The sequence below is a fragment of the Calonectris borealis genome, chromosome 3 (assembly GCF_964195595.1).
Source record: "Calonectris borealis chromosome 3, bCalBor7.hap1.2, whole genome shotgun sequence".
Classification (NCBI taxonomy): domain Eukaryota; kingdom Metazoa; phylum Chordata; class Aves; order Procellariiformes; family Procellariidae; genus Calonectris; species Calonectris borealis.
Genome location: NC_134314.1, coordinates 106,171,551 through 106,315,729, shown reverse-complemented (window position 1 = coordinate 106,315,729; position 144,179 = coordinate 106,171,551). Strand labels below are relative to the sequence as shown.

At 41.9% G+C, this 144,179-nt stretch overlaps 2 protein-coding genes across 2 annotated transcripts in view; both read right to left on the bottom strand.

The window, feature by feature from the left end:
- Positions 1–46,300: 46,300 nt before the first annotated feature.
- Positions 46,301–109,475, bottom strand: TGFB2 (transforming growth factor beta 2). Its single transcript, XM_075147098.1, has 7 exons — positions 108,999–109,475; positions 66,653–66,816; positions 52,079–52,211; positions 51,852–51,962; positions 49,296–49,470; positions 48,575–48,728; positions 46,301–46,732 (listed from the first exon to the last, which is right to left on the bottom strand). Exons 1-7 carry the CDS (start codon positions 109,339–109,341, stop codon positions 46,574–46,576), a joined length of 1,239 nt encoding a protein of 412 aa, XP_075003199.1. The 5' UTR covers positions 109,342–109,475; the 3' UTR covers positions 46,301–46,573.
- Positions 109,476–122,125: 12,650 nt separating this feature from the next.
- RRP15 (ribosomal RNA processing 15 homolog) overlaps positions 122,126–144,179 on the bottom strand; it is a 24,640-nt gene continuing 2,586 nt past the window's right edge. Inside the window, 4 exon segments of the mRNA XM_075147097.1 lie at positions 122,126–124,328; positions 139,929–140,130; positions 140,987–141,084; positions 142,957–143,231. Coding sequence (XP_075003198.1) covers positions 124,176–124,328; positions 139,929–140,130; positions 140,987–141,084; positions 142,957–143,231 — 728 coding nt within the window. The 3' untranslated portion in view covers positions 122,126–124,175.

The window sequence follows — 144,179 nt, the reverse complement described above, 5'->3', positions numbered from 1 at the left end:
AATCCAGCTCTGAATTCTGGCCATGCTAGTATATTAGTGCATATATCCATACACACACATCTACATCTATTTCTACTTCTATCTCTAACTCTATCAACTATAATCTATCTGTATCTGTGCCTGTATCTATATCCATCTATATCTATATCTAATCTACACATATGAGTACCTCTCCACTCACGGTTTGCAAAAGCAAGTATGGCTGTGTAACTACGGTCCTGAGCTCAGGCTCATTAGGTCTTTGGAAAGGTCTAGATAAAGAGTTCAAGCAAAAATGTATGATTCCATTGACTCCTTAGACACCTCTATTCTTGAACCATTAATGTTGTTTCACAGCCCAAAGCAATGGACTCTGGTTTTGGACAGGGAGAAGCATTGTGCTGCAGGCTAATTTTAGATAGACAAATGTAAATACATAAAATGCAGCACAGCCAGGACACTAGGGCTACTGGCCTTATTTTCCTGAAAAAGGCAAGGGGTACATGTTAACAGTTACTGGTCAGGATCCAGTTTTCTATGTCGTGAGCATAGCCCCGTACTGTGCGCCCTGATACCCTCCGGCACTCATTCATCAGTGTCTCCGGGAGGTGAATGCGGCTTCATGAATCAGCGGCAGACACGGCTGGCTGCAGCACCTTCCTCGCAGCCTCCCAGCCAAGCCTGGCCCAGCGGCTCTGCCCCGGCTCACCAGCTGCTCTGGCTGTCGGCCACCCCCTTCCCTACAAAATGCGGTTTTGTTGTATGGCAGGTAGACAGCTGTCAGTCACTTCATGACTTTACATAGCCCCTTTGATACCTAAAATACTCTGATAATGTGCAAAATAATTTGAGGACATTAATCTTTAGGACAAAAAATACTTATATTACCATTTAGAGAAAACTATGTGAACCATTATCTTGCCTAGTTTAAACAACCAACGAAGAAAGGGTTAATAGAACAAGCCAATAATTTATTAAATGTTATTTGCAAAGTTTGTCTCTACAACTTTAGCAAGAATTCCAATTCTTTCATTGCCTGGCAAAGACCAGACAGAGTTCCTGGTGTATATTGTTTTGTACTCTGAATATGTAACAAATTAACTGTTAGGTGTTTAGAACTTGCAAAACAATCTATTTGAAAGAGAGCCTGGCAACATGAAATGCGATTTGGGGGGGGGGGGGGGGGGAAGTTATGAATATTATGTTTTTAAACCAGAATCTTGTTGGCTTTTCTTTAAAGTCAGATAGTCATAAATGACTTGACTGAAAGGATAAATAATATTTGTACTGCACTTTTGGATACAGAATGCCACCCACAGATCAAAGATTACACTCACACAGATTTGCAAGCCTAAATAGGAAGTTATATTATGGACTGAGAAGCCAATCTACTCACATACGTGCAATCCATATTTTGTAGATACCTAACGTTAGTTAGATGAGCGATTTTTTGGATGAAATCTTAATAAAACAGCTAAAGGGCTTTGACTGCAATGAGTATTGATGCTGAGTTCCGGCTATTGTTTGGAGACAGGACATTACAAGACCTTGAACCTACAGGACAAAAAAGTCCCTGTGCTGGGAGACGTTTAGCCTCTGGCAAGCTTTGTGCGTATGAGCAGATCGTGCTGTCCACCACTGGGATGCAACTGAGCTGGAAATAAAGATGGGATGACAACTTGCTATGCAGTCCTGTAATAATCAGAGGGGGCTAAAACTTAGCCTTACATATTATTCACAAATTAATTGAAATGCGTTTGTACTGAATGTTGAATTCTCACCACGTATTCGTCTGATGTGGAAATATATGGTATAAGTGCCAATGATTGATGAAACCTAGAGATACACAAATACCAAAAGTAAAGGGAGATGATGTCCCAAAGACTAGACTGTGATGACTGGAAAAAAAAAATTAAAAACGAGGATATGGGATTCCCTTTCACATACAGTATGGATTCTTGAAGTACTCCCAAGCTGTTCAACTGGCTGAAGATTAAAGAAGACTGGATGGAAGCTCAGTCTCTGCAGATTTTGCCTTGGGTATTGTTTACTTCTATCTGTGGGAGCTAAAGCCACAGCAGACACAGACACAACAGTGTCCAGTTCACTGGCGCCCATTAAATGGAATGTAATATGAAGGTGCGTACTACTGCTTGTCAGTTTTAGATTTGGATAAACCACATGATATGTGATGGCAGCAGAGAGTCTGTGTATATTTAATATATATATATATTTAGAGCATTACTACCAGAACCAAAGCTCCTTCTGGAATTGGCAGGAGAACAGTGTAAAATGATTCACCTAAAACCCAAAATTCAGTGAATCTTTTTTTTTCTTTTTTTATTTTTGGCAACACTTCCAAAAACTAAAGGAAAAATTTTTCCAGTCATTTAAACCTTTTTTTTTAAAATAAAAACCTTCAAAAATTCTCAACATGGATAAAATTCCAACATTCCTTGGACTTGCAAAACTAAGGTGGAAGTTTCTTAAGAACTGTAAAAAAAATATTTCCAAGCTAGCTTTTCTTATGAAATTTCAATAATTCTGTTCAGTAGGACTGTTAACCCTAGCTAGAAACAGAGATTGCAGAGTTAGATGCTTCAGAATAAAATGTCAAATAGTTTCAGTGAAAAGTATTCAATCATGCTTTATATTTCTTGGAGGATAAAGATGTGACATATTAATACAGGATAGGAATGATCTATATAGCCTTTCATAATATCTATGCATTAAAAATCAATGCAAGAGTCTGCCGAAGGGCTACATTGTGGCACCACATATCCATCATCATTTCTGTGCATGTCTGTTCACCTACATTAAAGTCTAACTTCCTTTCATGTAAAAAGTATGTGGATACTTAGTGCATAGTAGATAAATTACTATCCATGTCTACAATTTTATTTACTACTTCTTTTAGTTCTTGGCATCCTTTTTTTATCAAGCACACACACAAAAAAAACATTCTTCAGTCTCTTTTTAGTGAACTACTATCTGTTTATCTATTACCTTTGCAAAGGTTTGCACATGCCAGCAGTGTGCCCAGGTGGCCAAGAAGGCCAATGGCATCCTGGCCTGTATCAGAAATAGTGTGGCCAGCAGGAGTAGGGAGGTGATCGTGCCCCTGTACTCGGCACTGGTGAGGCCGCACTTCGAATACTGTGTTCAGTTTTGGGCCCCTCACTACAAGAAGGACTGTTGGAGGTGCTGGAGCGTGTCCAGAGAAGGGCAACAAAGCTGGTGAAGGGCCTGGAGAACAAGTCTTAGGAGGAGCGGCTGAGGGAACTGGGACTGTTTAGTCTGGAGAAGAGGAGGCTGAGGGGAGACCTCATCGCGCTCTACAACTACCTGAAAGGAGGTTGTAGCGAGGTGGGGGTTGGTCTCTTCTGCCAAGTAACAAAGTGATAGGACAAGAGGAAATGGCCTCAAGTTGTGCCAAGGGAGGTTTAGGCTGGACATTACGAAAAATTTCTTTAGTGAAAGAGTGGTCAGGCCTTGGAACAGGCTGCCCAGGGAAGTGGTGGAGTCACCATCCCTGGAAGTATTTAAAAGACGTGTAGATGAGGCACCTAGGGACATGGTTTAGTGGGCATGGTGGTGTTGGGTTGACGGTTGGACTCGATGATCTTAGAGGTCTTTTCCAACCTGTATGATTCTATCATTCTATGATTCTATGATAACCAAATCACTGTACCTGCCAGCTGTTGTCCTGTATTTTTTTCATCTTGTCTTTCAGCTCTTGGGCAGAAAGAGTGATCCAGCAACAAGCCATTCAAATAATGACTTTAGTTTATTTTCAACACAGCTTCCCTAGGTAGCTCTTAGGTTTCTTCACTAAGAGCCCAAGTAAGTCTAGTTGTTTCATGGTGATGAGAGTTGCAACATATAAGGAGTGATGGTGAGAGAAAAATAGCTTTCCTTTTGGAGACACTACAAGGTCCAAACAGCAGCACAAAATAGCTAAACAGGGACTTTTCTGAGACATTAGTTAAATTCCATGAACCTAAAAAAACTTAATTTCTTTTGGTGCATGGCCTCTCCAGCTGCTACACCAGAGCAGGAACAAGCCAGCATGGAGCTATTTACAAATTACTTAACTAGATCATTGCAGAGTCCTTTCCTTCTTGAGTACTTATTTCGTAATTACTGGATCCAGAGCAGCCTGGGACAAAAGCCACCAATGCATGGACTACCATGGAATTGTACTTACTTCCCTTGGGTCTGAGTTTAACTCTCTCCTTTAAATGTGCAATGGATAGCAAATAACTAGTAGCAATATGTTTTACTGAGGTGAACAGTGAGCATTATAAAGGCTCTCAGGGGGCACAAAGGCCTTGGTCTTCAGATACACACTTCAGTAACTGCAAGTATGTAGCCTGGCATATGCATTAACTGGTGCAAGACAGGAAGGGAGATGTTTGCCCATGTATGAAAGCAAACACACTTGCCTGTTCATGGCCTCTGCAAACACTGAGATGCTCACGCACATACACACGCACACACAGCACTGATATGGAGTTCAAAACTTTGCTTAAACATTACAAAAAGATAACATTTTAATGAATAGAAAAATACAATATCCCATCAATAGGGGGATATTAAAAATAAGTAGTGAATAAGGAAGATGATGTCTTATGAGTACAGTAAATTCCAGACTTTTAAATACACATTGTATGAGCACTAGAAAAGCTGAGACCTAAACATTTTCCTTGTTGTTACCAAGAAAGAGATGAGAATTAGGCTGTACATAGCCAAATAAATAAAGAAATCTATAGCTTTTCACTGTGGTTCCTGACAAAATGAATTGCAACTCCTCTGTGTTCTGACAATCTGGTGCAGTGCCTCTAATGAGTCATTGGTATTAGCTCCACATTCAGAGAGTGTCCACACTGTCTGCACCAGGGGACCGATCCTGCAATAGCACTGCACATCTGTGAGACGTAGCGTGCCTTCCATTATCATGGTTTTAATTGGCAGTTGAAAGTACACAGTTCCTCACAGAACCAGACTCGAACAAGTGTTTATAATATAAAACATGGGAAAGCAATTTGCCTCCAAAACATTAGTATGAATTGCTAAGTAATCCATTACAGCAAAAAACACAGAACATTAGCGCATGTTGGAAGGAACAAGCCAACTACACCGTACCTTTCAAATCAAAGCAATAGGTTCCCGAGGAATGGTGTACACATGCAAAGGACTCATCACTTAAACCTGTCATCTCCCCAGACATATGGCTATCTATGGATTACGTGGTTCAGGCTGTATCTCGTTAAATAGTATTATTTTGTGTGACTTTTTTTTTTGGGGGGGGGGGCGGATACTGGACATGCTAAGCCATTGGGGTGAAGCTGTAATACAATAAGGGGTAAAAAGGTTCAGGGAAAGTATGGTGTTCATAAACTGCTGACAGACAGTACGGATAGACCAGTCCAATTTTTTCTTGTTGTAATTGCCTCTTCTAACCATTGGCTAAGAATCACGGTAGTGTTGCTCTAACAGTAGGCGTATGTCTGGGACTTGCTTGATGGGCTAGTGTCCATGTCCGTGATCCAATCATGCCCCCGAAGAAGGGATGCTCGAATGTAAGGGCTGTGAATAGTGTTGGTGAAGTTGGTAATGAAGGGTAGAGAGAGGAATTCAAACTTTCGCTAGCTCCTCTTTCTCTCTTACTTTTCTGCTCCATATTTGAAAGCTTGGTACTGTAATCAGTGTATTGGATTTGTTCTTGTACAAGCACCCAGGGGAATAACCCAGAGGAGAAAATGTCTGGGTACATAGTGAAAGAATATATACTGTCAACTTTAAAAAAAATGAAAATTATGAGTTGAGCCCAAAAAGTCATGAGATCAGTGTGGAAATTACATGGGCTTTTGTCTGCATGTTAATAATACGTTTGGGTTCATTGCATTTGGTGCCTTGTTTTTGAGATTTTAAAATGACTTTTTCAGACAACCCTTCTCCCCATGCCTCCCAAAAATACTCAGCTCAACATGTTTTTCTGCATATAATATAATATGCATGAAGCAGAGCTCAAGACAACACGTAGGCTGGTAAGGGACAAAGGCTGTTGTTATAGCAAATCTTCACCCAAGCAAACTGCGCAGGCATGCACTTCATCACAGCAGCCTCTGATTTCCATCCACGGTTCCTGCAGCCCCCATTGCTGGAGATCAGACACCCCTTCCACACTCTTCTCCCTGGCTGGTACTGAGTTTGCCAAGATGCTGGGAAGTGGGATTTCAAAGCACAGGTGAGAAGACAGATTCCTGTGTGTGTAGAAGAGCTCCCAAAGAAGATGAGAGAAAACGAGGCTTATTCCAGAGGTTCTTATATGGCAAGAGCTGGTTCTAACAGTCTCCCCTTAAGATCATAGAATCATAGAATCATTAAGGTTGGAAAAGACGTCTAAGATCATCGAGTCCAACCATCAACCCAACACCACCATGCCCACTAAACCATGTCCCTAAGCGCCTCATCTACACGTCTTTTAAATACTTCCAGGGATGGGGACTCCACCACTTCCCTGGGCAGCCTGTTCCAAGGCCTGACCACTCTTTCAGTAAAGAAATTTTTCCTAATGTCCAATCTGAACCTTCCTTGGCACAACTTGAGGCCGTTTCCTCTCATCCTATTGCTCGTTATTTGGCAGAAGAGACCAACCCCCACCTCGCTACAACCTCCTTTCAGGTAGTTGTAGAGTGCAATAAGGTCTCCCCTCAACCTCCTCTTCTCCAGACTAAACAGTCCCAGTTCCCTCAGCCGCTCCTCCTAAGACTTGTTCTCCAGGCCCTTCACCAGCTTCGTCGCCCTTCTCTGGACACGCTCCAGCACCTCCATGTCCTTCTTGTAGTGAGGGGCCCAAAACTGAACACAGTATTCGAGGTGCCCATAAAGATACTTCATGCTTGTGATCCACACCCTTATTCAATGACACAGCACTCTGTATAGCCTATGGATTATGCAAATGAGAATATAGTACTGTCCTTGAAATGAAAGCATAGGTCTTCATGCAACACCATGATTCCAGCACCCGGAGAGAGAGTCAGTACCATGAGACTCCAGATAAAACTGCAATATGGATAAAACAATGCAATACATTGCACAGGGTGATTGATGCTCATCCATATCCAGCCAGGGGCAGAACAAATTCATTAGGACTACACTGCGACAGCTAGGACTGCCACAATAGCGCACATGAACTGCAGTCCCTAGGGATGCATGCAAAGGGGACATTTCTCTGAGGTGCCACTGGCATGTGCCGCTCTTTTCCTGCTCAGTAAGGGTGGCCCTTTAAAATCAGCATGTACTGGTAGTTCTTGACCTTTCTAGGATCAGCCACGATGGCCAGAGGTTGGGAGGGAGCCAAGCCTACACCCATTCCCTGACTTTCTTGCACATCTGCTGTAAGGAGAAGTCCGCTCCCAGCAATCGGGGTCCAAGGCCTGTTTAACACACACAGTGTAAGAAGGAGATTTCCTAATATTTCTTACTCCTGCAGTCTTTCAGTCCAAGTCACAACCAAGTCCCAAGAGTTGTCTTATTAGAAAGCTGAACTTATTACTGACATGCATTTTACTTTAAAAGTTTAATTCAAATAGTTCTCCGCAAATGACAAGTTTTCTCCCTTCAGTGTAAAAGTGATACAATGTGCTGCAGAACAAAAGAACTAATTTTACAAAATTAAACACAAGCAAAGACTCATCCATGTGACTTCTACATAATCCACCACATCAGCATGTCCTGATAAGCAGAGCTGTGATCTTAGGTTTTAGACCCACTCATTTTAAAGACTAAGCATTTGATTCCTTCTCGCTGAGCTCTGTGAAGAGATAACTGACATCAGTTTTCTTTGTGTCTTTGCAGTTGTTGTAACCTCATTATTCTTTGAATTATCTTGGCAGTTAGTAATTTTTTAGGTTTAGTTGGTGCCATCTCGTCTGTAGAGCTCTACGGTTGAAAGTACAACACAAAGAAAGGTCACAGAACAAAAGCAAGTCAGTCTCCATTTTCTAGCACTTGTAGGACTCCTTTTATTTCATAATTGTTCTTTTTCTACCACTTGCTTTTGTTTCTTGGCAATTGCATGATTTCATCCTGCCCATGTAGCTCATGTGAATGTCCCGTGAATGCTAGAAAAGTTCCCTTTCTTCCTTCATGCTGCCTGTTTTTACCATTTCTACTGGAAATCTGTAATTGGGGTGAGGTAACACACCCTCATGACTCAAAACAGCTAATCTCCAAATGCACAATAACCAAGAAGCCTAGCATACATTGGCTTGTCGCTAGAAGTTGATATTCAGCAATGAACTATGAGAGGATTTAAGTAGAAGATTTTGCCCTCCTCCCCCCACCCCGTCTCTCTTTAGAAAATAAATGTCTGATTCATGCAAAAATAATGTATGAACCATTTGCACTGCATTAAAAAAATCTGCTTGTTATTCTGAGACAATTCTGCCTTCTTCTGCCTGGAATCACACTGCTCTGCTTCAGATAACTTAGGGGTGAGCCAAAAATATAGGGCGGCATTTGCCAAAATATAGAAGCTAAAATTACACAAATGTCAGGATAAAAATGGGAAAATGCAGTTTCTAATAGGCTTTAAAGCAACTGCAAGAGCAGGAGCAACATTCCTACAACAACAACTGCTTCCCAGTGGCAAGTATCATTTCTATATGTGCAGTAATTGCCATTAAATGTTATGCTATCACTTGCCAACAGCGTCTACAGAGCGGTATCAGCATGACCGCAGCATTCCACCGCACTTAAAATAGAAATTAGCAGCGGTAGGTTCATTCTTATGGTCTAAGGGTGGGTAACAATTACTGGCCATTGCAAGGTCATTTGATGTGAGATGGCTTCTTTGTTCCACGTCCACTGTAACAGGGAGGAGGTAGCTGCACTGTCTCAGAAATTTGCACCCCTGCTTCTCCGTTCGTAACTCTGCTGCCTGTCAGATGGAAACTACTATCAGAGAACTGGTTAGTCATCAATATCTGTGAAGCACTTTTTTCTCATGAGATACAAGGAACTCCAGAAATATAAAGTATTAGTAATGCAAATTACCGAATAGACATGCTCAACCTTCTATTGTTTTCTGTGTTTAATTTCCATCTCCAGCTGAATTCAGTGGGTTTTCAACATATGCTTAAGGTTAAACAGGCTTAAAGGCCATTTACGAATTGTGATGCTTTCTAAATTAGGAGCCCCATTAATTGCTCATCTTGCAGAATGGAATTTAATTTATTTGGCATATTCTAAATCACTTTCCAGGAATAAGTTAAATTCTGATTACATGCATTCCCAACTTCTATAAAACTCTTTTTGCGCAGATTGCTTTCTTCTTCATAAATCCCTATTGGATTCACAAGTTCTTATTTCGTTTCACTTCTCTTCATATATTTTTAAGCCTCTGAGGTCTAACTTCACTTCTGAAGTCAAATGGGTGAAATACTGTTGACTTTCTGGCAATTCTGAAAGTGACAATTTTCTCTATCACATAAATTACCGTATTTCCTGTTATTTATTTTATGATACTGGTATTTCACTCACACAATTTTTTCTGTACCCATAAAATTTTCCATATGGGATATAATTTTCTAATCCTTCTGTAAGCCCATGTATTTTGTTTCAGCTCTTAAAGAAATTTAATATTGTCAATCTGCAGTATTCTCTCTTGGAGACATGATCTAAAGTTTACTTCTCAGTAAAGAAATCATTGGCATACAACCCGCCTGCACACATACCACCTGAGAATGAGGAAGGTGCTACAGTTTAAGTTATTCTCATATGAAATCATCATCATATGCATGAACTTCTTGCAGTTGAAAATAGAGTCTTTTTTTCCATGCAAAAGAGGAAAGTGTGGGTATCCCTGGAGTTCTTTTGCAGGGTTAAGAACAGAAGCCAGTCATGGCCTGACTGAGCAAATAAAGAAAAGTCAAGTAGTTTTTTTAACAGCTGAAAAAAGTACAAAGCTTGTGCTTTTGCTGTTTTGTCTCAGTGGAACAGTGAAGTCTATACAGCCAGGGACCATGCAAGAACAAAAGCAGAGGCATCATGTGGATGAAGTTACATGCAGATAATAACTCATGTGATGCTATTTTATTATTGACAGAACAAAATGGGAATCATTTTTCTTTGTTAGGTCAGTATTTCCAGTGGCTTTATGATACAGGCCTTATTTTTCCCTGAAACAACTTTGCAGTTCCATTTGTTCTGCATACAGTAGGAGTCTATTTGAAATTTCCTTTTTTTTCCCCCCAACAACAGATTTCTGGATTAATTTCTCTTTCTTTTTCCTCCTTCAGAAACACTAATCCTCAGGACTTTTATGTCATCCTGAGAAATGTTTGTTTGGAAAAGTCTCTTAGTGGTGGTAAATTTATTAGCCTGATATTATAAAACTGTTTGAGAACATTCAGCTAACAATGATCCAAACATTTTCTTTGTCGAGGCTACAACGCACACAAACAGCTGAGGCAATGAAGAAGGAAGGCAGGGAGAGTCGGGATTAGGGATGAAATGTGTTCTTGAAAGGGCTGCCTGCCTCCACTGCCTCCTGGCACATTATTATAGGGAGCTGTGATCGAAGTGCTGAGTGCCACAGCAGTGATATATTTGCATTTCACCAAATAATATTAGATGCATATGGTGCCCTTCACTTTGAAACTTTACCCAAAGACTTCAGAAATCTTGGGCCAGTTTTTTTTTCCTCAGACAAGATACTGCACACTAGTTTTACTGTACTAATTTCAGTGGAAAGATTTTCTAAATTGTTCCAGAAGTAAGACAAGAGGATTAGGTCTCAGCCTGCTCCTCAAATATTTTTGCTTGATGGACTATAGAGATACTTAAGGTAGCTTTAATTGAATTATCTCAGGTACCAGAAGTAGTCTAGCCAGAACAGCATGCAGCGTGGTACAGGCTAATTAACATTTGCAAGAAGCTAGGGTTATTAGCTTTTCTTTATTATTTGGTATCTGGCACTACAGAACATTTTGCAATTCGAATTAAATGGAGCGGTTTAAGATTTTGCTAAATGTTTTGCTCACTTAGAACCTTGAAAACATCTTCCAGCTTTCAGCAGCTTATCCAAAGACAGCAGTGTGCAAAACAGAAAGGTAATAAAATACTGAGTTTCAGGGGATTCAAAATCACCTTCAAATTCATATTCCTGTTGATAAACAATTTTAACAAAATAAACTGGGGGGGGAAATTTTGAAGAATCCAAAATATTTCATTCTGGGATTTTTTAACTGATTTTTTTTTTTTTTACTTGTCATTTATTTTTTTACTTACATTTTAAGAATCTGAAAATTCATTGGAACATTTAATTTCAAGTTACATAAAATATTTCCAATGGACCCAAAACACATTTCTTTTTCTTATTTTTGTGTGTGATTCGCACATCATCAAAATACATCATCAGTAACAGTGAATTCCTATCGTGGAGACGCCCAGCTCAATCCAAAGCCTTTCTCACCTCAAGCAACTCTTTGAAGCCAGACAAAAATGCAGAGGGATTTTACTGGAGAGTGGGAGGGAAGCGCATGGGACAGTAGAGGGTAGAGGTTCTGTAAGAGGAAGGTCAGTAAAAGCAGGACAATCAGGGTATTTCACTAGGTGAATATGAGGAGTATCATGCTTTTCTCACTAATTCCTTAAGGCAAGTGTGATGTACATAGTACTGAACATAAAAAATAAATAACAACAGTCACTACTCTCTTAAACTGCTCAGAAGAGTCACTGAGTCAATTCAGTTGAGAAATGAAAAAAAGCTTTCTGAACCTGCCGCAAAGAAGCTAAATTCAGGAAATCTTCCCAAATTCTACTCTTTATGGCAGGACTGTAGAAATATATATTTTTTCCTCTGAGGCTTTAAATTGTCTTCTGAAGAATATTGTTAACAGAAGGAAATCATCTGTTGAATGACTTATAACAAAGCGGTATTTGGCTTGTGCAGTGTTCTCAAAGACATGTAGAGTTTTCATTGTAGTCAGAATATTAATATACGAAATTGTAATAATGATTTATTAATTAGCTGAGACTGTCATCACACTTTTCTATAGCTAATTTAAATGGCAGCTACACTGGGGTCTGTTTTGTCTCAAGTTCTCCCTTTCACTAAAATCAAGCAGAGACACTTTGTTGGCCATCTGAGATACTTTTATCTTTGCCTTCAAGGACCCTGGGGAAACGGGAAAGAATATGGAAAGAGGATTTGTACCTCATGACTTTGAGACTTTCCTTCAAGCCCTGCATTTTTTCCCCTCCCTTTTCCCGTTCAATAAGATATCAAGAGAGAAAGCGAGCAAAGGGGGTGGGAGGCGAGAGAGAGAGGAAGGAGCATTGGTTTAAATTTTTTCCAGTGTCTAAACACTCAAAACAAAAGAATTATCTTTTAAGTTTTTCTGAGCCAGGATTAGAGATGGATTTTTCAAACTATAAATCGAAGAAAGTGAGTCTGGTTTTCATTTATTTACAGCAATCATCTCCAATCAGTAATTAAAATAAAACAGGAGAAGGAAGAAGTTTCAGTACACAGGGAAGCAGTGTCCCTAAAAACACCCAACAGTATAGCAAAAAGTATTTGCAGAAACAGATGCTAATTCAATTAATTCAATTTCCTCCAAAATGCTTACCATGCTTGCCAAGGTAGAAGACAGAGAGAGCTTATCATGTCACAGTTCATACCTAAAATATATTCTTAAAATTTTCAAAGTGTTCCTTGGAGATTCAACAGTGACTCTTGTTCTTAGGTAGTTACTGAAGATATATGGAGGCAGGGAATGCTGAATTTCAAATAGGATCTACTAAAAGCTGGTCTATCTTGAAACAACTTAATAGTCTTAAGTTGTTAAGACTTATATAAAGTCCAAGTGCTCCTTTAATTTAACTCAGACAAGGTTTAGCAGAGAACTGGAGAATGAAGCAAGCAGATGAGTGTAGGTAAGCAGGATGAACAGGGAAAACACACATACATTCATGACTCATATCCACAGACTCCTGCCTGCAAAGAAGGCAGCAGCTGGGCTGCTGGAGCTTGTTTTCAGTGCTTCATCTAACCAAGGAGCAGAAGAGGCAAATATTCATTTCGAAAGAAGGTACCCAGAGTATTTTTCCCCACAGTCAAAACGACATTCAAAACTATGGTTACTTCTGATTAAAGTGGGGAACTCCACAAAGCATACGAGATCACCGAAGGTGTTTTTAAATACATATATAGTTACTCTGCATTAATGAAATATCTTGAAGCATCAGGGAATGAATGGCACTGCACCATTGCGTCTTCCCCCTATTAGGAGCTATGGGCCTTGGGACCGGCTCTTTTCTATTACAGAGTCTAACACACACAATTATAGATGGTTAAAGCATCCCACACATTTGTACTTTGTCCATAACCTCTTCCCACATTGTAACAATTTGTTACTCAAGTGTAAATCTGATACTTTTGGCTTGAAAACAAAGTGTTAGACAATCTGCAAACATGAGCTCATCACTTTGGGCAAGGTGAAAAGGGTCTCTGATGTGGTATACTCATTGTTGGCCCCCAGATATTAGTCAAAACTCTGAAAGGAAACCAGTTTTTAACGTGGTGTCTATTTTCCTTTTTGTTAGCCTTTTTTCCATCTCTGACTCTTTCACACTTTGGTATGTAGCCACTCTTTTCTTTCTTTTTTTTTTTTTGTGTGTGTTATGATTCAGACTTCTAGCATGTATTATCAAGCAGCTGTGTCTTGTAGGGAGTCTGTGGTGAACTTGAGTGAGGAGGGATTTTATTTCACTATTTCCCATACTCTACCCTTGCCTTTCCCTAGCTCGAGTAGTCTTCTGTAGGACCAAACATTTACAGATACTGTGAAAAAAAACAAACATGGGAGAGCATTAGACGGCAGGAATTCCTTCCCATTCCTATACATAGAGCAACTACTTCATGCACTGCTGCAGTTTGTTGCATTAACCAATCTATGCAATCAATTTTTATAGTGCTATATGTTGGATATTTGCACTTCTAGATGCAAGTAGGAAGGGGACGGGCAGTGCTGAACATCTTATATGTGTATGTAGGCAGGCTGCGAGTGTGGGGCATTCTTAGTCCTTCTGGCTGTCTAGTGCAGCTCTCAACATGACGGGAAGACAACCCATGGTCCTTCTGGAACCAGGCTTTCCCTTTGTCAGGCACAAAGCTTTATGCTTGTAGTCTGCGCCCCTCCTGCTCTCCGTATGGCTCCGATCAGTTAGCACAGAGCTCAAGGTGTGCCAGCCACTGGCAGGAGAGAGCTAGTATTTCAGTGCTTCACTTTTGCACTGCACATTTCAACTCAGAAATGCTGTTGTTATTCACCACCAAACTTTTTCCTGAAAAGGATGACAAACTCACCAAAGCTAAAATTCATAACAGCTGCAAAAAAAAAGACATTTCCTGAACATGAGAATTTTGGTGAAACCTGGTTAAATTCTCCTCAGGTGATCTGTTAGCGCTCAAATTTTTTTCCACACATCAGACAGTACAAAGTACAATATATTCCATCTCCAACTACAAACTGTACAAGCTTTCTTAAATCATCCTAAGGAGACACATAGATGTGCAAAATTCAGGTATCCAGATATAGCTTATGGATTTTGATCGAAATCCTTGAGCAAAGAAACCTCTTCTTTATTCATGGATTCATCTGGCTCTCAGTTTTTTGTTTTTGTTTCTTTTTTTTAAAAAAAAAACAAACAAGCAAGCAAACAAACAAAACCTTGATATGAACTTTGAACAGAACTTTTTTCTTTTCTTTTTTTTTTTTTATTTAACTAATCTGTTTCGTTTTTCCTTCCAACCAGGTTTACAAACTAAGACATCTGAGGATTTTTTTTTCCTCACAATACAACTGGGAGAAGAAAGTCTAAACTCATTATTGGAATCCTATTAAACAGGACTACTCCCTCTCTGCAGACTTGTTACACTCAGGTTCTTCCTCAGTAGATCCCAGGCTTATCAGGTAGAGAGGACAGCTACAGCTGGCCAGCCTTAGGTAAACCAGTCAGCAAGACATCTTTTTGACTGACCTCCAAGTTCTTCAAGCTCAGAATGAAGTCATCATTCTGGCAAACTGGGAGAGAGAGGACCCTAGTGTCAACAAAGCTCAGCTCTTACTAAGATTGGAAAAGTCTAAGACGAACTGAAAGTCAGCAAAGCCTCAGATGTCTTCCGTGGAGACCTCTCAGTAAGGAAGATTGCTGAGACAGAACTACTGCAAGAGACATGAGTTCTCCTAACCGGTTTACTGAGAGCCAGTAAACTTGGATCAGAAGCTGGCAGTAGAAACCCTTATACATTAATCATTTTCCAGCACCTTGAAGCACAATAGCATGTCACTAATAGCACACATGCCCAATGCTTAGAATAGAAAAAATAGGAAACACCTGTGGTAACTCTGTGGGACTTGGCTCCTGTATGTGGACTGCTGCAATAAAAAGCATTGCAACAGTATAGCAGTTCCCGTTAAAGCCTGTGGGATCCGGAGGTCCGCTATCTCTGTCTCAGCGTATCCCCTGCTTAAAAGCGTATAGTCCTTATAGGGAAGGATAGGAAGGGGAAGATAAAAGAGGGAGGAGGACAGGAACTTGAGCTGTGCAGCTACCTATAAAGGACTATTAAAAAAATGGTCTTGGCATTGTCAAAGCAGTGTCTGAGATAGAGTGAAGACTATGATGAACTGGAATCTTTTTCAAATCCAAGTACAGCTTCAAGAAGAAGATTGTGGAGACTCTGTGCCCGTGAAGTAGGAAATGGCCCAAGAGATCAGGCTAGAAAGAGACTTGGAGAGAGGTCCTCTCTGTCAGGCTCAGGGCCCAGACTGGGAATGGCATGGACTCCCGCTAAGAACTGGGGAAATCGAAAGAGAAACAGAATTTAAATGAAGCCCTAAAGCCAGGGAAAACTGCAAATTATAGAAAGGAATCATCAAAGAAACTGTCTTTTTTTGTTTGTGAGACTTTATGAAAGTGCATTGTTTTACACTGTTATCTGCTGTATCTGCAGAGGAGGAGGAACTGAAGGATGGTCGCAGTGCAGCACCATGCCACAAGATGGCAAGAATCAGAAGCTGACCTCAAACCAGAAATTCAGCTACAACAATGCAATTACATTAAAATTTGAAGATCTAAACTACCAAAAATATGTTAATGAAACTGGATGTTGTGTCAGAAGATTTATGTTTTTTTTCTTTTATCTTTGGCCTGTGGCTCCTCAGAAAAAATCTGATCTTTACAACACATCACACATGGAAGTCACAAATACCCTCTGCAGTACAATCTCCTCTGTGTCCTCCTAATTATCTGTTTCTTTGCTTGAAGAAACATGGGGAAAATCTTGTTTTCTCTGTCACCACTTGTCTTAGTTTCTTTCACCTCCACTTTTCCTCTTTTTTTTTATTTCATGCCATACTTTTTCTAGCCCTCTCCTGAACTTTAAATTTAATAAATACTCATCCTTTTTAACAGCCTTCTCAAGTCCCTGAGCATATTTACTTTCTGTGTCCCAACATTTTCCTTTTTCTCTCCAACACCAAGTGAAAGACCCCTCTTTTGGTCTTTAGGGGATGCTGAGGCCAAGCTAAGGGGAATCACTTGTCAGATTAGAATCTAAGCTATGAAAGTTCCAGGAACATTATAAAAAGCCACAGCTCCATTCACGGTTTCAGTTTAGGCCTTTGGGGACAAATGTCTATATTGCAAACACAGCAGGCCCACATAGCATTAAGATTCTTGGTCCTGCCTCAATACAACAGTTGCATTAGATCATTTCTTGCAGTCTTCTTCCAATGGTATGGTTCTCTGATAATTAGCAACTGTGTTGATAGAGTCCACGCAGAGGCCAAACACCACAGAGAAGCTGCTCTCCTCCCCAAGGGTTGGATTGTGGCTGAAATGAATTGACAGGCCAGTGTTAGACAGTTCGCACAGTTGCATGAATAAACAAAGACAAGAGATACTCTGCAGCTGGCGGGTTTTGCCAGCTCCACATTTACATGCAAAATACTGTTCTTAATGAGGTTGGACTATATGACCTCCTGAGGTGTTTTCCAGCCTCCTCATTTATCCTATGAGTCTATGAAAATTACATTAAAATTACATTAAAAAACCAAGGATTCCATGGAAAGCTTTAATTTCATTCAAATTACTTGATTTCTTCTTAATAGCCTCACTGGGGAATTTCTGAAAATGTTGAGAACAAAACTTTCCCCACCTCTGCTTCGGCAGGTGACAAATGCTGGCAAAATAACCCTCAAGCAGGAACAGGCTGTGGCTCTCACCATGCCTGACTTTGCAACCCTGAGCTCACGCTGAGCGGTGCTTGCTCCTTAGAGTCGTTTCGTCGAAGCCAGCGCGAGTCCAAAGTACACTGCCCACGCTGTGGGTCAGGTCTGCGTGTGCTGTGTGTAAGGGCTGAGGAATCTGGCACCCAGCACACACGATCCGCTGTACAGTCGGTCCCAAGCCCAAAACAAATACAATTGGCGCACTTTAAACATCTCGCCCCCTTTGTGAGCATCTAGCGACTACAGCCTTTATTTGTGTGCCAGCCTTTTCACATCGCCTGAAAATTTCAAACAATTTCATAGCCATGGGAGTGCTAATTAAAACATTCAGCAGTTTTACTGTCTGAGCAGTGTAAATATGATGTAAAAAGAAAATTAAAGAGCATTTACACAGATGCATACTTGTTCATTGTAGCTATAAAATCTAGCTGCAGGGACCTGGCAAGAGCAAGAGTCTCTTATTCTTCAAAATGAGTTATTCAGCAAAAAATTAGACACCAAGCTTTAGCTTGGAAGAGTTATTCTTTGTTAGGTTCATTTTTTATTCATTCCTCCAAAGCCACACTTCCCTATTTTTTTACGGGTTTATAATACTGGTCACTCAATTTACTGCTGAAATGGGTTAAGAGATGATTTGAAACAAAATATTTGTTTCACACTCTTGAGGTCACAGTCCACACACAAAACTTTTTTCCCTTTTACTCATGCAGGAGCCTCTTTGGACAGTGAATCCCAGTCACAGGGAATAAAATCCCCTGAAATATCCTAGGCTATGCCTAGGCTAGGGAAGGCATTCTGGGGTATCTTATTTTCCAGCGCTGGTTGATGTTTCAGTCTGGGATTTCAGGAACACTGACTACAGTTGTTTACACTGCAAAGAAAGGAGCTTTTTGATCAGGGGAAGCTGAGTCACTACTCCCTGTTAGTTTTATCATTTTGCAGAGAGCGAGAGCTGATGCCTGATCTTTCTCTGACCCTTTATTCAAACTTTTTTTCTACATTCCCAGGCTGTTATATTCTGTTTAATCATGTCTCTTTGATATTCAGAAGAATCAGATACTTTTTCGTTTGGTGTTACATGATGTCATAGGCAAAAGCAGCATAAATCCCATGAGGTTACCCTCCGGTCAAAATGGTTCACTGAGAGGATGAGACTCAGTCCTAGAGGTTTTTCTTGGGTTCTGAGCTATTTTCAGGGCTGGGGGTAGGGTGGGGGAAGGGGGGCGGATTTTTTGTTTTGTTTTGTTTTCCCACAGACATCGTAAGACAAACAGACCATGGGTCAGGTAATGTAAGCAACAGACTGCAAAACCATTGCCAAAAATTGTAACCACCCAATCGTCTCTGAAGGAAAAAAATCATTTAAGTGACACATGTTAATAGTATTGAATTCAAAACACTTGTTTTGACAACCAGATGTTGGAAAGTGCCATATCCTGATTAACAAAAATATTTTCTGGTCTTTCAGATCTTCCTTCCTTATTTTGATCGCAATTCAAGTTTTGGAGAAATTCTTTCCCACTACTGTCCACTGATCACATCACTGAAGTATTTCAAAATTTTAACTTGTTTCCTATAAGGAAAAAATGGAAAGCATAACCACAAATATTTATGTTAGTGTCAGTGCTTATTATTGGAAGCTTAGTTCAGTCTGCTGCAGTGCCATTGCAAGAGCATACCATCAGATATGGCATCCAGCTCCTCCAGGCATTTAAGAACAGCATCAACACGCACAATCTTTATAACCTGGGAAAGACAGAATATCCCAAATGGAAAGGTGTGAGTGACATGCAGAAATGTCCCCATGCAATTGCTTCTAAGAGGAAAGCTTTGAAAAGGTATGGCAGTATTATCAACAGGAATGAACTCTAGGCATAAGTCAGCTTTGGAGTGCCTCGCTCATGGAAAAAATGAGAGCAAGATTTCAATGTTAACTCCTTCAGAGCAGGCACTGCCACTAGCGATGCTCTGCAGCTAGGTGGTTGCTTAGCTGTCTGCTGTCTGCTACTGTATCAGGACCCAGAATTTTCCTGTAAGATGGTGGCGAGGGAGGGGGCAATTTCAGGGAGAGGGAATTTAGGCCACCATACAGTAAAGCCTGTTTGGCTTTCAATGCTTTCTAAGGGTAGAGCAGGTAAGTAAGTGGTGAAATTCCCAAGTTTATAAAATTGTATTGACTCATAAGATGGGGGCTGTCTTTTTAAGAGGAAAGCATCGCCAGTGATCATGATGCCAATGCAGAGTTCCCTTTCCACAGCAGGCAGCCCGTGTTTCCCTAGCTGAGAGCTGTGTGCTCTTCTTGTGGTTGTCCATCCTTGTGGGGATGGCATTACTCTTAATAGTGATAAGAAATGAAAGACTCTTACACTACTAAATTATACAGTAATAATGGGGAATATAATTATCTAAGAAAAATAGGTTTGGGATAGAAGGCTCAGCAATATTTCCACCAGCCTGCCTACTTTTCTCTTTTCCTTTCAATATGGTAGCCTAGATCCCAATGTTATCCCTGTGACAAAAGATTCTCATTGTAGTCTTACTGCTGTCGTTGTAGTCTTACTGCTAACTGTAATTGATAAATAAAGCCTTACAACAATAGTGAGGGTTTATGCAATGTTCTAGCTTTTATTCACTGTCTCAGACTGCTTTACAACAAAGGCACACAATACTCCCCTACTGCAGGAAAGCCTTCTCCCTTTCCTCCTTCCCAGGTGGACGATCTCTTTTCAGCTGGGAAAATAAATGCCCTTCTTTTGTCAAATCTACCAACAAAGGGAGCTAACTGCCAGGAAGTTATTGAAATATAAGGGCAATAACAACAACAAAGACAGAAGGCATCTCAGTAGACTAATCAAAAGCCAAAAGAAATCTGGGGCATGGTCAAGAACAGAATTCAAGTTCCCCCCATCCTCAGATCAGAGCCATAACCACAACTATATTCAATTTCCCTATTTAATATATTTTGGTACATTTTCACCTATCAACCAAGCAGCCTCATTTTCCGGAATTTTAAGGTTTATGGCCCATTTCAGTTTCTTCCTTTACTTTATGGGAAAGACACATTGCAAATATTGGGCAACGTCTTGCAAAGTCTTGTCCTAACCTAACACGACTGAGCAGTGTGGGAGGAGGAAGTAATGACTTCCCCCTGACCTGTGTAGCTGACATGAAGTCTGCCAAGAATCACAGCCTCTTTGCTCAAGGGAACACAGGAGCAACTCTTCAGAGAGGAGGCGGGGAAAGGGGGTGGGGGGCAGAAGTATGTCTCTACCCCCTCCTGTGCTCCATGTGGCAGAAGAGAGTGGCTGCACCACTTAAAAAGAAGTAGTAAATTCCTCTCCACCTTTTCCCCCCGTCAGTAGTTCGCTTGTGAAGGGTGGGGTGGTGTAGCTTTGCACTGCCGCTTCCCAGATTGGTATGGTTTTGCAGTGCCCGCAACGTGGGGTAGCGTATAAAACGCAGAGTCTAGCCCGTTTGGAAGAGAAAATGGTTTTCCTGCGTGGCCAGAAAGACAGAGCTGTGCTGTAAGGATGGAATTTCACAACAGAACAAAAATAAAGCACAGCGCTGTTCCAGAATTTCTCGATTCTTATTCTAAACAGTAATAAACCCACCTCCCAAACCCCAGTCCGGACGAAATATTAGCATTCCCTCCGCTCTGGTTACAGCTCACATCCCTCTTAATACCTCTTGCTCTGCCATGAAGTATTTGTATAAGAAAGGCTTATGTTTGAACTGGAATTGGCACAAATAGTTACCCATTGGATATTCCTTTTCTGCAGAAATCTGATCTCTTTCAGTGCTTCACAAATCACAGAATCCACTGAGGACAGAAGCCTGTGTTTTCTTCTTCTCCAAAGAGGATAAAAGATCGTCAGTAACCCTGACAGCTTCCTGTAGTGTGGCTCTCACAGCTTATTCCAGATGAGCCGAACATTAAACTTGCCATAAAAATGTTATGATGGGAGGATGAATCTCCCACAGTACTCAGAAATTATTTAGTGAGTTTTACCATCATCACCCCCAGGCTGTAACCATTTCCCAGCTCTTCTGAGAAGTGAAAACAGTAAGAATAAACTTAAACCCAGACCATAACAATGACAAATAATAGCAACAATTATCATAGGCAGCAAAAATTACCCAAACTGAACACAGAAATGGCCATTGCTGCTGTGCGCTTTGTGAACAACTTGACCTCACCTACTTGGGCACAGGGAAGCCACTGAGAGCGGTTTGCAAGGATTCACCCAAGTCTGTGTGCCGACAGGACTGAGCGGCGGCAGGGAGGCTGGCCCCGTGCTTTTAACAGGAGGATATGTTTTATCCCTGCCTCCACCACATACTCGCTGTGAGATCTTAGTGACTCAGCTGGCCCCAGGTTACTCGCTGCGTAAAGCAAGGCACGCTCTCTTTGCCCGCTCTCGGCTGACTTTACGGTGGTGTGTACAAAATGCCCGGCAGAAAAATGAGTATTCGTAGCCTTTATTGATCGCTGTGAATGATCAGCCACTGACATCTGTCAGGCTGCCTCTGATTTCGCCCGTGATTGCCAGCTGAGGATCTGCCCCCTACGGTTTTCTTCTCACTGAGCAGCTGCTGCTCCTTTATAGTCTATTTGGTTATGTCATCATTAGCTTTTTAAATATGGGTAAGGAACCTTAAAAATGCTTTATGCTCTCAAGAGATCTGGAATTTCTCAAAAAAAAAAAAAAAAGTTCTGATGTTTCTCAAACCTCCCTCCCTTTCCCCTTCTGAAAAGGCTTTAAAAATGTGGAATGTTGTGGGAAATTACTCAGAATGTAATAAAAATGTACATGTTTAAAAAAAAAAAATCTAACTCACAGCTTCCTTGGCTGGAGTGATGTCCCAGGGCTGGATCCAGCTCAGCAATGCTCTTTGGCCTTTCTCTAGTTTTCTCTTTCCAGGACCACATCCCTCATTTAATCTGTGCTTCCAGGACCCTCTCTCTCACCCACACACACCACATAAATACACAGACACATACAGCTCTGACACACATTTCTTTCTATGGCACAGGATACCCCCAAAGCTTCTTTTCCCTTTTACAAAGCTCAAGCAGCCCCTGTGCAGAGCACCTCCCTTCTCTGCTCTATGGTCTCCAGCTAGATACAAACAGTTCAAAACAGGGTTTATTTACTGGATCTGCTTTTTTAACCATTTGATCACTGCATCATTCATTTCTCCTCCAAGTATATCTTATAAAAAGTAACAAAAACCCCTCTGGAAAGTACCTGCTGTTCAGGGCTTTTTGTATTTTACAATGTTATTTTACACATACCGGCTTATAGCTCACCAAAATTTCTCTGACAAATAACAATTGAAAATAACTTTAAAAAAATGTGGATGTTAACTTTACAAAAGGACTTACTAAAGATTAAAAAATATTTAAATATGTAAAAGGGAGTTACTTCGAGATTTTGCAAAATAAAAACAGCCCCGAATTTTATTGTTTTGGTAACAATTTTAACTTTTTTATCCAGAAGTCACTTCAAAAAGTGCAGTGTTCAGAGCTATACATACATGAGTCATTGTCTCCACCTCTTTTATACCCCTAAATATTTCTGCCGTTACAATTTACAAAACAGCATGCTGTTTATGCCTTTTCCATAAAAAACCAGAACATTTCTGTAATTGAAAGATCTATTGAAGACGATAATTACTATCCAAATTAATATTACAGACTTAAGCTTGCTGACTTGAGGCTCAGGCTGAATTAAGTGACTCACATGCGATTCAGCGGTGTAGAGATGGGCTTTCAAAGCCAGTTAAAAGCATGAATTGAGGAAAGCATTTCATGATGAGACTCAATTCTAAGCACGTAATAGGAAGTTGATTAGAGTGTTTGCATGCTTAAATACAGGCTTTAGTACCTTGCTTGGTCATGCCATAAATGAGTATAGCTTAGATACGTAAATAGTTTAGAAAACACTGTGTACTTAAAATAACTTTTTACCCTTTAAAACCTCTTGTCCATTTCAAATTTTCCATCTCTTAGGCAGTATTGCCATTGAAGGACACAGAGCTGAGTACGCTAAGCCCCTGGGGCTGCCCAGCTCCTGCAGCAACCCACTTCAAGCTGCTCGACGTGCCCCTTCCCACCATGGTGCGTGGCCTGGACTTGCTCTTAATGAGCAAAATTCCCACCACACTCTAGGCACTGCTAAATTCCCACTCAACTCTGCTCTGGGAGATTTAAAGAGGGTGTTAAGGAGGGACCTCCACAAAGGATGAGTTTCATCCACTAAGTGCTTCTGTTTTGCCACTGCTGTTGCAAAGCCCAGCTTGCCACCGCACATGGCCGGCAGTCCAGGAAAGGGCACTCTGCAGCTGAACACAGTAGCAGAGGCAGAAGGTCTCCCAGTCTTGTAAGTCTTATCATTTGCAGTCATTTATTCAAATTTAGGAGGCACTGCTTTGGGGAACGTGGACACTTCTGAATGCCCTCATAAGGCCTCGCAACTCTCCCGTGCTGATGGGAACTGAAAAGGGGTCACGCTTTCTCTACACTGCGCTAATTTTTCCAGGTTGACGGCCAACACTGACACTATCCTGTTTTCCAGAATAGGTGTTCTTCGGATGAACAGCTCCCCAGTAACGCTACAAAAGCAGTTGCAAAGAGAGAAAGCTCTAGTATGTCTCTGCTATTCTATCACATTATGACGCTGATGTGTTTACAAAAGTATGGTGTTAAACTTAGACACAAACCCAAAGTGCTGCTAGGCATGCTACCAGGCTGAAGCAAACTATCTGCAGACAAAAAGGAGCCAGCAACTGCCTCGCATGGCATGGCTTCAGCAGAAACCCACTCCTTGGCATGTGGGAGCTGGCTGGGGTCCAGAGCCAGGGAGAAGGTGGGGCTGAGGGGGTCCAGGGTTGCTTCCTCCTCTGCCTCTCCTGCTCTTCACAGCGTGATGAGCTCTGTGCGCAGAGACATGGTGATGGGGAAAATCTGTTCATCACTAACATATAATCCACAACTTCTACAGAGGCTGTGTTTTTGTTGTGAAATGCAGTAAGAAAAATGGAAAGATGCTACACTCAAAGCAAATCAATACTGTTTCCCCTCACTTTTAAATTGTCCGTGTAACTAGGTGCATTTAGAGTCTCGCTGGACACTTAGGGGAAGGGCGTTTTCACACAGGACCTTTACTTTGTGGCTGCATTGCTAGTGTGAGGGTTCATACCAGGTACCAAATGCTTCCTAGCAGGGAAGAGTGACCTTTCTCTGTACTGTGGCAAGAAGTCTTTTACAGATGCTGACATGACCACGATGGTCTCAGAGTACCTGCACATGCGCACCTTGTCAGCTGTGATCAAAGAAGCACTTGCCAGAGCTCAGCAGAGAGGTATGTAAATGGGTCTTTCCAATCCCCAGTTTTTGAACCACCCCTCATAAGCCTTGATCTGGATGAGGGCTGAAGCAGTAGGTCACCAAGGTGATTAGAAACCTTCTATTTTTGCATCTGCTTTTCAAAAATTCCTCCAGCAGGAGACACCTTCCCAAGACCAGAGCCACATAAGCTTGTAGTAGAGGTGTAAAATGGCAGCAGAAAAGTACAAGATCAGGTGTCCTGATACCAGAGAAGTCATTTCAGATCTACTCATACATCTGAGAACACCATTTCACCCACTGACTTCTCGATTAAAAATTCTTCAGTTGCTTTCTGAAAAGATGGAGTTCCCTCAAAAGCTCTTGCCATAGAAGTCCTTTGCTAGTTCCTGCTGCCAGAGCAGGGCTAGAGTTTGCAAAGCAGGTTTTAGGCACCCAGCTCCTGTTGGCTTCTAGGGACTCTTGGAAGCCAAACTTCTTGAGGCGTTTCTTCTCTAGGACACCGTGGGGTAATTCAGCAGGCTGTGTATACCAAGTGGAACAAATTCTGAAATCTCTGCTCCCTGTTGTAATAGTCCCTTCCTGTGTGCTGTTGAGTACTCTGACATCTAGAATACTAGACAACTACTAGTGCCATCACTAGGAAGATGTCTTTTCTAACAACTCTTTCTGAAATTCCTTGCAGACTGAGAGTGTGAGGCTCTAGGCCCTCATCTGCAATAGAAGCAGTTTCCTGGTCTACAAGGTGTTGGCTGTGCATATAAAAAATATAGGCTATTTCTGCCCCCAAATGACTACACCCTGAGTGAGAGGAGCTTTACAAAACCTATTTGTACTGATAAGCTTTCATCTTTGTGCAGCAAAATAATTCTCCAGGAAATTGTGTTGAGGTTTGACTGCAGCTGATAATTTAAAGTTAATCGAAATAATATTTGCAGATGAGAAAACATGAGAGTATGCGACAGAGTACCAACAGTCCGCTACAGAGACTTCTCAGAGCAGCAGCCCAAAATTATTACGGTTTGCTGGTAATGCCACACATGCTTTGGTAGTGCAAGTCTAAATATAATATTGGTGGGCATTATTCATGTGCCACAGCTTGTCACTACCACGATATGTGACACAGAAATCAAAACAACTCTGTACTGACATCCAAAATTCTCAGTGCTCAGAACGCCTCAAGAAATACCAGCTACATCTCAGCTACACAAAATGCTCAAAGTCTCCCAGAGAAGAGCCCGGAGTGGAGGACAGCTGTGCTTGTCTTTTTTAAAATTCTAAGTCCAGGTTTTGGAGTTCATCTGAAGGAATGACAGTAAGCATTCAAAGAAAAAGATGGGTAATTCTATAGCTGATTGTATTGGAATGTCTTGGAAAAAGAAACTCGTGGAATCGCTGAAATGTCATTTCAGTGCCAGTGTGAAAATTACATCCAGATTACTTCTCTTGAAAATTAATGACACTGGAGAGACAGGCAACATTAATTGCACTTTGTGCTATAACCTAAGAAATTAGTGAATGCACCTGCCCTGCATAAATGGCAGCACTCTGCCTGCTATGAAATTACCCCTAAAACAGACATAGGCACAATTTACTGAGGCTACTTGCATGTCAGAGAGGCCTGCTCCACATGGCAGAGGGAACTGAACTGCGCAAGGTGGCTAGTGCTACAGCGTTCGAACTTTAGAGTGGATGGCAGACAATCTCATGGGTAATTAAGCAAAGGGCTGTTCTACCACTCAGTTTTAACGAGGACCATATTCCAAAGGTTGAAAGTATGGAAAAGTATTTAGATACGATTCGCTGAGAGAATTACAAGGAATCTCAGCGCACTCATAAGGACGATGCTGAGATGGAAGAATGGCTGACCATTTCATCTGAGTAAACTATTACATAACAGCTAAGCTATAATAAAACCCTTATTCCAAATCAAATAAGTCTCCCAGACTGCTTAAAATGAGTCACCAACAGCTTTATAAACATACAAAATACTTGACAAGGAAGTCTCTGATAATTTTTTAGTAATTATGTCTGTGAATTGTTCTCTGTTGACATCACTATTAGAAATGGTTTCCCATAAGTTTGCACTGCCTGTTAACATCTGCTCATTAATCACTGAGGCTTTGAATATTTCTTTCATTACAAGTTTATTAGAGAGTTTACACGATCCTGAATCTGTTTGTTCAGAGAGATGTTTAATTAGCACAGAAACAATAGCTGAAGACAATGCAGTTTTATTTTGTATGGATTTTCATGGCTTCAAAAGCCCCTTAACAAGACATGATTTCACAAGACAGTCACAGATGATGAAATATCTGTGCATCTCAGAAATTTGTAAGGAAAACCATTTTTCATGGGTTTCAAGGGCACTTTCAAGCCTTGTCTGTGGTCTGAACAAAACAATAAAAGTTTTGCACTGCAGTAGGATTTGGAAGCAAATGCAGAGCCAAAGCTAGGAGGTCAAGCAGTGTTTTCTTAAGACAGTCCTACAGGGCTGATACAGTGAACAGATAAAGTTGGCCTAAAAATGAACATGAAAAAGGAAGGATATAATCAGGGCCCGAGGAAAGAAGATCATCCCCGGGAATATGATTTTTGAGAGAGAGGAGAGTCTAACAGTTACAACACAGTGTTTTGGAGGCAGGAAGGTCCTAAGTTCAATGGCAGCTAAAGTATCACCACAGGCAGTTCACTTGACCTCTGTGGTACCTCAGTCAGCTAAGCTGTAAGACTGGCTTCCATGGAAATCCAGATGTTGCCTCTGAATTAAACTGTCCTGAGTAAATAAGTTACCAGAAGAACTGCATATCTGAAAAATGCCTTAGCCAGAGGTTACTAAAGGATATTACTAATGACAGACAAATGAGGAACATCAGAGACTGCCATATTTGTAGATACTTCAGCCAGGGATGCTACTTTATGTAATGCTTAGAGGAAAATAAATAATGAGTTTCATTATTCCTTTAAGAAAAAAAAAAAAGCCACAGTGGAAAGACAGATGCTACTGTCAAATGAAAGCTAAAATGCTTTCAGAAACAGCAAACCTATAGCAGTAAATCTCAGTCATTTCAATGGGCTATAAAAGTGCAAATGAAATCCCACACAGCCTATCTTGCAAGACACAAGACTAGGGCCACTCATGGGCAATGCTTATGAAAAGCAAATATTTCAGATGCCCAGTAAACTCTTGTTCTGCACTACCTACAAAGAGGCACGTGCCAGCCCGCTCTCACACAGACAGAGAAAAAGAATCGCTGGAAAGACCCCGTGAGGAGCCAGACGGGAAACGGTGGTGACTGTCCCAGGGTGCTGACCCCAGCTCAGCGTCGTGCTGGGAGGGTGTATGTGAAGCCTTCCAACAGGCAGGTCAGGTTATGTGCAGATAACCCCACCTAGTTTTGCATTTCATAGTCCACCTAGCATTTCAGCCTAGAAATTACGGGATGGCAGCAACTATCTTTCATCTAGTCCTGCAGGAAAACACAAAGAAGATTTCAAGCAAGTGGGAAATTAGAGCTCTGTTTCCCTTCATTATCTGTAACCTGCTGGGTGGAACCAAACCCATATCATGGCACAGTGGCTGCACTGCTCTCCTCATTAGCACAATTAAGTACCAAGTTGAAATAGATTTTTAAAAAAAAAAAAAGCTACAAGACAGCAACCAAGGCTGTGAGAGGCAAATGTTCGTAGTGGTAAACTCTTTGTCCTGTTGTGGACACACTGGTTTGTGGCTCTGGTAAGGGGATGGGGAGCGAGGCTGCCTGCCATTTGCTTCCTCTAAAGAACAGTTTTGGAGGAAAGAGTGACAGTAGAGGGGAATAGATGATGGTAGCTGGATGCAAGGTACGAGGGACAGGCTGTAATAAGTTATTTTTGTCTTCATCAGGACAAACTCCTTAGTACAATACTTTGCAAGAATAACTCCTGTGACAGTCACATTTATGCACTGTCCACAGCTGAGGACTATATGTAATGTCATAGCATGACCATATGTAGGACCTGCATGATGGACTATACCACAGAAGGAAGAAATGCAATCGATGGTGATCATAAGCCCAAAGACAATGGGCAAATCTCTGGGTCTTATGATTATGTTTTTTAAGTCCTCATGCTTGCTTAATTTTTATTCTCTTTTTTTTTCTGTAACTCCTTCCTTCAACAAGCAGAGTGGCAAGAGCTCCACCTAGGATGGGTTGCTATACTGGAGTGGGATGGACTTCAGTGTTTACACCTTTCTTCGACACAAGCAGCTTTGGTTTGAAAATAGTGTCTAGAAATGAACAGGGATTTTGCCATTTTTTTTATTACGTGCAAAATGCTAGGAATGTTTAAAAGTAACAGTAACCAAAGTAACAGGGAATAGGAAATAGGAGAGACATTTATCCCCTTAGAAACAGCTTTATTCCCCTTGCATTTCTACAGGAGCATAGATGTTTTCTGTCTGCTTTGGCACCAAAAGCAACTTTTTCAAACATCAGGAATTTTTCTGCCTTTTACAAGGGCTGCATATATTGGATGTAAGAGCAAGAAAATGGACTTCAGTTTTAAAACACTTTATCACTGCTACCAGCAGGACAGTGTAACAAATACAACATTCTCTTGAACAAGATAGGCTGCTGAAGAAATACATAATTTCACAGCACTCCTAAGTCTTCTTTTTGCTTTGCAACTAGTTCCTGCTTTGTCAGATCCTCTCATCTAATGACATCAAAGCAGCTGAAAAATGTGGACTAGGTTAAGATGAATGTATGTGTCACTCGTTCTCCCCTGGTTGGGAGGTAAGTACAGTTCAGCATTAGAAAACAGACACTTTTATTGCGACAGTGATCCAGCAAAATCAGTCACAAGGGACCTGATCCAAAGTCCATTAACATCCATGGAAGATGGAAGTTTTTCCACTGATTTAATAGGCTTTTAATCAGACCTACTGCCTCTTCTACAATATCCATCTACTCTGATATTTCAAAGAGAAGATTAGTACAAAGCAAAAGATGTACACACTGCCATGAAGGTCATATTTGCTGATTGGCTACAGCATATGCTGTAGACAGAATTTCGTGTACCTCAAGTTGACATCAGGAGCAATTTGGAGTTAGAGAAGAGTATTGAATAACAGGCTTTTAAATACAGTAATTATAAGGTCTTTGAAACAAATACTAGAGTTGTGATTTGGGAAGCCTGAGGAATTTAATCAGCCGTTCTTGATCTAATTGCCAGTGTGATTTTCACTCTATCAGATGTGAGTTGTAATCGGTTTTGAAAAGTTTGACATATGATAGGCTTCTGGGTTCTCCTCACTTAAATGCTTTATTTATTTTATCAGACAACTTTCTGAGCACAATAGGTAACCTGGTCTGAAACCCTCACCCTTTTCGGTAGGACACAATGAAGTAGGTGCTGAAAGACCATAAGAATGGCTCTGGAAAGCTATATCACAGCTAGTAAGGGCTGAAGTTTTGATAGTTACAAAGGGCCAGAAATCACTTTCTGTCAGCATCCAGTATTTTAATTTTAATGGAGAGAGAAATGAATCTTTGCCTGAAAACCCACAATACAAGGACAACTTCAGGAAAATGAAAGGAAATGCTTCTTCCCAGAGTGGAATTCATTGCTGCAGGAAACACTGGAGTCAAATACTGTGTCCGTATTCCTACAGGACTGGAGTGGCACTACTAATAACAACTGTAATTTCAATTTACGGGCTCAATCCTGCACAAATAGAGTCCTTGCAGGATCTAGATCTGCAGATTTGCCGAGGCAGGAATCTGTGTTCAGAATTATCCGTGCAGACAATGGAAAGAGATAAGGAAGGCTGAGCTGCACAAGAGTTGTGGGAAGCTCCAGCAAAAGTTGATGCCCTCCATGAAAATGTCAAAGGATTTTGCTACCTGGCTCGGGTAAAAAGTTTCTTTTTTCAGGGGTGGAAATTGCAAGCATAATTGCAATTCAGGGGTAATGCATCTCACAGTCTTCTCTCTCTCCTAAATTCAGCATGATACAGGGACTTTGGAAAGAGCAGCAAACTGGTCCCATTATTTGGGTCTGATCATGCGTCTGCACCTCTTCCTATACAGCAGAAAATGGGCAAGTGCTTTCTGTCAACAGGGGAGTGCAGAGAGGGGAACGTAAGGAGACTGTAAAGAAGTGTGATGCAACACGACCTGGGCCTGATCCAGAGCTCAGCAGAGCCGATGGAAAGACTCGTAATGAGCCTTGGATCCCGCTCCGGAGGGATTGTAACCATGCTCTGTGGGGAGTCCAGGACCTACCTTCACCAGCGGCACAGCGTGCCCTTGTCTTCACGCCAGGCAGAACCGAACAGTGCTGAACCGTTGTTTGTTATTGTTATTGTTATTGTTATTATTGAAAGCAGTATTTTCACAGCAGTGAAGGTCAGCTACGAATGATGACTCACTTGCACCACAGATCTACACAAATAGCATGTGCTAAGATTACCATCTGGTATAACAATCTACATCACAAGACTCCACATTTCCTGTTACCCAGGGTAAGTAAATTTCAAGCATGAGGGAAAATTTTAGCAAGTTTCCCCAAGTACCTTTGCAGAAAGAATAATGTGGCTTACACAGAGGGGGGAAGAGAAAGGGAAATTATGAGGTAAACGCTATTCCCCTCCCTCCTGCCCCCTCATCTCCCAAGAAGAAAAACATATTAAGTTTGCAGTTCTCATTTCTATCGTATTTAAAAAGTCAAATCTATGTAATGAATACCTGCCTGGAGAGAGTCCAGCGGGATGCTGACAGCCAGGCTTTCTGGACACTGTGTGAAATGGAGGGTGTACGTTTCACTCGCTCCCTCTCTCTCTCCCTTTCTCTGTCTCTTTTTCTTTATTATTTATTTAACATCAGGACAGCGCCATGCGTGCTGCGCTGCGAAGGATCCCGGCAGCGCTGACGGCGCTCTCCCCTGCACCCCGCGGCACTGAGCCTTGTGGCAGGAGCGCAGCCGGGCCACGCCGGGCTGAGCCACCCCCAAAATGGAGGAAGGGCCCTGCCGCAGCCTGGCAGCAGGGGATGGGCACGCGGGCGGCCCGTCTCGCTGGGGACGCTAGACAGGCAGCTTCCTAAGCAAGGCACAGATAAAACCAGAGAGATGGAGCGAACACGTATTTCCACGGACGCCAGCGGCCCGGCTGTGGCAGCAGCTGAGGGTCTCATCCCAGCCAGAATGGCACCTGCTGGCGTTGCGTGTGCCCAAGCGAGCGAGGGGGAAAGAGGCTTTCTGTGACAGTGCTTAGCTTATGCATGCAAGGTGCTGGGCATCATATTTATTGCCTGGTAAAGTTTCCCAGTGCCACTGAGCATCGCTTTTCCATCTCCCTCCGTCTATCTGCCCTTCCCATCACGCCCACATGAGAGGAGGCCATGTCCCCGCTGGAAGCCCAGCCACCTCCCAGGGTGAAGCTTCAACCCTGCAGCCTTTGTGGGTTGCCAAACACCACAGCTTCGACCTGCCATCTCGCCCTCCAGCCGCGGCACCGTGTCCCTCTCCTCGCGGGTCCCAGTCACCTCCCACAAGCCAGCTGCTGGCCGGCTGGCCAAGGGACGCGGGCCGGCTCCTCCTCCAAAGAGGTTCCCAAAACACGTGGCTCTGGGATTTGGCAGGAGCTGAAAGAAAGACCTGAGCCCCGGGAGGAGAAATAGATAAGTCTTTTCCAGACAAAACAGAGGTGAATAAAACAAATAAATAAATAAAGCTGGGCAAGCCACTGGATGCCAGAGGCGCTGCTCATGAGTGAGGTGGCTGGGAATCCCCTTTGGGATGCTGGCAAGCCTTTCTTTGGCCTCGGGGAGTTAATGATGTCTTTCACCGTGACTCAGTGCTGTTCAACATCAGCTGCAGACAGACAGGCCTCTGCAAGGATGAGAGAGATTTCATCTCTTGCTCACATTTCAGCCAAAATCTAGCACTTGGGAGAAGGCTTCTTTCTTTCTGTTCATTTGTTTGCGCGGTAAGGGCTGCAGTCTGCACTGCGGTGGAAATACCAGGAGACAGGGAGACAGCAGGACAAGAAACACAGAAATCAAATGCAGAAGCAGAAGTGCCCTTCTTTCCCAGCCATGGGCACCCCTCCTGCCTGCCCTGCCCTGCCCTGCCCTGCCCTGCCCTGCCCCACCACAGCCCTTCCAAATTTCCCATCCAAAACTCTCCTGTCCATGACTCACACATGTTTTAAGCCATCTCAGGGTCAGTGCTGATGCCCAGCCATGAGCAGATCTTCAGCCAGGATAAACTGGTGTAGCTCTGTCAAAGAAGCCTGAGATCAATGTCATCTGGGGAGAAAACCCTTCTAAGTGAGGAACTTTGTCTCGGCTTCCTCCACAGCGTTAGCTGTCTATCTTGCAGTGAAAGAGAAAAGATCAGATCTTCCTCTATGCTCTGTGTAGGTCTAGGACTATTGTCAATGCCTGCAAAATAACTGCTGCTTTCTGAATTAAAAAAGCAGTAAGTAATGCAAAGATCACAAGTTGAAACTGCACAGCCTGCTTGCTCACCGTTTTAATCCACAGCATCAACATAACTCTAACAAAACTGGGATTTATATATAATGTAAGCTGGCAGACCTTTGCATATCAGCTTTTGAATCTCTGTGAAAACTGCTGCCCAGTGGTGCTGAAAGGAGAGGTCTCCCATTTGGCACTGGCCATTCAGTCCGAATAGCTTGCAAATGCAGGGGCTGCAGCTCAGAGTAAGAAATCAGCCAGTGACCATGAGAAAAGACTCAATTGTTACACATTGGATTAGAGATGGCCATGTTTTTTCCACCCTGTGATCTAAGGAACCTTTAGAGAAACTTCAAAGAATGAAATGCAAGAACATGTATTTGCATGAGCCAGAAATATTCACAAAATACGGTAGTGTTCCCTGTGACATGCAACACCTATTGAATGTATAAGCTAGTACCACCCAAAGTCAGGTCAACAACTCTTTTGTTTCTCATTCTGGTTTATCAAGGCCTGGCTCAGACTTGCACTGATGTAAATCAGACCTCCCTTGAAACCACTGGAATGAACTAATGCAGCAAACGGAGACCCAGTGTGAAGGCTTAGCGTGCAACAGGACCGTTTGAGATGTGATACAGTCATGCGTATCTTCACGTCTTGGTGAACTAAAGCAAAAGCTCCCAAACCCCCAATTAGTTTTATATAATTTCTTTAAAGGATGATGCACTGGACTGAACAGATGGGAAAAATTTCAAAGCACAGCAAATGTAGGGATGTTACTCTTGCCTTGAGGCTGAAAACTGGGGGAGACGGGGGGAGGGGGGGGATGGACCTACATTTTTAATGGTATTTTCTTAGTTTGTAAAAACATTGCCTAAACCCATCTCTGAAACCTCAGTACCAAGAGTACAGATTTCATTAGCAACCCTGCAAGAATAAAACTGTGACTTCAGCACTTCTGAGTTATTCTTAACATATGAGCCATTTTCTGGAGAATCCAAACCTTTGATCAACTTTATGAGAAATACCTGTGACAGAAAGAAAACATTTAATGAGCCAGAGATGTCAATTATGAGCTTTCAAGCAATTTTATACCCTTTATAATGCATATAACCCAATATAGTTTAAAGGGTATTTTATCATTCTATAAATGTCCTAAACTATCCTTTTTAGTATTTCAACTTTTTTTCATTCATTGGTTTCAAAGCATGAAAGATAAACCCTCTTCACATGTTCACGGTCTTTCATGGCATAAGGCAAAACAAATTGGGAACAAACCAGCAGAACTCCACAGAGACTGTAAATTTCAAACAAATGAAACACTTCTGTATTTTTTATTTCAATCAAAATTTGTTCAGATGGATAAGCAACTGATGTTGGTTTTGTGCTTTTTATGATTTGCTGTTTTTTTAATATTCTCCTTTTTTGACCATTGTGCTTCAGGACCTGACCCTGCATCACCAATATTAAGGAGAAACTTACCACTGACTTTGGAAAAAACATGTTCATTGGTCAACATCTTTGAAAGATGATTTTAGACATCTTGATTTTTGGTGTCTATTTTTAGATGTCTTACAGTGCCTTGGTTTTTAGAAAATGCTGAATTTCAGTCTCCTGAACTGCACAACCATTACGTGACTCGAAGACAGACACCCCAAATATCTGTTTGCTTTGGTAAATCTTGCTCTTTAGTCCTGGAGTTTTGCAAAGCTGCTAAGAACCCCTGATCGTTGATATTATAAGGAGTAATAAAATAATTCTACTTTGACCATTCAAAGCTCATGTAGACCAAAATCTACTTTTTACCATTATCAGTACACTTTGACTGAGAAACAACAGGATGTTTCCCTTATGCAACTAGACAAATATCCTGGACACAGAAAATGTTAAAACTTCCAAATTAACTTAGGTACTCAACCAGCAGACGGGCTAAATCCAGCTGCTTTAAAAGTGCTTTCATTCCTTCATAGTCCCTGGGACTATCTGTAATACCTTATGCTTCCATTTTGTGAGGTTTCTTGCAAAACATATTAGCCTCAGTAAGAAATCTTCAATTCCCACGGAGAATTACATTTCAAAATGATGCTCCGTGCTAGTAAGTAATATTTTTCCTGGGCTTCCACATATGGCAATATTTATCTTCAAAGTTTTCCTCTTTGGCTCGTAGGCTGGTTTGTAAACCAGATGGTCTTGTGTGGCCTAATTGTAAGATGATTTGTTGTGTGATTCAGTAGCATTGTTTATTTGTACAGTGGTTTGATGGAATTTGTAAACTGCATAATATTGTTTTACTGTGTTTTCTTTTATGAAAGAGCCACATCTTGCTCTGGCATTTGTGGCGGCGATTATAATTAAATGTAGTTCTCAAGATACTTTGATCTCTGTTTGCTTGCTGCATTAAACCAGTAACATAAAAACACAGTATTTCTCATTTAAGCAGGGAACCAGTGCTGGAATTGAAGGCTGAGTGAATGCACCAAATTTTATCTTAAAAAAACTGACATACAATAATCAAACAAATAAGATGTTAATTGAATGGTGGAAATTTGATGGCTTTTCAGCAGTGTCAACTTTAGGATGTACTTGGAGCTAATGTTTTTGTCCCCCTTTTAACAAGCCTCTTTCATATGGTTTCTGCAGAGATGTCTTCTTTGCTTTTTTGAGACAAGAATAGTTTTGCCCTGTTTGATCACTGCATATGGTTAGTTGTATTCATATAAGTATTCCTTCGCTGTGAATATATTTAGGCTGCCAAGTCTATAAAAAGATCTAAGAGCTTTCTGGCCTTCCCACTCCGTTCCATCATGAAAGGTGCCTTCAGCGGTCTGTTTGGTTTCTGGTAAGCAGACTTGTGGAGGGGTGACTGTGACTGGGAACCCAAGAAATACTTTGAAGAATGGGTCTCCAAGCTTAGGAAATCGGGAAGCTTCTTTCACTTTGAGGAACCCAGCTTCAAGCCAACCCACTTTACTCAAAGTCACATGTATGTCTCCTGGCTATCAATGGTCTATATGGCAAACTGATGGAGACAGTTCAATGCTGTGCTCTTTTTCATGAGATGTTCACATCAGATACAAGAAAATTAACGCCATGCACTCGCGGCATTGATACAGCCAAACCTCAGAAGATAGGCTGCAGAAGGAAGAGATACAAGAACCAGGTTTGTCCTTTAAGGGAAGCAGTTCCCTTAAAGCAGATGCTGAGCACAATGACAGCACTTTCAGTAATGTATCTTGCTGTGTGCTGTGTATTACAGTATCACCAGGACTGCTGACCGTAATTCTTCCAGTGTCTCTGCTTTTTTTCTGGCAGTAGAACGTAAAGGTCGTTGTCCCCTCTTTCCCTGTGAGGTGTTTGGAAGAACCAGATGGGAACAAATAAATCGAAAATTTGTTGGTATGGATTAGGAATTATTCTATTATAAAGATGCTGAGTATGCAACCTCTAGTAAGTAATTTGCAACAGATTTGCAATAAAGCAGAAGAGTCACAGTCTTCTAAGCAAATCCTGTAATTATTCCAGCAGGAAATATGGGTGCAATGATGATTCACACAGAAAGAGTCTGACTGACCTTTAATTTTTATTTGGACATTTGCTACTTTTCATCCCTTTATACAAACACATTCTGTGGCAGATTACTCTTGAAAAGATTTCAAAGGAATAGATCAAGATTCAGAGACAGGCGCATACCAGTAAATAACCCAAGTTCATTATGAAGCTGAAACTAGACTGCGATGAAGCTACTCCCACACAATGCCTGGCCGGCCTAGGGATGCGTCATCGTTTTTTTAGTGCCTTGACAGAACTAGTCACTGCTCTTGCAATTTCCTAAGCAGGTCTTTGTTTGGTATAAAACCTTCTCATTCTGCCTGTTTGTCTCTGGAGATGCAGCTTACAGTTCTTGTTCTTTGTGGTCATTTTTTGCTGAATGAGATTCCTTCACGCTTAGATTTTCTCTTAGGTCAGGCAGTGGTTGAACATCATGATGTGTCTGAACACCGTTCGTATTCTGCTGAGATCTACCTTATCTCAAAGGGCCATCATAGCTTTATTCTTTTGTCAGGTTGCCACTACTTGGCAGTGAATAAAAGCCCAACTGAAAGTGAGAAGCACAGCTAAAAAATCTTTCGATAGACATCTGCCTTCCCTTCCCATTAGCTGGTGGAGAGCATTGGCACTGAGGTGCTTCGCCCTGTTATCACAGACAGGAGGGGACCGGGCTGTTTCCAGAGGGGCTTCTCGTTAGGACATTTACACAGGTGGACCAGTTCATGCTACAAATATTTTTTTTTTTTTAATTTCTGGAGAGAATATTGTCAAGGGGGAAAAAAGTTTAGATGATTAGCTATTTCTTTTTCCTCAGATTTTTTTTTCTCAACAAGAACCTGAAAACCTGACATTTTCATTCTTGGTCCTTAAGTACCAAAGAAAGAAGACAACAACTCTTTCACTTGGGAGACATTTTTGCTGTATGCCGGAGGCATGGGAGAGAGGCCATTTCTCTGAAGAGAGCATATTCTCACCTGAAAAAGAGCACAACTTCACTCAGTGCTCTGTTCCAGTTATTCTGCAGACTCAAGTAGATGTCACCGTGTTAATTCAACACAGCTCATGGTTTCAAACATTTCTTTACAGTCAGGAACACTGGAAACTTGCTTCCATGTTTGAAATGAAAACTGATATACTAATCTGACTATATGATCCCAACAACCTAGAGTGCATATGCCTGAATTCTGCTCTCAAGCTGAGCTATGAGTGCACAGCATTTCTGATTGGAGGGTATAAGGCAAATATACTTACCTGTTCTCTCAAAAGTCAAAGTATCTCAACAAAGTCTGATAAAAGTTTGCAGATAAATTTATCTCTGGGCTGAATTCCCATATTGAAAGTTCAGCCTGAAAACAATTTGAGAAAGCTATAAGCAACTGAAAAGGATAGCTTCCCCTAGCTATAGCCTCATAATATACCCATGCAATAAATACAGCACAAGAATTGAGTCCAGCATTAAAGAATGTTATTTTCAATACTATTGGATGAGATAAAAATGACAGCAACACCTTGTAATAGATACCAACTTAAGTGATAAGATCAATTTCCTTCTTCAGAAAATTGTCATATTCTTCATTTTTCTAGATTCCAAATATAAATTCAAATGTGTAATATAGATGCTTTCATGTAGGCTACTGTGGCAATCAATCAAACACTCTACAAACACACATGCTTTGTGTGAAGCCACCAGTAAAATGGCAAACTGAGCCTGACCATTCTTAGCCAAATGACTTTAAAGCCTGGTTTGTCCCCTGTTCAAATAGTTGTGCTGGAGTAAAGCTAAAGTAAGAGAGCTGAGAAAAGACCAGTCAGTTCGACTCAGTTGCCTCCAAAAGTCATTTCCTGCATCCAGCAACACAAGTTACAAAACCAACCTGCTATGGCTGGAGTAACCCAGAAGTGAAACAGTCTCTGAAATGTCCTTTTTTCCTCCCGGGGGCCATACAGTAAGACTGCGAAGAATACAACCAGTGAAGCTGTCCTGAGAGTGCAAAGATACTTAGCAAATAGAGGGAGGAGAGGCTTACAAATACAGAAAGAACTATATAAACATTGCAGTCCAATGCAATTTTTAAAGAGGTCTTTAAATTTAAATGCACCACTTTAATCCATGCATCCATAAAAATGGATCAAGCATGAATTGATTCTTTCCTTTCTTGCTATGTGCATTCTTGTTTGCAGGTGTGTAGATGGCGTTTTCATATCTGCAGCCTGTGACACATAATTTTGCATATACATATTCATCAGCTTCTGAGGATAGATTTCCCCCGGCGTGAGTAAGAGTCACTGATTCCTCCTACACTGCTTTCGAGGGGGGAGGAGGTCTGATCAGTGAGATAGTTGTCTGAATGAGTCCGTGAGGGTCTTGTGGAGACCAAGACACAATATTTTTGCATTATTTACATGGAAGGCCCACTGTTGAGAGTGCGTTTGAGGTCCTGCTTTGCACCCAGCCTGCAGAGCACCTGGTGTGTTACAGCACTGCTTTAAGGGACCTGGCACTAGAAAAAAACAGGGGTTTAATGCTTGAGATCTCTTCCTCGGTCCTTGGGATACTTGCTCACATTTCAACTACCCGACAGACACCATCTGTTACCACAAAGCAGTAAAGGAACTTTTAATACTAAAATAAGAGATAGAGGCCAGGAGAGCCGTTAGGAGTGCTTAGCTATGGGAAAAGTTAGTTAAGGTCTTGTTAACAGCTCATTTAAATTATGTCTCCTGACCGATAATGATCTCAAAATGTATCGGTGACTTTCAGTTATTCCTAGGCAAATTCCTACCTCCCTAAAGACACTCCTATTGCAAGACACAGGATGAGAAATGGGAAGAGCCCTGTATGCTATGGAAGCACAGCCAAGTCCAAAGCAAAAATTACAACAAAAACCAGTCCAGTTTTCCTGTGGCTTTATGTAGGGTCTATACTTTATACTTCTGTTGTGTTCATCTTTCCTGCTCTGCTTTCTGTGACCCGACTTTGCGTACATCAGCTGGCTGTATTTGACACTCAAGATCTGCAGTGATTCACTCCCTGTGTTATCCATCATAGCTGGATATCAATGTGAAAAAAATAAAGTCAGCTCATACTCTTATTTACAGTCTTTTGGCTTTTTTGTAATTGAGTGTTTCACAGAAGAAACAGAAGAAACAATATATTTCAGAATATCTCCAAATCCAGCTTTCCCTCCCAAATGTTCACAAATTGATCCAGACCACCTCTTTGAGAACAGGTTACACACTGCAGAGGAATGCATAACTTGCCCATGAACTGCTGCATATTTTGTCCTTTGTATTTACATTTTTCCAAAGGAAAAAAAAAGCAGGTTTTTCCAGATAAAGATATTTTCTGCTTTTGATGGATGAAATTAGTCTGCATATCCTTGGAGACTGCCAACAAGTTTACACTAGGAACTGGAATGAAGCCATCAATTCGTTTCACATGGGTTCCATCAGATGGCAAAAAAACCCATCACATAGTCCCATAATGCTGGTCTTTTAATCACTGAAGAACGAGGTGACCTAAGGTGTGGTGTCCCACTACTGTTTCTCTGGGAACCACCTTGATGTGTAGGGACACTTGGACTGTCTCTGACTGCCATTACTATGAACGGCAATTAGATTTATACATCTTTGTGTTTGGGAAAAAAAAAATACAAGACTATTCTGTGAGACTTGCATCTGGCACGCTCAGAGCTATTCAAGTGCAAGAACTTCTGGCATCTTAAGCTAAAAGCCTTACACACCCCAGCAGTGAATTTGGTGATTAAAGTTCAGTTACAAACCAGTTGCAGGGATGGGACCTAACTGAATTTTGTAAAAGTGGTTCAGGTTTGAACACAACATCAGAACCCCAAACACCTGATTTTTGACTTTGGTTAAATGTGGACTCACATGTTGGCATTTTGGTTTGATCCATCTTTAATTAGCTGGATGAAATAGTATGTAAGAACTGCTTTCTGAGCCTCATGGTGTACTCCACTGAACAAGAAGAGACTTGGGTCCCATTTGCCACTTCTATCTTCCTTGTTCCCTTTCTTGTGGCAAATGTTTTTGGTATGAATTGCGTGGATCTTTTAATTGGGACCTGCCTACAGTATGTGCAAACAGTGCCGAAACCCAGAGATCAGTGACCACTGACCCTTCCTCCTTTCCTGCCATCATCTTGGTTTGGCACTAAAATACCCCATTCAAAGGAAATATTTGTTTCTTAGACCACCATATGTTTTAAGAAACGTTTATACCCCAGGGGTTCTGTATTAGATTCCAGCAGGTTACTTCATTAAATGAGCATATCAAATTTGATTGGAAGTTCTCATCAGCTTTCTGTTCCATTTAATTTTATTTTTATACAGATGAAGAAATTACTGTTACACCCATACCCACTGACAAGCCAACTACATTACTTCACATCTACTTTATAACCACATATAATTACATAACCTCTCGGTTTATTTTCTTCCAGAACTCATGGCTCCTCATAGAATCTGTTCCGTCTGATCTAAGAGGCAGATTTTGGCCTAAAAAACAGTTTTCAAGACATTTACATGGTTTGGGTTTTTTCCTATATTGAATATTCCACATTTATTAACCACAATTTGATTCAAGCAGAGCAGTAAGGGCTCACTGATACAGTCTGGAGAGGCTGTGTTAGTGAAAGGAAAAGACAAGCCCAGCATCAAAATATTCTGCATAAATCTCATTATCATGGGAGAGCTTCCATCTTTTCAGCCTCACGCTATAAAATCCATCTCAGCACACTGTGTTCCCTCCGCTTTGTTCCTTTAGTTATAGGCTCCACAACCACTTTCCCGTCTAACATTTCCAGTCAACATTCCTCCTCAAGCCCTCCTGTTCTTCATTGATTTCAGAAATACAGCAGACAGAATTGCAAAGTATTCCCACCTCACTGCGTGAGGGCTACCTTGGATAAGAACAGGGCTGGCAGATTACATTCATGTCAAAGCACATAGCTGGGCAACTAAAAATAGTTTGAACAAAAATTAGTTATCTGGCAGTTTTTGCAGGTCTAGAGTTTTATGCTAGTATAAACTCACTGAAATCAATTAAGGCAGATCACTGTAAGCCTGGAGCGTACCTGTGGTGAAATGGCCCCTAAGATTGTTTTTAATGCCCATCCCAAGTTGCATTCTTAAACACATATTCACAGACCACAGGGTCCATTTGTTATAATTTATCACAACAACACTAAACAATCTGGCATAAACCTATTCTTTCATTCATGCCAAGAAATGCTATGCACCCCTTAGATCCCAGAGAAGGCACCAGGAAGAGCAGATGTTCATCCCTTCTAGTCATCAGTCCCTGGTCTGGAAGCATTTTCATATATGATTTTATCAACTTCAAAAGTAATGATTCAGTCCTGCAGCCCTTCCTCCCATCAGTTTTATTTATTTAAGTGACTAGAGCTGCAGAAAGTCTGCTAAAGAAAAGCTGGCATCCTCGTATTTGCTTAGATAATGCAATTGCATATTGCAGAGTGCATGGAGAGAGACTTACAACAAACCGGGGAATCCTATTTTCTGTCAAAAAAACCATTTCCATGTCACTATGTGGCTGCTGCTGGCAAACTGAAAGAGCTGAGGCAGTTGAGCACCAGCGTTTCTTGCACTCTTTTAGCCAGTGACAGAAATAGTGGTTGGGTTGGAGCACGACTGTTCGTAGATTCATGGGGGTGGGCAGGGCTCTGTGGGGTCTCCAGCCCAACCTCCTGCTCAGAGCAGGCGCAGTGGGAGCAGGCCGCCCGGAGCCTTGCCCAGCCGGTTTTGAGCATCTCCAAGGATGGAGATGTCATGCCCTCTCTGGGCAATCTGTTCCATGGCTTGGCCACCTCCACTGTAAAAATACTTTCCTTTCACAAAGCCAGAATTTGCCATGTTCCAACTTGCATCTGTTGCCTCTCCTCCAATACCCCATCTCATCCCATTGTAGACCGTTTTGTACAACATACAAACCCAACAGTTTCACTGAGCTCTACTGAAGGACACAATGGTGTGGGACCATTTCGTGTATGGGCATCATGAAACAGATCACCTTCTCACCTCCCACAGCACTACCGAAATGAGGAAGAAACTGCTTTGAGATCCTCTACCAGAGAGGAAAGCCCCCCAAAACTGGTGCCTACAGTAACAGGATTGCCAGGGCACGGTTCTGGGGAGGGATCAGGCTCAGTGGGGCCACGGGGTAACACTGCTCCTGCCCAGGGCAGTACCTATTCTGCACACACATGGGACAGTGCTGCTGCTCAGAGCAGTCAACCAGAAGCCACTTCTTGCCTATAGACCACGACATATACTGCAGTGGCTGAGGGGAAAGCAATCCTCAGAGCAGAAGTGATTCATGTTCACCCTGGATGGTTGTTCTTCACCTCAGCCTGTGCCGGACCGCGTCAAGGTCACACGCGTTAAAATCACACACCTAGTCAGGCTTTGCAGGGATTAAGCTGAGCCAGAGCTGAGGAATCGCCTACGCCAGAAGAACACTGCCATACGAAAGCAACACCAGCATATAATTGAAATAATTTATTTACCACTAGAGCACCACAAAAACAGACATACAATGTGTTAAAATACAGAGTAATCGATCACCAAAGTACAACACAGCTGTCCTTTAAGTTCCTTTTTTTTTTCTCCTTTAAACCATGCCAACCGTACAATTGTATTGATGCTAAACACATAAAAAATGCTGTCCTATCCCACCCAGCTAAGTGCTAAGATTCCCCCTCAGCTCCAGTCAACCCCTTGGGTCTGATCTTTCAAGGTGCTGAACATTTCCCACCAGTTCTCAGGGACTTTGCTCAGACAGTGGCAATTACCTCGTCGTGATAAGGCTTCTGGCACAAAGTCCTCGAGCTGTTGCAGACCCATCTAAACATCATTCGAGGGGGATTTACATCAGACCTGAGCGGTGCTTAGGACTCACATTACCCCACACTGTAAAGGGGAATTTCACCCACGAGTTCTGCACATTGTAGGATCAGGCCTAACATCCTTGGTAATTAAAGGGAAATAGATGCCTAATAAACAAACAAACAAACAAAAAATTGTAGGAGCTTTATAATAGAGTATTTCAAATACTATCAGTGCATTTTGAAGGAAAAAAAAAAGGTTAAAAAAAAAAAATTCGATCTTGGGGTAATGACTTACAGAAAAAAGGTTTTATACTTATATTTAGAGAAAAACTCCAAACCCAAACCGAAATGTTCAGCTGCGTCCAGCGCATAGTGAGTATAGTTGGACAACTATGCTATCTCCTATTCCACTTTTTCAAAGCTTCAAAACCGGTTTTGAGCTGCATTCCCGCAGCAGAGAATTGCAAAAATGTTTTAATGTTATTTAAAATGTGTTCATCCTTGTCTCCTCTCCTGTCCAACAAAAATACAGTTCTCATACTGAACCTGATAAAACTAATTTTGCTGCTGTATACAACAAAATCCAGAGTATTTACTACCCTGAGGAGTTTCACTGAGTTCAGTGCATCTTCTCACTGGAGTAAGTCTGGCTCAAGCAAGTGTTAGCAGGACAGATTTTTCACTTGTTCATCTCCACTCACTAAATAAATCAGAAGTCTAACATACCTCCTCCTCTGCGCTGAGTCAACGGGTGGGATTAGATCATCTGCGGGGCTACGTTTCCATCTAGGCAATAAGCACAGGCTCTACCCAAGTCCCGAGGAGCTGCGTGTGCAAGCCACTGCGGTACTTCAGTGTTGCATCAGTGTTCTGCTGAAGCCAAAGAAATTGCACTTCTTAAAACTGGAGCTGACAACATCAAGCTCAGGAGCGTCCTCCCGACACCGCTCGGGTCAATGACAGAAAATGTCCTTCTCGTCCAAGTAGCATGCTTCTAACGCAGTTTTCCAGCTTCGCCGTGCAAAACCATTCATCATGTGAAATGAACTGAATGCGCCTTCTTCATGATTTTTTTGCTGATTTAGGTCGGGGCTTTTTTTAAATGAAGAGTATGATGTGGATTATTTTTTTTTACTCCCTCTACACTATTTAAACATGTGTAACAACAACAAAATCCTAGGAACCCCATGTTCCTTTTTCCTTTTCTTTTTTTAAAAGAAGCTTTAATGTGAACTCAATTGAAAAAAAAATTGGCAAACTCACAAAAATCGAAGGTCTGATCCTGCTAATCCTTACACACACACCAATAGCCTAAAGGGGCCTGCCACACCACTGCAGAAGTTAAAGGCAAACCTGTTACCTGCAGTAGGAGCAGGGTCAGTCCCGCGGACTAACTGCGGGGACAAGTCCCGGCTGCGTGCGAGGCCGGCGCACGGCCTCTGACCGCAAACCGATCCCCCTCACGCCCCACTTGGGGCATCGCCACGGCAGACGCTTCCTACCAGCCTTCTGCACAGTGGTGAATGTCATTCTCTGCAAGGGTTTGCCTCGCGTCAGCCAGGCTGGGACATCTCTTCTTGCAACACCTCGCTCCCTGCCCATCTGTTTGAATGTCTACAGCCGAAAGGAAATAAAAAGGTCTAGGAATCCGAACTGCATCGCGATTCAAGTGTTACAAATGGGGACAACCGAGGAAGGAGGGGAGGAGCGGGGGGAGAGATCGCTTTAATCCATTCTTTTTATGAAACAGAAAAACAAATGGAGTCAGGTAGCTTATGTCATAATGATGAACAATATACAAAGCACATGTATAGCAATTATTATAAAACATGTATTTGTAGTGCAAGTCAAAATATAGGGACTCTACTCATACTGGCCAGCTAGAGGGAAACACATGATTCTGAGTGATCAAAAAGAGCCCCAAATTCAAATTAAAACTCATGAGAGCTGACAGTATTACAGAGTACAAAAATATGGTGAAAATTTACACATTACACATAAAGTACTTAATTTTTTAATAGTTTACAAATAGAGATCTACAGATATGTTTCCAATTAAGCTGGCTTTTACTACCCACCTATTGTAATACTCTAGGTATGGTTACATATACCAAAAGAACAAAAAAATCCCATAGCATAGCTATACAGCAACATATTAAGGTCTGAAGATTAGACCAGTACATGTTAAATATTTCACTGGTTTACTAAACTGACATTTTAAATCATTTACAGTAAAAAAAAAATCTTATAGACTTGTCTTTGAGACTGAAACAGAGTGTCCTTTATTAGTAAATTATTCAGTATTTAAAACAAGGGTTTGAGACCTTACAAGAAGCCTCTCTAGGCAGCTGGCATGAAAAATAAGGTATTTTAAAGGCAGAGTTTCTCAATAATGTAATAACTGATTTCTATTTTAATTGAACTAAACTAACCATTACTTTTCTGATTCTTTTGAGCTTGTGTTCCTTTAGGCTTTATATGCATTTCTGGCAGCTTATTTGGTCTCCACTTTGTCCACATTGGCTGGTTTTCTTTTTTCCAATGGCGATACGGAAATGTTCATTTGATAGTTTTTACACACAAATAAATAATGCACTGTTAACTCTACAACTAAGAGGAATGGGTAGGATGCCTATTGCGTAACAATACAGAGAGATCAAGTAAGGCACGGGACAGATACAGCAACTCCACTTCATGGGATTTTCCTGTTTTTTTCCTTTCACATAGTAACACTAACAAATTTCTTCCAGTGTTTATTTTTAAAAGGTTTTTTTTTCTTTAACTTTGCTTCTTGTCTATCTCACACTATGTGTAGGTGAAATGTAGGATAAAGGCCTTCAATGTTTTGCTCCAGATGCCAGTTTAAAAAAAAAAAAACAAAACAAACTTTCAAACAGTTCAGACTAGTACCGCTTTTTTTCTTCTTTTTTTTTCTTTTAACACTGATGAACCTGGGTTTTCATTTTTCTTTCTTTCCTTCTCGCTCTCTCTTTCTTTTTTTCCGTGGTTATTTTTTTTAATACACACACGTCATGCTGTTTCAGGGGTATCCTTTAGCTGCACTTGCAAGACTTTACGATCATGTTGGACAGCTGTTCGATTTTGGGTGTTTTGCCAATGTAGTAGAGGATGGTGAGGGGTTCCAAATCCTGGGACACGCAGCACGGAGAGGCAGAAGCTTCTGGATTTATCGTGTTATACAAGCTGAGTACCTAGAAGGAGAAAGGAAAAAAGAGAGATTAAGACAGCTACCTCTGCCTTTTGCCACTGCAGAGCAAATTCCTTTCTGCATCGCTTCCTTCCACAGCGCCTGAGAGAAAGCCCACTGAAAGCAGTATGAAGATTCCTGGATTTTAATATTTTTTATGCTTCTCCAGTTTAATCTGGTGTCACAATCTGCCTGAGTTTCCTAAGGTTTTATCCATAGAGTCTTAAACCTCAAAACAGGTACATGCCTGGAGCCTGCCTTGAAAGCATAGCCCTTTGAATCAACACAGACACTGTATTGATATGGAAAGAAGAAACTGAAAGGTTTTTATCTGTGTCCTCAGATCGCCATTTGCTGTTACAGGATTTTGGCTCTACAAGTGCACTAAAGGGAGAAGAGAGCCCTTCAGAGCATAAGCACTCCTCTGCTTTTCCTCTCCGGCTACGTTTTACTAAGTCCATGAATGCCACCCTGCAAGCCCCAGGACTCAAGCTGCAGTTACTCCTGTTGAGAATCAGCTGCGGTGAAGTTAGCAGCGCCGGTGCTTTATGTCACGTTGGATTCACATGCATGGTTCTCTGCAAGGGAAGTATGTAGGTTACCCGCTGATGATGCATAGGTATTTCTGAGGATGCCATTAATGTGTTAGCCAAACACCAAGTGACCTTTTCCTAGAACTTCAACACAACATTTGCAGCTTAGAGAGACAGAAGATCTGTTCAGGACAGCAACACTAACTACTTTATTAAGCAACTTCTGACTCCTTGGGCAACTATCCAAACCACATATTTGTGACCATGACAGTTATTCTTCCTCTTTCCTTTAAAAACAAGTGCTGCCTCAAGATGTGTACACTACTACTCCACACCAGCACGGAAACATACTTACCTTATTTATACCTCTGCCTTCTGACATTGCTAATAGTACAATGCCACAGCCAGTGACAGCCACAAAGGATATCTATACCTGGATCTGTAAGTTCAGGAAGAACATGCTATCTTGGCTTTACAGACCAAAGGGAAAGCAAGCTGCCCCTTGGACACCAAGAGTTCTCCCTGCTGGCTGACATTAATCTGGTATTTTAAGGGAAGCTTGAAAAAGGGGAGACATCATTCTTAGTATGGACCTGAGGGTGAAATTCTTACTTTATGACAACTGCGACGCAAATGTCTGCCTCTTGCATTTACTGTCTAGACATCCTTATTGACAGTTGAGAGAAATAAGCACTTCACAGCAGAATACTACTCATCCTAAGGCAGTTGGCTAAAATACCACCTCTAATCCCTAAAATAAAAAGTCCCATCTAAATTTCCAAAGTACAAGAATGAATACATCTTTTGAAGTAAAAGAAGCACATAAATCAGTACATTTTCATGAAATTCAGCATGGTAGCGTATCAGTAACGATGAAAAATGAAAAATGGCAGGTCATAAAAGTAGGTGATAATCAGGTGGTATGACTCAGCCCTTTTGTTACTCTGATAGTGCCTCCCTCAGTGCCTTTGCTGACCGAACTCATTGTGCCATCTTCCACTCATGCCCTACAGTGAAAGGTCCCTTCCCAGGCAGCCTCCCAAAGCTACACCAAGCTCATACGCACCAAAATCCATCCATATCATATCAATGAACACAGTAGGAAAAAATCTCTGGGCCAATACATTCCTAGTGCTTCAACACTAGCTCGAGGCCATGTGCGAGACCCTCTATAAGGCCACATTTCATCATCCTCATCCTTACTGAGATAATAAATACAAGCTCTGGGCATTGGTGCTGATGTCAGTCCTAGGAACATATTTCACTCTGCAGTTATAAAATAGAAGTTGAAAATTAGCAAAATCATTACTTACTCTGCTGTGCTGAGTATCTGAGCTCCATAAATATGGGCAGGCTCCTGCACAGAAATTAGCATGATATCCTTTAGGTTCATGAATCCATTTCCAGCCAAGATCCCTCTTGAAGTCAATATAAAGTGGACGCAGACAGCAATTATCCTGCACGTTTCTGGGAAATAAAATACAAACACATCAGTCATAACAAAGACAACACAGGGAATAAAAATAATCCAGTAGCTTGCTCCCTGAATGATGCTTTACAGGCAGGCAAGTCCAAGTCCCAAAAATTCACAACCAAATCATGTCAGTAGCTTATACTGTAACTGAGATCAGATGCTAAGACATGGCAGGACTTGCTTATACAGACAAAGCTAATGGTTTCGCTGCAGGACTAGTAAGTATTTTTCTCCAGGTCCTACCGAGTGGCCTCTCTGAGTAGGTGAGCACAGTGGAGGTGATAATTTGGCTGTAATTATGGGGCTGATGAGTCTGGGAATCATCCCCAACGGAACTCAGCTTCTGCTTTCTAAGGCCACAACCTTCCTCATCTGCCACTGTCTCTGCAGTATTGGAGACCACTGGGCAGATACCTGCTGCACACAGACCCCGTGGGTCTGCAAATGAGGGTCCGCGCTCTGTATAAACGCCAACCGTAAAGAAACATGATAAGCAACTGCATTGTATCTCACAGGCTGATACTACTATGTAAGTATACCGAATATGGATGCATAGTTACCTAAAACAATAGGCAGCATCTAGAGCACGCTTCTTCCGCCGACTGGGCTGTTGCGACTCAAGTCTGTAGGAGGGTAATAACATTAGCAGAAGATGTGGGGTCTTCCCACTGTATTTTTTCCTATTGGACTTTAAAGCTTTCACATCACCACTGGAATATGTGTAGTCATCAATACCTTCAAAAAATACATTTTGGTGATAAACATTGTGTTGCTTTTTCTTCACAAATTAAATAAACCATCTCTTTAAAAAAATTCTCTCAGAAACTGGGCAACGATGGTGTCAGCTGAGCATGTTTACTGGGGAAGTGGGGGCAAATTTCAACCCAAAATCTCTAAGATATTCACAATTCTCATGCTATCTATTATATCAGGCCTCCCACATTTACAGCCATTTAATGGCATTTCAGTACATTTCAGTACAACCAGAACCGTTGAAATGAGTAACAGAAAAGATTACTTCACTCACTGCATCTGCATTGCTTAGTTTCAAATGCCCCAAGCAGTGATGCTTTTGTCACTTCTCTTAGGGCAGTATTCCCATCTTTTAACAGCTATGTACCTTTTAAAACCTTATAACACCACTAAAGCTGCTCTGGATACTTCACCCGCATTTCCCACTGCTTACTTCCATCCCGTTAGTTTTCTCTATTGCATTTACCTCTTTCTAATGCTTGTAAATTCTGTCTCCCATTGCCAGTTTATTTAAATCTGAGTTTTTCCCAGAAAGTAAGTTATTCTAGCCCCTCCTTTTGTATGGGCACGGCAAGGACATTTATCAAACTATTTCTTCTTGAAGTGGCAATGAATGACCTCACATTTTGTATTTTCTCTTGAAACACTAACTGCCTTCCTAGCTTCTTACCACGGCAAAAGCACAGGCAAAAGACTCAAGGTATTAGCCTTTCCTAAGAGTCCAAACAGCTCATGCTATGCCTGTTGCTAAGACGCTTTTGAAAATTAACCTCCTAAACCAGATAATACTATCTAAAGAGAAAAAGAAACACTTTTCTTTTTGTAACATTTGCAATTACAGTGACCAAATATCATATTAACAATTTTTTAAATACACAATGGCTTTAATGATATGTACAGTACATGTATTTACTTAGAGAAAAAATTCCAATGCAGTGAAACAATGGTTAGAAAAACTTAATACTTGAGAAGAGATACAGCCAAATCCTTGGAAAACAAATGAACCAAATCATGATATACTTTAATAAATGAGAACAGTATAAACAGAATTTGGGTTGGTTCTAATATAGCCATAGATTTATATGTACTGGTGGGTGATAAGTATAGCATGGTCAATTAAATAACATTTCCCTTTTTGAAACTGAAACTTTAATGGCTTAAAAACACAAGGGAGCTTATGTGACCTTCATATATTTACTCGGTATCACCTTGTCTGCTGTCCATAAGAAGCACATATATCCATAACCCTAACTACACACTGTTGTATATTTTTTAATGCCCACTCAATCCAATCTTTAAGTTTTTACCAAGCTAACTGTCAGCACAAAAAATACTTTGTGTAACTAATATACAAATATGTTACAATAAATTCTACGTGCCAATGTAGCTATAAAGAGATAATCAATGTTAACTAATGTAGTTTTGTTGACTTCACCTTAGAATCAGACTTCCACTGCTGGAAGTAGGAGCACACAGATAGGCACACCATTGCTGTTTCTTCAACCCACAACGCACTGGCAGTAAAACACCATAGGACATTTATACAGGTCTGGCATTGTTCAGCTCTTCCCAAAGTGACTGATGCCATTGCTCAGAGTAATTTAAAATACTACTGATGTGACCAGAAAAAAGGGAAAAAAAAAAAAAAAGAGTAGCTGAAGATACTTAGTGTGCCTGAAGAGCTGGAAGTACGAGTGCAGGTACTTACAAATACTGGGACCCTCTATATTCAGTGAGGACAAAGGAAGGTGCTTCTGTAAGCAAAGCAGCCAACTGTTGCCTTACCTATACTTTGGAAATTTGCCACAACAAGTATTGTTTAACACTCATAAAACGCACCATGCTCACACACATATCTACCGCAGGCAGCTAGGCAGCTTACCTGCATGCCAAACACCACCCTAATTCTGCTTTCCAGCAGTAGCCTTCTCTACTAAGCCTGAACCGTTACAGTGCTAGGATGGGCAGCAGTCAAAGGGTTTATTTTGAAAATATTCAGCAAGTTTTCTCAAGCTATCCAACAGCGGATGGTCTACTGTGCAACAGTCTTCCCTACATCCAAAATTGTATGTATGCTCCGGTGCGCATGCTGCAAACTGTAACACAGATGCTTAAGGACACTGAAGCTGCATGCGTGGAATGAGACGGCTTGTTCATGCCATCTGGTTTTAGAATAGTTCAGCTGATACAGTTTTACCCTTTGTGCCTTCAATACCATTTCCTACCAGCTGATAATCAAGATTCTCAAATAAGCAAGTTTTCAATCAGCTGAATGCCATTTAGAGAGGCAGTAACGGCTCTTTGTTTCCCTCCTCAATTAGTAAGTACCACAACATTTTAAAAAGTTATTTTTCTTTCGTTACCTGCAAATCTTGCTTCAAGCTCCTCACTTTTATTTGGGATGATATAATTATTGGAAGGCACGAAGGTGCAGCATGGACAATGTAAGCTTATCTTAAATCCAAGATTCCTGTCTGCAAAACAAAAGTAAGTGGAGTTGGTTTTTACACATGGAATGACCCTGAAATACTGCTGAGTTAATGGAGGAGCAGTTGAGGCAGGAGTGAAGGCAAAGAGCACTTATTGTCACCTCTGTGATGGAGCCACTCATGTACAGCCTCAGTGACATCAAAAGACAACCATTCTCCTTCAGCTCTTGTTTTAACTACTTTGCTGTCGATGTAGCGCTGTCCTGGTGAAGACAATTCTTTAGATTTTAGAACCTGCAAGAAACAAAAAATATGACTGCCTACAGGTTAACATTTACCTGTTTTTTATTAAAATGGACCACCAACATTATAAAATAGCAGAAGAAACTATTACAGCTCAAACCTCTATGCAGCAGATGTACGTTCAGGCATGTTTTCAGAAAGAATTTTCTTAGGGTGCATGGGGAAAGGAAGGTGATATAAAAACACCCTAACAAAATCAGCTTATGCTCCCAAGCAAAACATGCCATCACATATTCCTTCCTAAGAGAAATCACACAGAAAGACTGCCCTGAAAACTTGTCCTGCAACACAAGTGGTCAAGAGATCATAATAACTGGAACATCAAAAGAGGCTATTTTACCTTCTTCAGTAATACTTACACTGGTTAGAGCATAGTACCAGATGCTAAAGTAAAGCCTGTACAATGTAGTCTGCACACTGAAGATACTATATTGCTCACCCATAACTAATTTGTATGGTATTGCCTTATTCATGCTGCCAGCCTTCCCTTTTACTTCAAGTACTAGTCATATATTAAACAGAAAAGAAGTTATTGTCCATACAGGTAACCTGGGGGCATGCAGAGACAGCCTGGTGTGAATTGTGGCCACACATGGATTTGTACAACAGGCAATGCTGCTTCCATCCAAACTTTGATGCCAGCTGTATTTGTATTTCTGTCAAAAGTTTCAGCAAATCTTGCTACTGAGCACGCAATAAAAAACACACCTGTACCAAAGAAACCCAGCCCCTCCCTTTCAAGACACAGCACTGCATGCCTAGAATTTCAAGTGCCCACAAGTCTTCCTCCTATCTAAACAATTCAGAGTGCCTTCCCACATACAAGCATAGCCTGCTATTATTTACCCTAACCCTACGACAAAAACAACTGGACTTTTGGCTGCTAATAGGTTTCTGGTTTCCTGGTTATTACTATGTTGATAGTTTTGCGACGCAGGAAGCTAGAATGCCATGCAACATTAAGTCAACTCCAATTAAGATACCACACGATAACATCACTTTGTAACTTTTGGCATGCCAGTTGAGCGACTTCATATATTGTTTCGGGTTCTCACTCTCTTTAACCATCCAAGTCCATCTCCAAATGAATAACTGACAATGTCTCATTGTTTCCTCCCGTTTTCTCAGCCCAGACCAACCTGACATCTAGCAAACGCTGCTGGAATAAAACAATGGTGAATCTGCATAATACATGTAAAGAAAAATATTTCAAAAGAGGTGTGAAATTATGTCATCATGATAAAATTAGGCTTTTCATAATTAAACAGAAAAGCAGGCTTGAAAAGGCCAGATTCGGTCCAACATGTAGAGTCACTCTATTTATTTCAAGGAAGTGCTGGACCTCTCAAAAGCCAACAGTGCAGCTCCCACAATAACATTTGTCTTATGGGAAGAACAGCAGCATGACAAGCTCTCTGCCTTCTTCCTGATCAACACATTTAGCAAAAAGACATGAGAAGATGTTGGTCCAAGTCCAGAAAATTACTAAGTGCCCCTAGTAGGCGATGCTGAGTTCTCCAGTAGAAACTGAGGACACTCAAACATTGAACACTGGGACTCGTTTTTATGAGGAAACCTTCAAATGAAGTGTTTGAACAACTGTTTACAGAGAGTCTGGCAGCAGCAAGGGGACTACCATTGCTCAGAAGTGCCAGAGGGATGAGAGAATCAGTAATCAGTGCTGGGAAAGTCCCAGAGAAGTACAAATATAACTTTGCCTTCCCTTTGGTCTTTATCAGGTCAACTCAAGTGTTTCTGAGGATGTAATGCAGCTGTCATTCTGCAAAGTTGGGGGGGCAGGGGAGGGGGGGGATGTGTGAGGCAAATGGGACACAAGAACTGGGCTCATTTCTCTTTCTTTCTGCACAGTCATATCTTTCCAAAGACTCCAGAAACTGCATACCTCAGTTTTGGCAGTGATGTAAGGATCTAAAAGTAAGTAATGTGCCAAAAGCAATCTCCTGATGTTAACTATAATTGGTCTTAGATATGTTCTGAAGACTCAGCTGTGCCTTGGTATCCAAAATAAAATGTCTTTATCCCAATCCCATTGCTACCAAAAGACAAAGTCGAGGGCTGGCAGTGTGTAACTGGCATGAAAGGCATTTGTAAAAGTACAAGAAATCATCACTGCACGTATCCAATGGTAGAAAGAACATCCATCCTCACTGATGAACTGAATGACAAGAAAAGTGTTTGCAGGTTTCAAAACTGTACGACACTGTGGGACAGGATGGACACTGTGGATCAAAAGAGCTAGATGTTATCCATGCTATGGCTGAAAGCAAGGCTTCTCTCCATGTTGTTTATGCTTCGTGTTCAGGAAGAAAAGTATGAAGAATGAGCTAAAAAGTCACAAACTAAGTATGGCATAATTTCCACAATTGACATCATGGGTTAAACAGGCACTAGCGGTTCTTAAGCAAAAGGCTGTTAAATGTGATGAGTGCCATACTTAGTGAAATTAGCACATCTGCTTCAATCTCCTTCTCCTGGGCTGACTAAGTATCTTTATACTGTCAGGGTGATGTATGATCTTAACAACCTGATTGCTTGTAAGCAAGAATGATCTTCTAGCCTCACCATTTCCATTTTTTCCTTCTTTTTCTGTTACATTGTTGCAAGTGTGGAAAGCTAATGGATGATAAAATCCTAGGCTGGATCCTCAGGGTCTATTTCCTCCCACAAAATAACCTGATGAAGGACTCTTCACTTCACTTCTTCACTTCTTTTCCTACACTGCATTCTATGTTTCCATCCACATGAAGCAATTGCACTCTACATGGTGGTAAACGAAGTGGCCTCTTTGTAGGAACCTATCAGAAATTTTTTACAGCTACAATACGTTCTTCAAATGAGTCTTCCAGAAATTATTACATGAGATAAGCATTTTAGGTTTTCTCTGCCATCTTACCCCTTTGGTTTGCTTCTTTGTACTTTGCACTACATTTCTGGTCTTACCTTCCCCATCAGCGACACACCTTTTTCTTCCAATACACCCTCAAGCCTATATTCCCATTGAAATACTTCTCTTTCAATATTTCCAATACTTTCTTCCTACTGGATCAACTAGTTTAGTTGCAAAAAAGAGGAAAAGCGTTTTCTGTGCCTTGCAGCTTTTGTGCTTGAAAGCTTGTCTACTTCTTCCAACTATACTAATTGGTCTTAGAAGACATATTACTTTCACCTATAAACATTGCCTTGCATTGCCTATAAACACTGCCTTCCCTTTATGCTTAGCCCATTGCAACCACATCAAACACTGTTATCAGAAATGTTGCTGCACAACTTGTATCTGCAGGAGCTAAATGAAGGCCTAAAAAGTAGGCCTTTATGCAAAAGAGTTTTAGTGCACTAAAAATATTAACAGAAGACAATGGGGAAAAAAAAACACAGGAGAGAAGGAACACTGAGTTAAGCTTCCCCTTTCATCCTTTCTCATGTCCTTCTGGCACCTTGTCCAAACACTGCCTCTTAAAGAGGCAGGAAGAGTTTGGTATGTCTATGGGTCATGACGTGGATGGCTAGGGCTTTCGGGGCGGCGGGGACTACCTGTGCATCACCACCTGCACGTAGAGATCACAGATTCAATCACTTGCATGAGTAGGAGACAGAGTTTCCTACACGCAACCCCACCTCCCTCACTTAAGAGCGACACATTTAAACACTTGCATGCACAAGTAGCTGATGATGCACAACAACTGCACACGTGCAGGTGCGAGCATGGACCCTTCACACACGCGTGAGTGAAAGCTCAAAATCAACAAACTAAAAATTCAGGTTGTGCAAAATCTCTGCAGCTTCTGAACATGGGGATGTTCTTCCAGGTATATCTGTTTATTTGGTCTCGCTTTCAACAGAATGATAATGCAATGCTGCCTTTTCTAAGAAAGGATTACGCAGGGAACATATGCGTATGATCACATTATGTGGGGATGAGCTGAATAGGTAGAAGGGTTACCAAAAGGTTATCCAGCAGACTTCTGGCCCAGTATGCAGAGTAATTTGCATTCCGTAGCAATGCTCTAAATTCTAAGAACAATTTGGTTTTGTCTACCCTCTTTTTGTATGGGATTCCTCCCTTTCACAGGAAATCAAATTGCCAAAACGCTTGTTAATCTCTTTTTGACAAAGTATCTTGTGTACACTTAACCTCTGCCTTCTAGATATCTTTTTCTACGGGCACTGCTAACCTTCCCCTCATCATTTTTCTTCCTATTCTGACCCTTCTTAAAAACACCTGGGGAAAAAATTATCTTACAAATACCCATGAAGGATGTCTAGATATCACGTACCTGCAGCTACTGCCAGCAGATCAAGGTAAAACAAACATTTGAACATACAAATAACGCAGTTAATCGCAGGAAAGGGCTCATGAAGCAGCCAGATGCAAACAAAGCATTGCTCTTGCTTGTACTGCTACACATGTTTAGGAAGCCCAGTTGGGGATCTCGGTGATGACAGCACTCACATGCCACCCTCATCAGGCCTGCCAGATTTCTGGTATTTTATAAATTCCGTTGAAATCTACTCTTCATTGGTTCTGCAAAGGCATTCTGCTCAGTCTTCAGGGGGAGACCCTCTGCTCTGCTGGCAGGGATTTGTCTGTGCTCCTCCTTAACCGTTAGAGAAGGCCGGACCATGATGCTATCTTGGAAGTATTCCAAATCACCATGACCAGGGCATTCAGCGGTGAAAAGCTTTAGTTTTGTCACAAGCTGGTTTCAGAAGAACGACAAGCTAGTTTCCAGAAAATACCGATCTCTAAATTACTTTTGCCACCTGCTATGCTTATTTTTCAGATCAACTGGAGAGCATTAACTGATAAATTTTTTAAAAATTTAAGTATCAAGTAGCTGAAATCTTCACTAAAATACTGGAGGATGAAACTGTTTGTTTATATGCACACATGGTTATACTCTCAAGTAACTATCACACTGTTTTAAGTATAAAAATAAGGACAAGGATTGTCTTAGTCTGTATTTTATAAAGTACACTGAGAACATTATATAATTCATGATAACAAACAGAGCAGAATGTTTGCAAAATTAGCAGAAACATGGCTTCTTTGAAAAATGGGGCATATCAGAGGCTGATATAAGCAGAGCAGCAGCACCTGGCGTCAATGTAATTATACTGATTCAAAAACAAAACCAAAAAACCTCCAAAACCCAAGACTTTGTTAATAGAAACGTAATTATTTTGCTCAAATTTTCCTTTGCCTACTCCCCTTCTCATATATATAGGCAGCTAAAGCAGGGGATAACTGAACGAACAGATTAGTGTATGTATTCTAGACAATAACCACTGAGAGCAGACGCCAGAACAGCCTGTCTTCATGACTCATTACACGCATAAAAAGAAAAAATTTGACAGAAAGGCACACTGGTTCTTTCAAATAACTAGAGCTCCAGAACAGCAACTTGCTTAGTTTATTTCAGATTTGATGGTCTGGCCAATAACTACTTCTAGTCTTCTATAATTACCACAATCAGATGCAGAAGAATAGGAAAATTACAATTAAGTATAATTTACAGTGGAATAGTTTTGGCTAATAAATTCATCACCTCCCCAGCAAGCAAATAAACAAACAAAAAACGGAGTGTGGTTCAGCAGTGATGATACACAGACTGATGCATCAATGACATACATATGCTGCAGCCAAGAAAACCCTAGGCACACATCAAAGGCCAAGCTTTAGCAACAACAAGGGCATTTTATAGCTGGGTTCGAGAATTACGGTCACCAACTGTTAGGAAATATTTTTAGCGACTTACAGTTTCTTAAAACAAGTTGATGAACTTTCAGAACATAATAATAAGATCATATGGCCACTTAAAAATATCTATCCTGTCTGCTGCATTGCCCTGGAACTTGGGATGGTCACTGCTGTCAGCCAGCGTGGGTTCTGCAATCACTGAATAGCAGTAAATATGGCATTATCTTGTAAAAACCTGCTATTAATCTGTTTTTCCTCTCCATTCATTCTGGACTGTCTGATCTCCTCCCTCCAGATGCTGTTGGCTCCCTGATAACTTCCTTCCTTCTCTTCTCTTCTCTGTCATTTCAGACTCCTGCGATGTTCTTGTGTATTACAACATCTTGGCAGGCTCACTGATCTTTCTCTTACTTATCAGTCATTATCCATGATTTCCATTGGAACTTCAAGGGCCTTTTAAAATAATGGAAATAACCTGACATGTAGTTGTAAGCTCTAAGTAAATAAGCCCAAACAATGAGATCCAGTGGTAAATGATGTGCTAATGCTGGTTAACATCAGAGCAGAGATAAGTTCAGCTATGCACAACATCATGGCTGAAAACTGCCGTGTAGGATAACCTCTTCTGAACTAGAAGAAACCTGCAGGGGACTCCAGCGTAACCCTCTGCAGTGGAATAACCAGATTCCCAAGGTCTGCATATGCAGCTGCTTGTGGTTTCCAAATTCTTACATACTATTCACCCTATTGAAAGATTCACTCACTGCCTGGTTCCAGATTTCAAAGGTCTCCTCAGACAGCTCTCAGGGACTTCATCCAGCCCTTTCTGAAGCTTAAGAGTAAAAAATGACCATGCCAATTCTCAATCCTTTCTCACTCCCTAGTTCAGTTCGAGGTCTTCAATCCCATCTTGGACACAAGGATCAGCAAACCCTTAATTCTGTTGCAAACCTCTCCAGTTTCTTACTCGTTATATGTGAAAACATACGTTGTAAAGTGCAAAGCCTCCATATAGTACCTTTTGCCAGATAATTGGGAATCCACTGGCTATCAAAATCTTAGCTGCTTCTTATCACCACGAATGCAAGAGACTTTTTTCAAAAATTCTCAGTGCAAATTTTCAAGCTCTTCTTGTAACCACTTCTGCAAAAGAGTAATTCAGACTCTGCCTTCAGTGGTATGGAGTTAAAAGGGCTTTACAGCCCCCCTGCTTATCAATGGAAGTCTTTCCATTACTTGCAAAGGTCTCCGAAACAGGCTCAAACCGAGGGCAGAATCTTTAGAGACTAGTATATGAGATGCAGAGTTCCTGCCAAAATACAAAGGTATGGAGTTCTTGCCAAAGTTTTAAAAAAAACCATAGCGCTCTGATCCATCTGCTCAGAACTTGCCAGACACGTTCTTCATGCAAACTTGCAAATAAAAAGAACATATTGCACACATAACCCAACCCCTTTTATATCTGGATGGGCTACAGCTGCAGTAGGATTCTCTTACAGTGTTGGCTGCTACTCGCTTAAAGGTAAAAGAAGGTGAAGTGCGAGGGGGCTAAAGAGACAAGCGGCTAAAGCAGGTCAAAAAAGGAGGGGAAGTCAAGTATGTCATCAAATCACTGTGACTGACTCATTGCATCACCCTGTGGTGAGGGGATGAGCTCAGGGACGAGAACGGATCCTGAAAAGGGATTTCCTCTCCATTTGTTCCCCAAGCAGGGCCTTCCTCCTGCCACTGAAGATACATGTGCAGTGTTAGTTGGGGATACAGCCCTGAGGCCGCTCAGTCTGATTTATGCTTAAGCAGGCAGGAAGACTCTGCATTGTATAAACAATAAACAAGAACAGAGGGTCTGGGGTCCTTCTCCTGGAAGATTCTGAAATATTGAGTGCAATTTCCTGCCATTTAGGAGATTTTAAGATAGCTCCAAAGAAAGATTTTATATAAAATGAAGCAAAACAAAAAAATCCTGTAAACTTATCTAGCATTTAGCTTTAACTTGCCAGAGGCACATTATGTTTTATTAAAATATCAACAAAGAGGAGCCAAAGTCAACAAAACCAGAGTGGGTTCTCCTGTCTTCTAGCCAAATCCCCTAGATCCTGCAGGGTACTCCTGTGTTCATCTCCCCTTTACGCACAGGTCTCCCAAGCCCTTTCTCTTCCTCGGTCCTGTCCCTGACAGCCATATCTCATGTTCACATGCATTTTACTGCAATATTTTGGCATGCAACTTTCTTTGCTATCTGAATATTTGCACTTCCTGCTTCTTCTAAGATGCTGTTTTCTTCCGCAACTCACTCCTCTTTCTTCCCTTCCTCTTGCCTGCTTTGTTCTCCATAAGTCACGACTCTCCTTGTGGTTTTCTCTTCCCACCACACACAGGCTTCCACCCAAACCACTCCCGTCCTCCTCCATTTTCTTCCATCATCTATTCCTCTTCATATAGGCTTCTCTCCAACAAAGCTTCACACTGTTTCCTACACGTCCCCAAAACAACAATATTGCCTTCCCCCCATCCATCAGGTTCCCTAGCGCAAGGCCAGCAAGCCAACCTGATGTTCCTCAGCCCAGTAACTACCACGCTGCGGTGCTTGGTTAAAACTTGCTCGTGTTTCAGTGTCACGTGGGCTTGGCTACCCCACCAGACTGCAGCCTAAAGAGCAGGAACCCAAACCTAGTGGCTGGTTTCTGACCCATGTCCTGCATTCCTACATTCCCCATAATGCACACGCACCGCAAACAGCAATAAATCTATCAGCTCAGTGCCCCACATTTCCAAGCGCGGCAGTGTCGAGCTGGGAGTACATGCTGGCTCGTGCCAGTAGCTAATGGGGATATTACATACTTCTTCAAGTCGTCTTCAATAACTGCTCTGTTCCTGGCAAGAGGTGGCTGCATCTGAGATAAGCTCTCAAATCGCAGTGAATATGACACAGCAATAAATACTTCCCTTCACCCACGCTCACAGATTATTTGCCAAAGGTACTCTATACATGGTCTCCAGTGTACTGGAGGGATACAGTACACTTTTTTTGTAGGGGATACAGTATTTCGAACCAAAAAAAAGGATTCTGGAACAAGGAGGCAGCAGTAATTCGACCGAAATATACTGCAAATTAACTTCCTCTGGTCCTGAGCTGTTGCTGAGGGGAGCGGGGAAGGATGAGGAGGTTGGCAGAGTAGAAAGTTACTAGGTCCACACTTTATACTGAGTTTGACACTTCAAAGAGCACTGTACGTTTGCTATTTAACATAACCTTGTAACCTTTCGGATCGCAAGAGTCTGGTTTCAGGACAACAATATATAAATTGTGAGATCCAAATATACTACTTTAGATGTGGGTCACAGTGATGGCAGTCAATTAAAATCAAATGCCCCAGGTGATATCTGTAATACAGACATCCTGCGCCAGCTCACAGCCACAAATCCTGCTTCCTGGTATTTTCTTCCGTGGCATTAGAGACGGCACTTTTTGGCAAGAAAAGAGAGCAAGGCCCCTCTGCTCCTGATTATACGGAGATCAGTCTGGAGTAGCTGTGCTGCAGTCAGTGTAAATTGCCTCAGATTTGCACCGTGGAGATTTGGCCCAAATCTATAGTAGCTCGCTCTAAACATATTCCCTAACTGAAAACCAAGACAAAACACTGTCTGAACTAAAAGTATTTGAACAACCGACTGTGGTTTAAATTTAAATCTGACTCATAATGGGGTAATATGTTCCACAGCATCTTCCTCCTCATACCTCCAAGCAGGGAGAGAGGCCCTTAAAGAAACGGGGGCTACCACTGTCTGGAGGGCAGACAGTTCTTCCCAGACCCCGAGCCAGCTCCACAGGTGCCCTTGGCATGGACCAGGCCCTCCCCGACATGGAAAGACCAAAGGTCTGCTCCTGCTTGCTTCAAATTCTTCATCGCAATCTGATGTCCCCCCTGGGGTTTAACCTGGCGCCGTTTGTTTGCTACAACCCTGCGCTCTGATATGTCCCGTGGTACATCCCCCTGCATCCGCAGCCTCTCAGGTACCCCCACCCACAGCAGCCTCGGATAACGACGACGATAAAAACCAGCGCTTCGGCTGCGTTTTTGATGATGCTTTATGATGTGTTAACAAAACATGGCACCGCTTCCATAGGAAGTAATTACTACTTGTTATTGTTTGACCGTCTGTACATAATAAAAATACCTTAAAAACAATACCACAACGCGCTCTGAATGACGGCTTTTTGCCCTGCGAGGGTTTCCACTTGTCCAGCTTTGTGGTAGTGCCTATTTATTTTTTGGAATGCTTATTCATAAAAGACAAGGTTTTTTTGAAAAGTGCAGGGACTTTACTCATAAATACAGGAGCACCTTAATAAAAGAAAGATGTGATGAAGTCTTCAAAGCAGGCAAGAAAACTGATGAACAAAGACATTGCCATAACAACTGAGCTTTATCTGATCAAATTCCAATAAAGCCTGCATTTGGCATAAATCTTTAAAAACATAGCAAGGCCACTGGAGGATGCTAAAACTTGTTTATTTAATATTATTCCTCTTCCCTCCCCCAAAAGTACTTTATCCTCTTAATATTTTCTGAAGTCTTGGTGCACTTTGAGAAGTGCAACAAGCGAACGCGGTGCAGTGGAAGGATGGGAGGAGAAGCGCAGGAGAGTGCTCGCCGCATCTGAGGTCACGCTGCTACCTTCCTTCCTTCCCTCCAGCTTCCCACTCTCCAACGTGCTGATGATCAGCAGCACCATCAGCAGATTAACCCTCACTTTCAGGCAGAAGAAACAACAAAAAAGATAGTGCCTTTAAAGAATTTAGTTCTCTGTGGCTTCACTTAACTAGAGCCAAGAAGAGACAAAAGCTTTTATACCAGCCTTATAAAAGAAACTTAATTCCTACTTCTACGAGTTTTGTTATTTTCCATCCTAAGACTACTTAATACATGCACTGCACTTCCCATCTGCACAGCAACACACAGATGTGGCTGACTAATCCTTAAATACCAAAAGAAGTATTCTGGGTGAAAACAGACATTAAAGAAACTGCTCCTGCACTCAGGGATTACCACTCACTCATTGGCTTCGCAGACTCATCCAGGGCACCTCCATGAAAATTAACCTCCAGGACCCACTGCCCGGAGAAACCCGGAGGGCAGCAGACCTGGCAAACAGATCCACAACCACTTGATCCCAGCATCAATACGACCGGGTGCTCTCTGCTCCAACCCTGCCTTGAGGTAGGAACAGGGTCCTGCTGCTGCTGCGCCGGGGGACGGGACCGAGGGGCCACAGCCCTGGCTCGTCACGCCAAGCAGCCCCAGACTGCCTTCCCGGAGTCAGTGCATACAAGGGCTGCAGGAAAACACAAAGTCCTTTTCTGATGTGGTTTGGAAAAAGGAGCCAAGTATAGCCCGAGGAAAGCTTAGCCGAAAAGGTGCAGTCTTGCGTTTCTTTTTTCATTTCAACGGGTAGGTCTGTAAGGTCAGAGGACCACCCAAAGAAAGAATCAGGAAGAGAAACAAAATATTTATATTCTGCTTGCTTATTTTTTCCATTTACCCAACACATCTGTCTCTTGCTGTTCCTAAAACAGTCCTTCAGAGTAATATTGTCCCTTCTGCACCAGTGGTATATATACTACTACTAAACTACCACTGGACTAAATTGAAGAGCTTCTGGAGAGCAGTTAGCAGACTTGCATGTGTTCAGGGACAGCCGCTTTCCCAGTGAACCACAAGAAGAGAGCTCTGACTCCCTCCAGAAGACTTCTGCCCCTCTCTTCCTGCTTGACTGAGAAAGATGAGGGGACACGGGAACAACCATGCCCTGAAAACTGCAGGTATGAGAGGAATTTCCAAAACCCTCATCAAGAAGATCTCCTCAACAAACCAAAACACTAGGCAACCCGAAACTTGGTGGGAGGGAAAAAAAACACCCTAATAATTAAATGTTGCTTATGCAAGATGAAAAACCACATTGTTCCTTCTGGGCACAACAGCCCTGGCAAGCCCAGCACGTATCTCACAAGACAGGAAGCGGTGCTTATGCATGGAGGAGGAGCGGCGGCTGCACATGCCAACTCCATCAGCAATCTCCTCTGCAAGGCTCGCTCTCCATCCATGGCTTTTCATGCTGGAAGCAAAGATACCTGAGTAAGTCTTCCGCCCTTACAGAATGTATTTGCCTCTCCCACTTCCACTGAAATGAGCATCTTCCTCATTCTCCCCTTTTACCTCCCACGTTTGTACCTTCCTCCACTGCTAGACACCCCTATCAACCTATCAACGCAGCCCTGAAGCTCCTCTAGCATCACTGTGGCACCAATGCCTCCTACCCATCCTTCCTCACCTTCAGCTCCTTAGATTTTCTTCTTTCTAATATCTGAAATTCATATACTAAGTTTTAGGATGCTTTCTATAGCACTGTCTTACAATACATCATAGAATCATAGAATATCCCAAGCTGGAAGGGACCCGTAAGAATCATGGGTCCCTCCTCTTCAATTTCTCTCTGTTTTTGCTTTTCCTGTTAAACACTGCATGCTAACCTCACGCGTTGTGATGGAGAGTAGATGCAGCAGTGTTTAGGGACTCTGATGCTCCTGCAGTAGAGCCGCTGGCAAGGAACCCATGCAATTCAGACTGGCCATCACAGAGCTAAGTTAATACCTCCATACAAGGTTTTGGGGAGAGCTGCATACGAGATTGCAAGAAATAAATATGACCAAAGGGGGGAAGAAACAACCAGCAGAAGGCGGCTACAGGAGCTTGTAAGAAGTAAAGCAGAGAGAGGAACTACAAGGCAGCTTTTAATACGTGTTCTGCAAGGGAAATGCTCCAGAGGCAGCTTGCCTCTCTACAGGCAAAGGAGCAAAGTAACATGCCTAAAATATGCCTGGCACAAACACACACTCAGAGCTCGCTGCCTTTGGCTTGCCTGTTACTTGGTGGAGAAAAGACCTAATCCTACAATAACCTACACTTTTTACTCACCTAACACTTCACCCAGCCTAAAAAAGAAACTGCTTTACTCACCAGCTATATATTTATCTAAAGGACACAAGTACCTGCCCTGGATGCAGGTGTCAGTCATTTCCATGGGCACAGGCTTGCTGGAGTCAGGCTCTCTCAAATAAGCTCCAGCTGTTTCTCATCACAAGGTGAAATCCCATCCAAGCAAAGGCCCTTTCTTCCCTACCTCTGCTGAACCCTTTGTGTCCCATGTTCCTCAAACACAGAAAGGCAATGAACTGAGCTCAGGCAACCGCAGCTGTACTCCTTTCAGGTGGCTGACTAACAGCTCTCAAAAGTAGAACAACAGAAAGCCCAGAGATGCCATCAACTCCTTTTAGGATGTCTGAATAGTGAGGTCAAGCCAGAACATACAATCGTTTCAACAGGCTGGTGTGGCAGTGTCACAGGGACTCGTAGTGTAATTCTCTGTGATGGCTGTTATATATAGACAACACCAGCAACTCTCGTTAAAGTTTCCTAGCTTTCTCTTTTAACAAATGACACGTTGTTTACTCAACTTTTCTGCCAGCCTGTCCTTGGGAAGGAAGGCAACCAGATCGCAATCGTGAAACCAAGCGCCCAGTGACCACCTGTGGACCTGAACCATATTCAACTGGGAACCATGCTTCTCCTACGTTTAAACTGTATCTAAACAGTCCAGTGTGCCTTTTCTTGCTGTCAGCCTCTAAGGTTGGCTTACACTGTCACTTCAGCAACCATGTGAACCCAAATTCCCCGCGCTCTGCTCCAAGTTTGACTTGCACTTGACCAAACCAGGCCGGAAAAGGTGAGTTGAGAGTGAGGGAGAAGACTAACTCAAATTTGCACCCACTGGATCTGAACCAGACTCTATAGTGCTGCAAGCCCAGGGCAGAGCTCAGGCATAGCTAATGAGGGCCGCAAGAACAGAGCCAAAGAAGGGCTCAATACACTTTTACTAGGTGGTATCCTATCTGGCAGGGTTTTCAGCAGAACAAGTCCTGGGTTACTGGAACAACCATGAGTTTTACTCAGTATAAAACTGCTGGGAACTGAGCCCCTTTTGGTTGCCATGTTTCTCGGCAAAGTGAACTATGCTTTAGATGAAGTATGCTCTGGACAACATTTGCACAAATGCACAGACTCTATGTAAGTGACTTTAATGGCTTTAAAGATTAAATGACATCGATCTTATCAACACTCGGGAGTGAGAGAGTCATGGGGTCATTTTCTTCCTCACTCCTCAATCCCCGAATTGTCCACTCCCTTGCCTCAACCCCTGGGCTACTATACAGAAGCCAGGTCTGAAACTGCTGAGCTTTGAAACTCAATTAGTAACACCATTTCTGCGAGGAACAGTTAAGAGGCTTCTCCTGAACACAGGCCAGAGAGAGGAATTTGACTTCTATGTAAACTACAGTACAGGCCAGGTGTTGGGAGACAGATATCCTGGGGATGGCTTGTTTGATGTCTTGTTCTGTCGTTCTGTCTAACTTATCATTATATGCTGAAGCTTTGGAGTCCTGAGGCACAACTGCTAGAAAAAGTTTGCACATTTCAGCTTCATATGATTTTGAATAAAGTCCTTTCTAGCAAAGGCACAGGAAATAAGAGGCTACTTTGGGAAGACAGGACTCAACTGCTTCTCCCCAAGGTTTGTTCCACCTGCTAGATGGGTAAAAGGCGGGTTTGTGGCAGAAAGACGGGGAGCTGACACGTGCGAGATGCTACTGTACCTGGTACAGCTCTATCCGCTGCTCCGAGACCCGTGCCTTCGAGTTCTGCAGGCGGAAGACCCTGAACTCGGCCTTCACCAAGTTGGAGGCATTCTTCTCCATCGCTGAGACGTCAAATCTGACGATTCGGAAATAAAGGCTGTAATAGCTCGGTGGGATGGCATCTGCAAGAAGGCAGTGTGATTTTATTATTTTTTTTAATGACAAACTACATTGTTCCTTGAAATACAAGACAGACTCAATAAGGGAAATATCTGTAGCATGATTCAGTTTCCAATGGCCAATTTAATATTATTAACAATTTAATAAAAAAAAACCAAAACCACAACCCCACGTATTTGATTACAGGAATACCATATTAATAGAGATTAACAACTATTTCCAACTCTATTTCAGGTCATGCAGTTAAACGTCCCCTCTTTGAACACACTGGTGGAAAACCCCGGATGCTTATAAATTGGGAAAAAATCATAGCAGTTGGTATCTGGCATTTGCCTTCAGACTTGCACAGAGTTCAGAGGGATCCGCTAAGACGACAAGTAACAGCAACTCATCTGATCTGTATGTTCTCTGAAACCCATTTCCCCCCAGAATATGGAGTGTAAATTAGCCAGATTTTATTTCATATTTAGTTATTAAAGGATTTTATGGGAACAACATATTCATTCTGATTATAGTGACAAGGGCAGGAGGAGAAGAGGAAGAAGAAAGGGAGGGAAAAGGCAAGCAGATAGTAGACACGATAAGCAGAATTACATGAATTTTGACCACTTGGAAGCAGTAGAAGCGATAAACGTAACCACCCCTCACTATGTATCAAAGAGAAAGCAGAAAAAACAGTTAGAAGAACGGACTCAAGTCTTCGATAAGTGTTAAGCATATCCGCTTAGGTTTCAAAACAGTCTCTTCCTCCTTCCCAGCTGTAAACCCCGACTGAGGCTAAGCAGCAAAGCACCTCTGCACAACCCGGGTTACCCTAGAGGGTTCAGCGATCACCTGAGGCCTTTCCAGCCCGTCCCGGCCGGCAGCACGCAGAGAACCCCGGTGCGGCGGCCCGGCCACCCTCCCCGCGCGCGACGCCCTCCTGGCCCTGCTGCCTGGCAAGGCTCTCCTCAAACCGCAGGGCCAAACTCAGAGGGGAGTCGAAATGACTCAACGGCCCTGACAAAAATCTCCGTTCAAACCGGGAGAAAGGTCTCCTCTGCTCTTACAGTGAGAAAACTGAAGTGGATAGAGGAAAAACAAGAAAGAGGAAAATTGTATTTGGGGGGCAGGGGGGTATTTTCAGCTGAGGAAGCAAAGCTCACAGGCCTCCCTGGGGCCACGCCAGCAGGAAGACTTCAGATAGTAATTACACAACATGGAGTTTTCCCAGCAGTCACGTAGCTCAGGATTTGTCACGCAGCGGCAGGAGATGACAGCCTCGACGTCAGAGAGGTGAGCAGTTCAGCCCCCGTGAAAGACCCAGGCCTTGTCCAAAATCCCAGCGAGGCCACCTGCTCCGCTGCCTCCCTTGGCTGTCCAGGCCATTAATCCAGGCATCTATCAATTGAATAAAGTACCTTCTTCTGGAAGATACCTAATTCTTGATAGATATAATACACACGAGTTATCATTTCTACGTAAAGAGATGGGAGAAGCCGAGTCCAGTACATTTACCTTTATTTCTAACTACTAATGATTAAAGGTAGTTGGAATAAATCCTTATTGATATTTATTCATATCAGGAAGTCATACTAATAACTTAAAAACCTTCTTCCAAATACTAATGTTTCTAGACTGGCTGCTATTACCAGAACTTCTGAGCAACGCAGGAGCTCCCAGCTACACGGGGCAACACCACTCGCAGTTACACATTTAATAACTGATTTGTTGTAGCTCTTTAAATAATTTTAACTTCAGACTGACTACAGAAAAGTAATCCTAGCTATGAGAAAATCTCTGCTGATAAAGAAATAATCTCAGCCTCAACTGTAGATGCATTGTAGTGAGACATGACAAGTTCTCAAAATCCTTAAAAAAATCCTCTGAAAGCGTACCTCCCAAAGCAGTCCCTCAGTATGGTCAATGGGGTAAGAGGTATAAATACGAACAGGAAGCCTCAGGCTTCCTTACGATCCCATTTAATTAAAGAAACAAAAAAATGGTTCTCAAATTTTCACATCTGCAGTGCTTAAAAATAACCCCCAAAGCATCATGATCAGTATTCTTGCCTACCAGGCTTATTGATAGAAAGCTGCTACAATCTTATAGTGAGAACTCGAACAAAAATGGATGCAAATTACCCCCCGCACCAGAATTGCTCCTCTCTCCCATAAGCAACACATTAGTGCTGGTCTCTGTCAAAATACCAAATGAAGGTCTTCTGAGAAAAGTTTAACTTCATGCAACAATGACCTTAATTTCGATACTTTCTGCAAATTCTTATAAAAGCTACTCTGTTCAGAGATTATATCCTCATCTAAGAGAGAAATAATCTCTTCAACTTATTTTTTGCTATAGGAAACTCCGAGACTACTACTTGTTCTTCAGCCAAACCTAATCCTACGAGGAATATAATTTGGCATAATAATATGTATATATAAGATTGATGCTTCCAGGATGAGTTGTAAGTTGTCCTTCCCCGTCATTTATTTGAGACATCAACCTACCATTTCATTCCCCGTGGACAAGCCAAACTAGCAGCCAGCCACTTGCCCTGGCACAGACAAACCCTGTCCATCCTGACTTTATTTCAGATTGAAAAGTCCTATTTAACTGTCAGTTTGATTTATATTTAACTTCTAAGTTATTTCTAGAACTTTCTTGTGCTATATTTGTAGTCTTTCTTTTCAGTTTCTCTATTTTAGATACTGTATATTACAAATCTGTGAGTATGTATCTGAACGGACTTTCCTGAACCATCTCTGCATTTACACTTTTTCTCTCTTTCGTATACGAAGAAGATAGACAGAGAAGGAATACTCTTTCAGTGTGCATGTTTTTGTGTTTGCATATGTGCCTTCATATACACAGCGAACGAGTATTTACCTTCCACTGGAAGGCAGGCGTGGGACACCCGCCATGAGTAGGAATTAATTCTTGTCTTACAGAAGTTTTCTCTCTCTTATAAGATAGTTTTGTATCTTGCAAAAATGCACATAAGAAATTTGATTTCTTTATTCTATCATTCACGACAGTATCCATGGGAAGTCAATTTAGGAAAAGGCATTATTCAGGGACAGCTGAAAAAAAAAAGGTTTTTTTACTAGCTGGAACACTTCCTCTGAAAAAGAATGGCTGATTGCAGAATTGGGGTTTATGTGAAAATTAATCAACATTAAGACTGAGAATTGAGACTTGCAACTCTCTTTAAGGGAATGGAGAGATCCCTATGGAGTCTACAAGGTTTTGGATTAGCCTTTAAGTGATCTCAGATGCTGCAATTTATCTCTCTTTGTGACTCCACCTTAACCTGACAGTTGTATCAATTCAGACTCAGTCGGATACCTCTGGACTCCCCTCTGGTTTTGGCCCAATGACTCCAATAGACGCCAGGATGACTCTGACCAAGTTAGTCTGCAAACACAGTTACCCTGCTGCAGACTAGACTCCTTAAGTATTCTTTGAACCATTATCATTAATGAGTGGAATTAAATCAATATGTTTCCTGTAGCTAGGAAAACACAGATTTCTTTTGTTTTGGAGAGAGGGAATAGTAAATGCAACGAAGGATTCCATTTTTATCATCTTCAAATTATTCATTAATTCAACCCTCAAAAAACTGAAGACTTCCAGCTGTAATAATCATAATCACAATCACCACAGTACAGTTGAGACGAGTTATAAAATGCAGTTGGAGAAGGTGAAGGCAGCATCCCTCCTCCTCCCTTTAGCCCTCTGAACACTGACCATCACAAGTTTAGCTTTTTTATTCTTTTGTTTTTGGTTTTTTTTTTTTTCTTCTTGAACGCGCTGAAACTTCATCAGCTGCTTTACACAGGACAGTCCAAACTGCCAGGTTAAAAAGTATTCTGGTATGTGAGTGTTTAAGTGCATAAGGACACTGTGGTTTCTGTGCTTCTTACCGACTTTGTTCAATGTCCAGCATCCTCTAAGCTCCTGTGCCAGCAACTAGGACAGAAAGCAGCCCTGCTCTGACAGGGCAGAAAAGCACCGATGGGAGGGGTGCAGGAGAGCTATCCCAAAATACTCAACAGTCTGCAGTACTGCTCCCGGTTGGAGCATTGTCAACAGGAGAGACTGAACACATCCTCTGACTGACCGTCCAAAACAGCACGTAGACCCGCATGCATCGTTCCTGGGAGGAGAGCGAGAGGGAGTCAAGCTCCGTTAAACTGAAAGTGGGAATTTGAAGGAGTTTGTTTCGTGCTGGAGAGATTCCCCAAGTCAGGAATCTCCTGCATAAAAGGATGACACTTTTGCCTTCCACAGTTGTGTTTGATGAACTAAGCCCTGCATTTCTACAGCTTTCCTCCCAAGTACTGCATGTACTGACATTTCAGGAGAAACAAAACACTCTGTTTGACACAGCTCTTCTGAGAGTTGGGCTTTCCTTCTGGCAAGGAAAAAGACCTAAATTCAATTGTATCCAAACGAGGCTTTTTTTCCCCTCTGAATTTTCATTTCTGCTATTGAAACAAAAAATCAATTATATGCACAGCCCAAGTTAGGAAATGTAAACAACTTTTCTTTTCTTGTTGAAAGAGGCCAGACAGGCCGACTTCACACATATACCCACACTGGAAAAGCTGAGCGCTTCAATCTAATCCTTCCATCAAGGGCTTGTAATAAATGCTCCAAAGATTTATTTTTATTCCCTTTTGTGTTTATTAAACTTTGGAGGGTTTCTTTTCCTTTTTCTTTTCTTTCTGGTGCTTTGCCCATTCTTTATTATGGCAGCTACAAAACATGGGAGTGCCCTTTTCTTCTCGCCCTCTTTTTTTTTTTTTCTCCCCTCCTCATCTTTCTAACTGTAGTACATGAATGACCATGTAGTAGGCTTTGAAGCAGCACATGCAAATATTTATAAGAGTAGCTTGATTGTTATTAAATGCAGTTGTTATGCTTTCCACGCTCTGGCAAGCTTCCCTAACCCCTCTAACTATTAGGACCATTTAGGCTGTTTAGATTTCAGCTCACTGATAGCAAATCCTACATTTTTTTTGTAACAAGCAGCAGCCACCCTGCATAACATGACACCGTTTCTCCCCCTGTGTGAATTTTACTCTCTGCTCAACATACGGGTCCCTGCCACGAGCCGCGTCAGGCTGCCTTTAAGGACATCCAGACGTGGTAAGTGAAGAAGCATGCACAAGACTGCTGGAAGGATGGGCAGCTCATCAGCTGTAACGGCACATCTTTCCAGCAGGATCCCGTCCTTCCTGTAAGGCACACTCGAGTCACAAATCCTCTCCTCTTTTCCAGGGAAAGTCTCTCCAAGAAATTAGAAACTTGTTTAATGCATCTGGGCTCCCAAAGCCCACAGATAATTACTCTGCTCACCCCTCCTGACCCTGACGTGACTGCAGAATCCTGCTGGAAACCGCCTCTCTGCAATGAAAGGGATATATAAATACAGTGAACCAAAATACGGAGGCCTATAGGTTATATTTGGGAACTGGGATTGGCCCTCAGAGGTAAATCAGTTGTACATCAGCTTTCCATTAGCTCTGAAACTCTATCCTGCTGTGACATTAAGTTATGAGCACATCCATTAGCTAATCAGTGCTCTTGGACAGAAACACTTGTGCTGCTCTCCGCTCAGACATCGCTTCCAGCCTCTTGCAGCAAGGCTTCAAAGCCAGATGGTACAAAAGCAGTGTAAGAGACTTACTCCAATATTCCGGTTTTTACCTACAAAGCTGCCAATGAGCTATTACCTTTATCTGTCATCAACCATTTGCTCTTGAGGAGGGACATTGCACTGAAAGTCAAAATAAAACTGCTGGGAACACAGTGGATAAGGCTTTCACCTGAGGCCTAATGGCTCTGGAGAAGCTCTTCTTGCAGAACAGGGTATGCTTGCACCTACAGCGCAATCAAGATACAACATACGTGTTCTATTATCGCACCTGTTTTTGGTGAAGTATTCATACCAGAAAGTGGTAGCTAGGCATCTTCCACTGAACGATCCCTAGATACATAATTTATCCATGCCAAAGGGAAGCGGATGGTTCATGATTCCACATTCCCTGATACCTTCAGTCTTGGTATTTACTGCACATGGATATGCCGATGCTTACCAAGAGATTCAGACATACATACATAAAGGAAGACAGAGCTTTCTTCATCAAAAAGACAGACAGAAAGAGAACAGGTTGGGGATCCAATTGCTGGATGACCCTTTTGAACATCACAACAACTGATGACAGAAACCACTTCCCTCTTTTACCACCAATACTGACCCCTGGACCTGCCCCTGCGGTCACACCGGGAAGCCTCAATACTGCTTTGCTAAGACAGCGGATTTTAGAGTCCTGAGGTGATTACCCTTGGAGAAAAAAACAAAGAAACAAAATATCACTCCTACAGAGACTCCTGCTGCAGCTCTTTAAACATGACTTTCTTTCACCAGTTATGTTAACAGAAGCCAATCCTGAAGATGTTTTCTTATTTCAGTAACTTCTTTCTATATTAGCTAATTTTTCTTTGTAATGAAGACCCACTGAGCTCCTGATACACAGCAGGGAATTCATACATGTAATTACTATGCCATAAACTGGCTACAAAGACTCAATAAATGTCACTAGAAGACTCTAGAGTGCTCAGAGCAAAGACACTTGGCAGTGCTCACATGGCACAAATACATGGTTTATTTCAAATGCCTACACTGTCTGTCAAGCTCCACATGTCCACAAAATATACACCAGTGAACGTCTAGGTGGGCATGGGTTTAGACCAGAATAATTACCTGATTTTGTGACATATATCCCACTGTTGAACTGCTTGCTATTCCTCTTTTAAAACACACTAAGATCTATGGCAACATATGAGAAGTAAACAACCCCAGAATGTTCTCCAGATTGAAGAGTTAGGTACAATGAGGCAAAGATGGAATTTTCTCAAGATATGTTTATGAAATTAGATGCTCCTTACTTAAAATCTGACAAGGGGCTTCTGGTTCTGCTGCTACTTTCTCACTGCTTCACCAAGCCTGAATCAAAAGACGACTAGCCAAAGCTATGACCTCAATAGCACAGTAATCTGGTGGTCTGGTTTCCAGTTACCCAAATAATGAATTCCTTCAAGGAACTCTTGTTGCTCTGGAGTCTGATGGACTTTGACACTCTTACGTAATTGTCTTTTGTACTCTTGATTTCTATAATGGTGAAAAACATCCTGCAGTCATCTTTGGGTCAAAATGCAAGTGGCATAGTAAGGACACTAAGACAGTGTAATTAGCCATTGGAGAATCATAATTAGACCTAAGTTAAGGTTTAGGTTAAGTTCTCACAGAGACCAGCAGTAAAATAAAACTCAAATCACTGGTGTTATCCTAGCAAAGCTGCTGCATGGGATTCTTGGTACAAAATGGGTTAAGTCCTTGATTTGTGAGTCATTTTGAAGATGCAAAGAGAAGAGCATCTTGTGCTCCTTAATTTCTGTCGCTTCATCTCTACTAGCACACTGGAGCTGGACATGAGTCTTACAGTGGACATCAAACCCTGCCAAGAAAAGCTACCATTGCCTTTTTAAGGCTGTAACAATACAAGCCATTTTAGACCTATGTATTTTTTTGTAATTGTTCACCCTGAGCTGGGCCAAATCATGTTACACGTTCAACTTCAATTGTATTTACATGCTGCAGCTAAAACTGACTTTGGATGTTCCTTAATTTGGCCTGGAGACTACTGTAAAAAGGGCCATAGTTTTCCTATATCACTGAACTATCTGATTTAACTGAATCTTATCAGCCAGAAAGCCCTCATTTAAATCCTTTTTTCCATTGGACTTTCTCTCTCTGCCACCCTTTCACAATTATTCTCACGAAGCTCCTAGTCTTTGCAGCCTCAGTCTGAAACATTGTTTAGCCTGAAAAAATCCATACTACTCCTACCAGCTAGAAAGAAGGAAGAAAAAATATGCATTTTGAACAATCACCTATGGCTTCATTTTTTCTCTCCTCCCTCTCCTACAGGTACCATATGAAGAAAAACTGCTGGGCCAACACCACATATGTTTGTCCACCTCCTATGAGGTGCAACACCAACAGCCACTAAGTCTGCATTATGACACATCCCTCAAATGAACCCTTTTTCAAAAAGGTTCACAGCTATTCCATCACCCAAAATGCAAAGAGGAGTCAAACTTAATACCAAAGAGAAAAACTGCAGGAGCACTCTGCTTTATCTGAGAAGATGACCAAAAAACTCACACAGAGTCCACGCAATCATTCTCCTGTGAATGACACAGAGGCATCGCTGCCTGACACACTGCTGCTGCAAGGACACGGTGAGTTAACGTGGGTGCAGGCTTGCACAAAAATACCCACTTTCTCTTCCCAGACCCCAGACCGTGTTACTAATGCTAATGTACAGAAAGCAGAAAGGAATTAACCTTTTTTGTGCTTTTAGCCAGGTTTTAAAGACTAGACCAGATTTTCAGGTGTTCAGCACCTAGTATTTTGAGGCATGGTTTGTTTTGTTTTGGGTTTTTTTTTTTTTTTTTAAATTTTTCCAAAAGTCCTCAGAATGAAATCTTCCAACTGGATGTTTCTGGCCTGATCTTCAAAGGGCCTAACTGTTCTTGTGATCTTTTGAAAATCAGGTTTGGGTTTTGGCACTGAAATGGAGCTGGATCTCTCTTAGCCAGCTAGCCCCGGCCTTGGGTGCTGAGACGTGACCTTAAATCTTGCCTCCTCCTTGGCTCACTTTGCTCAAAAACCTAAAGCAAAAATTCTCTGTCAGTCTCTGCAAGCGGGAGTGTAGCCACATATGTAGAAAACAATAATGATTAAAAAAATTCCGAAACATACCTGCAGGATTAGAGGCCAAACCACTAAGGCTACCCAGAAAAAAAAACCTACCAAAAAAGCAGAAAAGTCAGAAGAAAAACCCTGTGCATCTTTCCTCTCCCTCCCTTTATTTTGAGATCGTGCATCATCTCCAGGCTTCATCTAACTGGTCCATACAGTACTGGTCCACTGGTCCATGCTGGGTGTCAGTGTGATCAGCTCCTATGCTCTCCTTGACTGGACTATTAAAGAACAAATACCCCACCAAAGCGACATGCTGTCAGAGCAGAGACAGCAAGAATTAACCAGTTTATTGAAAGAGACACTGTGCGATCAAAAAACGATGCTCATAGAACAACCCTTTTCAGAGTCAGGCTGTAAGCGCTGTGGTGTATCTCCTGAGAGATGCCACTCTAACCTTCCCTCTGTGCCTCCCCTCTCCCCCATCGCTGCTCATTTGCAAAGAAGATTAGAAAATCCGAATGTGTTTCAGGATTGGAAAATACTTAGGAAACACCAACCTCAGTGCATAGTCCTTCCATACAAGCTACACAATTTATTTTGGAAGAAATCAGTTGCCTGTGCAGGCTGTCCTGAACAAAAAGGAAACACCTGTGGAACATATAGGAAGACACCAGAAAGTAAGGACTACAGACTGCCTGCATGAGTTTACATCTTCAAATGGATGCTAAGGTCAGAGACTGCAAAAACTTGTGTTATTACTACTTTACAGCCATAGGGCAGTTGCGAGGCAATTACAAGCCACAATCCTGGTCCTTTACAAACTTTCCTGTCCCGTTCTGTTGAATAAGACTGAATTCTTCTAAGAAAGTGCACTTCTCTTCTGTCACTCTGGAGAAAGTGAGAACTGCCCAGAAGACCACTTCTGCTATAAAACAAAACTCTCTGAGTATTAACTTATGGAAGAGTCAGACTGAGCACTGAGCCTCGAATCAACTGCCTGGATCCAAACCTCTGAAGCTGGAGGAGGATCAAAAGCCACTTGAAAAATCGCTGAAGCCTCTGGCTAAAATGAAAGGGGAAACTGTCCAGTCCCTTTCAGGAAAACAAAAACAAAACTCCAACCCAGGCAGACTTGGTGTGACCATTGCCAAATACTCCTATTTCTTAAAAAGGAGCATGGAGTCCCTCCCAGGGGATGGCTCCTCTTGGGACAAAGCAGCATGCGTAGCACAGCCCCACGCCTGATCTTTCTCTCCTAGCAAGAAAGGCTATTTACCTATTTGCAAAAGCTGGAGTAGCTGGAAACGGGGGTAAACTCACACAGCAACACCTGCAAGTCCCCCTCAGGTGCATGGTGCTCAGTGGATGCTTTCTGCCCCTGCCTTTACGCTTGCTTGAAAATGAATCTCCTGAAGAAAAATCCCCTCACGTGAACTCACAGACCCTCCTCACTGCTTACCTTTAAAGCTTTCCAGGCTGTTGGGTTGTTTTGCCTCGTCCATGCTGAAATGCAGGGGTTGGGTAATGCGAACAACACTGATGCATCACATGAGAGACATTTTCAGGTCTAAATTTTGAGCTGTTGAGCAATGCTTAATTGGGGTAACCTAATTACTCGGGAGTATTCTAGAGAGCAGCAAATGCCGATTTTTCCATTCTGGACCATCTTTCAGCATATACAAATCTCCACACATTTCAGAAAGTCTGAAAGGTCTGACCTCAATTCTCCTCTTCTCAAAGTCATATTTACATATCACCCGTCATGCAAAGGAGCCAAGAGAGAATGTAAACACAACCCATACTGCTATCTTTGTTTCTCAACAAAGAAATCTTAATCTTGTGGCAGGTTAAAACATATGGGGTAAAGAAACAGCACAACAGCTTGCTCTCTCAAGCATAACCCCCCCCATAACCTCACCGCTGCTTATGCAACACTACAGTTTTAATAATGAGAGAGAAAAACACATCATCTTCAGATGTGTCCCTCTCTCCTGGGTTGGATGCCATCGTAGCAAGCCATGCAGATCCTTTTCTGCTGGGAAGATGCGCGACAAGCTAACACAGAAATCTGTTGCGTCTGTCAACAGGCATTAGAAAGGTTATAGAGGTACCAAAGCCTCTCTAAAACCTGAGTGAAGTTTTGGTCCCATTGAAGTCACCGACAAAACATTCCCATTGCTTTCAAAAGGGCCAGGAATTTACCCCCACACTTGTAAGCACAGAGAGGATTTTCAGCACAAGAAAACTGTCTCCAGCCTCTCTGCCTCCTGTTCTAGGTGAATTTAGTTTGCCAACAAAAGGCTCTTCAGCTTTCAGCAGTTATTTTGTGAACATTCAGGGAAGAAGAACTCCTTTCAAATCCCCATCAGGATCCTTTGAATGAAATCCCAGGTTATCATGTATCACCACTGAAATCAAATATGTAAATAGATGTGTGTTGTGTTTGGAAACTTCTCAGGTATGTACTTTGCTATTCTGCTTACACTGGAATGTAAGAAAAATACTCCTAGTGTCTTTCATCTCTCTCCATGAAGGGCTGCTCCTCTTTCAGCTAGGAATCATAAGCAAGAATTGCAAGTACAATCGCCTATCTCCTCTTACAAAAAAAAAAAGAAAAGAAAAGAAAAAAAGGGGGGCAAAAAGGAAAACCAGGGAACACAAACCCTTCTCAATGGCAAAGTAAGACCTGACTTGCTGGCACTGTTCAGCTGAGTTTTTATGGCTGCAATGACCTCAGTGATTTAAAACAGATCAGATTAATCTTCTGCCGTTCAGAAGACTGACCAACAGTTTTCCTTGTAACAAAGACCTCTTTTGTCTTTCATTTCCCAATCTTCTTCTGGTTGCATGCTACTGAAGTGATATCTTCAGAAGCAATCTGTAACAAGAAACCTCTCCATCGGCAGGTTGAAGAGGCAGACATGATCACAAGTCCAGCTCCACTACTTGTATATCGTATTGCTTTACACAGAGAGATCGGGATGCTGACTGCAGTGCCTAAAAACCCCTCAGCAGTCATCATACCCCCAAAACCCAAATAACCTTGAATAATTTTTATCTAAGAAAACATTTTACCTTCTCTTCTTAACAGTAGATTAGCTCTAAGGTTAGATGTATGTGCATGTGTTTGAGAAAGTCTATGTATGTTTAGTATTTTTTTAAAATCCTTCCTGGCACCTTTCTCATGAATTTCACTTGCACTGACAGCCCAGCCAGCAGGATTAAAACTGGCTTCACAGTGTTATCTCAGTGCCAATGTACTAATGAGCTATATTTAAAAAATATATATTGTGCAGACATACTTTTATTGAATCCATCAGACTCACCAAAAAAAATTACTTCTGTTATAAATCTATCCTCCCCATCAACGTACAAGAGGAGCTTGGCATGCCTGCACGCAGCTGCGCACGCTCCACATCTCTCCCTCCTCCCAGCGCCAGGGCTTCCGCAGGCACCGAAGCCGAGGCGGCAGGTGGGACGGAGGCATCCTTAAAGCCCCGGCGGGACCTGCCGCCCATGGGCAGGAGACCCCTGCGCCCATAGGTGCTGCGCAAGTTGGGCGCAGAAAGTGGCGCTCCTCCAGCAACATCGAAGGCAGAGAAGGCAGCCAGCCCCTGCGAGAGCCACAGGACAGTGGTCCTGCAGGGACAACCTGGGTCAGGTCCGCCCAGACCCAGGGAGACCAGGGCAGTCTTTCTGGGACCCCAGATGGCAGCTCCGGTGAGGATGGATCGTGATTAAGCCTGATCCTTGGACAGAAGCACAGGTATACACTTTCAATGCTAGAAATCAGGCTGGTATGTTTATAAGGCTAACCTCTCCAAGGAAACGGACTTAATACTTATTTTAAGGTGAGCTGCGGTTACCCATCGAATGTCTGTGTCTGTAAAATTATGCCATTCACTAAACGTCAGTTCGGTACAGCTTGCACTGTCGGCAAACACGCTCATCACAAACTCCGACTTGTGCCTTTAGTGCTGGATGAGTTGAGCTGTGTTTTAAGCCCGTGAATACGCATCTGCATTTTAATTTTCTGTGTAGAAGGGCTTCTAATCGCAAGTATTGTTATGAAATCCAAGAGGATGGCTGGAAATCCCTTGGATATATCCTGAGGATTATACACTGCCACGGCGATGCAACACTATACAAAAATCTACTTTACAAAAAATGTACCACTGCAGAACAAAGCTGCGCCGGAGAGAAAAAAAGACACAACTGGAAAACATTTTGAATTATTTAAAGAACTAAGAAAACTTTCCCCAAATCCAATTTTCTCCAACAGTGTCACAACAACCACAAAGCCGTCATACATGACAAACTTGGTGGTGTTGAAATCAAGGAAATGGCAGCAAAAAGACATTCTCAGGCTATTTCACAATTCAGTTTAAGCTGTTCATACTGCTGTGTTTATATGCCTCTCTACCTTACCACAGAATAATCCAAGTATCATTTCTCTTGTTTTCAAGTCAAATGTTTTATTTCCCCTCTTATTCACCTGCAGGGTTGTTCAACCAACTGGAAGTGAATGTATGCGAGGTAAGTGGTAAAATCAGTCTGAATATTTAGTAGAATAACATGGCAAGAAGCCTACCACTCTGCTTCAGAAAAAGAGCATAGGCATTGGCTTCACTTTAAACACAGTCCTGCTGAAGTCATCCTATGAGCTTTCCTATGTAGCCATGTGCTTAAAAGCTTTCCTGCCTCAGAGCCCCTAGCAGTGAGGGAGAACAGAGTGAATCCGGTCCTCATGAAGCTCCTCAGGAGGGCTCACGGGACCAAATCCTTCATGCACCTCACACTTGCAGTGCGATTTTTGTTACTGCCTTCTCAACCTACCCAACCTGTGTTTTGGAGAGGGCTCCTCTGTGTAGGAGCAACGGTGGGTAACAGCTTTCATGCCTATACTGTTAGTGGCCTTCCAGTTCCAACTCCTGGTGAGAAAGATGAAAACAAGCTCTATCCCAGCCGAAACCAGGACACAAGCGTCAAGTTTCTGCGAGCATGTAGAGATCCACCTGCTGCGCTGAGCTCGTCCCATTCATCTCAAGCTGGCCAATGGATGGCCACCTGCTACTAACGCTCTCCAGGCCTCCCCAGCCTGGATTAAATTCTAGTCTAGATAGAGCCATCCACTCTCCCCCAAAAATTTCCTTTTTAAAATGGGAAGAGAGTACAGTTTTAACTGACAGAAGTTGGTTAACGTAGATCCCTCGCACAGAGATCAAATTAAATAGTCCGTCCCACAGAACCCAGTAGGGCAGCGGTCTTTGCTCCGTCATGGATGACTGTACTGAGCAAGAGTATACTATAAACCATGTCCTAAGCTGCTTTTCCTGTTAACATGGACCTAGAAGGGGTAGTGTCCTACTGCCATAGGTCTGGAGCACAAAGTACTGGCTGTTACCTATAGCTGCAGACTACTGCACATAAGGCGATGTACCTTTGAACTGCTGTCTCCTGAACAAACCTTGAACTATCCTTTTCCTCCCTCTATCTGCATACTTATACAGCCCCATGACCACAGTTTTTAACTGCACATCTGTCATTCATCGCAATTGGTGGTAGCTCTTTTACTTTTGCTGCCTCATCTCACTTGGAGCTCTCCCATAATTTCATTCCTTTAAACCACTCAGCCATTTCCCCTCTTCAATTAGTCCCTTAAAACTTTCCTTCCTCTTTAAGCTTATGATTACTCTTTCATTAGACCATTTTGTGGTGCCCTCTAAGGAGAACAAAATGAAATAAACACTCCCCCCCCCAATTACACTGTCATGTTCTGTACAGTGGAATAATGTACAACTTGTAAGAAGCCAAGCCAATGTACAGATTGATAATGAAGGTAACACCATCAAGTTTCACTCTCTTCTGGAAGGGGAAGAGAGTAAAATTCATATTTTACTTGTCATAAAATATACAAAATTAAATAGGCTTCTGCAAATGAAAGTTGCCTATGAAAATAGTTTCCAGGTCTATGGTTTTAATTACTACATAAATGAATGGAAAACAGGATTAAGGAATTTGGACAATTGTTACACATCATATTTGGAATCAGCATTTTTTTCAGCTACAATAGCATGAAGGCATAATCCAATAAAGTCCAACTGAACTGGATCCAGCTTCTCCCTGAAATTTCGGTTTGGTAGACAAGAATCTGAAATCATTCTCCAGCAGCACTCACATGGGACTGAAACATGCAATATCAGGGTGATTTTGCAAAGCTTCCTCATTTCTTCTCAGGCTTTGGATTTTAAGATTTGCACAGATTTAAAATGTTTATGAGTTCCAGTCATTCAGCTTTGCTCATTTACCAGCTCCGTTTGTAAACAAGATTTCAAGCACCGATTGAACCATGGACCACGATCTCCTCTAAAAGAGAAGTCCTCTGAGTAGACAAAGCGATCTGGGTACAAAAGCAAAGCATTCACAGGAGCAAAAGTGTTAAAACTGCTCTTGTGCTCTTGTAAGAATCTATTCATGTTTGCAAACCCAAAGGCTTGGGGCTTTTCATCCATGGCTAGCGCAGACCTTTCATTTTTTCCCCCCTTCCTTTTTCTGTTTTTCTTTTACTGCCATGCACATTGATTTTAGCCTGAATAAACTGCCCATGACTGACTGTTCTTTACATGTCTTCGTGTAAGTCAATTACCCAGGAAGAATTTAGCATGCTGTACCAAATCATTCAAGCTTTTCTTTCTCAAGCTTAAAATCTCTCTAACTCTTTTCTCCTTCACAGGCCTGCTCTTCATCTCCAGCTGGACTGAAATCCGGTAAATATTACACTTACAAGGTAACAGGTCTGGAATGTCAAGCATCTAGAGCTCAGCAGAGTCTCTTCTTGGCATCTCAACGTATGTCCTTTATTGCCTAGTGCCAAACACTATTCGACTGGCTTTATTCAATTCAAATGAAGATATTAAATCCCAGGACTGTATAAACATCATTTACCAATCAAAACCATAGTTAAAAGAAATGCCTTCCTAAGGGAAGAAACAAGTGCTGTTTGCCTTTTTAGAGCCCTGAAAAGCCCAGTGTCTCGAATAAATCTTTCAATCTGGAATATATGTTTACATTTTTGTTATCAACCTGCATAAACAAAATCCAAGAGAAAGAAGATAAAGGCTGGTTTGTCATGCTTTGTCCTCCTATAGGAGCCTTCCCTGTGATATTATCATCTGTACAACAGCAAGGACCAACGCATGCAAACCTCTGACATTTTATAACAAGGTTTACAGAATAGCACTGACAGCCAGCGGATGGCCTTTCCCGGATGGAGGGTCTGGCACACATTTGACCACTGCCCTGCTTATACATAATTAGCCTTACCATTGAATGAATTACGGAAGCCAGACTGAAGCATCTGCTCTAAGCTATCTTGCACAGCTACGAAGGCAGAAGAGGATCCATCTACCTGGCCTTTTCCTTACATGTGAAAGATACTGCTGATATTGAAGAATAAGAACAGAACCATAAAGCAACAATTAAGTTCAAATTCTCTTTATAATCAATTATATTAATTGATTAATTAATTTATAATTAATTATATAATTATTGAATGGCACCACACAGCATGGCTTGGGAAGGAAAACTCCAAGCATTTCTCACATGCTAACCTAGGGCTGTGTCCATACAGGCTCAATCTCGACAAATGCCAACTTCCAAGTACTCTGTTCAGAACTGCAAGACCCCCTAAGGCTGGAAGAGCTCTTCTGAATTTAATGTTTGCTCCTACTAACTTAGCTGCATGGATTAGATGCTTCATGTCCAGCACAAGAAGTTTGGAAGAGACAGGATTCTCAGCTTAAAAACTTCTCTCCCATGTGCAATGGCTGGCCATGCCTACATATCAACACATACTTAGCTCTGAATGGTATAGCTGGCTACATTGTAAAGACTTCTTTAAGTGAGATGCACTGACTTGTTCAAGGAGCATTTATAGATCAGGATGGGGAAAAATGGTCATACAGTGTGTAGAACTCAAAATGCAGGTAAGAAATAAACCCACCTCTCTCCTCCTTCCAGAGCAATCTGTGGTCTCAGAACTTTCTCAGTGGCATTGGAACTAAATGTAAATGGATTTTCCTCTTACTGCAAATTACAGAACTGTCCACCTAAACGATTTACCTGGCTGAAGCTGTAACACTGTTGAATTAGTAGTGTCTGTGAAAGGAGCAAAGAAGACCCAACTAAGACATCTACATAATACGTGGAAAAGCAGAGGTGTAATATTTCCTCCGAGAGGTGGTGTTAATAACAAAAGTCATCTTACTCAGTGATAGAAAGTTTACCTCAAATATAACTTTACTAATCTACATATAGGCTATATGGTGCTCATGTATCTCAAGGCAGAAAGTTATGCCTCAGAAGCATGAAAGCCCACTCTCCTCATGTGCGAGGAGTGCATTTCTCTACCGAAGCTAAGGAAAGAGGACTACTCCATAATGACATGCCTGTAGGACAGCTGCAGTAAGGCTAAACAGAATAGTAAAAAAACCCCATACATTAAACCACCAGCTAAAGAATCATTTTACCATTAAGCCTGGCCACCTAAGCTGCTCACAGGTAACGAGACCCTACTGGCAGGTAAAGAGAGATTGCCATGTGTACAGAGGACAGTATCTTGCCATGGTCTGCCACAGCCACCAGCAGGGAAGGGCAAAAAGATTCCCACCTTCTCCTGTTGTGAAGGAGAGACAGCCAAGGCAATAGATAGATCTTAGCTCAATATTAGACATGAGAGAAATATATTGTGAACTAATGGCTCCACTTCAGTCTCTCCTTGTTGATACCAGACCTGGAACTGCGTGGCCCTGGACCGAAATGCAGGTTTTACCTCTCAAAATACAAAGTAGAAACAAGCAAAATCCCTTTGAATCCCAAAAGACACCAATACTCAGTACAGACGCTTATGCAAGAACCTCTGACTAGTGGCAAAATGTGGGAAAACCATTGCTTCTCAGACCCATTTGAACATTTTTTTGAACCCAATGCGAGAAATGTTCTAGATACCAATGGCTGGAAGTGATTTATTCCAACAGTCGTCTTTTTACTCAAAACCACCCGTTTCCGGTCTGATCTAAATTGTGGTCTCCAACCTTTACTGGTCCAAGGACATTAAGAGTGAGTAAATAATGCCGTTGTGAGCAAGTGAGAACCTCCCCAGAGAGCTCCAGAACTAAAAATTTAAAAAATTTAAAAAATTAAAAAAAAAAAAAAATTTAAAAAAAAAAAAAAATTAAAAAAATGTAGTGCCAAGAAAACTATAGACAAGAGTTTGAGCTTTTCAAGTTCTAGTATTTGTTATTGCTATTACAAAACTTTGCTATTCTTTTTTTTTTAAAAAAAAAAGAAGGTATTTTTCTGAAACATTTCAGGCTAACATAGTAAGATGTCCTAGACAGGACAGCTTTCCGAGTTTTAAAACCATCCCATTTCAAATATTGGTTAATGTAAATCTGGAAAGTTGCCTTGTCTGGAGTAAAATCACATACAGATTGAAAAAGGATTAAGTATTTTGTTACAATACATATACTTTTTATATTTTAACCTTCTAGTGTCTGGAAAGGAAAAGGAGACTTGGGGAATAAGAACAGAGAATGGTACAGTTCACTGCGACGGCTGCTGCTGCAGATACGTACTCATTTTTCACAACACACAAGGTAACACAGGGCATTACAGACACTCGACTGTTACTTTATAGTGTGGCCCCTCCTTGTGACAGGTTAACACATGAGGAAATGGCACAAGTTCATACCATAGTGGGCACTCAGTTCTTGTCTGTGCTATTCATAGCCGAGTGTTCGGGTTTACAAGGCTAGACTAGTTTTCCTGTGTCCAAATAAAACAGTTAGATAGATCCAGTTGGATTTTCCAAAGCACAAGATAAACATCTTTCCCCAAGACACTACAAATATCGATCACTCCGAGTGTGGGCACCTGCTTCAGATTCATCTGCAGAGGACTGGCTTTTAGATATACATCACCAAGACTGAGTTTCCGATTCCTTTTTATTGGTGAGTTTTATCACACACTGAAGTGTGTTATCATGAATACAAAACCGTGATGCAGGACAGCTCTGCACCAGAGGTACCTGAGCAACAGGGGTACGGACACACACCACGAGTGGGCTCACAGTATTGCCAAGACAATGGAACTACACCCAAGCTTAACAACAGATGACTTTTTGCCTGCTATTTTTAATGCTGATTTTTGTTCAATTAGTTTCAACCCTTTACCACTACCTGAAGTTTCACCTATTTTGTTTTACAATTTTTGCAATAATTGCAAAAAAAATTGGCTTCATATTTGCAGGCAACTTACTTTCTGCTTTTTTGGGCACGCATAAATGTTTGAGACAAAATTCGCTGGAGAAAGAGGCGTGCATACAAACACACACACACGTATATGCACATGAAGAAACCAAAAATATAAAAGAATATATATTTCAGACTTACAAGATGATATCCAACTAAATATTAGAAAAAGATGTTCTGACCATTTATGATTCATAAGTATCCAAAACTAACGCAGACTCCAGACAGAGATCACATTCAGTGAAAGAGCTCCACAAATTGCATCATACAACACCGTGACTGCGATAATGAATATGGATAGCAATTACAGAGTCAACGTCTGCATTTCTTAAAGATCAAAACAGACTAGGAATGCATCAGTGGCTTCTCAGAATAACCTAAAGAATGATTTGAAAACACATTAGTTCAAAGGAGCATGAAAACTATGGTGGCTCTTCACAGCAAGTTTTAAATTTTCTGCTCTACATGCATTATTAGTCATACTTCCTACTGGTGGGGCTCTGCAGGTATTCAGCTGACCTGTGCCTACAGAAGCAGGGCTCCAGAAATAGTCTTTACTGCTTTAGTCATATGACAGTGGCACAAATTACACAGGATACTTAAGCTTCTTAAGAACTATATTCAGAGGGAATATCACACTGGAAAGTAGGTTGTGAAAAAGGGAACTGTCCAGAGAGTTTGCTGTTGAGTTGGGTGTTTTGTTTGAAGTACTGGTTGCATACCCTGGAGGCAGAGTCCTTCTAAACACTGATACAAAAGAACACGTCGCAGTGAAATATCGTACATATTTACACAAAACACAGTATGCTTAAAGGCTATTCTAGCTCTACCCAACCCAAGGCTGATCTACTATCAAAAGGAAAAGCTCCACATTTCAGAGGTGGAACTTCAGAATTCACAATGAAGGTGTCTTCAAAATGCACATGCAAATTACATCTGTAATGAGGAAGTGATGCCTTTTTCCTGGCTTTGTATATTTGATACACAGATACTGTAACACTACAGGATCACACATTCAAATGAGAAGTATAGGACACCAGCTAACCAGCCTATAGTCATGCCAAGTAACAAAGAACAAATAATAGCCATTTTCAAATTTACACAACAACAGGTTATTTTACATACACAAAAGCATTACTGGAACCAAGAAGGTGCAAAACCATAATAAGTAGTAATCAAAAACATTAAAACGACTGAGAAAATAATCCAAAAGACTGGTTCAGCTGCAAGGACATGGCAAGACAACAAGGACTGACAGTGTATGGCAGATAAATGAGTTCTCACTGCAACACTGCAGCAAAAATAATGTGCTCTCAGACTGCAAGGAAAGGTGAAAGTAAGTCTTTTACTACAGAAATTAACTGGGATCACACACAGAAAAAAAAAATCTTCCTTTCAGTGCTGGACATCTCTTTCCATTAGGATAGTGTCAAAATGGAGAGAAGGCAGAGCTAAGCAAAGAGATCTAGCGGCTCAGAGTCTGAGGAAAGACAACAAAAACTGAATACCTATATGAAAAGTAATGGAATGGGTCAAAACTCAACCATACAGAGACATCTGAAGCACATAATCATCAAAAAATGAGATCAATTTTTAGGGCAGTAATACCATTACCTTAGAGTCCACCTTGCTCACTAAGAGAAATTATGGAACTGCTGCATTACTTTTTTAGGCACTTCTGGCCTCAGGATGATAAAAACTGAGAAGACAATTAGTGGTCCAGAAAGAGTAAAGTGAAGAATTGATCCCCGCCCCTCCCCCCCCAAAAAAAAAAAAAAAATTAGCATCTTTTTAGACTGTGATATTCAGTGTAGTTTTCTATTTGGTTTGACGTGGTTCCATATTTCACCTAACTGTAGCTGGCAGTTAAGTGTCTATTTTAAAGCAATAAGCCAGGTGGCCTCTAAAAGTAGTGCAAATGGCAGCTTCCAAAAACTTTTACACTTGGCCTTTACAAGTAGACTAAATGAAAAAGGACATGCCAGCAATGGTGGGGAAACAGACCGCTTGCCAAGCAGATCCTTTGTGACCTCATCTTCTACCACACCATGTATATAGCTGAGCTCTTAACTACACTGTCTAGAAGGAAAGAGTAATCAGTGACTTCTCACATAGAAACACCAACGAGTTTTGGGGAGATTAAAAATGGCACACTTACCCTCCAGATTTGCCACTTATAAAAATTAAAACTTTGCAGTTGACTTCAAAAAGGAATTAAAAGAAATACAATGCAAGCACAACAGAAGTAGATTCTGCTCTCAGCTCAGCTGGAATAAATCAGGGCAGTTCCCCCTGCAGTGGACACAACTGCTTGAAGTTTTGGCAGCTAAGGATCCAGTTCATGAACATATAGTTCATTTTGAAAATAAGTTAACGAAGTGCTAATCTAACAATTAGGTGAAGAGCACCTACTTATGATAAACCACATCTCCGGTTAAACTGTGGCACTGCTTGCCTAAAGCACTGCAAACACATAATGCTCCCTTCTCCCCTGCCAGCTGCGCCAAGGGTGGAGGGAAGGACACCTGGATACAGCAAGGGAGCCACTGTGACTTGAAGCAAAAGGGAAGAGAGAGGAAAGGTGAAAAAGATGAGCTCATGTGCAAAGTAACATAATCCATGGGATCAAATATACGCCACTGGGAAAAAATGGTGCTCGGAAATCACTAATAATTGGAGATGAAGCACCACTGTCCTAGAGACCTGGGCCAGGTACTGTGCTTGCATGAAACTCGACTAGTCCCTATCCAAAGAATCAAAGCCCAAAGAATCCAGAATATTATGTTTCTCATAAATATCAATTGTATGCTCTGGAATAGCAAACCTAGCCAATGTTGTACACTCAGTCAGAAAGATGATACGGCTTGTTTTGATTTCTTGAAAAGAGCATGAAAAAGTTACTTCTTAATTCATTTGGTTATTTTAAAATAGAGGCCTGAGAGAAAATGCTTAGAAGTTATTTCTCCATTCTTTTCATAGCTTCCATTTTTTGAAAGAGCATCAAAACCTAATTCCATTGAAAAAAGGAACAACAATAATAATGCAAGATGGAGAGGGTCAGAGCTGAGCTCTATTCTTCTCATTTGATAGCCTCCTGTAGGCATCTGTGGAGACCCCTGACTAAAAGATACTACAGAATGCTACTCATCATCCCTCGGATTGATTTTTAAAACAAAAAAAAGGTAGGATCGTGATACTGTTCAAATTTGACAAGTGACTTTCACACACAGCCAGCAATTCAGTTCACTGTTGGCAATTTCGACAGAAGGGATTCCCAAGGTCTGTCTCGCTTCTCCAAGTATGTAGCAAGCTACAAACCAATTAATTGACCAGTTGGTGAACAAGGGCCACAGCACAATATAAAAAACCCCAGACACAGACCATGATCAGAGGTACAATGCATTCAGTCCCTCTCTCCATTCTTCTACCTTTCTTATACAAGCAATGCAGGTCTAATGCACAGCCTTGGATGCAAAGGACTATGGATACCTGCACATCTTTCTACCTAAACTTTTGAAAAGATCTGCCAAATTAACATATTACTCCTTATCTACTTTACTGTTCCTTATTGCTTCTAGTAGCAATTACACTTACATATAAGAAAAGATAGTTTTAAATAGTGTCAAGTACGTAGTACCAGAAGGTTGGAATAGAGCAACCTATGCTATCTGTTAAAAAAAAGAAAGAAGGCAGTGAGGGGAATAAGAAGTAGTGAGGAATTAAAGACAGAACAAGAGTGGAAAAGTATTCAAACAAAGTATTTGTTAGCACCTGGAAGAAAACAAGGAGTTGAGTAACAGCTCACATGGACTTGTCAGAAGCAATTAGTGTCCAAACAACCTGAAGTGCCTTCAGGACTGAATAACAAGCTTTGCAAACAGAGGAGAAACCACAGATGACATTTATCTTGACTTCAGTAAGTTTGGACACTGACACGCCCATCAGCAAATGAGCAAGATATGGTCTAGACAAAAAAACACAGTAGGTAGGCTGCAAGACTGGAAAACTGCCCTGAAAAAGCAGTTATCAGTGGTTCCTAGTTAAAATAGAAGCATCTACCCAACTAGGTGCTGCAGAGGAATGACATTACTACACAGCTATAAAACACAGACTAACGAGTAAATTTTGCGTTGCTCAGCCAAAAGAGACTCCTGAAGGTGTTACATAAAAACAGCCTTCAGGTATGTAAACAGCTGCCACAAAAAGCAGGGGAATGATCAATTTTCCATGTCCATGATGGATAAATCATGAGTAGTTCTGAGCTGCAGCAAGGAAGGTTTGTGCTAGATATCACGAAAAGCTTTAGACATCAAGGATAACAATGATGCACTAGAATAGGTTGCACTGGGAGGCTGTGGTGGCGACTGGAAGCCTTTAAGAAAAGGTTACACAAATAACTATCTGTAATATCATGGCTACACTCTACACTCTCTTCTAATGCAGGACCAACAGAGCAGCCTCTTGAAGTCCCTCCAGCTCTGTGTTTCTTCTGTGATAACTGGCTGTTGGCAAACAGCTTGCGTTCCTGAACAAGCTTTATGAATACATCTACTGATACCTATATGCGTCAGATATATTTATACAAAGTAATTCTGGAACATATGTCATTAGGTTAGGTCCCAGAGGGTGCAGATCAATACGTGAACTCTACTAACATCAACAGACCTGCCCTCCAGCCAGCCAGCGCCATGCCCAGTATGCAGCAAGGTAGTATCAGCTGGGAGCACGGAGCTGAAGCTGCCATGCACAGAGAGCTCCCACTGCAGCCAGAGTGAGCGACAGGCTTCTAAAACCCCTCCTGTGGGAATGATTTCTACACGCTATTAATTACAGACATACAGACAGATTAACTTAAAAATTTAACAATGTTTCTTCGAAGCATTCTGTTTTGTGGGTAATGCGCTTGAAAGTCTGCTGCAGCTATCCTGCAACTAGTTAATAAACCATAACAGCTCCTTAAGTTAAAGAGATAAGCCTTGTGTTAAAGGAATTTATACCAGGATACTTGAAATGTATAATAATGCAAGTATAATGAGTAAATTCTCTGTGGTATTAGTATCAAGTTCATGCTTAAAACAACACAGTAAATAATTACAACTGATACGCCATCCCCTAGTCTTGAATTCCCCAAACTAGGATGCTACGTTGTACAGTGCTTTCCTCCACTGGTGATTCATTATCTTGGGATAATGAATTGTTATATTGCTTGAAAAGTTATATTCAGTGTGAAGAGTGATGGCGAAGTTTTAGTAAAATTACTATGATATGCTTTTTTTTCCCCTTAGTCTTTGGCATTATTTCATGCTAAACTTTGAACTTGCTGCTTTCACTGATGTGCATTTCAAGTTTAAAGCGAAACAGTCCAATAGCTGAAGCCAAAAGTTTGACCTCCATTATAACTGTTGTAATCTTCTGGGAAAATATCCTCTTGACTCTAATTTCTCTTTTCAGACTCACCATGCTGCTGCTGAGAAATAATAGCTATTGGGGCCGTAAAGCCAAGATTAATGTCTGGCCCTGCAAAAAAAACCCAAACCAAAACAAAAAACCACCAGTAGCACTGAATGACACATGAAGTTTCTCCATTTCTCATGTACGATCACTTCCTAGATAAGCATGCTGGACTAGTGCAGCCGCAAGATGAAGAACGCTATCACATGAAGAAATGTTTAAGATCACATGAAAGTCTCTGGTTTTGAGCACACATGCCTTTTGCAGTGTAACTGATTATACCACAGAGCATCATTATCTGACTTGTCAGTTTAGACGGGAAGGTCTGTAGGGCTGGGAAAAGTACTGCGAGATCAACAGCGCCTCACGCAACAGGGTCCTGATCTCTCACTGGGGCTTGAGCAACTACTGTAACACAAGTATTACGGCATTCTTCACTTTGCCTCAATTGGATAGTGTTGTTAGATGGATGCAGCATGTTTCTATCAAGAAATATTTGGCCGTGCTTCTACTGGAGTGAAATGATCCCTGTAAATACATGGACAAATTGTGGTTGGCCCTTGGCTCCACACATCAGAAAACCTCTCTGTCAGCAGCTGCAATACGGGGTGAAAGTTGGCTGATGCACTAGCAGGACCAGAATGGGAGCAAAGAAAAGGATCTCTGTTACAGGAGCTGTGGAGAGCCCTGAGTCACTAAACGTGGGCAGTTAGAGCCTCCCCAGCTGGACTATTCCTACCCATGGATGTTTTACTTAGCACCTCTCAATAAGACGAAGGGGGGTGGGGGGAAGGAATATCCAGAGTGAACTTCTTTCTTTTTTCAATTTTTCCAGCATAGAAGAACAAGACTGCTTTCACGTAGAATTTTTTCTCTGGTTACATCAATAAAAGCTTCAAGCTCCTTGTCAAAAGTGATGAAAAAATTATAAGCACCACAGAATAGCTGCCACTGCCCTTGAACTAAGAGTGTTCATGCCTACCTGCTTAGCAGTCAGTACCCAAAAACGGTACCACTGCTTCATAACGCTAAAAGTAAGATGGGTATTTTGGTATTTACTTGAGGCTAACAAAGTCTCAAAGGCAGAAGGATCCCAGGCTCTCACAGGCTTTCCAACTTCCAGTCAGAAACATTAATTCTTACCAGAAAGACTGAAGGAGCAAATGTCATTTGTACTGCACACGTGATGTATTTGCTTTTGGTGGTATTGGCCGCTTTCAGCCAAGTCAGCCACCAGCAATTTTTGCGTCCGACCTGAGGAACATGAATTGCAACAATCCAAACTGGAAGTTTGTAAATCTCACCATACCCAGACTTTCCCAAAAGCAGATAAAACAAAGCCTCTTCCATATGTCAATCAAATTGTTTCTTCCACCTTGGAAAACTGCATGGGAGGATGAGAGAAGTTTCACCAAGACACTGAGGCTTCGTACTGCTTTGAGGTTCCCCATCACTGTTGATGCAAGTGTAGCAATCAGTTCCTCAGATGAGTTACCTTTTGTCACCAGTGGTTCTGTCAGTTGTGACTCTAGGTGAAGCCAGGAACCCCTTGTCATTTGCTGACTTTACTCAAGGTTCATGGTAAAAGCTGAACCACCACAGATACAGAGAAAAATATCACTTACGAAGGTGGCATGAGAATCCTTGGCATCTCCAGATATCTCTGAAATGCCTTAGGAAGAAGACAAGAGAACAGTGACAGGTTTAGGCATGTCAGAACTGGAGGCAGATAACAGAAAGCCTTCTCCACGGGAGTCATTTTCACACTGGGACCTCTTCTGAAACATGTCTGTGATGAAACCATGAAAGAGGATAGAAGCTTCCAAACTTCTTCTCGGAGGCTTAGAAGAGAAGTCTTCTCACTCGTATACTTCTGATAAAGGCCCCAACAACGGAGACCAAAGAATTAAGTTTAATTAGGTTTTACCAGGAAACCTGCAAAATTTCATTTCAATGAATACTCCACGAAATAAAGCATTTGGAGTGTTGCTGACAGCAACTTGTCTGCAGGTCTCCAAAGCCAGAATGCAATGCTGAAGCACTCCTCCTGCCCAACACTTCACCTCAGCAACAAGGGCTCAAGTACTCTGCAATACTCAGGGCTCCAAAACCAAACCCACAAATCCAAACATACCCAGAACTTTGAAAAAGGAAAAAAAAAAAAAAAAAAGATAAGGGAATCGGAACATTACAGCGTACATCCAACCCTAAATATGCTAAATATAACAGAACAGGATAAACCATAGACCTAGATCCTATTCTTAACAGAAAAATCATATGTGGCTGATTATACAAAAAGGGGATTTATACAAGGTGATAGGTGATAGTGATGGTGGCCAGGCATGTGGGAGCACCCATCTTCCCTTACTGGGTATTCAAAACTGCACACTGAGAAACTTGCGCTGGATTGCCCAGCACAGATTAGTATTTTTAATCTATTGCTATTTATAAGAGCAAGTTGCTCCCGCCTCCTTTTTTTTTTTTTCCCCTTTTTTTTTTTTTTTTTTTAAAAAAACAAGCGGGCCTCACTGCTCAGCTATTCTAACTGGAAGATTTAAAAGCGGTCAGGAAATTTCAGGACTGCGATTTAAAAGCGGTCAGGAAATTTCAGGACTGCCTTGCAGAGAGTGGAGGAGATGAAAGTGAGTCCCACGGCACAGGCTCTGTTCCTCTCGCCCCACCTCTGCCAGGAAGCGCTCCTGTTCCCCTGGCAAGCGGCGCAGCTGGCTGCCTTCTCCTGCTCAGCCAAGGGTCCAGAGAACAGCCTTTCCAAACTATTCCCTGGCTGGAGGAGGAAATGAAAGCAAGTCATTTTCAAGAAAAGCAGGTTGGATTGTCCAACCCTTTCACTCTGGGGAGGAAAAAAAAAAGAAGAAAAAGGAATTATACAAGAAGTAAAAGTGTAACAAAGAAGGGAAGGCAAAAGAAAACTACATTTTTTTGCGTTGCAGAGAAGTCAAGATTCACAGACTCAAAGCACAGGCAACACATCTTTAAATGATTAAGATAAAGACAGTGGGTAATAGATGAATGTTAGAGACAGAGGGAAGTGAAAGTTTTTAACCACATTAAAATTGTGCAGTCTTTCCTGCTTCCTAACAGTAATTACAATTAAAATTATTTACACCCTGGTCCAGTGTAAATCAGGAACAGAAAGCACAGAAATTGTAAACCTCTCTTCGGGAAAACTCTCCAGCCAGTAAAAGTTGTGCCACTAGCTGCCTGTGTGCAGGAAATGCACACCTGTCTGCCCATGTGGAGGTGCTCAGCTTTCAACTCCTTCCTCTACTTTTCACCCCAACTGGCCTAGGAAGCTCCCAGACAGGTTGCTTCTGAAGATTCCCAAAATGCTTCATGGACTCCATGGGAAACATGGCTGCTCACTGAGACCAGAGATTACTACTGAGATGGACATGGAAGGCTTAGGAGTTGCAGAACAAACCGTACAATACAAGAAAGCTTGGAGGAGCTCATCTGCAGAGCTTCATGTACAACTAGCCACAAATCATACTATCAAATCATGGCTATCAGAGAGAAGATTAATGTTGAATATCTGGTCATTCACTTTTATATAGTAACTTGTCAAAAATAGATTGTTCCCTGAAGATATTTGCTAGCGTTAGCTCCAGGTTAGCGTTAAGAGGATGGACTCAATGAGAGTATCAACTCTTATTATTTAAGTACAGATATTCCTAATTCCAAGGTCCTTTTACTAACTCCCTATTACTAGGATGAGTTATGATTCATCGTGCCCTCTACACTATTTTTAACAAAAGTGAAATTTCTTTATAGGTTAAGGGCTCAGACCTCTGGGTGAGGTAGGAGGAACACCTCCACTAACTACTTTGCAACATGGAGTCACCAACAGAGTCAGTGACTTGGAGGTCTCCCATGTCTTGTGCTATTGAACGGGGAAAAGAAACCCAAAACCATTATTTGCCTTCCAAAATTATGGTTTCTGGCAACAGAACTAACCTCACAGCTGGAGTGTCTGGCCCCTTGCTTCTTTGAGGGAAGAGCTGCCAACTATACGAGAACTAGATAACCCACCACCACCTACTTCCTCCTCTATAGTTAGGAGCTGTGGGTGGCACCGCTCCCACCAGCACAAGGGCAACCAACTCCGTCAGGCCACACCTTTATATCTGGTTCCTGCTGAGATATGGTAACTCTCTGAACAGCTGGTTTCTAGAGACCCCTTGTTTTAGGCCCCCGGCACTTTAACAATTAAGCACCCTCAAGGAGCCAGATGTAGGTACTGGTTTACTTTGAAGATGGAACTGAGGTGCTTCGGTTACCCAGATGTGACAGGAAAGATTCATAGCTTAGGTAGAAGTGATCACCTCATGTTCTGCACCAAATCAAGAAGTCCCAAAGAACTGCACACATTCAGGTTTAGCATTATGAAGGAGACAGTCATACAAAGATGAATACAACGAGCTGAATCGATTGGACAGAAGTGTTTACAGAGAAAACTGGAAAGGATAATGGACGTACGCTTAGTTTGCTGGACAGGTAGAAATGACACAGTTCCACAATCAACAAATAAGACCACTCAGGTCAGAAAACTGTCTGTGACAGAAACCGAATGCAATCATAAAAGGATAAAATTAAAAAATGCAACTATGTATTACAAACAAAAGTAAAAGTAACAGCTGCTGAAAACTACTATACATCAGAAAATAAGAACTGCAGATAACAGATGAGAAAAAATCTAGGGGGCATACCAGCTTGATGGCCAAGAAACTTAAAGATGAGATTTACTTAAGTACTAAGGAAGCTTCACAGTGATAGTCATCCATTACAAGATAAAAACTGTTGAAATAATAATACAGAAATATGAAATATACTTCTGTAGATAAAAAAGCCAGGCAATCATAAGATGAAAAGAGGATTTTTTTTTTTATTCCAGCAGCAACTCAGAAGGTCTTAAAACAATAGCTACTACAATCAGACATTGTAAAACAAGCAAGAGCAGATAACTTGCATCAAGACTTTTTAAAAAGCTGTCCAAAGAACAATCTAAATTATTAAAACTGGCTTTCAATAAATCCCAAACACTGTAAAATATCTTAAGGATTTGAGGCAGAACATGTTTGCTAATATACAATGCCTAACAGGGCAACTCATGCTATCTCACATATACAGTCAGCCTTATATTGATCCCAGAAAAAATATGCAAAGCACAGGAATGATAAGGGAGTATAACCAACATCAGCTCAAGAAAAACAGATCCCACTGGTCCAGGATCTTAGTGAGTGAGACCGGTAGTCCTGTTGGTAAGACAGCTGTTTGAACGTAATGTACTTGGGTGGCTGCAAGACATTTAAGCTGGTGCTACACAATGATCTCATTAGGAAACAGGAACAACAGGACACCAACATGGCCAGGCAGTAAATTAATCAAAGCCTTGCATTTTAAGGAGACTCAAAATACAATGGTAGACAGGAAACCGTGAGAGACAAGCTTCTAACAAGGTCCCATAAGGCTCATTTTACTGTACTCTACTATCTAATATTTTGATCATCACCTAGAGGAAAACTAAACCATTATTAACTAACTGCAGATGAAATAATGATATCGATGTGACAAATGATGAAGATGATGCATCACGAATACAGTGACTTGAATCTTGAATTATCAAGATGCAAATGTCAGTAGAACCAATATGAAAATATAACTCTAGGACAGAGAAACTAGACCATACTTACAGAGTATGGTCTCTCCATCCTGAGAGTCAGCACCTCTGAAAAGAACTTGGGGAGGGGGGGACCCTGGTGGATAATTACCCAAGCATGAATTTTTACTTCTCCTTGTAGAGCTCCCGGCAAAGTTACTGCTGAAATTAGCTGCATAAACTGTGTAATACTGAATTAGCGCAGAGTCTGCAACATGCATGTACTTGATAATGGCACAGCCACTGTTGAAATACTGCGTCCAATACCGTCGTCCACAATGTCAGCGGTATATGCATAAAGCAGAGGCGTTTCAGAGGGAAACCGTGAGAATAACTGAAGAGGCTAGGAAGTATCTCAAGGAGTACAGCATACTAAACTTAAAAGAGCTGTGGCTCGATCACAGTCTACGTATCTGAAACACGCTCAAAGGTGGGTAAAGCAGCCCATGCTGAGCTCCTGGCTGCCTCACTGCAGAGTCTTCCAGCAGTCATGCCAGCTTGCTCTCAGCCAGATCGGTTCCTGTCTGCAAAACTTCCTTCTCCTGTGGGTGCCTACACAATGCCCACAAATTTGATAACAGGTCTTCAAAATTGCACGTGAAGGTTCAAACCAGATTCAAATGCTAGAACTTGAAGCTAAACAACTTAAAACACAAAGATGCTTGTTTCTAGTGAATGTAATTAATCACTGGAATAATTTACCAAGCGTAGCGTGAACTCGCTTTCAAAAAGGAATTAATTCAGCAAAACTCAATGGCCTGGAAAATGCAGGTAGGGAGACCAGAACACCATCATGATGGCTTCCAGCTTTTTCAATCTGCAAGTGTCCACTCTACCATAACTCTACTAGAGCAACATCAGTCTCGTCCTTTCTAAAGTACAGTATGATATCAATTAGTCATTAGCTATGAGTGCGAACAGACCTGGAACGTTATACCCTGAGAAGAACATCTCATCCCTGCAGAGATGAGTATCTCCTTCAGTTGTACAGCAACATTATGTTCAATCAGAAACTGCTTGCAGGTCTGGCTGTTGTTATTGTGACATTGTAGTATTACCTTAGATTAAAAAAGTACCAAGCCCTTTGGTTTCATATCCCACATCAAATGGCTTGGGATCAAATCTCATCCCAACAGGACATAGGAAGTACCACATAGATAAAATATAAACCAAGCTTTTTTTTTTTTTAGAACAAACAAACAAAAACCCAACAACCTGTGGTGGATGTTGAGTCCTCCCAGGCTTTGAAAAGTATATAGTAGTAGTACAAACATGATACAAAACAGCATTCAGGACATTTCTAATCAGCAAAGCAGATTTACCCGACTCAGGCTTCATCTGAATAACAGGCTGGGATTCTCAAAGGCTACAAAAGAACCACTCCTTTAGGTGCTGCTTAAAACTCCGGCCACAATGACTGTTCTGCTTGCCTAAACAATCACTGCACAGATTCCAGTTTCAACACCACAAGGAAAAATTTGGAGTGGCTTTACTGACTCAAATTAAATTGCTCCAACTTTTCATCCATGCAAAAAATGTACCTCAAAAGTTAACTCATTATTTCATGAGCCACTTTGAGACATATCAAGTCAGAGAGGCTTTATGTAAAACCACATGCACCTTCATGCTATAAGCACAGCTCCTGTTCCCAAACTATTTGGCTTTCCAGCTTGTAAACTCAGCATCTATCATGCAGCAAATTGACTTTCAGAAGTTGTTCTCCCGGCTCCAGCTCTATTCAGAACTGACTTTTAAGATTTTATTGATAACATAAAAACACCTTGTTGGCTTAGCCCTGACCTTTCTTTACAGTCCACTGCACAGGGATTTGCCACATTCTTATTCACAGTCTTTAGATTCTTCCCTGCTCTGAGGTCTGATTTTGCACGTGTTTATAAGAAGCCTCTGGATGTGGAGTGATGAGCTTCTAGACAAAAACTCAATGTAGGGAGGATGATAGAGATATATTATGGCATGTTTATTTGCCAAGACCTTTGCAGTCAGATGGTCATTTATTTTAGACAGGGGGAGGTGTGGAATACCTAAGAAGTACAGGACATGAACTCATGCCTCCTTCTCTGCATTCTGCAATTCTTGCCATATTGCTACCATATGCTGTTCCCAGATGACATCTGCCATCAAATGCTTCTATCAATAAGCTACTAAGGTGTTTATTTTTAAAAGTGATTCCTTTTTTTTTTTTTTTGCAAAGCCTTATGCAGAAGAACATCTCCAGTGGCAACTCAATAAAAGGGAAAGCACCACATTACAGTAATACGTCCCAATATATCTTGAAGATGCAGCCGTTCCCTGAAACAAAGGAACGGTACTTAATACCCAATCCAAAGATTTTTGCAGTCAATGGAAAGACTTCCAGTGTTTTCAGCAGGCTTTGGACCAAGGCCCTTAATCTGGGGAACATACTCTCAAAAGGCAGAAAAATGGAAAGGTTTGACTGTATCACATGTATAGCTGGCCTTGTGGCAAGTGTGCATGAGGCAGATTCCTTTCCAGACTCTACCTCAACAAATACGATTCCAGCCAGAGAAAATTAAGTCTCCCAATAAAGTGGGTAAATAATAGGACTCCAACTTGGAAGGAGGTAAGTTCCTTCAGACACATGATATTGTTGTAACTCAGTCTCTGGCCACCTTTATAAAGATCTCTTTTTCTAGATGCTTTTGGGGCTCTTTTCTTCCCTGATTAGCAAGGGGAATGTGAAATTTCCAAATGCATGGCTCCTAGCATCAGGGAGAAACGCAAGCTGGGACGGGGGACTCCAGATTCAAAGAGGGAGAGAAAGCTCAGACCCCCAACAATCTGTTCTGTGTCCATTCTAACTGGGATGAAGCTGCTCGCTTAGCTCCCTTGCTTTCCAAACTGTATATCCTGGCAGGGAGCCTCTCAGTTCCTATCACACCACCAGATCAGAACAGCAGATTTATTTTCAAGAAAGCTGGAACTTGTTCCTCACTCACAAACCTAAAGATGTATGTATGTCTGCTGCAATAACCTGCCATTATACACTAGGTAAACATGCAACAAGCACAACAAATGAAACGTACAGACATCTTTCAGCGTACCTCAATGTTGAAATGTGGCTACTTCACTTCCAAAGCGTGCATCAGGAAAAATTTGAGTATAGAGCAGTGATTGGCACAAGACATATACAGCCCTTGCTCTGCCAGGGAGGCCCAGAGCCAACTACACCAGCCAAGAAAACTGGGCTGGATCTCTCAGAGATTGGGCGAGAATGAGAACACCAAGGATCTGCATGGATCCAGCACATCTCCTGGCAGTTTAAAACGTCCGATCATGTTGGGGAATACAATGTATCACTTATCCTTCCCCCAGGGCAAACATCCGCTATACCCCCTGTAGGCATTTGGATGAAGAAATGAACTGCCAGTACTGCATGTGTCAGTGGACCTGACCCCTGGTATCCATAATAATTACCTAGTAAGCAAAATACAAGTGCTCTGTTTCAATATTATCCAGTCAACTGGATCGACTCCTGCATCAAACCCTGGAAGCATGAAGGTCAGGAACTGCGATGCAAAGGGCAGAGCAGCCCCTCAATCATCACATTGATGGGGGAGCAGAGACACCTCTCAGCTTTGCTAACCTGGACCACCCCTGGGACCAAGCAGAGGTGGGACAAGCAGCAGCCTGCCTCAGACTCTGGCAAATGCTAGACCCTGACCACGCGGTGCCTGCCAGCCACTTCTGCCATTATTTCAACCCACTGCTGCATCTGAAGAGGGTAAATTTGCTGTATCATTTTTACACGTCACTTGGAAGATGGAAAGTTCTGCAGGTGTTCTTCTTCCTAGCATACATCTTGGCAGTCCTAGAGAAGATCTTTGACTGTTTGCCCAAAGCCGAAAAAAAGTCATTTTATACATATTGGACAACGCCCACTCAAACAAGCAAGGACTACCCTCTGTTCAATTTGGGGTATTGGAGATCATCTGTAAACACAACTGTGGGCTCAGGATTAATAAGTATTATTGCACAGAAGCCTTCATCAAGTATGGGATTGCTAGGTACTCTCTGACCACTTCAAAGAGTCAGTGCTTCCAAGATCTATTAGTTTTTCAGCCTCCTGACTACAAAGTCCACCCACACGGTTGAGGTTTTTGTGGGTTGGTTTTTTTTTTCCACCCCAAGGAATGAAAACCAACATGTTCTGATTCCTATCTTTCAGTCATCACTATGGTAAAGATAAGTTACCATCACTATTTCAGCTGAGCTAGCTGCTGAATTGCAAATGCTATACGTAAACAAAAACAAGTAAGAGAAGGAACTTCAACAGGCTTAGCTCGCCTTTTAAAATTCAAGGCAGGGGTTTAAAAGAGATGAAGCCAGGGAAAACACTGGATACTAACACCAGCCAAACAGGGAAAAATAACGAAGTTGTAAGCCTGAAAAACTGAAATGGAAAGAATGACAGATTTACTGCTGCATTTGATGCACATAACCACTGATAGACTCTCCCCAGGAAGTGTTGAAATTACCATCACTGAAATGAATCCAGAAGCTAAAAATTAAATTATCTTTCCCAGAACATTCCAATTTGGGCTTTGGCAACAACAGATGTTTTAATGCTCTTAAATATATGCACGCGCGTGTGTGCACTCATGCACACGCACATACCTATACTTAAGTACAGTATCCCCTTTCACGCAAGACCTCCCTCTTAGTTTTCACAAAGTCAGACTGAACTTACGGTCATTCTGCAAAGTCTTTTCTTCAGAGTCTCTGCTCAAATGCAAAACTGTCAGATTAAGCAACCCATAAGGAGTCTTACAGCAGCTCCAAGTTATGAATGAATGGTTATTTGTGAACTCGCCTGTCAAGACAGATGCGGTATTTGTCAGAGCAGTGTGGGTTAGATATGGTGGGAAGGAGCCAAACAAGCAAAGTGAAAGGTCAGTATCACAACATTTCCCTTTTCCTCCCCCCCAGTTCACCTAAAATGATGCCACAGCTTTTGATGAAGTGTAATACAGTAGTCTATTTTCATGCAACCTACCATGCTTATCTGAAAAGCAATATTCACACAAGAAAAGGAAAACAAAAATGGGTGCAGAGGGAGAGAAGAACAGGAACATTTTGGTGCAAGAAAGTTACAACAGAGGGACAAATCCAAGATTGACAGAAAACAACACATCTTTAGAAATTTGGTGAAACTTGAGTCAAGCCCACCCTATGGAAGTTGAAACACAACGCATTGCTTTTCTTGTATTAAAATGTAATATTACGGGGATCACAGGTTAATTCATGTTGGAAGGGACATCCAGTCCAACCTCCAGCTCAAAGCAGGGTCAGCTATGAGGTCAACTTATCATTTATACTTTATACAGTTATTTATAATGACCTAAAGTCAGCATGACACTGTGCTAGGTCTGATATAACAACAAAAAGAAGCTCCTGCCCTAAGGGGGTTTCACTGGGAAAAAGCTCAGCTCTAAAATGAAGATTCTGAATATGTCAATGAGTATCACGCATGCTCATTGTCCAAATTAAAACCTGAACGAGAGAGAGATGTTCTAAAGATCCTCTCCACACTCTCAGCCATGAATCTGCTGCAGGGATGCCTGTGAGGTCTAGCATCTCCTGGAAACCAAACGTGGATGCCAGAGAACCCAAACAGCAACACAAGATACATTTCAGTGGAGGCTGTCTTTCCACAGTGGACGGGCAGTCTCTCTGCACTGCTGCCTAAACTCATCCCACCTGACCTCCTCCATAAGGAGCCAGGAGCTTTCCAAGCAGCATGCATTAACTGCCATGCGGTTCCCTTTGGAAAACCTGGCTGGTTTAGAGAACGCTATACTACACAAAGAGCCTACTTCTCTACTCTGGACCAACTTGCAGAGCACCAAAAACATGTAAAAACCTGCTCACCAGACAGGTCTAACAAAGCCAGGTCTAGCACTTCATTTCTCCAGGGCCGATCCTGTGCCATTCGAGCTAAAAGAACCACAGTACTAAACAGGCTCATGAGTCATTCATAAATTCAAAAACAACTGGTCACACTGGAAGGAGATAAAACACCACCCTTCACACTAAGTTTTTTTTCAACTCCTCATCCTCTTGTCACAGACAAATCTTGATTTTCTCCTCTACAACTTGCAACCGTATGTCTTGTGCAGTTGGGTGCCCAGCTGCAATCACTTAACAGCAGCAAGGACAGTGAGGACAAGCGTGGGGGAGCTGTTTTAAGAAGAAACATAGCTGCTTCAGATAGACGACTACAGGAAGCCAACCAACAGCGATGCTGGAGCGAGGTACCTACTAGTTCACATCACAGATTGAAAGGGAAACAAGCAATAGCCTGTGGTTGAAGGCAGGATGCAAACCTTCCCTAAACGAATGACCAAAACAAATCAGCAGAAACATCCGTAACACAGTATTACATCAAATAATACCTGGGGAGTGTATCATCCTCAAGCTAAAGACTGCCTGCTTGAAAAAGTGCAGCATGTGGTTTCACAACAGGAACGGAAGCATTTGTGTGTCTTCACTCATGCCTTGTTTTGTCACCATACCCTGGGGTTCCTCTCTTTATCTGTAATACAGGAGCAGTCTAGTACAGACACTGCAAAGGCAAAAGAAGCCAGCTGCCCAACAGGGTCAGCCTTCTTTGGGATCACGGGAGTACTGAAGAGCTGCTTCTTTCCTCTCTAAAAAATCCTGTAAAGCATTTCCTTATCACTGGGCTCCGATGCCCAAATGACAGATTTCAACGCAGCGAGAGGGATTTGAACTGTCTGGCTTTGTTCATCCCTGCAAATGCACCATAAACCGGGCCCCAATTCAGGAAGCTAATTAGGCATACACTGAGCCTTAATGTTAATGAGTCCATTCATGTGTGTGAAGCTCCGCACATGTTTCAGACCCGTGCTGAAGAAGCTCACCGAGGACGACAGCCAGGAGTCCTCATTCATCTTTTTGCTCAGCTCTGGTGCAGGCAGGAATCTCAAACTGACAGCAAAACGCTGGAAGTGGTAACTTCAAAGTAACACAGCCATCCTGATGACCACTACTGTTCTCACGCAGTGCACCAAGGATGAGCAAGGCTAAAACCAGCACCTAATGAAGATGATGCTCTGCTTTCTTCGCACAATCACCTACTCACATCCAGTCCTGCAATTAAGTGGAGCCAGCAAGACTGGCATGAGCTCTGGGCATCCCCTGCACATCTCCAGCCATGAGCAGAAGACAAGGGCACATTTCCAGATAGGTCTCTGGGACTGTAAAACATTCACACTGCCAATGGGCTGGGGGGTAGGGAGCAGCAGGGGCAATGATGCACATCTAACCTTTTCACTCACCAAATTAGAGTGAAAGTGCCTCTTTAAAACAGACACCAGAGATAAACTCAAGGAGGGTTACAGAAAAGACTCAGGAACGTAGCCCTACATTTCTGTCTTGCAGGTCTTCTGACCTCGCAGTGTTAAAGAGGGGGGTCATGGATGTTTTGCTTTACTACAGGCTTCATCCTCTGGAAGATACGCAGGAACCAAGTACCATGCCAGACCAGCTTGTGGACCTCCCCCTCTCCCAGCTTGGTGCCCTGCTTACAGCGAGTCACTGGAGATACAGAAGGCAGGCAGGAAACACACGTGGTGCACCCCACCGCCTGCCTCTAGTGCACCAGAGCATGTTATTTTGTTATCCCTCTTAGTATGTAGAGGACTACCATCCAGAAAATTACCCTGCCCCTTTTTAAAACCATTTGCAATTTCCTGGGTTTTTTCATCACCACCCAGGAAGACTGCAGTAAGTGCCATTCACGAACAAGGAGCGAGGAACTGTTCCTGTCACATCTCTCTTCAGCGAAACCTTCGCATTGCTTCAGGTCCTCTCTACAAACCAGAGAGTAAGCCTGGCAAACGCCTCCTACAAGAGGTGCTCCAGAGCACGTCCATAGGGCCAGCATAGCTAGAAGGTTTTAAAATAAGGTATTCCTTCTGAGACTGTTTCCGTATCATTAACAATATAGGAAATCCTGAGAGATTAAGTTCTGTGTTCTGCTAAATGCAAACACACGCGAGCCGCGCAGCCGTAGCTGTTAACATCGTGGTAATGATGCAGTCAGTGCCGGCAGACGCGGCGCACGGCCACTCCTGCATGAGTAATTCTGGTACGCTGAAGACAAGGAGCCCACATACGTGTAATTGCTGGTAAATCGAGTCCTTGTTGATAAAGTAGAAGCATGTCATTGTGCCCAGCCAGTTATAATGTTGTCTTTCATGAGGCGCATATTCAGCAGAACGACGGACTATGTAAAGCAATATTCATGGTACAGAGCTCCTGAGAAGACTAATTCTACCACCCAGTGCAGGCTGGAACCCGTGGAGGCTCCTTCATCCTAGAGGAGTTTAAAATCTATGCAAAACCAGGCCCAAACCCAGAACTGTGATTTCTTAAGGCTCAGGCTACTGAGTACTTACAGACCTATCTCCAAGAATGCAGAAAACTTAAAAATTTACCTGCATTAGCCTTAAGCCGTCAGTACCAACCAGCTCATTGACTGTGATAAAAATTGCCATGAATGAAGATGACAGAATCGGGCCCCAGGCCCCGCATACATGTGTTGCCTGTTTTTCTCAAGTATCCCAGTTATGCATTCATATTACAGTTCGCAATCCTTAACTGTGCTGGCATTAAATTTCTGTTTATTATCAGTGCAATGGCAATTATCACCCAGCCCCAAATAAATAACTAGCTTAAGTATCAGGCCCTAGATATCAATGAAGACCTGATAAGTAATGAACTTCCAATGTGATTCAGCTTTCATGGAAATCAGTATTAAGCACCTACTCAGGTAGCTTTGTCTAGGCACAGAACTCGCAAGAACACTCTCTGATGTCAGGCTCAGCTTCCATATCCCACCTCCCTCTCTAAACCCTTCCCTAAAACAACTCGATTTCTGACTGCCAACTGGACTTAGGAGAGATTCAAACTTGCAGTACCTAATCCATGCTGTCACGAGCAGAACGCAGGCAGGCATGCTTGACAGACAAAAGCTTTTTGGTTTTTCCAAACCTCTTTGTAGTATTTTTTTCCGCCACTACTTTTCACGTCTGTTGTTTTTGGGTCCGGCAGTCCCTGACTCGCTGAATTTCCACATATATTCTGACTTGATGTGTCTTTAACCTCAGCTGGACTGTCAAGCCAGGTGCCAGATGCCCCCGTACTTCCTCAGTGCAAACTATCAGTAAACCTTAGCATAACTTTACTTTGAGCCTTAAACTAACAGCATGTGAAAAGATTAATATGAATAAATTCAAAACTAATCAGATCCCTTCTTTAAATGTTGACACAGTATTATTTATATCCCATAAATACCTTCTTGACTAAAATTCATCCCAGGAGATTGGCATCTTGCCAGTTCTATTCATATTTACTGTATTTATACAGTACAGTTGGCCAAGGATAATATTTAAGACAAAATATGCCTTAGGGTATATACAATATCTCTTATAGTTTTCCTTTTAAATCTCTTCATTGCTAAAAATATTTAGTCTGAACTTTACAAAATGCCCCACAAAGACCTATCAGCGATCTGTAGTGATATATTGCTGACTATGAGTATAATTAGAGCATATTTGTAATACTTGGGTTGTAGTCAGTTACTGAACGCTAACAACTTGTGGTAAAAACTGAACCACTGATCTTTCCCATGCCTTCCTTCCAGCAGCTTTTGACCTCCAGTGCGTTCACACTGATCCCATTCTCCCTCCTGCCTCCCACCGACGCAGCAGAAACCGTAGAGTTAAAAAAAATTCACTCCGAGACGTCTAGGAGAAAGCGCCCGCGGCCGCCAGAGCTGCGCTTTCAATTTCTTCCTTTAAAATATGGTGGAGCGATTTCTTCCCTTCTGTCTTTTTTGGAAAGGTTCGCTCCATCCAGCATAACTAGAGAGCAGTGGAAAAACAGTTAACCTACTTACTCTGATGTTAGCGACAGCCCTTGCACAGTAGTACTGGATCTGCTGCTAACTGGCCCTCCGATCCCAAACGTCTGATGCACTCTGTTGGTAGATACCTGCAATCTCCTTTGCCCTTCCAAAACCTCTATCGATACTTCAGTACAAATCTGGCCCCTGACAACATTTTAAAAATAGATCCTCTTTTGACAACATCATCCAAGTCACACACCACAGATATTTTAATTTTCTGGAAAGTACGCGGCTGCATTTTGGACTATCGGTTCTTTGTAGTTTGCTCATGCGAGGAAAAAGGACAGATGTGCTCAGGATGGATGCATTTTACAGTTCTCAGAGACTCTCTGTTACAGGGTCAACTCCACAAGCCAAGGCACTGCTATCCGTCTTCCTAACCTTTGCCCATAGGTGCTCATTCCTCTGCTCAGGGCATGATCTGATCGGTCTCAAAACGAAGTGCTGATTTTGACTAAAAACACCAGCAAAATACTACGGTATACCAACGTGGAAAAAAGGCATGATTTCTGTATTCTGGCTATGAATTATACTGAACCTCTCTGCTCATACCCACTTGGCTCCAAATACACATTTTTTTTTTTTTAAAAAAAAAAAAAAGTATTTCTTCCCCGAGGGTAACAAGGGTGGAGTGTATTTATCATGGCTATTATGAATGGTGCCATAATTACAATAATAAAATGGCTCTGACTGCCAGGATGTCCTGTACCTGATGCTGTCATTTAAGAATAAAGGAAGAAAGGCAGGCAGCTGCACCGACCATGGGGTTCAGATACCTTGGCTGGCATCCTAGGACTATCACATGCAAGATGGAGCAAGCCCCAAAGCTACAACTTGCTAAACTAAAAATAAATAAGGGGAAAATGCAATTAGAAACTCTAGGATAAAGTTACCAAGATGGCTGCATTATCTATTTAAGCAAGAAGTATGTGCTTTTCAAAAACAGACAGCAAGTATATAGGGCATCAAGTGGCGGGGGAGGGAAGAGAGAGAAAAGTGAGCTAAATGAAAAGAGTAGGGACTAGGTTTTGGATATGCGAACGGTGAAGTTATTTTCTGCTTCTGGTATTTCACTTTCCTCAGTATGATGATGATCTAGATTCTTTTAAGGGAGTGCGGTGCTTTTTCTTTCTTTTTTTTTATTCTATGCACTTAAACTTCACTACCATAACAAAAAGGCACGTCATTATGATTATTAATCATTCTAAGTGGATTTGGCCAGCACAGAGCATTTGTACCCCTTGGTTTTTTTTGTGCAAAACGTGGCGTGGATCACCAGAAGGTCGTTAAAAACAGCAAAAGGCAGACGGGCTGAGACAGGTTCCAAGAACCGAGGCTACCCAGAAGGGAAAACTTTTTCTGTACCTGAAATGAAAGCGCCCATGAACAGAACGGGAGGCTAGTTAAAGTGGGAAGAGGAGGGAGGATGTCTACGTCTCTGTCCTCCCTGAGCACCTATCTGAACAGCGGTCTGCGGGACAATGAGCTGGAAGGGCGCAGACAGAAGAGGAGCCGGTGACTTTTTTTTTTTTTTAAAGACCTCCTTTTCTTTTCAGTTATGGAGAGATGGAAACCTGCCCGATCCAGACACTCCAAGGGAAACAACAGCAGTGGAAAGATATTGGCTCTTTTTGGAAGCTGCACACGGGGCTGCAGGGGAGCTAAACCCAGCGCTGGGGAGGGAGCAGGATCCTGGGCGGGGGGGAGCTTTGCCCAGGTACATGGTGGTGGAAAGCAGAGGCACCTTTAGGGACTCCTGGGTGACATCAAAGGGGATGGGAACCATCGCGAGTCTGGGGGGATAGCTGACCCCCCCAACCCACCCACCCAGGCATATGTATAGTCCGCCACCTAAACGAAACCCTCGAAGCCACCACCTAAGAGATGCTGAGGATAAGAGCAAATCGAGCAAAGGCGGCAGATGATGATGCATGGGGCTGGTATTTGAAGGTGCTGGGCACTGCCAAGCCTCGGGGGTGAAATTACACACACATGCACAAACACAGAGGACTTACTTTCGGGATAAAAAGGCTGCATGTCTATTTTGTAAACTTCTTTGGCATAATACTCCTCGTCGCTCCTCTCCCTTTCGCAAGTGGCGGCTCTGTGGTTGGCTTTCTCTTGCAGCAGGTCCCTGGTGCTGTTGTAGATGGAGATGACCTCCGGAGGCACCTCCTCGGGCTCGGGGTACTCGTCCGGGGGACTGGTGAGCTTCAGTTTGCTCAAGATCTGCCCCCGGATCGCCTCGATCCTCTTGCGCATAAACTGATCCATGTCGAGGGTGCTGCAGGTAGACAGGCTGAAAGCCACGGTGGCCAGATCCACGGTGAGAAACACGCTCAGGAGATAGCAGTGCATTTTAAGTGTTTAAATACAGCGCCCCCCAAAAAAAGAGTGACTTTAACAACGAACAACAACAACGAAAAAAAATTAAAAAATAAAAAGGGGATGTGTGCAAACAAAGGGAAGATCTGCAGACAAAATGCAGTTAAAAACCGGATTGCAAGGACGACTTGCAATCGAAAAACGCACGGGAGGCGTCAGTGAAAAAAATACCAATAATAATTAAAAAAAAAAAAAAAGCAGCAAGTTGCTACAACTAGCTAAAATTCGGGGGTGGAGTGAGCCGGACAGCAAAAAAAAGGGGAGGAAAAAACCCCCAAACAGAGAAACAAACCTGCGAATCAAGTAAGTGGAAGAGAGACCGTTCTCAGCGCGCTGGCGGAGCGGGCTGGAAAACAAAAAATTGAAGGGAAAAAAAAAAAAAAAGGAGGGGGAGAACAAGCAGTGATGGGTATTAAAGGGCGCTGCCGCAGCCGGCGGGGGAAAGGGTGCCGGCGCGGCGCTGAGCCCCGCCGTGCGCCCGCGGCGCCCGGCGGCTCCCGGCGGGCAGCGGCACCGCCCCGCGCCCGGCGGCGCTCAGCCCCCGCGGCGGCGCCGGCAGAGGCGCGCACGTGTGCGCCCGGCGGCGCCGAGCCCCGGCCCCCGCGGCCGGGCGGAGCGGCAGGCGGCGGCCCCGCGGCGGCGCCTTGCCCCCGCGGCGGCAGCGAGCGGCGGCGGCGGCGGCGATCCTCCGTCCGGCCGCGTCCCGCAGGCTGCTGCGTGCGCCCCGCGCTGCATGCACCGACCCACCCCCGCCCGGGCCGCTGCGCGCTGCAGAGCTTTTTCCAGCTCCCTCCTCTTCCTCCTCCTTCCGAAACGCCAACCCCACGCCGCAGTTCAGCGAGGCAGCGCCGCCGCCCCGACAGCCTCCCGCGGATCGCAGGCGCGGAGCGGCCGCCCGGGGCTGGCCGCAGCGCAGCGCCGCTCTCCCCCGGCCTCCCACGCGGGGCTGGGGCTGGCCCCGGCCCCGGCGGCGCGGAGCTCCCGGCGGATCTAGCGCTCCGCCCGGCGCCCCCCGCCCGCCGCCCCCGGCCCCTCGGCTCTCCCTGCGAGGAGGGGACGGGTGCCAGCAGATAACATCACGGCCGCGCAGGGAGAGGGAGATTTATAAGGTCTCCCCGCCCCACGTGCTCGCCTCGCCGCGAAGTGACGTGGAGGGGCTGCGGGGAGCGGAGGGCTCCGCCGGCCGCGCCGCCGCCCCGCTATTTATTCCCCTCCGCGCCACCGGCGAGGGACTTGCCGCAGCCTGGCCGCCGTCCCCGCTGCCTGCCGAGGTGCCTCACCCCCGGGGCGGGGGGGAGAGGGGGGGCAGCCCGGAGCCGGGAAGAAAAAGCAACTCCTGCCGGGCTTTTTTTTTATTTATTGTTTGTTTTGTTTTTTTTTTTTTTTTTAAAAAAAAGGAAGGCTTTCATGTTTCTTGCGCCTATCGCTAAAGTAATTGGGCCAAATACCACCCTTGCTTTAGAGGAGGAATTACGCGCCTCTTGGAAGCGGCTCGGATGCGTTTCTGTGGAAGGCTGCCGGGGCGGAGGGTGAGGATCTGCCCGCCGCCCCCGCAGCGGGAGGTGTTCAGTCTTTGCGCTGCCCCTCGCCTCGCTCCTAGGCTTCGCTTCCAAGTGTGTTTTGGGCAGTTCGCACTGCTCCCCGCTGACAGGCCACTTGGTAAGCGGTGCTACCCGCCGAGCAGGGAGGGGATGAGAGATGAGGAGGATTTGCTCCTTCTCCGAGGTCTCCTCTCCTGTCGGAAGCGTGCAAATACATCCTCATCTGCACTTGACAGAAACTCTCAAGCCCCAACTGCTTAGGCTGCGCCTGTAATTCAATTTTTCCGCTGCCTCTTTTGGCCACCAGAAACATCACAGGCTCCATCCATGCCTGCTCTTGCACAGCGCGTGTGTGTGGGGAATGTCTCCTGCTTTGACCTCAGGAGGACGGCTGCCCTCCTCTGCCCTAGGGAAATTACCCCACAGTTTACTAGGCATCCCTCAATTTTATGCCATAAGGCTTCTCTTTCACAGTCCATTTATCACCCCTATACATCAACATTAACTTTATAAAGTGATCGAGTCGCCTTTTTCTTTACCTTCACCCATTTTAGCCCTATATTCCCTTCTGAATTAAGTCGTGACAGGTTTTACTTGCCAGGAGTTTGCGATCACACCCTCCTAGGTAGGACAAGGCTGTTTCTGAAGAACCTCTGCTTTGTTTCCAGAGATGAAGAAACATGCAGAAGAGGTACTTGATGGGCCACAGGCTGAAGCACACCTGGGCCACTGCCCACGGTATTACAGGTAAAGACACATAACAGAAGTGAGATAGGATGACTGGGATCTATCGGAAAGCACAGTGAGAATCACGTAAGACATAAACCAGCCAAACACCACCAAAGACTTTCTCCGGCTGACCACATCTCAGGAACATCTTTCTGCAAAATGTTCAAATGTTTCCTGAAGTTCGAGAATGGCAGCCCCAAAATTAAGAGCGTTTTTCCTTCTCGGCGTGTCTGCGAGGACCAGTGCTTCCTCCGAGCAGCTGCAGCTGTGTGCTGGGGTGATGGAGGCCCCCAGCAGCACGGAGCTGCTGCACGCGCTTTGCATTGGCAGGGCTCTGCCGCAGGGGAATCCTGCACCAATGCGGCCAGCTAACCTAGTGCTGCTGCGGGTACCAGCAAAGATGAGATTCTCTGAGAGATGAAGGAGCCAAGAAAATATATTATTTACAGGTATTTGTACACACACAGACTCTGAAAGTAAACTGACTCCTCATTCTTTAAAAGTGGGTGGGTATGTATAGTACTGCAGACACAACCGAGACTGCATCCTCCTGATGCAAGAGTTAATGGTGCTTTCCACTTAAATCTATGAATTCCTGCAAGGCCAGATTAAACGTCTCTGCCACAACATCATGCTTTTACTGCTGTACATGTCAACGTCCTGCTCCTACTGACCTCAAAAACACAGCTGCAGTGTCAGGAGTGGCGATGTTTCCAAAATTACTCAAATAAACAAGCAAGCTCAACATGTAGACTCAGCTGGTTTCACTTCTGCAACACACCTGTACAAAACCAAGGGGACAGTTCCTCGAGCTGTTACATCTCACAGCTCTGCTGCCGCTGCTAACCAGCTGAGGAATCAGCTCTGTTACACGAGGTACCTCAACCGCAAATACTTCTGAAGAGAAGGGTTATTAAATTATTTCCTCCAAAAGCTACAGCTGAAACCATGGAGAAATTCCTTACACAGCATCTATGGCCCTGGAACACTTCGCTGCTGTAAATGCACTGCCCCCTTGCCTCAGGGGCTTCAGGGCAGCCATTGGGGACAGTGCTCGACACCCTCCTTCTGTAGGAAGCTTCCCACCACCTCTCAGGTGACCTCCGCAGATACAGCCCTGCCAGATCGCAAAGTTTGTTCATTTTTGCAAGTTTATTTTTATTCTAATTTGGAGAAAAAAAAAACCCTAAACTTTGCAGCGTCTTTCAAAAATCCTGGAGCCTTAGAGATGCCCTACTGGAAGCTATCGAACCGCCAGGTGCTCGGTGCCCGGCCGGCCAGGCTGCCCATGCAGCCACAGGTGCTGGAGGTCCAAGCTCTGGAGGAGCCCTTCACATAAGCCGCCCAAGATCCACCCAGGCTGACAGCAAACCAGTCCGACTAGATTTTGAAAGTTGCTGAGATTCCTTCTGATTTGGCAATGTTTCCTCAGAGTCTTTCAGACCAGCTGGGGGGGGGGGGGGGGAGGGGGAAATCTTGGCTTTGTTCTCATTTGAGACGACCTGTTTGCTTCTCTTCTGACCCTTCTAGTGTGACACAGGGTGTCAGGCTCACCCGGGTGCAGGTCTCCGTTTTGTCTCACCACTGCAACAAAGCTTGAGTCCCTCAAACTTTCTGGTATCACCATGGTGATTTTTTTGCCAGGCAGAACTTCCCGGGCGCAGCAGCAGAGACGGGTTTCGGCTGCTCCGTTCCAAAGGCCCCGGCCGCTTGAGCTAAATCCCAGCAGCTGCAGAAGGCCCATCAGACAGGGCTGGGCTGCTCCGGATCGCCCCAGGAAGGGACACCTACCTGCTAGCCAAATCATTCAAATACACATCGACATTCATAAACACTAACTTTCCATTTTGTAAATGGAAAATAGCTGGAACATATACATCATGATATACCTGATCTTATTTCTAAAATCTCTCCCCTGCACATTTAGGGGTTTTTTTTTTGGCCATAGAAGTCCTGCAAATTAGACTCTGAACAGGTGCCATTTCTACCTTGCTAAAGTGAGCAACGCACAGAAGAGGCAATCAAAAGTTGTCAGGAATGACAGAGCCAAACTGTGCACACTCTACAAAGCTGGATAAAGAGTAATATCATCAGAATGCAATAATCACATGCCCTTCTGCACAGGTGATCCAGCTCCCACATTCTATCTTCAATTTTCAGGACTGATAGATCTGCCAAAGTCATCCCAACTATGGCTTTGTATCTTAACCTGAAAAGCTTTTTATTTTTCATTCATTCCAAAATAGTTTTTATTTAATGGTTACCTGTTAGTTTCTAAAGCTGCTGGGATTATCAGACACTAAAGGTTAACTCAACTCACACTTATCTTTTCCCCGTGCCTTTATGAAGCGGACTTATCCTGTGGGGCTGCTGTCAGTGGAAGCTTTGTAAGTCAAAAAGCAGAAATGGGCCCTTAGCGTGCATACAGGGAACGAACAGAACTTATCTGTTTTGGAGCTTTTAATTCAATACAATACTGTCTTTTTATATATTGATTTTTTTTTTTAATAAACAGTAACTGTTTATTAGAAAAACAGGGACACCTGGAAAGTTACTTTACTAAATGTAAAGGTTTCGTGTTTCCTATTAACTTAAAAATTATGTGGTCAGGATTTTACAATTTGTGGTTTCTTTTTAGATTGTTTTGGTTATACGCAAATGTGCTGTGCGAAATACAAAGGCAATAATCTTTCTAAAACTGCTGACGACCAGGTCATTAAGTAAGGTGGCTGGCCACATTTCATAAACTAAAGAACATTGTTGGAAGAGGAATAACTTTTAAAAGTTAAGAGGTGACTTTTGTAAACTCTCACACTGATGACGAGTGCAGGATGATTGCACAATTAATTCTTTGTGGCACGCACAGAAATCTGCAGCCGTAACTGTGGTCGTGTAGAATCTCAGTTATTCTGATGCAGGGTGCTAGGGAAAAAACTTGAATTCTCCTTTTTATAAAAATACATGTACGAAGGCTCAACTCGTAGAGCCGAGGTGGCACCTAATAAAGGTGAGGCAAAGAGGAGATGACAAATAATGGAAAATTGTAATATATACCATAATAAAACCTGAGATTTTACTGTTTATTATCCTTAGTGAAGTAGAAGTCCATACTTCTGTGCTGCACATTTCATTAGTGTGCGCAGCAATGCCTGGATGAACCTGAGAGCAAATCCTGCTGACCTTACTAATGCAAGCAGCCCCACTGCCCCTAGGATTGCATTTCACACAACCACAGCCCACTCCTGCAACGCTCATGTTCCAGAAGATAAAGGCTACTTTATAGAACATGCTGTTTGACACGCAAGACTGCTATCCGTATATACATATACATATGTAACTACTTGTCAACTTGCAAATCAAAGGTATGTTTCTGATATATATAGAGAACCTATTTGTAGGAACAAGAACTTTTATTTTTTGTATACATTTTATATATATAATATATATTCATTCCTATATATAGTACAAATGAGAACTTTTATTTTATATTTTACATATATATTTAATATATATTTACAGGTATACACACATTTTTATATATTTTATAAATATATTTTTTATATACATACAGAAATACATATATAAAAAAATAAAAGTTCTCATTCCTACAAATACATTCAATAACTTCAGTGGAAACAATCACAAGAGAGTAGTCAACAGGATCTGGTCCAAAAAGCCATTCAGGTGTCACCTCTGTGATCTTATGGAATGGCACCATCTCCACCATCGAGTCAGAACACAGTATTACAGCAAGCTGTAATGTCCACACAGCAGCATATAGTCTGTGTGTCTAAAACTGTACCTTAATAAAAGACATCTAGAATGCAATTACAAAAAAAAAACAACCCCAAAACACCAAAAAAACCCAAAAAAGCCAACCAACTTTGGACAGGATCCTGATCCCAAGACATCTCAAGCCAGAATGACTAAAATTTGAAGGAAAGGGGAATGTTCAGGAGCTGCTGAGATATTATAGCTGCTCCTTAGAATAACTCCCCCCCCAAAACAAAAAAGTCTTATGGATAAGAAAAAAGGAACAGAAAGAAATGTGACCGTTAGTCTGTATTTCAGTGCTAGGGTTATTATCTATATCTTACACGGCTTGGATTTGACAACCCAGAAAATAGCTTCCCTGTAGTAAAGTTGCCTTCTCTCCCCAAAAAGCACAGCTGGACATTAGGGATCTAGGGAAGCAATGCAACGATCAATAGTCTAAACCGCCTATCCTAAAAATAGACATGTTTTCTATAAAGGCTGCGCACATCAGCGCTGCTTCCAAAGAGGTTTCTGCTTCCAGCAGCCAATTCCCATTTTTAAATCAGTTAAGACTGAAGTCTTGATAAAAATTTTGTGAATGCCACAGAAGTTCCCCTATGGTTACACCTCCCAGAGTTTGATCCCCTCATGTGCTCTTCCAAATCTGCCTGTCAGCCCTGAGAATGCCACACTAATCTTCTCTGTATCATTCCAGTTTTAGTCTATGTACCACCAAAAAAAAGGCCTTCCTTAATCCTACCACCTGTGGTTTTAATCACCACAGGAAATCCTGTTTCCACTACAGTCAGTAAGACTTAAATATCAGCAGAGGAAAATGATCAGATTCACTAACTAAAAATAAAAATAATTAAAAAAAAAAGGGGGAGGGGAGAAATATAAGCGCAGCAGTTTATATGCCAGAGGGTCTTGACTTCCTACTTATAGCAAGCATGACAAAGTAAAGACAGTAGAGTAAAAGTCATCCTTTTAATCTCAATTTTTGAACTCCTGACCTGCATCTCTCTCAGTGTTACAGCTGTTGCCTTCTACTTCTGAACTGCTCAGAGACGGTTTGGGTTACACCTCATTAAGTAACACACAAATGATATCTATATATATTTTATTCCAAACAAAGCATCTACAGGAGTTTATTCAACAAATTAAAATTATGTAACTCGAGTTAGAATATGCACCCAGATTGCACTGCGGAAGATTTAAGATTACACACAGAGCCAGATTAATTGGCAGCAACTTCAAAAATGGGCCAGCCAGTAATGCAATATTTTAAGTCATATTCTGCAGCTACAAAAAAAAACCAGCCTTGGGTCTGGCGTCCTGTCTTCTTCACAAGCTGCGGTACAGTCTGCACAGAAGAGCTCTAATAAGCTAGAACAGCTTCATAAATGTTTTTCCTAACGGCTTTTAAGCCGCACATGTTCAAGATGATCCTAGCAAGTTTAGAGAAAGCAATACATTGCTTTATATTACCTCAGAAAAAAATACCACCCATGCAATATTAAGGTTTTGTGCTGCACTCACAAAACTAGCTCTGGAAGAGGTCTTTGCATTGCCACTCTCCCTCTCCTCCCAGCCTTGCACATTTTTAAACCCGTTTTCTACGCCTGGCTACCAGGTAATCAATGAAAGCAGTATTCTTGAGCGGCTGATCGAAATACACCCTTCCCGCGAGATGGTTTGAGCTTGGTGACTTAATCTAGAAATAGAACAGAAAGATCCATTTCAGTTCAGCTGGGATTCGTTTGCCTATAGCAGAACTTCATGTAAAACACACATATTTGTATTATCCCGAGGCTGCGCTGTACAAAGGTACCGAACGCTGGAAGAACTGGCATCCCTAGCTTGTCCGAGCAGTCGGAACGCTGCTCAGCGCATGACTGGGAACACAAGGAGAAATTTTACGCTTAGGCATAACTGAATGCTTTTTGATTCTGCGATGGTGATAACTTTGAGCCAGATCTAGATTATTTTAGAGCCGGATCTAGAACAGGCCACTGGCTTGGGTCTGGGCTGCAGCGGGGAAGCCGAGGAGCAGCACCACCTGCACATCGCCCAGGCCCAGCCCGGGGCCGAGCGCGGTGCCCCGTCCGGCCGCACACCTCACGAGGAAGAGCTTGTGCAACACCCCTTTTTAAGGGGGAGCCTCTGGCAGCACAGGTGACCCCCCAGCTGGGTGGTTTGCGTTGCGAGTGTGCTCGGTGAAGGGTTCTGCAGAAGGAGGAGAACCTGAGAGCACCTCCCCTACCGTCCAAGGGGGGCCGTGGTTTAAGGACAAAGATCTTTAAAAGCATAAGAAAGATCAAAAGAATTGCTGTGTTTTTCCAGAAATGTAAGAGGCCTACATTTTCTAGAAAAATAAAAGAGAAAGGTGTAGTGCAAGCAAAATTTAAGAACAACAGATACCAAGAATGGAAGAACTATCTTCATTAAACATACCAAAGCCCAATCTGTACTTTGGACATTAACTTCTACATTTCTCCATCGTGATATAGACTGACAGCTGAAATGCCTGCTCTCACAAATTTGTCATTTGAACATCCACCTCATTAACAGGTAAGTCAGAGCTTAGAAAAGCCTGTACATTGGCTGACAACACAGATGTCAGACCCAGTACCATCTCACATACAGGACCTGACTCCACAGACCCATCCCTCCAGTCTCTTAAGAAATTAAAAGAAATTAATTTGTCACAAGGCAGATAGTCCAGCAATATGCTTCAACAGCAACTCAAGGGAATGAGAACCAAAGACTGACTGTCTCTGGTAATACTGACATTATAGAAAGACACACAAGTAATTAATTTCCCTTCTTACTTGAACTATCTCCTTTACAAAAAGTATATTTCACTTCCACTTTAATTCTAGGCAACGACACCAAAACTTAAAATAAAAGAAGGCTGCAGCAGTTAAAAAAAAAAGGGAATAAAAGTAACTAACATAGGAGATGGAGAGAACAGCAGTGGCACTGGCAATCCTGATCTGACCTGCTGATTGCACTTGTACAACGTCAGAAAGGTGTTCAACATCTTGCAAGGCCTGACTGGTCCCTTTGCCAACACAATCTGCAGGAATGAATGTCACTATATCATCCCCCCAAGCCGGATTTGTTTGATCCATGTTCTAACTGGAAGTATATTTATACTTAGGTCTAACACATTGTTTTGGCAGAGGAATGAGCCCTTAAATTGAGGATCTTGCCTAAGATTCTGAAAAATCCTCATAGTCTTTTTCTGTTATCATGAAGTGACACCCACTTGAGATTTTTATGAAGTCTTTTCTTAATAAAAATTTTTTTTTTTTTCATAAGCACGTAACAAGATTTCAGCAGGTACCGTGAAGTATTTCACTCACCGAAAAAACAACAGTACACAAAACCACACTATCGTTACTAACATGTAGCTGTGCGACATCCTTTACTTACGAACCTTAAGCTCTTTTAAAATTCATTGGGATTATAAATGAGGAAACAGACCTACACAATGGTGGAAAGGCTAATGGTGGTTTTGAGCGCCCTTCATCTCTAAGGAGCACTGCAAGGTGGCGACTGTATGGACGTTATGGGCAGGTATGTCAAAGTCTGAACTACAAAGAGCAGTAAGCTCAGGTGATCAGCCCTCTAGCAACAGTTTTCATTCAGCTGCCTGACTTCAGGCACCCTTCCCGAAATGGATCCACACCAGCATTTGTCCCTGGACGTAGGATACTCTAAGTATAAAGCTGCTTCAAAAGCATACTCTTAGAAATCTCTGCCAGCTGGGAATGAAGCCCAGGACTGTTGATACCTGTATTTCTACCCGCAACTTCCTGCTCTTCCAATACATCACTGCCCACAAACTTTGCGATTTATGGATCACTTGAAAAAAAACAAAAATCCTCTTTAGATAAACCATACACAACCTGAAAGTCAATGCAGTAAATATTCAAGATAATAATCAAAACCAAACATCCACATAATCAAGAAAGCTTTTCACTACCCTTTTCCTTGGATGAAGCAACACTTGTATGTATTTCCATTCTGAACAAGAATGGGAATGTCCTTCATAACTGGGATAGAAAAACAAAGTTAAAAGCAACAAAGTGATTGAATAGCCAAGGGCCCTCAGTCATAATCTCCAAGATTACATTCATAATGCAGTTCAAAGGGCTCACGAATGGCTACTGGAATCTTTAAGTACTTCAATATTCAAACAGGTTTTAAAACTATGACAAACAACCCCCTGTTGCCTTCTACTTGTGATCATACACGCCAAAAATAGACATTACTTAAAGACTCAATTAGTACGTAACATCCGCAGGTTGCATATCTAACCATTTCTAAACTATGCATTAAGTTTCTGATAAGAAGTGTAACCAGTGTGTCTTTTAAGTGAACTATTTCTATTAATTATTTAGCTACTTCTGAGAACACTTATGTTTGTAAGAAATCCTCAATGCATCTCATCTTGGTTAGCAGTTCACAATTAACACCACATATACTGAAAACAGAATTAAGAAACACTAAGAAAATGTTGCAAAATAATGTTCAAAAAGTTCATTTACTGGCATGAGAGAATGAGCTATTGGAACGACCGAGGCACTGTGAAGAAATCATGCTTTTTATGAGTATTCCTAAAATCACCTTCCAAAGGGCCTCTTGGAAGCTATTTGTGCTCATGAGGTCATATCTGAAGGCTTGACGAAAGTGTCCTAATTAATTTTACAATTTGATATCCAACAGATTAAACACATGGATTTAAACAAAAGGAATTCATTTCAAAGCATTACACAAACACAAGCACCTCTGGTGTTGAAGCTATTCAGTTTGACTGGAGTTTTATTTCAACATGTCCCTTAAGCCAGAAAGGCAATTAAAAAGATGCATTTGAAAACAAAATGCTTTGTCTAAGAAACACCAGCCACCCCTATCAGTTTGAAAAAGAATGATTAAGGAAAAGCCCTTATCTGCTAGATCATCTACAGAGGCAAAACCTTTGAGGTTTACATACTGGCAAGAGGTTAAAAGCCACTGCTTTAGAATAACAGTAAATGAAACCGACAGTCTTCCACCATCTGTTAACCAAGAACTTGTCCGGCCTCCAGTGTCTGCCACTGAGGTCCTACAGTCAGTTTAACGGCTTACTTAGCACTAGGATCCTATCTATTTAACAACATCCTAAGAGTCTTTGCTACTTCAAGCCTTCTCCTGGCCCTCTTACTCCTTACCTCAGCAAGTCTTGAAGAAATCATTGAGCAATTTGCAGGGGCTGGAAGTGAACAACATTGATGACTGCTCTGTGTGGATACTAACTATGCCAGGACTCATTTCATAAGAATGAGGAGTTTGTCATTTTAAGTTGTGCAGAGTGTTTTGTGCCAGATGACTTCTGCCTTCCTCCCTGGAGACAGCTACTGAGCCAGCTCTGAACAGATGCGGCTTTACAGACCACCTTCTTCTGGAAGCATCAGATAGTCAAAACACTTTTATGGCCTTCAAACAATTCATTTCTCTCTTTAAAACAAAACACACACAAAAAAGCCCTATCTCCACTAGGAAGCGGCAGGGGCCCCAGGCAGCAGCTCCCAGCTCTCTTGTTCTGCTCGACTTGTGAACCCAGGAGAACTTGCCTCACAGCTGCAGAGGTGGGAGCTCTTCCCTCCGTGTTTTAGCAGGGAAGAAAGATGCTGTGGTGAGGTAGCATCAGGCACAACAAGGACATTCCACCACCACTCCCGAAATGTTTCCCTAACAGCAAGCTGAAGACAAGCAGGGAGAAGATGGTCTTTTTTTTTTTTTCATAGGCCAACTCATGCTTTCCTTGCTGAAAAGTTAGCACAATTGATGTGAAGAGAAATTAGACCAGAGGATGAGAGACATGGGAAGAGCTGACCCTGTGCCTTCTCTTATTAAACAAAACTTTGTTGCTTTGCATGCAATCCATAGAATATTAAACTCCAGATACTCTGGAGTTGGCTTGAAGCCTAACAAAACTGGAACCACCCCATCCTTATTGGCTTTATATAGATAGGTACAGAAATATACAAAGTTGAGATGATTCATGCTCTCTGGAATGAAGGGCAGCAGCACAGCTTTGCTTAAGCAGAGATATTCCTGGGAGCAGGCAAAACAGACCGAGCTGGGAAAAGCCGCTGAAGGTTGTTCTTGGTAGCTATCAAAAAGGAAGAACATTACTGAAAAGGCGGGTAGGGAGGCGGGTAGGGCAGCCGATCCCACAGCTGAGAAAGGAGACTGGAAGGTGTCTGGGCCAAATGGGGTTTAGCTCTTCTTTTGAATTGCTAGTCAATTAAAACAAAACTTGTGAAATAAATCAGCCGCCAAATGCCTAAAATTAAAATACACTGCTCCCACCTGCCATAAAAGTCTCGAGTTTATTTCTCTTTTGAAGGTGGTTACCCATTTAAGTTACTCTAGAAGTTTCTCTGCATGTGGCACAACAAAAGGACAAGGCAAAGGCAAGGTATAGTATCAAAATTAAAAACCTATCCAATATACATGAAAATCTGAGTATTATGCTTCTTAAAACGCAAGAAATGCTCTCCACCTATAGGCAAAAAGTACTGCTATGCACTCAAAATGAAATGGAAGCTCAAGATACTTTTAGCAATATTGAAATGTTCCACATTTTTCTTAAATACACAAGTGACAATTCAGTGCCTTAATCAAAACATTTCTTCAAAAATGCACAAATAAAACTCAAACACCCAAGTATTGTAGAATTATTCTGAAAGTATTTTGAAATTTTTAATAATCGCCTCAGGATGTCGTAGTTCCTAAGAAAAAACAGATTATTTTCCAAAAGCTTGATCTCGGACGGAGACTGGTGATATCAAACTAGAGAACACCTGTAGGTTTAAGGGTGCTGATGTAATGTTTCCACCCAAAGTAACTGAACTCTGCAGAAAGAAAGCAATGTCAGAGTAGACTATGATGCTGCTTCATAGACTCAAAATTCATTGTAGTGTATTTTTGTATTGCACTAACGAGATGCCAACTCTCGCTGAACAGCTATACAGATGTCTACAGATTCAGAAGCTGGGATAACCATATGTCAAACTTCTGTGGTTTTGCCACTTGATATTTTGGGTGTATGCCTTCATTTGTGATAATAAATATCAGGCCACAAACTAATGTCTCCTCAGATATCTAATATGTTTAACACTCAAAACAGCTTGAAAATCTAAACATTTCTGCTGTTAGCTTTGAGTTCTCCTCAAAGAATTATGCTACAATATATACCAGATGAATAGGCTAGGGATAACACAACCGTTGCCAGTTGTTAGGATGGGTTTCTCTGCCATTTTGTATGTGTATTTTTTTTATCCTGCAGCATACACCAAGTTCAATCCCCCCTCCCCTCCTCAATGCCTTCATTAGGAAAATCTAAATCCACTGTCCTACCACACGTTTCAATGCTGAAGACTGAAAACCTGAAAGTCGCTCCTAATCACATCTTGCATACAAGCAGGTACAAAGAAAGGTCTGTACGTAAGACATCTGTAGAAACAGACAGAACAGTACTATGTATTTTAAGCATCAATTAATAGGCCCCAAGGCATTTTCTTCACATAGCAAATGGGGAAATGCGATAGCAAAGTTAAACAAACGACACAGCATCAGCCAGCCAGTCTGGAACAGTTGAAGGCAGGAGAATTCAACCCCAGCCTCTCATTTAAAACACCCTAATCACAAAGCACTTCCTTCTGTATGCATATGCTTATAGAACATATTCTTATTATGTACGTTAGCTTCTGCACCTTTGCAGCCAAACAACTAATTAGGAGAAACTGCCGTAGCTTAAATAAATAGTGTTACACTGACGTATGTTCTCCAAAATTTGGTACTGCTACACTACGCACCTAAGAGGAAGGGCTCTTGTTTGACCCTTTACAGGCCTGCGGAATTAGCATTAAAGCATACTAAACCCACAGGATGTATCTCGGAGGTCCGGCTCCTTACTGAAAAAGGCCAGAATACCAGAACTGCAAATGAAGCAACACTGAATACAATTTTATGCAGTATGGCTAGAGAAGCCCTCCCTCCTCCAACAAAAACAATAGCAAGGACCGTCCTTTCCTCTCCTACCAGTCTCTTAGCTTATACAACTTCAGACTTGCAATGGAAAAAACATACATATATATACAAAAATATAAAAGCCAATCAGTAGGGTCAAGTCTCTCTTTTTACAATTATGTTTCCAGAGTTGTCTCCAATCAAACTAATGTTCCAAGACCAGAACTATCACATTAATGGTTACTTTTCTTTATTATCTACAAAACCTTTCCTGGCCCAAGTAGTAAAGACTCTATAGGAGTCCGATAACTTTACAAGGTGACGGCATTTCTGTGTTTATTGTAAGCCATTTCTATTGCGAATTGCTAACAACTTTTCAAAGTGCAACACTCATTTGGAAATGCAGGCACGCTAATACATCAATTGCCATGACTAATGTATAAACTTTTAATGACCTTGGCAAAATCTTTCTTTTATTGGGCAGGTGCCACTATTTTGACTGTACAAAATGTTTTGGAAGTATGTTGAAAATTATACATGTTTTGGAAAATATTTCAAGATTTCAGTATAGCAAATGAAGCTATATTAAATAAAAGTTTGACATGGAGGAGAGAACACTCCAAATTGTGCAAGTCTTTTTTTTTTTTTTTAAAAAAAGAGATATCCTCCAAGTGTTGAACATTCACAGAATGCTGACTTTTTATCCAAACAAAGTTAAGAAGATAAAACATTATCTTGAATGGTTTTCAGTTTCATTCAGTCACTCTCATCTTCTTGTTTCAGACCACCTCCTTGTTCAGTATTGCCCTCTCCATCGCTTTCCTTGTCCCAGTCTTTCATAGATGCTCCCATCATGAAGTCATCACGCAGTATATTCCATTCTGGCCCCTCTTCAGACTTCACTTCACCCTGAATGTTTGAGGGGAGGAGAAGAGGGAACAGAGGGAGATGAGATGAATGTGAAAGGCAGTAAAGGATGGAAGCTCTTCATGCAATCGAAATAACACCTCTCACACTCTTACAGTTTGCACTGGCAGACCTACTGAGGGCTAGCTCTTTATGCAAATGGTACACAGAAATATGCAGGACAAACATACATGACTTGATGCTAATAAGCAATCTTGTTTTAACCAACCAATAAAAGAAATATGGAAACAAAACAATTATTCCTCATGGATGAAACAGTCAACCCTGGGCACGGCTTCCTTTATTAAAATCTTTCTTGGCAATCAGAATGGATTCATGATATCATTTATTAACCCCCAGGTGCTGCTTCATTAGAACACTTCTTGGCACATTTCTAAAACACAAATATGGATTTAATAAAGGCTTAAAACCCCCCAAATTTAATATTTAACATATTCTGCGATACTTGAATCAAATCCCCTTTATGTGGATTATTACCTCACTACCTGGGCTTGTCATATGGTGCAAAGCTGCCTCTAAAAGAAACAAAGTTGATCTACACTCAGCAAGCCAACAACACCTTACTCCAAATTTCCTACCTCTTGAAAGTGGATAATCTGAGGCCACACTACACAGACTGGTGAATAATAAAGAAAAGTGACAGGAGTGTATTTTTACGTTAGCACTGAAAACAGTGCTTGGTTGCAGTTCTTCTAAGTGACAGATCATATTTGGGCGGTGCAACAGCCCCATCCTGTGGCAACAGTTTTAAAGAACAGCTTGAAGCTATTCCTACATTCTTACTGAAGGAAGATACTAAAAACTGTTCAATGTACTGAAGGAGGATTTCAGTGGTTTAAGCCTCAGTAGCAAAATACTTCTGAGGAACAACGTGGCTCAGTGTCCAGCAGGCAAGCAAAAAATTGTCCTACCAAAGCGGAATCAGGGGCACTGAAAACAATAACTTACTTTTGCAGGGTCTTTGAAACAAAGTTAATAGGGGCATCTCAGGTGTGCTTTTCCCACTCCCCTGCTCAAAAGGACAGGCCTCAACTGACCCACCCTAGTTTAAGTAACTACCACCTTCTGATACTGTACAGTGGATGGGGGTCATGTGTTACAGCATCCTCTGCAGATGCAGCTTTGCCTACTAGATGCAAAGCCCATAGTACGTGTGTGATCACTGCAGACATCTGCTCACGCCTCTTCTTTGTCACGCATCTAGGAACATGCGATACATAGAACCATAGCTGATGTCTGTGCAATCTTTGGGAGAGAGCAGCATGAAGAATTTAATAGCAGGAGAAAGGAGGAACAGAGAATGCAAGTCCATCACTGTAAATCTAACACACCGTATCACACCAACAGAAGTTATTTGAGCGCAAAAAGTCTGCCAAACAAGGTATGTATTTTTAACAGGTAACCAAAGCGGAAGTGCTAAATGTGACTTCTCCTGCAGTTCTTTTTGAAACATTGCTTTCACTCAAATAGGATAACAAGTCTTAACGCTTTCCTTCCCAAAAGGAATCTCCCAGGGCCCCGTTGAAATAAAGAGAAACTCTACAGTTGTTCCTCAAGATGTTTGCACTGTGTTTTGTTTTGTTTTTGTTTATTTTTGGGGTTTTTTTTTGTCTTTACAGCTGCTCTCATTAGTAGGCACTTTAAGAGTAACTCTCCCATCCCAACAATCCCCCTTTTCCCCAGGGTGGTGCCTCCTAACCACTTTCCACTCTTGCAGCAATTCCCTTCAAATGCTATACCCAGCAAAGCCTGAAATCATCTCAGGCAGGGTCATCAATTATGTGGAATTAAAGAGTTACAGATAAGGTACGTCCCTAGGCAGACCTTAAGATGTTCACGTGGGAATAATCTGTACTAGTGCAAACACAGGTACTCTGTTCTGGGACGCAAGGAGAGGGTAGCTTTGGTTTTTTTCCCTTTTTAACTCTATTTCAGTTGTTTTATGTTTACCTTTGCAGAGTAGAGAAAGGTCAAAAAGATTACAAAAGTCACCAAGCTTTTTCTTTTTTAGTCCCAGACCTTTTATAAATCACTGTTTGAACATGCCACGAGTAAAATTTGAAATAGCTAAATGGAAAAATTCCATCTTCCTTACAAAACAATCCAATTTTCTTATTTTTGATAATAATAATAAAAAAAGAGATTCCTTTTGTTTGTTTTTAAACAGCACAGAGGCAGTAGATTATTGTCAGCAGTGACAGTGAAAGGCTCGGGGTTTGAAAAGCCCAATGCTCAAATTCATCACAAGCTTCTATTCAGCAACTATTAGCCCTTCTTTCTGGCTATGTCAAGTGAACAACAGGACAAAAGCAGGACCTCAACAAAAGAGGGGTGCTGATTCTCCATAGCATTACCCACTATGTAAAGCACCACAAAGGTTTGAATAGAGTTTTACAACAAGCCCTGAGGAGAAAGACAGAGGTAGCATGTCTGTGCCTCAAAGATGAAGATTAAATGCTTGAAAGCAAATATTTAATCAATTTTAAGCATGCTCCCAAGTGAAGAATAGCCCATGTTTGGTATCTTCATTCCTAACTCACTTACTGCTCTATTTTCCCCTCAGAATAAAAACTCCCTAAATCTATTGTATCACAAAACATTCCTAGAGTCTTAAGAAAATATGCAGCAAGACTATTTGTATAATTAACCATTAGTTCAACTGTAACATCGCTTCCCAACTTGCTTTATGTAAGAATGTTAATACACTTGGGTTTTCAATGCCATAATCTGGTTTATCTAAATAAAACAAAACTGATTCTTGGCACGTGGAAAATAAACCGGCTTTCATTCTATACAACCGCTTTTGAACTTCTAGTCAGCTGTTCAGCCACATCTCCAACATTTCACTACAACACTGAAGTCTCCTTTGAACATCCCCAAACAAAAACAAAGCATGCTATATAAACATCAGTGTGTAATGCTGCATAAAGTGGATCCTTCGGTAAGGCAAAGAGTGAAAAATTCTGTGTGTTGCTTCTTTTCCTCTCCTTTTTTATACATATATTTGAATGGGTTTGTTCTTTGCCTGAAAGTGTGGCAACCTATTTCAAAAGGTCTGAGAGGCAGCGGTTAGTAAAATATCTCAGGAGTCAGTGGTACATGGTGATGCACTTGTTACCATGAGCTGAAATAAGACAGACTAAAACGTGCAATGTGGTTACTCTAGTGCAGAGACTTATTTGCTGGGACAGACTGATAGTCCAGTTGAAAAGAGATCATATAAATAAAACAAACACCATCCTGCCTGCTTGTGCAACCTAAGCTATGACAGCATTAGCTCAAGTCTGACACAAGTAGGGCTCTGTAGTGGGGACATACTTCCCAAACTAATTCCGGTTTGAAGACATACCCTCTGAAATCTGCACCAGGACAAGATGAACTGAAATTCTTAGCCAAGTCCTAATAAAACCAACCACCCACCCACCAAACAACAAAGCTCAGGTCTGTCACCTAGAACAACCAACCACCTCCTGCAGGATCCAGACTGGAATTGCCTCCTGGATGCTTTTGGGGGAATTAGTCTATGAAAGCCCCATTGGCATCAGCAGCAGCTATATGATCAAAATCAAGTTAGAAGTCTCCGTGTTTTGGTTCATTTCTTTACCACTACAAAAATTTGGAGCTATGTAATTCACTCTTGATAAATGACATTACAGTAAGTATCTTCAACTGTATCTTCAAGCCCACCAAACTCAACACTGGAGTTGTGGCAAACTGCACTGCCACTCAAGTGGGAGATCCATCCTCTCCACCCTTCTGAAGTTGTCAGAAGCAGCCACAGGACACTTGTAACTGCACATACCTGCTTCAGTCTGCAAACGAGTGCCTTCGCTCAAAGCCTGCTTCCTTTGAAAGCTTAAAGGAATTAAGTTCAGCCTGTCTAAGTCACAGTATGCTGTCATTTTCATCTGTTGCTTTACTGGCACAGCAACATCCTAAAACCAGAGCAGGAAAGTTTGCCAGAACTTTTCAGAACCCTACGTATAAGCAGACCAAAGTCTCATAATGCTTATTGGTAAGTAACGGCATTAAAAGATGTGTCTTGAAATGAGAGCGCACAGATTAAAGACAGCATTTCACTCTGCTTTCCACCAGCTCGTGTTCCTTGAGCATACCCAGTTTCTGCATCTGCAAAAGAGCAAACTACCTACATCACCATAGAGATTCCCCTACAGCCTGCGTCCAGAAGATCGTAACTGCAGGGTATTAACAAATGAACATTTTTCAGACCTAGGAATTACAATCAGCACACTGGGCTCCCACGCCTTTGCTCTGTGTACAAGATGAAATGCCAGAGCTTGCAGGGGCATCTCTCTTTACCATCACATACAATAAACGTTTATTTGTACCTGTCAGGGAAGGAATTTCTAACATAAATATCTCTCAAGCAACAACTTTAAGCCCTGAGAAAACAATTCTAACATGTCTAATTAATTTGAACTGCCTCCCCAGGTTCCTCTGTTTTGCTCAATACAAACATCTAAGACCTTGAAATACAGGGACTCTTTTGTCACGACGACGAAGTTAAAAAACCTAACCGGCAAAACACATTCTCACATACATCTGACAATTACCTTCCCCGCCAGCCTGCATCTTGCTCCGAATAACTGCTGCTATTCTGTTTCTCATCCCCAAGCAAGTCAGTTTAAACCTAGCTCAAAAACAACCAGCATAGGCATACACTGAGGTGTGTTAAATCTCAATTTAAAAAAAAAAAAACAAAAAAAAACAAAAAACAAACAAACAAAAAAACCCCACACTTGGTAGAAGGGGGGGGGGGGGGGAATGGAAAACAAGGAACACCAGTATAATCATTTCTCTCAAATTCGTTTTCAGGAATATCCAAGCTCACAGGCTAAGAAAATAAGTTTCCTGTAGGCTGGGAAGAAATAAAGAAAACTGCAGCTGAAGCATCTAAAGCAGCAATATAAACAGAAAACAAAACGAAATTATTTTTAACAGAAATATGATACTTGGGTTTAATCATCAGTGCTGCTTGCAACTTTATCTAATTTGAATTACAGTGAGATCTTGACTATAAGAAAGGTTCCTATGTACGCCTGATCCCAAACAGACAAAAAACCCACAGATCTGGAAACTGAGAATATATCCTGTACCGCTACTATCTTGAACTTCTGAGCTGCAGTCTCACAGCAACTTACTTTGGAAAGCATTTTCAAGCTTGCAGAACATGCAAGCTGCACAACAGAAGTCTACTCTGCTGCAGCATAATTCTGCACAATCATTTATTCCTTAAGGTGAGAGTCATTCAATACCCATTTGCATCCTCTCTCTCAATGATAAATTAGAGCGAATTAAATTGCCTTGGTATATCTGAAGTGATGCTATACTGCGGATATTCAACAGTGGCACAGGAGATTTACTCAGACCACACGGTCTCTTGTGCACACCAGAATCTGCCCTGGCATTTCTAGTAAATAAATCTAAGAATGAAATTTTTTTACAGTGTGTTTTGAAACCTGCTGTTCCTGTTCAAACTTCCCTGCAAGTAACGCACTGGAATTATTACTACAAGCACAACAAATAATGATTTTCCTTTTGAGCACAGCCAGAAGACCACCCAGAGCTTAATGACCTGCATGAGGAATCTCCCCATCCTCACATCTTCCTCTAGGGTTTACTACAACTGGGGATGTGTGAATGAGAAGGAATGCTTTGGGTTGGCACGCAGAGGCTTAAACGTGCCCCAACCTTAGAGGGGTCAGAACTGAATTACAGAATTTCTAAAAACAAGCATTCATCTGGACTGAAGCAAAGAAGAAAAATCATTAGCATCGTTATTAAGTGCTCAGTTGCAAAGAAGAATCACAGAAAGAGTTTACAAGAGAACAGATTTCCTCAGCCTTAGTTCATCAGAAACCTCATAAATCAGTATTTCTGTCAGAAAAAAACAAAAATATTTTAAGAATTCAAGCGTAACACAGGGCCCTTCTGCATACAGGACACTCTGGAACTCCTCAGCCTGTGCTGTGCTCCAGCTCCAATAGCAGCTGTCTCAGAAATCCTTCTGCTGCACAAGGAATTTTACTGCACGCTGCTGCAAGACAACGTCTGGCCATCCTGGCATCGAGATTCCCTTTACGTGTTTTAATGAGATGATGAACAGCATGGGCATGCTACACCCAGGAGCTACTCACAGAAAGTAAAAACTCATCAAGTAAAAACTCACCTGAAAATAAGCCTCACCTAATGAAACAATCTTATCGTTAAGTTACAACACAGGTATGAACTGTTACCTTTACCCATACTAACAATTCACCATGTGGAATATATGCTGTAATTTGACACTCATATTCTGTAAAATACAAGGCAAAATGACAATGTCATGAAGATCAAGTAATTACATCACTGTCTTTCCAACTGTCAGACCAAAACACTCCACTGACATAAAAAAGAAAAAAAGGTCCACAAGTAAGCATTTTTAAGTAGGTACCAAATAAAAATTAGCTCAAAGTAGACTGCAAATTATTACAGAGAAGATACCTGGAAAGAGAGAAGTAACCCATTCCCCGTATTAGGTTATCACGCAACACATCAGCACAGAAAGTTTCCAGACAGTATACTCTTTCAGTATGCCATCACTGCTCATTTTCAGTCATGTTTGTTTTTCCCTCCTGTAAAAACAAAATTACTTCATCATCCCCATCTATACGCTTTTTACCTTCACATCTGCAATGCCTGTTTATCAGCAGTTATACTACTGACAGTGAAATTACTGCCTACCATACTGGCCACTACTATCTCAGTATTCACCTGTTACCCCTACCCCTTCCTTATATTTAAGTCTCCACACAGCTTTCACGTTTCGTCTACTTGAACGATAGGATCCTTAGAGCAAACACTGCACGGCACTGAGATCAATTAATTCTTGACATAAAGACCCAGTGAGTACTGTGGTTGAAAACAACATACAATCAAGACTTTTGTATTTAAAGCAACACATGTTGTACTTTCATTGCTTACCAGACAAAAATTTGTCTAGCAAGGTACGGTATTTCAAAGTAGTTAAATCATAATTCTGACTTGGAAAAGACAATGCTGTCCATCAGAAAGAACAGCTTTTCATGCTAGCTAATCATGAGCCTCAGGTAACCAGTCTGCAAAATATCGTTCTTTTTGTACCAAAAAGCGTATTGGTTAATACCAAGAGCAAACTTATATGGATGACTCCTTACCAGCTTCCTCTGTTATTCCTAAAAGGAAATTAATGAACCGAGAATTTTTCTGTTTGGATGGGATTCAAAATAAAGGAAGAACTTTGCTAGATACTTAGCATTTCAACCCTGAAAGAAATGCCACACAACTTCTCACAAGGGATAAAAAAGACTTCTCTCCATCAGCTGGTCCTACATTTCTTAATGTGCATTTCCTGCAGTAATGAAGACATGACGGAGTTTAAAGATCAGCCCAAACATTACACAGATCCACAACATCCTTGTTGCAAGTTGCACAGTTCCCGAACCATCAAGTTGTACCTGGAAAATATGCAGATACAGCAAGAGTGCCTAGTAAAAAGCATCTGGTCAAGACTAAGGTCTTCAATGTGCTATCCCGCAGAAGTCAAGTACTAATGTCTTTCAACAGTCTACTTTATACAAACATTTTTGAGTCACAACAGATTTTTCTCAGATGTCACCCATTTATGCAAGACACTTATGCACTATCTCAGCTGGGTACCTAAAATTTTCTGCAGGTTTTTATAAAAGCTTGCCTGTTGGCATAGTAAGGAAACATGCAGGCCCACAGCTGTTTGGAGTACTTTTTGATCCTTTTTTAGAATAAATTAGCAGCTTGCAGATTTTTGAATAATCTGAATGTGACTCAGGTTATTTCCTACAAATGATGCTGAAATCATCCACTGTTTTTCATTATGGTTCAGCAAGAGGCATAACAGAGTGAGTCCCAAAAGGTTGTCTCAAACAACAAAGGCTACAGTAATGACCAAGTCCTTCACTTCCAGCACTTAAGAAATCATCTCACAGAGTAGCTGATGAGGAAGAAGTAGGGCTAATAAAAAGCCTCCTCTTCCTGACTCAGGATTTCCACTTACGTTTGAGTCCCGAAACAAGCATAGGGATCCAAAAAACTATGAGGCAGGAGGGGGAGAAGAAAAAAGGAAAAAAAAACCACAAAGAACTAGCTTTTGTGTATTTTTATTACTAAATATGAAATACTGAAGTTTTTATGACTACTAAGCAGCTTGTCTGGCTAAAAGCATTGCTCCTGCTTTTACTTAAATGGCTTTTGCAATGTATCCTAAATGTCTGCAAATCCAAGTCTCTTTGATTTTATATTCCTGTAATTTCCCTCACACCGTCGTGCGTGAGTGGCAAACTCATTAAGGAACAGACCATACCCCTCAACACTCCCAGGCTGCTTTCTAAAAGCAGTTTAACCCTGAAGAGGGAATATGTAAACTGCCTGGGATCCCAATCCCTTATCTTAGCCATCTGGCTACCCTTTCTCTGCATTTCTGACCCTTCCATCTCCTTCTGCGTTTCTGCATGGGTTTTCCCAACGCCTGCAGGTGGAGAAGAAATGACACGGACCACATGCAGAACACTGTCCAGGGTTCAGCAACAGACCAGAAAGAGGTCAAATCTTTCCAGGAAGACGGCTTTAGTACCATTTGTAATAATAGCAGGTTTAAAAAAAAGTGTATTTTCTAAGCTTTCAGTAAATTTCAGAAACACTCATGAAAAACTGGCCAGATTTTCCCCATAGAAAAAAAAAAAAAATACTGAATTCAGCAACCCTCTAACCATTGGAAGCTGGAAGCAGTCTGACCCGCCTCTCCTTAAGTCTACCAAGATAAACAGATGAGTAGGTGCCTACAGAGGTCATTTATAATACACATCTGCTAGTTCAACACTCTGGAAATCAGAACATTTTATACCTTAATAAAACTTCAAAGTAAGGGAATCACTTTTCAAGATAATTTCCAATAGAAAATGCTTAGATGAGGGAAACAAACTGGTTCAGATAGACAAGCTCCACCCAATCTTTCTTACTTCCAGAGAACGTTTTTTATAAAATTTTATGAAATGTTTAGATATATTTTTCTCTAAGTACATTGCCCTGCCTATAAGAGTTACAAACAAAGTCAAAAGTGGAGAGCTGCTTTTATAAGGCTTCCAACTCAATTTACCAGATAAAAGTCTAATAGGATTTGACTTCTTGTGCTTTGTATATTTACAGGAAGATCAAAAGAAGATGTATACCACAAGTTTTTCAAATGTGGTTGTTTTAGACATAGTTTTACTGAAAAAAAGCCTTGCAACATCTTCTGGGAAAACAGAACACCATCATAGTATCCTGTGCACTAATAATCAAATAGCAAGGCAAGCTAGTCTCAAATGATAGATGGAGCTGTCTCAGTATTGCCTGACATTTCAATCACAAGTCCCTGTTTATATTCACTTACAAAATTTGCCAAACTTCAACTGCTTCATGCTGAAGGCTTTCGTGATGTTTCAACTAAAATCACTTCATCCCTTTTCACAGAAAGACCAACTTAAAATATTTTGTCTACAGCTCTAAGGAGGAAAGAAAGAGACATTTCCTACAGGCATCTATTAAAACCTTGCATCATTCATTCTTTTTGATCTTAAAAATCAGTTAAGGACGTATTTTGGAGCTGGGAACATGTCTTCTGCTATCTCCGTGAACACTTTCCCAGATCTGGCCAAGTTATAAACATCTGGAGGACTGCCCTCCCCAAACCTGAGGTCATCACCTAAGTAGATACGATACACATTCAGCATCCAAAGTCTCTTAAAATATCTGTCCTCACTGATCACATACTATCTGCATCTTAGAAAACACCATTAAACTGGATCGTGCGTGACTCATGATGACGAACAGGGAACCGGTCTTTCTGTGCGAGCAGTTGCCAGGGCTACTCTCGCGTTAGGCACCAGGACGCCGGGCTCCATGCCTGGCCCTCAAGTGCAGGGGGAAAGAACCTGTCAGGAACATAAAACATGAAGAGGATAAAAAGAGAGGTTGGTGGAAACAGAGTGCAAAAATCACCACCTTTTTCCCTTCTTGACCTCTAATCAAGAAAAAGACAGCAGAAACAGAAATCTGAAGATAAAAACACAGGAAAGAGAGTGAACCTAGTGAAATACAGCCATCACATGGCCCTTAATCCTCTTACCTGGAGTTGAACTCACAGTGTCAAGTTCTTGACATCTATCAAATACACATTTAATTATTGACAAAAACCTACATTCCCATGTTAACACAGATGTGTGTTACCAGCTACGGCAATAGATAGGGAACTGAGCTTGTACATCTTAAAAACCTAACCTTGCTGATGACCCAAACTGGGTAAGTCAATACATCTTCCTGTAAACAGATTTAAAGTAAAAATGTCACCATCAAACAACTCCTAATATTGCACAACACTTTACCTTAAAGAACATAAGGAATTTAGGATATAGCAAACTGGTGGCAAGCTGCACTGTATTTATCCCTAAAGATAAAAATCAGAATACAGCATACAATTAGGTAGTCAGCAACCTTTTGGTACAAAACCAAAAAGTTACATTAAAAGCATCAGCCCAAACATATATGAGGTGACCTTCAAGAAAGCATACACACGTTTGGAAAAAACAGATACAAATGCACGATTTATAAAGGAATCCAAATTAAAAGTTTCTGTGCATGTGATGGGAAGACATTTATTAAAATTGGGAGAACACATCTACTCTGGCTGCAGCTGAACTAAATTAATACTTGGCTGCCCCCTCAAATCTGCTGGAATACATGCACGCCTGGTTACTCCTTCAATTAGTTCTGTAAAACCGGCACACAACAGCTGTAGTAATAAACTTCTTCTACTCTGCAATGTCATTATCACTTAAGAAAAAAAGTTTCCTTTTAAGATTAAAAGAGGTGTTCATACACCTTACCAAATTTTTAGAAGCTGTCTATGCCTTCATCCATATTTCAGAAATGAACTATTTCCTACAGCTTATTGAAGCAATTGTTTAGACCACTGTCCCTCCAAACAGGTATATGGATGAAAATAACCTTCCCCCCACGCCACCCCCTTTTCTGCACTGTGGAAACTGTGGGAAAACACAGAACAACATGCCAATGGCCAGTACTTATGCAGCTGCAAGAAAAAGGCGGCAGTCACTCTCACAGGTTTTAAGCAGATCTAACTTTTAAGCTGGAAAGCACATTTATACCCTCATCTAACTTGAAAAATGAAAGCTCCCATGCCACTTCTTGTGTCCCAGCAAGAACAGCAGTCAAAGTCAGAAGTGTAGTACTCCTCCTGCCCTTGAACAATCTTCAATCTACTGCTTAAAATTAAAATATTTATGAATATTAAAAGTCTTACGAACAAAAGAAAAATCCATAGCAAACCTGACTCTAATCACTGTGTTTACAAATTACTTAGCAAACACTAGGACCATTTATAAAATGCCTTCAGGCAGAAGGAACTTTTCTGGAAAAGCATTTTATTTCAAGTCCCATATGAGCAATAGCTGATATGGAATAGCACTTGTATTCTCCCCTCGTCTTCCTTCCCATCAATAAATTATTTTAGAATAAGTACCATTTTGAGACAAATACACCAATTTTTTCCAGATGCCATCACAACACAGGAAGCAAATTGTACCTCCAAGTCGTGTACAAAAATTACCTTGCAGGATTTGGATCATGATTACTGAAGCAGACCAGGAAATCCTGCTCTCACTTCCACCATTGAAATGCTCTGCAACAGATCTGGTGTAAGAAAACTTAGGACTTGAAGCAAACATAGGTGATTCAGAAAACCATGCTACAAAGGCCTAATTCAGAAGTACAGGTTGATGAGTGCAGGTTATGCTTGTCACAAAGAATATTCGTAACTTTCGTGCCAGTTATTTATATGTCACTAGAAAATGTTTTACTGCCTTGTAATGCTTTACAGGGAGTAGCACAAATGATAAGTGAAAAGTCAAGATGAGAGCTTCTGGTACTGAATGACCCTGTTGTAACTGACATGCAGCAAGGGAGAAGAGTTGAGGCTGCTCCAGGAATGTTAACTCTGAATTTCTTTGTTTTCTTACACTTAAGATTTCAAGACCTCATGTACTTCACTACATCAGCCAACATGTCTGTGCAGCCCTAAGAGATCAGAAACTTCACTCAACCCTGGAAGCAAAGGTACTTCCCTAACCCATAATCCCAAGAGCACCCAGAAATTTCTTAAGGACCTAAAGAAAACAAAGGATTCCTGCAAGGAATCCTTTACTGTCCCTACCTACTTCTGTATTTCTTCTAGAGACACAAAGATGACTTCAGCCTCTAGGGCTGGGAAGACAACATCTCTGATATGTTACCTTTTTTAAAACTGTAGTTTAATAATGTTTCTTATAGTATCTTACAGGTGGGAAGCTGCAAGATACAACTGAAATGAAAATCTGGTCTGTAAGGATTGTGTTGAACAAGATTGAAAGCTCTCATATCTCCCAATAAATGCTTCCCAAAAAAACCACTCCAAAACTTAGAAAACACATCCAAACAACAAAAAGGCAGGATTTTTTAAAAAAAGACAATTATTACATTTTTCTCCCACATTGCAAGGGCTTTCAGATAAGGTGGTGAGGGGAGGGAAATTGATCGATGATCTTACCCAGAGGCAAGCATCATGTACAGTACCTTGGAAAAAAACAGGGAAAAATATTACACAAGTCAGCTGGCTCAGCAAGGATTAAGAAATACCTTGATAAACAGCTAATGACATGAAAGGCAAAGCTTTTGGCTCCAGCTCAGAAAAGTAATTACTCCCATCTGGGCACACAAAACCCCAAGAAGCGCTACAGTTTCACATGGCACAGCCTTACAGTCTTTCTTTCATAGCTACATTGGGTGGGTGTACACCAAGTAATATTTAGGCCAATGGCTAAAATCATACAAGACTATTAACAATGTTCTCACAGGGCACAGGTTACCTGTCCTTCCCATCAATGCATGAAGCTGATGAAATAGAGAAAAAACTTTTTCAAGTGGCTACGCTACCATGAAATCCCACTGCTACAGATGGGCCTTTACAGAGCATTTAATTTCTTTTTCTCACGCATACATATACATGACTGAACAGCCAACCACAACAGAGCTTTATAAGGGGTTTCTTCAACAACCCCGACACACGAAACCACCAAACTTTCAAAAATATGGCAGCGAATCTTGCATTCAAAAACCACTGTAGAATAAGAAAAAGCATTTGCCCATTCTCACAAATACAGTCAAGTATCCCTTCATAGCACAAGGCTTGAGTCAAGAAAGGTTTGCTTTCACTGGGAAAACTTTATTCTGCTATTTTTCTTGCTGACTGCTTGTTTTATGTGGGTGGGGTAGTGTTTTTATTGTTCTGGACTGCATTTTAATTGATGGCAGAGTGCCTGGAGTTTGGGATTGGCATCTCTTCCATTGTTTTTGTTGAGATAAATAAATACATTTCCCCCGTTTTTTAAAAATGAAATACACGCCATACTCTCACTAAAAACTTTGTCTGCTAAAAACAAAGCAGGCTGCTACAAAAAAACCCACAAAACAAACAAACAAAAGCTTTCAGGTGGCACAACCAATCTACCAAACTCCTGCAGCAAGGAATTCACCACCCAAAAACCTCATCCTTGCTTACTACCCTCTGAAAAACCCTCAAAGACCAAGAAGCAGAGATATGACAGTGGAGGCCAGCAGTACCGTTCAGTGGCTAAATGTGTGTAATTCTGAGGAGGAGACTGAAGATCAGATTTTGGCCTCAACCTCAAGCATCAACAACTACAAGGATGGGAGCCTGCTAAACGGGTAAGATATGTTCTCAAGAGAAAATAAGGCAGATTAAGAACAGCTTGAAAAGGAGTTATTAAAGAGTTTGGTTCAGTACTGAATGGAGAGTCACTGAAGCAAATACAACAAGGGAGGGAAGGAAGGGGTGGTCTATCAGGCAGACATGGCTAGTCAAAAAAAACAACTTAAAAACCCTATGCCCCCCCTCTCCCCCCCAAACAAAAAAGCCAAACCTACGAGTATAGCCTTATATTAATGAAAAACTCCAAAATCTGAAGTTTTTGTTCACAAGCAATGTGAAAGCAGCACCTATACCAATACTCAAAACCAATACTAACCAGCCAGCATCTAAGGCATTTCCAGAGCACTTTAATGGAATATGCTGTTACTGACACTGCCAAAATAAGACCTTTTTTATAGCATAGAAACATTTGCAATCTATGTTTTCTGACCTAGTAATTAAGAAAATTGCCCTGCCACAATCTGACACAAAGAAAAAAGGTCTTAGGTTTTGCTCAGCTATTATTCAATGCCTACTACAACAGTAGTTGGCACTGCTATCACTACAATGTTCTATTCCAGGGGAGAAAAAAAAAAAAGAAAAAAGAAAAAGAACCACACACACGCACGCCCCCCCACCCAAACAAGCAAGCTGGAATTATTTAAGGAGAAATAAAGTGTCAGCACCAAGCTAAATTGTTCTCATTATCCAAAGAATTTAAAAAATACTTTAATATTACACTTGCATGAAAATTGTATGAGCTCTTCATGCCAGGCAGTGTTTCAGCATGCTCCCCAAGTGCACACAAACAAAAAACATATGACAAACTGTTGTCTCCCAACTGATTAAAGTATTTCTTCCTGGCACAGAAAAGCACTTAGTTAACTGCTGTGAGTCTGGGCCAACCGAAGTATTCCACCCACTACCAAGCACAAAGTTCAAACCTGAACACAAATACACTTCAAAAACGTGCAGCTTCTGAAATACGAGAAAGAGTATGTCTGAGCAACTTGTTTTCGACCCTGAGCTACTTGGTGAGTTGAAAGAACCGATAAACAGTTGGACGAGTCCAACTATACTATGTCTCTCTTGAGCACGTTTGGAAAAAGTGGAATGTGTTAAAATACTTCTTTCCAAAACATCGTAACAGCAATAAAGTCACATCAGCCTAACACACACAGAGAATTAGGAAAGAAAAGCCTACATATAATGTTTAATGTGTCTCGGTTTCTTTCTGTTGCGGTATTCACTTTTATGGCAAAGCCCTTCAGTTCCAGGTACCATAATCATTCAGAGCAAGCAAGTTTGAAATGCCCAAAACTGTGGGTACACACAAGTAGTACAATCTAATACACCATGTAAGATGAAGAGCCCCCCCGCCTTTAACAATTTTAAAGAGCTAATAACTACTACTGGTCAAATTCCAAATGTCACAACCCACTAAAATCTAGCCGTTTGTTCCATGGTTGGTGCAAAATCCAAGATAATATCCGATTTTTCATATTCATTTTTTTAAACACACAGCTAAAACAAGTTATTTGTACACAAGGCTTGATGTCTTACCTAGACGAGTTTCCAGTGTTCTGTGCCTTGATACTAAAAAGACAGGGAAAACAGGGTAAGAGCTGCTTGCTCCCTTCCTAAGTAGTCTCAAAAAACACCCAGGCACTTGGATCACAGCTGTTCTGAAGAGCAGGCACATTAACGGACAGTAATTATACTGCAAAGGTATCTTGTATGCTTTTTTCCTCCCAGATGAAGCCTACCTGTTTACTTTTTTTGGCCTTTCCAGCAGGATTCTTGCTTCCTTTAGCACCCTCCATGTTTCTTAAAACATTGATGAAATCTTTCTTTGAAACAGATGACAGCAGTTTAGCACGCTGCCTGTCAGAGCTCCCAGCTTTCTTCACCTTCTCATCAACGTTCTTTTGGTGCGTCCTGACAGCATTAAATAATTGTACAACACCTCTGGGATGGGGAAAAAAACCAACAAAACAAAACAAAGTTTTAACTCAAATTCCCTTTACAGAAATGAATCCCCTACCAAAGCAACTAATCAGTGCAGATGCTGGATGGCTTCTAGCTCCCCAAAACGGTTACTTAGAACCTCAATTCAGTTAAGAAATAACGTCTACTACAACATAAGAAACTTTCAATTTTCACTCTGCCTTCACACTTATTGCTAGGAACCAGTAACAAACAAATCCACAAATAACTATTCAGACCCCAAAGCAAGCATGGTAACATGGCACTGAAATCAGTGCAAGAGCATGTTTCATCCCCAGAAGCATGTTACTCGTCCTACAATCAGCTATTAAATTCCTCAGGCAAGATCTTAAGAGCAGCTGAAGTAGGGGGGACAAGGCAGAGGAACGAATAAGGAGACAGATAGAGACAGCACATCAAGGTGTTCAAGTCGTTCTGCAACACCAAATTACCGCAATGCAGAACAGGCAACTGAACTTAACAGCTGTGGATCTGGGGAATCCTCTGCGGAGAAGGAAAAAACAGAGTAGTAGAAACAAAAGTTCTGCATTTTTAAAGCATTAAATTAACAATATGAGGGGATCCAACAAAGCACTTTTGTTACGCAAACATTACATTCTCATCTAAATTTTTACTCTTTCATAAAGCTTCTGAAATCTTTTGTTGAACTTGATACTGTACAATGCAGACCTGTATATAAATCACTCAGCTCCTGCTAGTCACTTCGTAAGAGTTCAATCTGATTGGAAACAGGTTACCTGTGCAGGCCTTTTCTTCCCCTTTTCCTCCTCTTTTCGATATACATATATTTAAGGAAAGCATTCAGAAAAACTCTTACCTTGTGGCAATTCTCTGAAGATTTCTTTCTCTGTCTCGGTCTTTGACAACATCTGGCTTCACTCGGCACATCATTTCCCATTCCCGCTTTTTATCGAGCTGCGTTGTAAATATTGTTACGTGAAACAACATGGAGCGTTTGAGAATGCAGCATACTCTGATAGAGTATGTAGCAGGAGGAAAGAAAAAGATAAATCAACAAAGCTCAGTTTGGTTTGAGGGTAAGGGGAGCTCCATTATGGGGCTGGACAACAGGTCTGAGGCAAGTCTCTTGCACTGACACACCAGGGGCCACAGTCAAATCTCAAAGAGTCACTTGCCTTCTGTAGGAAAAACTAGAAAGGAGTAGCACCAGAGCAATGCCTCTGGCTCAAGGCAAGCAAAAGGAGCCTAGAAAAAACTCAGAACGCTTTCACACTGACTGCTACGGACAAGGAAATTATTCAAAGACAGCTTTCAACTCCAAGACTTCACAAGCTGATCGCAGAGAAATTTATACAGAATAAAATCCTGGGTCTATCAAGACAGGCATGTCACATTTTGAGTCTTGGGAATTTGACTTCCACTGAATTAGTCACCGTACAGCTTTGTGACTGACAGTGATGCATGGCAAAGACCACAGTGGGCAGAACACCAGGAAGAGCACCAAGTGCCCACCGGAGAACAACTCCTGTGTACAACACCAATTTTTGTCTTTTTTGAGGTGCTCTGTTTCAAAACCAAACTAATCCGCTTTCCCATTACCAAGGGCCACAACAGGCTACAATAGGAGAACAGCCTCTGCTTCAGGAGTAAGCTAATGAAATACTTTTTTTCCCCTTTTAACAATTTAACAGTGTTCTAGGCCTGATGATGTTGCATTAAGTCTCTTTTATACAAGAAGTCTTCCATGGAATTTCAGAGGCCTTATCTTTATAATTCCAGGCAGACTACTACGAATTTGTGAGTTTATGATCATGTTTTGGCCTTTTATCAAAAGAGCTGCCCTATTCTAGCTTCCATCAGCAAGAAATTCATAGAAGGCAGACTGTTCTCAAGTTTTTCTAACAGTAAACAAGTCAGTTTGGGGACCTGCAGCCCACCTCTGCTTTGCAGTACTCCCACATATTTCCTGGGTGAGAACAGGTTATTTAGGACAACGATAACTGAGCAGATGCCGTACTGAAGCTCTCTGTATTCAAAAGGCAGGCCGTGGCCTAACCACAGCATGTCCCAGACTGTCAGGTGGATAACCTGGTTATCCCATTGAAACAGAACTGGTAAGATGAGACATTAGAACTATTAATGTGTTTTTAGCCTGAAGGTAAATCAATCACAGCCTGTAATTAAAAGTTCCACTAAAGACACACAAACAAATGACTTAATTGCCAACATATTTTTGTTTTCTTCATAACAGTTTCAGAACCAGAAGCAATTTAGGGCACGGACACTGTAATAGAAAACTCCTATCAGGAAAATCATCAAGGGGAGCAAACGATGATTCACCACCACATCAATGATTACTGCCATCTCAGCCCAGAGGCTTTTGATTTTGGAAGTCGCAGCAGAATTTAAATGAAAGCAGTTTTCTTCTCTTTCTCCCTTTTGCTTTCAATGAGAGAGAACTATTTCAACTTGTAATGCTGACAAAGTGAATTATACCCCAAATTAACAACAGCAATTAGAAAACTAAGCTTGAAGGAGCTGCTTTCACCCTCTCAACAACAAAAACACCTTACGCCGACAGACTGGAACAGTCCTGCTGCCAAAGATCAGCCTACCTGATGGCCCAGAAAAAGCAGTAAAAGAAAAAGCCCTACAGCATGACTGTCTGGAAAGTCAAAAAACTGAAGCTACTTGAGATCACTGCGGAGGAGAGAATCCAAAACTAAGACACCCTCAGAGCACTCTCCCAAATCCCCGCTGAGGGAACCTTGCATGTATCCCCATCTGACTGTGATTGCACAGTGAAATACTGCAGCTTTTTCTCACCTTCATCCTCTTCTCCAGCCTTTCTTGTTTTTCCTTTTCTCTCTCCTTCTCCAGTTTTTTATTCTTGGCCAAGATGGTGGACTTATTTTGCGGAATCTTTTTGTTGAGCACTTTCGCCATAGCATCTGCCCAGCCTGCGCTTGGGCCAGCTTTGGAGCTTGTTGCCTCTTCAACCGCATTGCCACGGGCTGCCGTGTCATCTTCATCATCACCGTCCAGGGCTTCACCTCCTGAAGAGTAGCTGTCTTCTGGAAGTCCTGAGCTTAAGTCAGAATCTAGGGGTAAAAAAAAAAAAAAGGAACAAAAAAGAAGTATCAGGAGTTCTGTTTCTAGTAAAGATCCATCACTAGCATAATGTGCTCCACATGTAAGTGTTATCCGAGTTCAGGGCCATGTACTGCTTGCTCTTACAATTAATTCCTCAAGCAGGCATACCATAATGAATTTATTAGAAAGTATCCAGTGCAAGTGCTTGTTCATCTCAGTGATGATTTAAAGTGATTTAAGAGGTTGGGTAAAAGGGAAAAGGCAGCCTTGGATATTTATTATTAGATTAATGAATATTTTGATGTTTAGGCGTGGTAAGTTTTGGGAAAAAACTCTATTATCCAGTTCAAAAATTGTAATTTATAAATGCATATACATGCATATCTGTATGTATATATGTATGTATGTACATACTTACATACAAACTGCAATAGTGACATCTAGTGTTTAAATGCAAACAGCCACATGGATTAAACTGAAGGCAGGGGGGCATTTTTTACGTGAAAGCAAAATCTGCTGAAGGAAAATAATGTCAGCAAAAATACAATTACCTAAGCATAATGAACACAGAGGGGAGACTGCTTTGTGAAATACAGAATCAAGACAGTTGTCAGGTAGCTCAAAAGAAACCAAAGCCACTGTGCTTTTCTGGTATATACCCCCAAATTCAAGTTTCCTTACCCTATGCCCCCTTCAAAACAAAAAAGAAGGAATTAAAGTTAAAATACTGAAGTTTGGAATCAAGCAACAGCAAGACAGGAGAGAACAGCCAACCAGACGGCAAATCAAACACATGAAGAATCTACCACTTCCCTCATTAGTCTGCTCAGGGGGTCAAATGGCAAAAATAAAGCCTTTAACAGTATGGATGATTAATTAGAATGAAACAGGCTGCAAGCTTAGGGTGTGCTAAAATAAGTTTGGTTATTTCAGTGGACCCTCTTTATCACATAATC

Bases quoted from the DNA above. Each gene is read 5' to 3' on its own strand.
- TGFB2 (XM_075147098.1), bottom strand. From the start codon at position 109,341: ATGCACTGCTATCTCCTGAGCGTGTTTCTCACCGTGGATCTGGCCACC. The intron at 49,471-51,851 runs GTAACGAAAGAA...TATTTTTTGAAG, and splicing joins GCTTGAAGCAAGATTTGCAG to GTATTGATGACTACACATAT. The intron at 48,729-49,295 runs GTAACTATGCAT...TTTATTTCCCAG, and splicing joins GATGCTGCCTATTGTTTTAG to AAACGTGCAGGATAATTGCT.